The sequence below is a fragment of the Narcine bancroftii genome, chromosome 4 (genome assembly GCF_036971445.1).
Source record: "Narcine bancroftii isolate sNarBan1 chromosome 4, sNarBan1.hap1, whole genome shotgun sequence".
NCBI lineage: Eukaryota > Metazoa > Chordata > Chondrichthyes > Torpediniformes > Narcinidae > Narcine > Narcine bancroftii.
Window position 1 is genome coordinate 208,304,095 of NC_091472.1, and position 144,179 is coordinate 208,448,273.

The following is a 144,179-nucleotide window of genomic DNA, read 5'->3' on the forward strand; positions in this document are numbered from 1 at the left end:
TACAATATAGATATTATATAAACTATTAAATATAGTTTGAATACCTTTCCAAAACTGTTGCAATCGATCACAAAACCAAACTGTATGTAAAAAAGTATTAGCCGTCTGATCACAACGAAAACAACAATCTACCTTACTAAGACCAAACTTTTAAAATTTCTCTGGTGTTAAATATAATTGATGTATAAAATTATAATTAATCATCGCTAATCCAGCATTAATCAATTTCCGAATACTATTCTGACAAATTTCCATCCAAGCTTCTACAGCTATTATAGAACCTAAATCTTTTTCCCATTTCAACTTATCTTTATCCTAATCTGTCTTATTTTCATTTTCTTGTAAAATACAATACAAATCAGATATATACCCCTTTTTTGGTATAGAAAGTACATATTTCTCAAAACTAGTTTCAGGCAATAAAATCATATGTTGGCCACATACCTTTTTTACAAATGATCTTAACTGATAATATACAAATACAGAGTTTCCACTAATACCAAATTTCCTTTGTAATTCCTCAAAAGAACAAAAACATCCATCAAAAAAACAATCTGATAAATTTTTTATTCCTTTCCTTTCCCATTGTTTCAAAGTAATATTGGAGACTGTAAAAGGAACAAGTTGATTATTATATAATGGCAATCGCCCAGACCATTTATTTTTAAGCCCCAATTTATTAAGTTTACTTGTCCATAAATTCAATAAATGTTTCAATATTGGTACATCATAAGTTCGTAATAAATTTTTATTCCATCGAAACAAAAACTCATGTGGAAATTTTTCTAAAATAACTGCCATTTCTATGCCCAACTAGGTGGGTCCTCCGTATTCATTAATGCACTAAGAAATTTAAATTGAGCTACCTCATAATAATGTTGAAAATTCGGTAGTCTCAAACCTCCAAATTGAAAATCCCACATCAACTTTCTCATTGCTACCCTCGGAAATTTTCCCTACCATAAGAAGTCTCTAACTGCTTTATATAAATCCTTAAAAAAGCCTTTTTTTAAAAAATAAGGAATTGATTGAAACAAATACTGCATCCGAGGAAATATATTCATTTTTATAGTGTTAATCCTCCCCAATAAACCTAAAGATAAATCCTTCCACCTAATCAAATCTAACTTAATCTTTTTTATTAAAGAAAGATAATTAATTGAATATAAATCTTGATATTCTGTATTAACATTAATTCCTAAATATTTAATTTGTTTAGTCCATTTCAAATTTATAATAATTTTATATATTGAATAATCATCTTTACAAATTGACAAAATTTCTCTTTTAGCCCAGTTTACCTTATAACCAGATAATTGACCATAATTTTCTAAAGATTCTTGAATTGCTGGTAAAGAAATATCAGGATCCACCAAATATAATAAAACATCATCACCAAATAAATTAATCTTATATTCCTCATTCAAAACTCTCATACCCTCAACATTTTCATTTTGACGTATTAATTGTGCCAAAGGTTCAATAACTATAGCGAATAAAGCAGGTGACAATGGACATCCTTGCCTAGTAGACCTTGTTAAATCAAAAGATTCTGAAATCTGCCCATTGGTAGCAACTCTATAGCCTTCGGACTATTATATAAAGCCTTTACCAATCCAATAAACGAGGAACCAAAACAAAATTTTTCAAGTACTTTAAATAAAAACTTCCACTCCACTCTATCAAAAGCCTTTTCTGCATCCAACAAAACCACTATTGGATAATTCATTTGATTTTTAGATCAAAGTTATTAAATGCAAAATGTTATCAGACGCATATCTATTTTTTATAAATCCTGTTTGGTCTTTATGTATTATTTTAGGTAAATATTGAGCTAATCTATTAGCCATAACTTTAGCTACAATTTTATAATCCACATTTAGCAACGATATTGGTCGATAAGAAGAAACCTGTAAAGGATCTTTATCTTTTTTTGGTATAACTGTAATTATAGCATTAGAACAAGATTCAGGTAATTGAAAAGTTTTATAAATTTGCTGTATTACATCCTTATAAATAGAAGATATATCAACATAAAAAGTTTTATAAAACTCTATAGAAAACCCATCTTCACCAGGTGCCTTTCCATTTGGCATATCTCTTATTGCCATTTCAATTTCATTTTCTGTAAAAGATTTATCCAACTCATGTCTATCTTCTTGATTCAATTGTGGCAATTTAATATTTTTCAAAAAAGAATCTATTGCATCTTCAGCTACATCTTTACATTCTGAAGTATATAATTTTTTATAAAAATTACAAAATTCCTCATTAATTTCTTTTTGTCTAAAAGTAATACCTGATTTCTTTCTAATTGCTGGTATAATCCTAGATTTTTTTTTTTTTCAACTGCCATGAAAGAACTTTGAGCTTTCTCACCCCATTCATAAAACTTATGTTTAGTTCGATTCATTAAACATTCAAACCGATATGTTTGTAATTCATTATATTTAAATTTTAAATTCTTCAGCATTTCAGTAGGATTTTTTTGACATTCTTTTTTAGTAACAGTTATCTTTTTCTCTAAATCTTCAATCTCTCTAATTCTCTCTTTCTTTACTTTAGAAGCATAACTAATAATTTGACCTCGTAAAAAAGCTTTCATTGCATCCCATAAAACAAAATGACTAGAAACAGAAATAATATTATTACTAATAAAAACCTCAATTTGTTTTTTTAAATAACTAATAAATTCTGGTTTTTGTAATAGCATGGTATTAAACCTCCATCTTGGGGTTCTCTGAACATCTTGCGAACTCTGATATTCTAATAATAGTAATGAATGATCTGAAACCAACCTTGCCTTATAATCCACAGATATAACTCTATCTTGCAAGTGCATTGAAATTAAAAAATAATCAATTCTTGAAAAAGAATTATGGCGTGAAGAATAAAAAGAAAAATCTTTCTCTGTAGGATTAAATCTTCGCCAAATATCAACTAAATTCAAATCTGTCATCATATCAGTCACTTTCACTGCCATTTTAGATTTCTTAATTACTCTTGGATACTTGTCCAATAAAGGCTCCAACACCACATTTAAATCTCCCCCAATCATCACATTAGAATTTGCTTGTCCAAGTAATAAAGACATATCCACAACAAAAGCTGTATCCTCAGCATTTGGAGCATAAACATGAAGCAAAGTCCAAACCTCGTTAAAAATTGTACAATTCAATTTTAATAATCTTCCACCATTTTTCTCTTCATTCTGTAACTGAAATGGTAGATTCTTGTGCACCAAAATTGCCACTCCTTTTGCCTTTGAATTAAATGAAGAATAAAAAACTTGTCCAACCCATTCACGTTTAAGTTTCAAATGTTCCTTATCCGTTAAATGAGTTTCCTGCATAAAGGCCACATCAACTTTTAGTTTTTTTTAAATAAGCAAGTACTTTCTTATGCTTAATAGGATTATTTAAACCCTGAACATTAAGAGAAGCAAACTTTAATTTAGACATTTCTTACAACAACAGAACAAGAAACAAAAACAAGAAAAAAAGAGAAAAGAAGAAAAAAACCCCTCCCCTTATCCCTTCTTAAAACTACATCAAAAAAATTAAAAAAAGAGAAAATATTTAAAAAAAAATAATAAAAAGAAAGTTCACTCCTTAATCCAAAAATTAATAAAAAAAACAGGTAAGAGGTTTCGACTGCCTCCTCCTGTCTAAACCGCACAATGCGGTAACTCCCACAAAATATTGGGTGTGAGATAACTCACACGTAGCTGATGACTTCTGGAAAATAATGCCCACCCAGTTCCCTCTCCTAACTCCCATTTCACATAAAACTATCATCATTATCTAAATCTTCTCAAAAAAGAAAAAAAATTTAAAAAAAATTTTATTTAATCAGCTTTGTCACTTCGACTTCCATTTCTTCTTGAAATTCGATTCCCATCTTGCGTCTCCACTCTCTTCGGAGACCATGGAGGACTACGTCGTTCCTGGAATTGTGTAATTGGTAACGATTGAGCAAAGGATCTTGTAATCCTTCCCTTAGTTTAACCGCTTTTCTTGCAGTATGACTCCGTGTAGAAACCCCTGCCACAACCTCCTCAGCAATATAAGAAGACTGGTATTCAGGGTTATCCTTAACCCATATTACATCAAGAGCCTTCATTAAATCAAGATCTATTGAAGTCTTCATAACTGGTGGTGCACTTCGCAGCGCCACCGCTACATCGATCGGTGGACGTCCCTTTAAAGTCAGGTCTTCAGCTGGCGGCGTCCCAGCTGTTTCAACTGTCAAAAGTTCAGTGACAGTGCTCATAGCGGGCGTTGATTGAAATACACACGCCTGGCTAGCCCTTTGTTCCAAAGGCTGCCGGGTGCCATCTTTAAAGAGCCCTACCGGTACAGAACAGAGCTCCATTACCGAATCCTGCCCTTCTCCTCTTGGATCCATTTCACGCTGAGTCCTGGCTTCTTGTAAACAAGTAGGCTCAGATAACTTCGGGAAATGTAATTTCTTAGCGATCTGTTGCCGTTTTTTTTAACTTTTTTTCAGCAATTGTACCATTAGAAGTTAGTTTAACACCTCTAACTACTTATAAACTTTTTAGAAAGTTTCAACGGGCACTTATTGTAGAGCTCGTCGAAAGAACCAGACTTGTTGATCCAAACCAAGGCTTTTATTAGCAAAATACCGGAGCTCTTCACAGGTGGCCGACCAGTCCAGAATGATCCGACCTGGCTAGGGACACAACCCTTTAAGGCCCAGACAATAGATGTGGCTTAGCTCTCAGCCAATCGCTGTAAGCACAGTCTAGATACAGTAACTATATACACTAGGTCATTGCTGTATCTGACCCGACCTTGTTGGTTTTCGTGCAGTTGGATAATCATGTTGAGGAACTTTGGGGGACATCCGATGCGCTCTAGTATTTGCCAAAGCCCTTTCCTGCTCACGGTGTCGAAGGCTTTGGTGAGGTCAACAAAGGTGATGTAGAGTCCTTTGTTTTGTTCTCTACACTTTTCTTGGAGCTGTCTGAGGGCAAAGACCATGTCAGTGGTTCCTCTGTTAGCGCGAAAGCCGCACTGTGATTCTGGGAGAATATTCTCAGCGACACTAGGTATTATTCTATTTAGTAGAATCCTAGCGAAGATTTTGCCTGCAATGGAGAGCAACGTGATTCCCCTGTAGTTTGAGCAGTCTGATTTCTCGCCTTTGTTTTTGTACAGGGTGATGATGGTGGCATCACGAAGATCCTGAGGCAGTTTACCTTGGTCCCAACAAAGCTTGAAAAACTCATGCAGTTTGGCATGCAGAGTTTTGCCGCCAGCCTTCCAGACTTCTGGGGGGATTCCATCCATACCTGCTGCTTTGCCACTTTTCAGTTGTTCGATTGCCTTATATGTCTCATCCAGGGTGGGAACCTCATCCAGCTCTAGCCTTAGGGGCTGTTGAGGGAGCTGGAGCAGGGCGGAATCTTGGACTGAGCGGTTGGTACTGAAAAGAGATTGGAAGTGTTCTGACCATCGGTTGAGGATGGAGATCTTGTCGCTGAGGAGGACTTTGCCGTCTGAGCTGCGCAGCGGGCTTTGGACTTGGGGTGAGGGGCCGTACACAGCCTTTAGAGCCTCGTAGAAACCCCTGAAGTCGCCAATGTCCGCGCTGAGCTGTGTTCGTTTGGCGAGGCTAGTCCACCACTCATTTTGGATCTCCCGGAGTTTGCGCTGAAGATGGCTGCATGCGCGACGGAAGGCTTGTTTCTTCTCTGGACAGGACGGCTTTGTAAGGTGAGCCTGGTGGGCAGCTCGCTTCTTTGCCAGCAGCTCCTGGATTTCCTGGCTGTTTTCGTCAAACCAGTCCTTGTTTTTCCTGGAGGAGAAGCCCAGTACCTCTTCAGTGGATTGCAGTATGGTAGTCTTCAACTGATCCCAGAAGGTTTCAGGGGACGGGTCCGTGAGGCGGGTTGCAACGTCGAGCTTTGCTTTGAGGTTTGCCTGGAAGTTTCCTCTCGCTTCGTCTGACTGCAGTTTTCCAACATTGAACCTCTTTCTGGGGGCTTTATTGTTCCTGGGCTTTGGCTTGAAGTGAAGGTTGAGCTTGCAGCGAACCAGCCGGTGGTCAGTGTGGCATTCCGCGCTAGGCATGACCCTGGTGTGGAGCACATCTTGTTTGTCACTTTCTCGCACCAGGATGTAGTCCAGGAGGTGCCAGTGTTTGGATCGGGGATGCATCCAGGTGGTCTTAAGGCTGTCCCTCTGCTGAAAAAGGGTGTTTGTAATGACAAGCCGCTGTTCTGCGCAGAGCTCCAACAGGAGGCGCCCATTGTCGTTGCACTTGCCGACGCCATGCTTGCCCAGGATTCCTGGCCAGGTTTCTGAGTCTTTGCCAACACGAGCGTTGAAGTCGCCCAGGATGACAACCTTGTCGGCTGTAGGGGTACGTTGGATGAGGTTGCGCAGGTCGGTGTAGAACTTGTTCTTTTCTGCTGGTTCCGCCTGGAGGGTTGGAGCATAGACACTGATGAGGGTGATGTGACGCTTGTTTTGAAGTGGGAGTCGCATGGACATGATTCGGTCCGAGAGGCCTGTCGGAAGGTTTTCGAGTTTGGAGGCAATGAAGCTCTTGACCATGAAGCCTACACCAGATAGGCGTCGTTCATCCGAAGGCTTGCCAGACCAGTAGAGAACCCTTCTCCATTAACAATGGCGTGAAGCAAGGCTGTGTTCTCGCACCAACCCTCTTTTCAATCTTCTTCAGCATGATGCTGAACCAAGCCATGAAAGACCCCAACAATGAAGACGCTGTTTACATCCGGTACCGCACGGATGGCAGTCTCTTCAATCTGAGGCGCCTGCAAGCTCACACCAAGACACAAGAGAAACTTTTCCGTGAACTACTCTTTGCAGATGATGCCGCTTTAGTTGCCCATTCAGAGCCAGCTCTTCAGCGCTTGACGTCCTGCTTTGCGGAAACTGCCAAAATGTTTGGCCTGGAAGTCAGCCTGAAGAAAACTGAGGTCCTCCATCAGCCAGCTTCCCACCATGACTACCAGCCCCCCCACATCTCCATCGGGCACACAAAACTCAAAACGGTCAACCAGTTTACCTATCTCGGCTGCACCATTTCATCAGATGCAAGGATCGACAATGAGATAGACAACAGACTCGCCAAGGCAAATAGCGCCTTTGGAAGACTACACAAAAGAGTCTGGAAAAACAACCAACTGAAAAACCTCACAAAGATAAGCGTATACAGAGCCGTTGTCATACCCACACTCCTGTTCGGCTCCGAATCATGGGTCCTCTACCGGCACCACCTACGGCTCCTAGAACGCTTCCACCAGCGTTGTCTCCGCTCCATCCTCAACATCCATTGGAGCGCTCACACCCCTAACGTCGAGGTACTCGAGATGGCAGAGGTCGACAGCATCGAGTCCACGCTGCTGAAGATCCAGCTGCGCTGGATGGGTCACGTCTCCAGAATGGAGGACCATCGCCTTCCCAAGATCGTATTATATGGCGAGCTCTCCACTGGCCACCGTGACAGAGGTGCACCAAAGAAAAGGTACAAGGACTGCCTAAAGAAATCTCTTGGTGCCTGCCACATTGACCACCGCCAGTGGGCTGATAACGCCTCAAACCGTGCATCTTGGCGCCTCACAGTTTGGCGGGCAGCAGCCTCCTTTGAAGAAGACCGCAGAGCCCACCTCACTGACAAAAGGCAAAGGAGGAAAAACCCAACACCCAACCCCAACCAACCAATTTTCCCTTGCAACCGCTGCAATCGTGTCTGCCTGTCCCGCATCGGACTGGTCAGCCACAAACGAGCCTGCAGCTGACGTGGACTTTTTTACCCCCTCCATAAATCTTCGTCCGCGAAGCCAAGCCAAAGAAAAAGAAAATACACTAGGTACATTGGTGATAGATCTGTACTATCACATTCACCCCTTCTTGGAGAATTGACCCTGGGAAAAAAAACAAAAACAAGGGAGAGAATGAAAGGAAGGGGTAGGTCAAGGACTGTAGCGGTCAGGGGGTCTGACCATCCGGCGTGACCGCCGTGGTGTCGGGATTGGGGTCGCTGGAGTGGTGTCGCCAGCAGGCTCGTCGGGTGCGACTGCTCCGTCGCTCAATTCCCCAGTCGTGTTGTCGGCAGGGTGGCCCGGGTCATTGGGGTGCTGTTGGTCCTTCTGTTGCGGCACGGGGCCTGGAGAATAAGGAGTTGGGGGGTTTGCTGGGTCCCGCACCGAAACAGTGTCCTCCCGCCCATCTGGGAACTCAACATAGGCGTAATGTGGGTTTGCGTGGAGTAGAGTCACTCGGTCGACCAAGAGGTCGTTCTTTGAGTGCCGGACGTGGCATCGCAAAAGGACGGGGCCAGGGACGGTGAGCCATGCCGGTACAGTGGTTCCTGATTCGGATTTCCTCGGGAAAAGGAACATCCTTTTGTGGGGGGTGCCATTTGTTGCAGTACATAGGAGGGAGCGGATGGAGTGCAAGGCACTAATGAGAACCTCCTGCCAGTGAGAGGTGGGGAGACCTTTAGACCGGAGAGCCAGTGTAACCGCTCTCCATATGGTGGCATTCTCCCTCTCGACCTGGTCGTTACCGCGTGGGTTATAGCTCGTGGTCCTGCTTGAAGCAATACCACACTCCAGAAGGTACTGTTGCAGCTCTGCACTCATGAATGAGGACCCCCTATCACTGTGGATGGAATTGGGGTACCCGAAGATGGTGAAAATACTGTGAAGGGCCTGTATCACTGAGGTGGCAGTGGTGTCTGGGCAGGCCACAGCGAATGGGAAGCGGGAGTACTCGTCGATGGCCGTAAGGATGTAGGTATTACGGTTGGTCGACGGTAGGGGCCCCTTAAAGTCTACGCTAAGACGCTCGAAGGGGCGGGTGGCTTTGATAACGTGGGAGTTATCCGGACGGAAGAAGTGGGGCTTGCATTCAGCACACACCGAACAGGCTCGGGTCATGGAGCAGATCTCCTCGACTGTGTAGGGTAAGTTGCGCGCCTTGACAAAGTGAGCAAACCTAGTGACCCCTGGATGACAGAGCGCCTCATGGAGTTTCCGTAGTCTGTCCATCTGTATGCTGGCGCACGTCCCCCTGGAGAGCGCGTCAGGCGGGTCGTTGAGCTTACCAGGCCGGTACAGGATGTCATAGTTAAAGGTGGAGAGTTCGATTCGCCATCTGGCGATTTTGTCGTTTTTAATCTTACCACGCTGGGTGTTGCTGAACATGAAGGAGACCGCGCGTTGATCAGTCAACAGTGTAAAGCGCCTCCCAGCGAGGTAATGTCTCCAATGACGCACCGCTTCAACTATGGCCTGGGCCTCCTTCTCGATCGAGGAGTGTCTACTCTCTGGACCCTGGAGGGTTCTGGAGAAGAAGGCTACAGGCCGACCGGCCTGGTTCAAGGTGGCTGCCAGGGCGAAGTCGGATGCATCGCTGGAGACATTACCTCGCTGGGAGGCGCTTTACACTGTTGACTGATCAACGCGCGGTCTCCTTCATGTTCAGCAACACCCAGCGTGGTAAGATTAAAAACGACAAAATCGCCAGATGGAGAATCGAACTCTCCACCTTTAACTATGACATCCTGTACCGGCCTGGTAAGCTCAACGACCCGCCTGATGCGCTCTCCAGGGGGACGTGCGCCAGCATACAGATGGACAGACTACGGAAACTCCATGAGGCACTCTGTCATCCAGGGGTCACTAGGTTTGCTCACTTTGTCAAGGCGCGCAACTTACCCTACACAGTCGAGGAGATCCGCTCCATGACCCGAGCCTGTTCGGTGTGCGCTGAATGCAAGCCCCACTTCTTCTGTCCGGATAACTCCCACGTTATCAAAGCTACCCGCCCCTTCGAGCGTCTTAGCGTAGACTTTAAGGGGCCCCTACCGTCTGAAGAGCTCCGGTCTTTTGCTAATAAAATTGTAGAGCTCGTCGAAAGAACCAAAGACTTGTTGATCCAAACCAAGGCTTTTATTAGCAAAAGACCGGAGCTCTTCACAGGTGGCCGACCAGTCCGGAATGATCCGACCTGGCTAGGGACACAACCCTTTAAGGCCCAGACAGTAGGCGTGGCTAAGCTCTCAGCCAATCGCTGTAAGCACAGTCGAAATACAGTAACTATATACACTATGTACATTGGTGATAGATCTGTACTATCACACTTAAAACAATAACAAAGAGTCAGGAGAGGACTGAAAGGCATGTCTGTTCCTTACGACATCTTGCCACACCCCCCATGCACTCTTTCCCTGATCCCCCATACCTACCATTTACCTGATCACCCAGTCCTTTCCGGATTCCCCACTCCTTCCCTTATCCCCCCACTCTTTCCGTGATCCCCCACTCCTTCCATGATCCCCACACTCCTTCCCTGATCACCTACTCCATCTGCAACCCCGCACCTTCCCTGAACCCCTGACACGGCGCTTCCCTCCCTGATCCCACCACTCCTTCCCTGGTCCCCCCAGTTCTTCCGATCTCTCACTCCTTCCCTGATGAGCCCCCACTCCTTCCCTGATCCCCCACTCCTTCCCTGATCCAGACGGTCCTTCCCTGTTCCCCCGTCTCCTTCCCTGATCCCCTCATTCCTTCCCTGATCTCCCACACCATCCCTGATAACCCCCAGTCCTTTGTGTATACCCCAACTCCTTCCCTTATCCACACACTCTTTCCCTGATCACCCCACTCCTCTTATCCACGCACTCCTTCCCTTATCACCCTTCCTTGATCCCCCGCTCCATCCCTGACCACCCGCTCATTCACTGATACCCCCACTCTTCCTTTATCCATGCACTCCTTCCTGATCACCCCACTCCTTCCTTGATGATACCCACTCATTTGCAGAGTCCCCCACTCCTTCCATGATGCTGTGCTTCCTTCCCCGATCCCACCATTCCTTGCCTGATCCACCCACTCCTTTCCTGATTCCCCACTCCTTCCCTTACTGACACCATTCCTTTTCTGATTGCCAACCACTCCTTTTCTGATTCCCCCTCTCCTTCCTTGATCCACCCCACTCCTTCCCTGATTACCCTTACTCCTTCCCTGATCCCCCCCCACTCATTCCCGGATCCCGCACTCCTTCACTGATCCCCCCACTCCTTCACTGATCCCCGCTTCCTTCCCTGATTCCCCCCGCACTTTCCCTGATCCCCTCACACTTTCCCTGATTACACCACAGTCCTTCCCAGATTCCCACCCACTCATTCCGTGATCTCCCCACTCCTTCCATGATCCCCCCACTCCATCCAAAACCCCGCACCTTCCCTCAATCCCAACTCCTTCCCTGATACGGCGCTTCCTTCTCTGATCCCACCCCTCCTTACCCGATCCCACCCCTCCTTACCCGATCCCCCAACTCCATCCAATCCCTCACTCCTTCCCTGATGATCCCCCACTCCTACCCAATGATCCCCCACTTATTCTCTGAATTCCTCCACTCCTTCCCTGATCGCCCTGCTCATTCCCTGATTCCCCGGCTCATGCCCTGATTTCCCCCGTTCTTTCCCTAATCCCCCACTCCTTCTCTGAATCCCCTTAACTCCCACTCTTTCCCTGATTCCCCCACTCCTTCCCTGATCGTCCCATACCTTCCCTTAACCACTCGCTCTATCCCTGATCACCCAATCTTTCCCTGAAACCCCCACTCCTTCCCTGATTACCCCACTCCTTCAGTAATCCCCTAATCCTTATTTTACCCACCCCAATCCTTCCCTGATCACCCCATCCCTTCCTTGATTACCCCCAGTCCTTCCCTGTCACCCCTTTCTTCCCTGAGCAAACCACTCCATCCCTGTTTCCCCCACTCCTTCCCAATCCCCCCAATCCTTCTCTGAATCCCCCACTCCTTCCCTGATTACCCCACTCCTTCAGTAATCCCCTACTCCTTACTTAAACACCCCAATCCGTCCCTGATCACTCCACCCATTCCTTGATGACCCCATACTTTCCCTGAGTCACCCCTTCCATCCCTGTGCAACCTACACCCTCCCTGCTCCCCCACTCCTTCCCTGATAATCCCCCACTCATACTCTGAATCCGTCCACTCCTTCCCTGTTACCCCCGCTCATATTCAGATTCCCCCATTCATTCCCTGATTCTCCCATTCCTTCCCTGATCCCCCACTCCTATCCTGATCCCCCACTCCTTCCGTGATCCCCCACTCCTTCCTGATCCACTCTTTCCCTAATCCCCCACTCATTCCCTTTGCCACCCCAATCCTTCCCAGAACCCCCACTCCTTCCTAGATCCCCCCACTCCTTCCCAGATCCCCCACTCCTTCCCGGATCGCCCACTCCTTCTATGAATCCCCTGACCTTCGCAGATCCCCCACTCCTTCCTTGATCCACTACTCCTTCCCTGAACCTCCTACTCTTTCCCTGATCCCCCACACCTTAACTTTGCCACCCCATTCCTTCCCAGATCCCCCCAGTCCTTTGCTGATCCCCCTAATCCTTCCCTGAACCCCCACTCCTTCCTGGATCCCCCCACTCCTTCCCAGATCCCCCACTCCTTCCCAGATCCCTCCAGTCCTTTGCTGATCCCCCCAATCCTTCCCTGAACCCCCACTCCTTCCTGGATCCCCCCACTCCTTCCCAGATCCCCCACTCCTTCCCGGATCGCCCACTCCTTCTATGAATCCCCTGACCTTCGCAGATCCCCCACTCCTTCCTTGATCCACTACTTCCCCGATCCCCTCACTCCTTCCCTGATCCCCCCGCACCTTCCCTGATAACCCCCAGTCCTTTCCTTATACACCCCACTCATTCCCTTATCCATGCATTCCCTTATCCACGCACTCCTTCCTTGATCACACCACTCCTTCCTTGATCCACCCACTCGTTTCCTGACCCCCCCGCTCATTTGCTGATACCCCCACTCTTCCCTTATCCACTTAATCCTTCCTGATCACCCCACTTCTTCCTTGATGACCCCCACTCATTTGCTGATTCCCCACTCCTTCCCTGATCAAGACCGTCCTTCCCTGTTCCTCCCACTCCTTCCCTGATCCCCTCATTCCTTCCCTGATCCCCCACACCATCCCTGATAACCCCCAGTCCTTTGCATATACCCCCCACTCCTTCCCTTATCCACACACTCCTTCCTTGATCCCCCCGCACCTTCCCTGACCCCCCGCTCATTTGCTGATACCCCCACTCTTCCCTTATCCATCCACTCCTTCCTGATCACCCCACTCCTTCCTTGATGACCCCCATTCATTCGCAGAGTCCCCCACTCCTTCCATGATGCTGTGCTTCCTTCCCCGATCCCACCACTCCTTTCCTGATCCCCCACTCCTTCCCTTACCGACACCATTCTTTTTCTGATTGCCAACCACTCCTTTTCTGATTCCCCCCTCCTTCATTGATGCACCCCACTCCTTCCCTGATTACCCCTACTCCTTCCCTGATCCCCCCACTCATTCCCAGACCCCCCACTCCTTCACTGATCCCCGCTTCCTTCCCTGATTTCCCCCACACTTTCCCTGATCCCCTCACACTTTCCCTGATTACACCGCACTCCTTTCCAGATTCCACCCCACTCATTCCGTGATCTCCCCACTCCTTCCATGATCCCCACACACCTTCCCTGATCCCCCCACTCCATCCAAAACCCCGCACCTTCCCTCAATCCCGACTCCTTTCCTGATACGGCGCTTCCTTCCCTGATCCCACCTCTCCTTACCCGATCCCTCACTCCTTCCCTGATGTTCCCCCACTCCTTCCCTAATGATCCCCCACTCATTCTCTGAATTCCTCCACTCCTTCCTTGATTGCCCTGCTCATTCCGATTCCCCCGCTCAAGCCCTGATTTCCCCCGTTCTTTCCCTGATCCCCCACTCCTTCTCTGAATCCGCCTGTCTTCCCCTTAACTCCCACTCCTTCCCTGATCTCCCCCTCCTTCCCTGATCGCCCCATACCTTCTCTTAAATACTCGCTCTATCCCTGATCACCCCACCCCTTCCCTGATCCCCCAATCTTTCTCTGAATCCCCCACTCCTTCCATGATCCTCCGCTCATTCTCGGATTCCCCCGTTCCTTCCCTGATCCCCCACACCTTTCATGATTCCCCATCTCCTTCCCTGAACCCCCACCCCACCTATCCACCTCTTCCTTCCCTGATCCCCCTGCACCTTCCCTTATCCACCCCACTCCTTCCCAGATCCCCCGACTCCTTCCCTGATCCCCCACCTCTTCCTTGTTCCCCCACTCCTTCCCTTATCCACCCTTTTCTTTCCTGAGCCCCGCACTCCTTCCCTTAACCACTCCATTCCTTCCCTGATTCCCCCACTCCCTCACTCCCCACTACTTCCCTTATCCACCCCACTCCATCCCTGATCCTCTACACCTTCCCTGATCCCACCACTCCTTCCCTGATCCCCCACTCATTCTCTGATTCCCTCCATTCCTTCCCCGATCCCCCCACTCATTCCCTGATTCCCCCGCTAATTCCCTGATACCCCAGTTCTTTCGCTGATCCCCCACTCCTTCCCTGATGATTCCCCACTCCTTCTCTTAATCCCCCCGTCCTTCCCTTAAACCCCACACCTTCCCTGATCCCCCACTCATTCCCTGATCCCCCATTCCTTCCCTTAACCACTCGCTCCATCCCTGATCACCCCATTCCTTCCCTTAGCCATCCCTTTCTTCCCTGAGCAACCCATTCCTTCCCTGTTCCCCTCACTCCTTCCCTGATCCCCCCACTCCTTCTCTGAATCCCCCACTCCTTCCCTGATTACCCCACTCTTCATAAATCCCCTACTTACTTTATCCACCCCAATTCTTCCCCATCACCCCACACCTTCCTTGCTGACCCCCACTCCTTCCCTGAGCCACCCTTCCCTTCCCTGTCCATCCTACTCCCTCCCTGATCCCCCTCTCCTTCCCTGATACCCCACTCCTTCCCTGTTCCCCCGCTCCTTCCCTGATCCACCACTCCTTCCCTGATACTCCTATGCTTTCCCTGACCCCCACAGCTTTCCTTTGCCACCCACTCCTTCCCTGTTCCCCCCAGTCCTTTCCTGATCCCCAAATCCCTTCCCTGATCCCCAACTCCTTCCCTGATCGCCCCTGGTCCTTCCCTAATCCCATGCTCGTTCCCTGATCCACCACTCCTTCCCTGATCCCCCCGCACCTTTCCTTTGCCACCCACTCCTTCCCTGATCTCGCACTCGTTCCCTGATCTACCACCTCTTCCCTGACACCCCCCCCCACACCTTTCCTTTGCCACCCCAAACATTATCTGATCGCCCAGTCCTTTCTTGATCACCCAACTCCTTACCTGATCCCCCCACTCCTTCCCTGATGATCACCCACTCCTTCTCTGGATCCCCTGACCTTCGCAGATACTCCACTCCTTCCTTGATCCACCACTCCTTCCCTGATCGTCCTACCCTTTCGCTGATCCCCCACACATTTCCTGATCCCCCCACTCCTTCCCTGATCCCCCACTCCTTCCCTGATCCAGACCGTCCTTCCCTGTTCCCCCCACTCCTTCCCCGATCCCCTCATTACTTCCCTGATCCCCCCGCTCCTTCCCTGATAACCCCCAGTGCTTTGCTTATACCCCCACTCCTTCCCTTATGCACGCACTCTTTCCCTGATCCCCCACACCTTCCAAATCCACCACTCCTTCCCTGATCACCCTGCTCCTTCCTTGATCCCCCCGCTCCTTCGCTGATCCTGCACTTCCTTCCCTAATCCTGCACTTCCTTCCCTGACCCCACCACTCCTTGCCTGATCCCCCACACCTTCCAAATCCACCACTCCTTCCCTGATCCCCCCACTCCTTCCCTTATTCACCTTTTCCTTCCCTGATCCCCCATTCCATCCCAAACACCCCCGCTCCTTCCCTGAACCCCGACACCTTCCCTGATCCTGCCCTTCCTTCCCTGATCCCACCACTCCTTCCCTGATCCCCCCACTCCTTCCGATCCCTCAGTCCTTCCCTGATGATCTCCCACTCCTTCCCTGATGATCTCCCACTCATTCTCTGAATCCCTCCTTCCCTGATCTCCCTGCTCATTCCCTGATTCCCCCGCTCATTCCCTGATTCCCCCATTCCTTCCCTGACCCCCCACTCCTTCCCTGATGATTCTCCACTCATTCTCTGAATCCCCCAGTCCTTTCCTTCACCCCAACTCCTTCCCTGATCCCCCAATCCTTCCCTGATCCCCCATTCCTTCCCTTAACCACTCGCTCCATCCCTAATCGCCCCACTCCTTCCCTTAGCCACCCTTTCTTCCCTAAGCAACCCACTCCTTCCCTGTTCTCCTCACTCCTTCCCTGATCACCCCCGTCTCCTTCTCTGAATCCCCCATTCCTTCCCTGATACCCACTCCTTTCCTGATGATCCCCCACTCCTTGATGACCCCCCTCTCCTTCTCTGAATCCCTCTAGTCCTTCACTGATCTCCCACTCCTTCCCTGATCCCCCACTCCTTCCTGATCCACCTCTCCTTCCCTGATCCCCCAGTCTTTCCCTGATCTCCCACCGCTCTTTGCCTGATCCCCCACTCCATCCGTTTGCCACCCCACTCCTTCCCTGAAACCCCACTCCATCCCTGATTCCCCACTCCTTACCTGATCCAACCCGTACTTCCCTGATCACCTCAATCCTTCCCTGATCCCCCCCATTCCTTCCCTTAACCATTCGCCCCATCCCTAATCACCCCACTCCTTCCCTTTGCCACCCTTTCTTCCCTGAGAAACCCACTCCTTCCCTGTTCTCCTCACTCCTTCCCTGATCACCCCCTCTCCTTCTGAATCCCCCCACACCTTCCCTGATACCCCACTCCTTTCCTGATGATCCCCACTCCTTCCTTGATGATCCCCCACTCCTTCTCTGAATCCCTCTAGTCCTTCACTGATCCCCCACTCCTTCCCTGATCCCCCACTCATTCCTGATCCACCTCTCCTTCCCTGATCCCCCACTCTTTCCCTGATCCCCCACTCTTTCCCTGATCCCCCACCGCTCTTTGCCTGATCCCCCAGTCCATCCGTTTGCCACCCCACTCCTTCCCTGAACCTCCATTCCTTCCCTGATTTCCCACTCCTTCCCTGATTCCCCACTCCTTACCTGATCCAGCCCGTACTTCCCTGATCACCTCAATCGTTCCCTGATCCCCACACTCCTTCCATGATCCCCCGCTCATTCTCTGATTCCCCCGTTCCTTCCCTGATCCCCTACCACTCTTTCCCTGATCCCCCACACCTTTCCTGATTCCTCATCTCCTTCCCTGAACCCCCACCCCACCTATCCACCTCTTCCTTCCCTGATCCCCCTGCTCCTTCCCTTATCCACCTCACTCCTTCCCAGATCCCCCGACTCCTTCCCTGATCCCCCTACCTCTTCCCTGTTCCCCCACTCCTTCCCTTATCCACCCTTTTCTTCCCTGAGCCCCGCACTCCTTCCCTTAACCACCCAATTCGTTCCCTGATTCCCCCACTCCCTCACTCCCCACTACTTCCCTTATCCACTCCACTCCATCCCTGATCCTCTACACCTTCTCTGATCCCCTACTCCTTGTTATCCACCCCATACCTTCCCTGATCCCCACACACCTTCCCTTATCCACCCCACTCCTTCCCTGATACCCCCACTCCTTCCAATCCATGCTACTCCTTCCCTGATCCCCCCATTCTGTCCCTGATCCCCCCATTCCATCCCTGATCCCCTACTCCTTACCTTAATCACCCCATTCCTTCCCTGATCCCTGCACTCCTTTCCTGATCCGCCCACTCCTTCCCTGATTTCCTTCCACTCCTTTCCTGATTCCCCCACTCCTTCCCTGAGCCCCCACTCCTTCACCTATCCACCTCTTCCTTCTCTGATCCCCCTACTCCTTCCCTTATCCACCCCACTCCTTTCCTGATGCCCCTACCTCTTTCCTGTTCCCCCACTCCTTCTCTTATCCACCTTTCTTCCCTGATCCCCCACTCCTTCCTTTAAACACCCCATTCCTTCCCTGATTCCCCCACTCCCTTGCTGATACCCCCACTCCTTCCCTTATCCACCCCACTCCTTCCCTGATCCACTTTCTTCTCTGACCCTCTACTCCTTATTATCCACCCCATATTCCCTGATCCCCACATACCTTCCCTTCTCCAGCCCACTACTTTCCTGATACCCCACTCCTTCCCTGATCCCTTGCTCATTCCCTGATCCCCATCCTTTTCCGATCCCTCACTACTTCCCTGATTCTCCCCGCTCATTACCTGATCTCCCCGCGCTCATTACCTGATATCCCCATTCCTTCCCTGATCCTGCCATCCCTTATCCACTCCACTCATTCCCTGATCCCCCCACTCCTTCCCTGATCCCCCACTCCTTCCCTTAGCTACCCCACTCCTTCCCTAATCCCCTACTCCTTACCTTAATCACCCCTGATTTCCCTCCACTCCTTCCCTGATCCCCCACTCCTTCCCTTAGCTACCCCACTCCTTCCCTAATCCCCTACACCTTACCTTAATCACCCCTGATTTCCCTCCACTCCTTCCCTGATCCCCACTCTCCTTCTGATCCACGCTACTCCTTCCCTGATCCACTCCTTCCCTAATCCACTCCACTCCTTCGCTGATCCTCCCCCCACTGCTTCCCTGATCCCCCCACTCCTTCCCTGATCCACTCATTCCCTGGGATGCTCCTCACTGGCCGCTCCTTTACCCTTCCCTCCTTTATTGGCCCTCTACCAATTACCCCAATTCGTCTCCCACTAATCAACTCTGTGAGAGATAATAGATTATAGGAAGTAAAGTTAGTATGAATAAAATAAAGAATAATAGACTAGACTAGAGGAAGTTAAGTAAGTGCTGAATAGGGATGAATTCCGATAAGAGTGTGAGGAAGGGTTATGTAACTACAATAGAAGAAAGGTCTTATAATAGAAAGAATTAGCAAGTTCTGCATATAGAATTCCTGGGGGTTAAGATATGTGAATAAGGACAAAGGCAGATTCATGAATAAGGACAATGACATGATGGCACCCAGACAGGATACCCCATGGTCTTTCAAGTTTACAGACTGCACGTAGGCAGACAGAATTACCAAATGCCAAACCAATCGGGAGGCAGAAGAATGTTAAGGTGGGGGGGGGGGTATCTCTACACTGAAATGAATTGTATAAAAGTTGGGTGAGCCCCAGTATGTGTGTGTATTCCCATGGTAAGGGGAAGCACCCAACTTTCCACTGTTGTACAATAAAGGTTCTTTGTTCTCAATTTTTGTCTCGAGCGAATTCTGTGAAGGTACTTCTGTTTCTCACAAATGGGGGGTCGTCCGGGTTCACACTCCCTCCACTGACAGAGTGCCCGACGACGGGGATAGGTGCACCCCGGCTGATTCATCTGGACTCCCGGACGAAGGGTGACTGGTCAGGGGACGAAGCGAGTGATATCCAAGAGGAGGCATTGAGAACAAAAGATGGGAGGACGTTAAGCAAGCGCGCTAGGAATAGCTACTGGATCCCGGTAAGAGGAATTTATTTATCTGCTAGTATGGGAGGAGTAAGTAGCAAGGGAAACAGTCTTGGAGAAGGACGGGAAGATCAGATACCTAAACATAGACCGCTAGGATTAATGTTATCTGATTGGAGTGCAGGGAGAACCTGTGGGAAAGATAAACAGACCATGGTCAGGTATTGCTATCAGGAATGGGTTAAGAATCCGATAAGAGGGAGTTCGGTATATTGGCCAAAGTTTGGATCCGACAAGGACTGGACGTGTCAGGCATTGAACATCTGGCTCTACCAAAATCAAGGAGGTAATACTGAGAGCAGAGAATATGCAGCCTGTTGGCTCAGTGGATCATTTGATCAAATGATTTTGAGCGAAAAGAATTGTAAGAACAAGAAGGATGAGGAACCTTCTGCCTCTGAAATACAAGGATGGGATGTGTTACATTCCCTTCCTCCACCTTATGTTCCCCCTGTGCCGGCTCCTATCTTCCCCCTCTCACCTACACTTTACCCTTTTTCACCTTCCCCTCCTCCTCCACAGTTAGAGAAAGAAAAAGAAAGTAGGGGTGGTATGATGACCCGCTCACAGAGTACAAGATTACCGCCTCAATTGACACGAGAGCATTCAGAGCATCATAGAGGAGGGGATAAGCCAGAAATTAACTGGATGGGACCTTTACGAGAGGTTCCCTTGGGAGGGGATGTGGGGGGTCTCGGGTCTGTAAATGTGCCTCTGACCAGTACGGAGGTGCGCAATTTTAAGAAGGAAATTACCTCTCTGATAGAAGACCCTCAGGAATGTACTGAACAATTAGATCAATTTTTGGGACCTAATATATATACCTGGGATGAATTAATGTCTATCTTTAAGACTCTGTTTACTTTGGATGAGCCTGCAATGATTCGCCAGGCAGGCATTAGAGTCTGGGATAGGGAACACCAAGGGGGACCAGAGGCGATACCTGGAGAAGCTAAATTTCACCTAGCAAACCCAAATTGGGATAAGACTACTAATGATGGTCGCACACGACTGGATGAGTACAGGGTTAATCTAATAAAAGGGATGAAGGAGTCTGTTCCAAAAGGACAGAACTTTAAGAAGGCATTTGAGGTTCCCCAAGGTCCCGAGGAGACCCCCTCTGCATTTCTGAATAGATTGCGTGTGGCCATACAGCAATATGGGGGGTTGGATATAGGATCCCCAGCAGGTGAACAGTTGGTATTGATGTGCTTTGTTATTAATTCAGCCCCAGATATCAGGAAGAAATTACAAAAGACAGAGAATTGGTATGAACAGGGAATAACACAGCTTTTACAGATCGCAGAAAGGACATACGTCCAGAGGTCTGAAGATAAACAGAAAGGAAAGGCTAAGATTTGGATGCAGGCAGTCAAGGAAGTTGTGGAGGGACAGTAGGGAAATGTTAGGAGCTGTGTGCCAGCTCCTGGACGTTGGGAGGAGCGCCAGGGGTGGGGAAGTAGAGACCAGAGCAGAGGCAGGGGTAGAGGAGAATTCCGGGGACGACGACCATCCCCGGGACCCCGTGGAGACCCTGGTAGAAATTGGGAAACAGGAGCATTAGTTTGCTATTATTGTAAAAAGGAGGGACACTTTAAGAGGGATTGTCCAATGCGAGCCAGGGAGACGCGATCTTATGCATTGATGGAGGCAGATTATGAATAGGGGGGTCACAGTTCTCAGTCAATACACACTGTGGGGCTGCACGGAGAACCATTGGTAAATTTAAGCATAGGACCCACAGTGACAAGATGACTTTTCTAGTAGATTCTGGGGCAGCCCGGTCTAATATTTTACAACGGCCTGAGGGTGTTAAAACAGAAAGGACATTGCTGGTTTCAGGAGTGGGAGGAAGAGATTTTACGGTCCCTATACTAAAGAATGTAAGGATACAAATGGGAGAAAAGATAATAACAGAGGATATTTTACTAGTTCCCCAAGCTGGAGTTTGCCTGTTGGGACGAGATTTACAAGACCAATTGGCTATACAATATGTTGATGACTTATTAATCACGGGAAAAACGTATGATGTGGTTAAACAATACACTGTTGAATTTCTGAATTTCCCAGGGAAATTAGAGTGAGTGAGTGAGTCAAAGTTACAATTTGTTCAACCTGAAGTTAAATACTTAGGTCATCTGATTAGTCAAGGGATTAGGAAGATAAGTCCAGAGAGAACACGCAGTATTCTGCAGATCCTGCCTTCAAAGAGTGCTCGAGAACTTAGAAAATTCCTTGGTTTAGTGGGATACTGTAGAATTTGGATTAAGAACTATTCTAGCCTGGTCAAATTTCTTTATGATAAACTTGCGACTCTAGGGGGTGAAACTGTTGCCTGGACGGAGGAGGAGATTAAAGATATTACCTTGGTGAAACAGCGTCTTATTAGTGTCCCAGTTTTGGCTTTACCCGACCTAAATAAGCCATTTGATCTATATACCAATGCAAAAGATGGTGTGGCCATGGGAGTATTAACGCAAGAGAGGGTAGGTTTTAGACAACCAGTTGCCTTTCTGTCAAAAATTTTAGATCCTGTTTGTCGTGGTTGGCCAGAATGTGTGCAAACAATTGCAGCCACTGCTATTTTAGTCGAAGAAGGACGAAAGATTATGTTTGGTGCCCCGATGTTAGTTCATACCCCTCACACAGTCCGCACCATTCTCTTACAACGTGCTGGAAGGTGGCTTACTGATTCTAGAATTTTAAAGTATGAAGTGATTCTCATGGATAGGGATGATTTGACACTGATTATGAACAAAGAACAGAATCCAGCCGCCTGCTTGGTTTCTCCAGATTCTGATACTGTCCCCAATGATTTAGAGCATGTATGTTTAGAAGTGATAGATTTACAGACAAAAATTAGAGATGATTTAAATGATGAACCTTTACGGGAGGGTGAAAGATGGTTTATTGATGGATCTTCCCACTGCATTGACGGCATTCGTTATAGCGGGTATAGTATAGTGGATGTGATTGAAGCCGGTCGTCTTCCCGGTCATTGGTTGGCACCATCCTGTGAATTATATGCCCTCTGCAGAGTTCTCCAGGGTTTAGAGGGAAAGGTGGGCACAATCTATACCGACTCAAAGTATGCTTTTGGTGTAGTGCACACCTTTGGAAAGATTTGGAAAGAGCGGGGAATGATAACTGGGAAGGGACAAAAGTTGATCCATGAAAACTTAATTGTTCAATCCTCTTATTCATTTGTGAATAAGGACAAAGGCAGATTCATGAATAAGGACAATGACATGATGGCACCCAGACAGGATACCCCATGGTCTTTCAAGTTTACAGACTGCACGTAGGCAGACAGAATTACCAAATGCCAAACCAATCCAGGAGGCAGAAGAATGTTAAGGGGGGGTGGGGGATCTCTACACTGAAATGAACTGTATAAAAGTTGGGTGAGGCCCAGTATGTGTGTGTATTCCCATGGTAAGGGGAAGCACCCAACTTTCCACTGTTGTACAATAAATGTTCTTTGTTCTCAATTTTTGTCTCGAGCGAAATCTGTGAAGGTACTTCTGTTTCTCACAACTCCCAGCGGTTTATCTTTTTATAAGTACTCACGAAGTACTTGCTCCTCCCTCAGTCCCTCTCCACGTCTTAGTAAATAATTAGAAGTTTAAATAGTAAACAATTGCAGCACACTGCCGCGTTGAAGGGCAGTATTAGCGCAATTGCTGGTGCATGAATCACAAAAGGTTGGTTTGCAGGTGCAGCAGGATATCAAGTAGGCAAATGGTCCTGGTGAGGCCACATCTAGAGTATTGTGTACAATTCTGGTCTCCTTACTTGAAGAAGGATGTACTAGCTTTGGAGGCAGTGCAGCGGAGGTTCACAGGGTGATTCCAGAGACAAGGAGGTTGGCCTGTGAGGAGAAATTGAATCATCTGGGACTGTACTTGCTGGAATTCAGAAGGGTGAGACATAAAATCATGAAAGGGAAGGAATGGGGTGGATAAGGTAAGGAGTAGGGGATCATGGAAGGAGTCGGGGGATCAGGGAAGGTGTGGGGTGGCTAAGGGAAGTAGTGGGGATCAGCGAAAGAGCGGGGGGGAATCAGAGAAGGAGTGGGGGAATTAGGGAAGGAGTGGGGATCAGGGAAAGAGTGGGGGATCAGGGAAAGAGTGGTGGATCAAAGAATGAGTGGTGTGGATAAGGGGAGTGGGGGATCAGGGAAGTAGTGGGGGGATCAGGAATTAAGATGGAGGTAGTTCATTTGTTTCCACCGGTGGGGAAGACTAAAACTATGGGTCATAGCCTCAGGGTAGTAGGTTAGAGGACAGAGATGAGGAGGAACTGATTTTCCCAGATGGTGGTGAATCTGGAATTCGCTGCCCATTGAAGGCGACCTCAGTAAATATATTTATCACAAGGCTGGATGGATTTTTACATAGTTGGGAAATTAAGGGATATGGGGAAAAAGCAGGTTGATGGACATGAGCCCATCATCAGATCATCCATGATCTCTTTGAATGGTGGAGCAGGCACGACTGGCTGGATGGTCTACTCCTGCTTCTATTTCTTATGTAGTTCAGAGAGATATGGGCCAAACACAGGCAGGTGGACAAATGTGAGTGGGCCTGAATGGCCTGTTTCCACACTGTATTACTCTGTAAAGGATCGCCCAATGACCTCATTGGGCGATCTTCTACATTAGCACCACTTTCCTGCACTAATCCTATGTCTTGTGATTCCTCACAAATGCCCCAAAAATAATCAGAAGTAAATCACAGAATTCTGTAGACACCGCGGGTGAAGTAAAAACACACAAAGCTGGAGAGACTCAGCAGATCAAACTGTGTCCTTCATGTAGCAAACGCAGAGAAACAGAACTGACATTTTTGCCTGGAGCCCCTCATCAATGTGCTAGGAGAATGCTGGCAGGTGTCCAAACAAGAGTGGGTGGGGTGGGGGGAAAGGGGTGGAAAACGCAGGAGATGATAGGTGGAGAGAGGGAGGGGACAGCAGCAGTGAGGGGGAGGGGCGTGGTGGGGCTGTGTGGGTTGGAAGGACGAGAAATGGGGGAGGGGAAGAAAAGGCAAGCAGGTTTAATGGACAGCAGTGAAGTAGCTGGAGGGGGCCCAGAGGGAAAATAAGGTGTTGTTCCTCCAATATGCAGGTGGTCAGGGTGGGTCAGTACATAAGGCCATGGACATTCATGTGAGTGTGGGAGTGTGACCCAGAATTGAAATGGTTGTCCATTCGGAGGTCGCTGTAGTTGCAAACGGAGCGGAGGTGCTGAGCAAAGAGATCTCCCAGTCTGTGACTGATCTGTCCGACATAGAAAATGTCACAAAGGTAACACTGGATGCAGTAAATAAGTCCTCTAAATGTACAAGCTTCACATGAAGGGACTGTTTGGGAGGAGATGTAGGCGCAAGTGTGGCCCTTCCTGTGGGCATAGGAGAAGGTTCTGGGGGTGCAGCGGGTGGGGAGGGATGAGTGCACAAGAGAATCACGGAGGGAGTGATGCTTGTGGAAGGTTGAGAGGGGAAAATATGTCTGGTGGTGGGATCTTGTAGTAAATGTTGGAAATTCCAGCAGATGTGTTGGATGCAGACAAGGGTGGGGTGGTAGGTGAGGACGAGGGGGATTCAATGTTTGTGTCTGGGGGAAGAGGGGGCCAGGGCAGATGAGTGGGAAATGGAGGAGATGCAGGATGGACTGGGTTGATGGTGGTGGAGGGGAAGCCACGTTTGTGGAAGAAGGAAGATATTTCAGAAATTCTGGACAGCATCCCTTCAAAGGATGGTTCTTCAAATGCTTGGGAACAGATGCAGCGTAGACAGAGAAATTGAGAGAAGGGGATGGAATCCTTGCGGAGTGCAGGGTGTGAGGAAGTATAGGCCTGGGAGTTGGAGGGTTTGTAGTATATGGAGATATAGAGATCCAGGAAGGGGAGAGTGTAGTCGCAGGTGATTTTGAGATCAGAGTGGAATTTGGCCGCAAAGTGGATGAAGTTGACGAGGTCATCATGGGCGCATGAGGCAGCCCCGATGTAGTTGTCAATATACAGAGGAAGAGTTGGGGGACCTTGCCTGTGTAGGCTTGCAGCATAGATTGCTTCACAAAACCCACAAACAGACAGGTATGAGGGTACCCATGGCTACACCTTTAATTTGGAGGAAGTGAGACGAGTTGAAGGAGAAGTATGTAGATTGAGGACAAGTTCTGCCAGGCAGGGGAAGGTGGTGGTCGGGTGTTTGGTCCAGGAAGAAACGAAGTGAATTCAGACCTTCTGTGTGGGGGGGATAGAGGTATAAAGGAATTGGACATCCAACATGAAGATGAGGTGGTTTGGTTCGGGGAATCTGAAGTCATTGAGGAGATGGAGGGTGTGTGAGGTGTTGTGGATGTAGGTGGAGAGGGATTGGACTAGGGGAGAAAGGATAGAGTCAAGGCAAAATGAAAGTAGATTGGTGGGGCAGGAACAGGCAGAAACAATGGGTCTGCCCGAATGGTTTGGATTTGTGTATCTGGGTAGAAGGTAGAATTGGGGAGTGCAGGGGTGGGAGAGAATGAGGTTGGTAGCTGTGGGTGGGGGGGGAGGTGACCAGAGGTGATGATGCTAGAGATAGTGTTGGAGATGGTGGCTTGATGTGTAGTGGTGAGGTCCTGTGGGAGGGGTTGATAGGAAGAGGTGTCTGAGAGCTGTCGCTGACCTTGGCAAGGTAGAGGCCAGTGCGCCAGACCACAATTTCACCACCCTTGTCTGCGGGTTTAATGGTGAGGTTGGGATGGTTGTGGAGAGTGGAGGGAGGAGTGTTCTATGGAGGTGAGGTTGAGATGGTTGATGTTCAGTGGCAGTTGGAAATGAAAAGGTCCGTAGCGGGCAGCTGGCCAGGAAGTTTAGACCTGCTGTCTGCTCTGGACCTTTCAAATTTCAGCACCCATGCAGCACTCCTGAGACCCAAGTGAGATTGTGAGGGGAGGATGCGTCTTTCAAATAGCAGCCGAACCTACCTGTTAAATCGCACCGCCAACCTCGTGATGTAAGGGGGATCCCGCCCCTGTCTTGACGTGGTGAGCGATGCATCACACAGTCACAGGCAGCCCCATGGGAATCCCTCTCTGTTTAAAGTACCATTCCCCTAAATTCCCCCACCGCACACTCCCGGCAATATTTCTTCCTCTTACAAACCCTTTCGTGGGTTGGCCATTCAAAGTGACTTTCCTTTTTGGTCATGGAGCAGTCTACTCATTCCCCTATTACATGGAGAAATCAGGCAAATTGTCTATTACCACATGAGGCCGTTCAGCACAGCATCCCTTCAAAGGATGGTTCTTCAAATGCTGTTGCATGTCTCTGCACCTGTGGCTCCAGGCTCTTCCTCCCTCTTCACAAGGATCCAATCCTAGTCTGTCAGCTCACAACCAGCCTCCCAGATTTGCAGCTTGATTGGTTCTTTCCGTTTAAAATATTTTATTGAATTTAACATAATAATCCTATATACAGGCTCTACTAATATGACAAAGGAATTTCATCACATATATAATTAATATAAATGCCCTTTACAACAAATTTCACCTATAATTGTTAATTTGACATTATTTGTTAAAATAATTATGAATATAAGTCACGAGTGACATTATACCAACACTCATTGTTTCTTTTAAGTAATTGTTATGATCTAGGGCAGTGATTCCCAAAGTGGCGGTGCCCTACGCCCCTCCCCCCCCGCCATCGTGAGTGGTGGAAAGATCTAAGGGGGTGGTGAGGGAAAAGGTGGGGGGGGGTTCAGAACCTTCAGTCTTGTTATTATTCACTCTGCTGCAGAGTTTAATGAAGAATCCAGTGCAGTAGTTTTCTGCCATCGTGGTCAGTTGCTGTGGCCAACTCGGGTTGGGCGTAGTGAGCAAAATGAACAAACAAGGTGCTCTTGTGAGAGCTGGTCTCGGTGGCTCACTATGTTATACTGACATCACTAACCCCACCCCACCCCCCACCCCCACCGGCTCAGCGCCATTATATGGGGGGAGGGGCGCTCGGGATGTGGCTGGGAGTCAAGGCTGCCCAAAAATGTTTGGGAACCAATGATCTAGGACAATCATAATTAAACCATATATGATCAAATAAAAGCAGAGAACCTAAAAGTAATGTAACCCCTCCCTTACTTATAAATACAAAAATAGATCAAGTTGTGACCCCCGCAGAGGACAGAGCATCCAAATTACCTAAAACTGTCAATTGTGATAATATTCTGTGAACGGGCCCCATACTTTTCCAAACTGAAACTTTCTATCTTTAATATTGCATCTACTTTTCTCTAAACTTAGATATGACATGACATCCTGTCGCCACTGTGCATGAGTTGGTGGGAGTTGATCTTTCCATTTCATTAAAACTGCTCGTCTGGCTATCAAGGTGCTCAAAGCAAAAACTTTCTCAGGAGGTGCCAATAAAAGTTTATATGGTTCATGCAAAAAACCAAACAGGGCAGTTAAAGGGCACGGGTCTAATTTAATCTTAAAAATCGCTGATAAAGATTGAAAGATATTCTCCCAAAATCTTCCTAATTTGGGATACTCCCAAATTTTCACATTACACATAGTGGGTCAACATCTACATAGAAATGGGTGTACCACCTTAATTGTAATAAGCAGTGCTGAGTACAAAATGAAGACACATTGATCAAACTAAGATGGAATACCATTCCTCATCTGAAAAGTTGTATTAAGATCACACTTCCAATAATTTTCAATCCTAGCCATTGAGGCTGATCTTAAATCCAATAAATCAATACAGATACACAATCCTTTCTCCGGAACCCTTGGGGGACAGTGTGTTCCGAATTTTGGTATTTTCTGGATTTCGGAAAGCCAGATTTAAGCCCACCCTAATTGTGCTGCCATATCCACCCCCACCCCCACCCCCTTCCAGTCATGTTACCATCTCCCGCCCTCCCCTTGCCCGCCTGACTTGCGCTGGCAGTCTCTCTCCCCCCCCCCTCGCCCTGCCAACTCATGCTGCCGGTCTCCCGCCTGCCCGACTTGCGCTACTGGTCTCTCCCCCTTGCCCGCCCAACTCACATTGTTATCTCTCTCCCCACTTGTCGGTTTTTGAAGCTTTCCAGATTTTAGATGTCCGGATAAAGGATTGCGTACCTGTATAAATATGCGATATCAATCCACTGGAAGTCAAAAGGTTTAATGTTTGAATCTGCAGTTTGTGGAAATTCATGTAGCTTGGACTGAACAAAATGCTTAACTTGCAAATATCTAAAAAATGTCTATTAGATTAAATTGTTCAAAAGAGACAAAATGATCTCGAATAAATAAATCTAGGGCAGTGATTCCCAAACTAGGCGGTGCCACCCCCCAATCCACCCCCCCCCCCAACCGTGGGAAGTGGAAAGATCCAAGTGGGTGGTGAGGGAACCTTCAGTCTTGTTATTATTCACTCTGCTGCAGAGTTTTAATTCCCATTCTGTACCATTCCCCCAAATCCTTCTTCAACTCATTCCATTTGGTTATTTCTTCTTGTATGTGGCAGGGAAAACAACCATGTTTAAATAAAACTATAAGGAATGGGGGACTATCACTCCAAATTTTCAATTCTATTATTGGGTGATTCATGTGCACCGTTTACTTTTAATACTTAACTTTGATAAATTAGGAAGTTGCCCTTCTTGGATAGCAATGGAACTGAAGTTTCCTAGAAAATCATCTATGTTGGCAATTCTAGGTTTCATTTTACCTTTTCATTTTCTGAATTGACACATAATCTGATAATGAGAATTAGATTGAGAAGATGGGCTCAATTTAAGAAATGTTTTAGTTATAACAGTTTTTCTCTGGCTAGTCCCACCCTCTGTTTTAGATGCAGGCTTTAAGATTAGGATTTGTTTTCTTAAAGTGACAGTCCCACTCACATGAAAATGAACTAAAAATGGGAGCACATAATATAGGGCAATGAAGGAGCATGAGATGTAACCTGATAAAGGTGTACAAATGATGAGATGTGTGCATGGCTGCAGGCTTTTTCCCCAGACCTGAATGGATACACGAGAGGGCATAGTTTTAAGGTACAGGACTGGAGAACGTAAGAGGCATGTTTTTCACAGAGTGGTGGGTGGTGGCATGTGGAATGTGGTGCTGAAACAGGTACAGTCTTCTGACTATCCATCCCTTAGGATGATAATGGTTCCTTTCAGTCACTCTGTGGGTTTGAATAAGAGGATAGCACACTCCTCAGAAAGGAGCAGCGTTTATGTGAGTGGATTTAGGTGAGAAGGGGGTTGTATTGGTCCAGAACCAGCTCTCAACATCCCCTCACAGATCCACTGGCATGGTGAGGTCCAAGACTGATGAGAGATGAGGCTTCCACCAGTCGATGATCTCAGCCAGGAGATGGTGCATGGATGAGGCTTCCACCCGCTGATTATCTCAGCTGGGTGACAATGTAGGGATGAGGCTTTCACCAGCCAATGATCTCAGCCTAGTGACGGTCTTCTTTGGCTTGGCTTCGCGGACAAAGATTTATGGAGGGGGTAAAATGTCCACGTCAGCTGCAGGCTCGTTTGTGGCTGACAAGTCCGATGTGGGACAGGCAGACACGGTTGCAGTGGTTGCAGGGGAAAATTGGTTGGTTGGGGTTGGGTGTTGGGTTTTTCCTCCTTTGCCTTTTGTCAGTGAGGTGGGCTCTGCGGTCTTCTTCAAAGGAGGTTGCTGCCCACCGAACTGTGAGGCGCCAAGATGCACGGTTTGAGGCGATACCAGCCCACTGGCGGTGGTCAATGTGGCAGGCACCAAGAGATTTCTTTAGGCAGTCCTTATATCTTTTCTTTGGTGCACCTCTGTCACGGTGGCCAGTGGAGAGCTTGCCATATAACACGATCTTGGGAAGGCGATGGTCCTCCATTCTGGAGACGTGACCCACCCAGCGCAGCTGGATCTTCAGCAGATGGACTCGATGCTGTCGACCTCTGCCATCTCGAGTACTTCGACGTTAGGGATGAAAGCGCTCCAGTGAATGTTGAGGATGGAGCGGAGACAATGCTGGTGGAAGCGTTCTAGGAGCCATAGGTGATTCTGGTAGAGGACCCATGATTCGGAGCCGAACAGGAGTGTGGGTATGAAAACGGCTCTGTATACGCTAATCTTTGTGAGGTTTTTCAGTTGGTTGTTTTTCCAGACTCTTTTGTGTAGTCTTCCAAAGGCGCTATTTGCCTTGGCGAGTCTGTTGTCTATCTCATTGTCGATCCTTGCATCTGATGAAATGGTGCAGCCGAGATAGGTGAGCTGGTTGACCGTTTTGAGTTTTGTGTGCCCGATGGAGATGTGGGGGGGCTGGTAGTCATGATGGGGAGCTGGCTGATGGAGGACCTCAGTTTTCTTCAGGCTGACTTCCCGGCCAAACATTTTGGCAGTTTCCACAAAACAGGACGGTCTAGAGATGAGGCATCCACCAGCGGATGACAGATGAGGCTTCAACCAGCCGATGATCTCAGCTGGGTGACGGTTAAGAGATGAGGCTTCCAACATTCGATGAGAGATGAGGCTTCCACCAGTCGATGATCTTAATTGCGAGACGGTGCAGGGATGAGGCTTCCAGCAGCTGATGATCTCAGCCGGGTAATGGCGCAGGGATGAGGCTCCCACCAGCCGATGATATCAGCTGGCTGACGGTCCAGGGATGAGGCTTCCACCAGCCGATAATCTCAACAGGGGGATGGTGCAGGGATGAGGCTTCCACCAGCCGAAGATCTCAGCCGGGTGACGGTCTTGAGATGAGGCTTCAACCAGCCGATGAGAGATGAGGCTTCCACCAGTCGATGATCTCAGCTGGGAGATGGGGCATGAATGAGGCTTCCACCAGCCGATTATCTCAGCTGGGTGATGGTGCAGGGATGAGACTTCCAACAGCCGATTAGAGGTGAGGCTTCCACCAGTCGATGATCTCAGCCTGGAGACGGTGCAGGGATGAGGGTTCTAGCAGCTGATAATCTCAGCTAGGTGATGGTCCAGAGATGAGGCTTCCACAAACCGAAGAGAGATGAGGCTAGCACCTGTCGATTAACTCAGCCGGGAGACGGTGCAGATATGAGACTTACAGCACCCGATGATCTCAGCCGGGAGACGGTGCAGGGACTAAGCTTCCACCAGCCGATTATCTCAGCTGGGTGATGGTGCAGGGATGAGGCTTCCACCAGCCGAAGATCTCAGCCAGGTGACGGTCTTGAGATGAGACTTCAACCAGCCGATGAGAGATGAGGCTTCCACCAGTCGATGATCTCAGCCAGGAGATGGTGCATGGATGAGGCTTCCACCAGCCGATTATCTCAGCTGGGTGACGGTGCAGGGATGAGGCTTTCACCGACCAATTATCTCAGCTGGATGACGGTCGAGAGATGAGGATTCAACCAGCCGATGAGAGATGAGGCTTCCACCAGTCGATGATCTCAGCCGGGAGACGGTGCAGGGATGAGGGTTCAACCACCCGATGATATCAGCAGGGTGACGGTGCAGGTATGAGGCTTCCACCTTGCCGACGATGTCAGCCGGGTGCCGGTCAAGAGATGAGGCTTCCAACAGCCGATGAGAGATGAGGCTTCCACCAGTCGATGATCTCAGCTGGGTGACGGTGCAGGGATTAGGCTTCTACCAGCTGATTAGCGATGAGGCTTCCACCAGTCAATGATTTCAGCCGGGAGACGGTTCAGAGATGAGGCTTCCAGCAGCCGATAATCTCAGCCGGGTGTTGCTGCAGGGATGAGGCTACCACCAGCCGAAGATCTCAGCCGGGTGACGGTCTTGAGATGAGGCTTCAACCAGCCGATGAGAGATGAGGCTTCCACCAGTCGATGATCTCAGCTGGGTGACGGTGCAGGGATTAGGCTTCTACCAGCTGATTAGCGATGAGGCTTCCACCAGTCAATGATTTCAGCCGGGAGACGGTTCAGAGATGAGGCTTCCAGCAGCCGATAATCTCAGCCGGGTGTTGCTGCAGGGATGAGGCTACCACCAGCCGAAGATCTCAGCCGGGTGACGGTCTTGAGATGAGGCTTCAACCAACCGATGAGAGATGAGGCTTCCACCAGTCGATGATCTCAGCTGGGAGACGGGGCATGAATGAGGCTTCCACCAGCCGATTATCTCAGCTGGGTGATGGTGCAGGGATGAGGCTTCCACCAGTCGATGATCTCAGCCGGGAGACGGTGCAGATATGAGACTTACAGCACCCGATGATCTCAGCCGGGAGACGGTGCAGGGATTAAGCTTCCACCAGCTGATGATCTCAGCTGGGTGATGGTGGAAGAATGAGGCTTCCACCAGCCAATGATCTGGGCAGGGTGACGGGGCAGGGATGAGGCCTCCCCAGCCGATGGGTTATGAGGCTAACACCAGCCGATGAACTCAACTGGGTGACGGCGCAGGGATGAGGCTTCCACTAGCTGATGAAAGATGAGGATTACACCAGTCAATGATCTCAGCCGGGAGATGGTGCAGGGATGAGGCTTCCAGCAGACGATAATCTCAGCCGGGTGATGGTACAGGGATGAGGCTTTCACCAGCCAATGTTCTCATCTGGGTGACGGTGCAGGTATGAGGCTATCACCAACCGATGATCTTAGCTGGGTGACGGTCGAGAGATGAAGCTTCCACCAACCGATGAGAGATGAGGCTTCCACCAGTTCATTATCTCAGCCAGGAGATGGTGCAAGTATGAGGTTTCCAGCACGCGATGGTCTCAGCCGGGAGACGGTGCAGGGATGAGGCTTCCAGCAGCTGATGATCTCAGCCGGGAGACGGTGCAGAGATGAGGCTTCCAGCAGCCGATAATCTCAGCCGGGTGATGCTACAGGGATGAGGCTACCACCAGCCAATGATCTAAGCTGGGTAAAGGTGTAGGGATGAGACTTCCTCCAGCTTGATAAAAGATGAGGCTAACACAAGCCGAAGAAGTCAACTGGGTGACGGTGCAGGGATTAGGCATCTACCAGCTGATTAGCGATGAGGCTTCCACCAGTCAATGATCTCAGCCGGGAGATGGTGCAGAGATGAGGCTTCCAGCAGCCGATGATCTCAGCCGGGTGATGGTCTAGAGATGAGGCTTCCACCAGCCGATGAGAGATGAGGCTTCAACTAGTCGATGATCTCAGACAGGAGATGTTGCAGGGATTAGGCTTCTACCAGCCAATGATCTCAGCAGGGTGATGGTGGATGGACGAGACTTCCACCAGCCGATGATATCAGCTGGGTGACGATGCAGGGATGAGGCTTCCAAAAGACGGTGATCTCAACTGGGGTATGGTGCAGTAATGAAGCTTCCTCCAGCTTGATGAGAGATGAGGCCAACACCAGTCGATGAACTCAACTGGGTGACGGAGCAGGGATGAGGCTTCCATCAGCTGATGAGAGATGAGGCTTCCACCCGTCAATGATCTCAGCCGGGTGATGCTGCAGGAATGAGGCTTCCACCAGCTCATGATCTCAGCCGGGTGATGGCGCAGGGATGAGGGTACCACCAGCCAAAGATCTCAGCCGGGTGACAGTCTTGAGATGAGGTTTCAACCAGCCGATGAGAGATGAGGCTTCGACCAGTCGATGATCTCAGCTGGGTGATGGTGCAGGGATGATGCTTCCTCCAGCCGATGATATCAGCTGGGTGACTGTGCAGGGATGAAGCTTCCACCTAGCCAACAATGTCAGCCGAGTGACAGTCCAGAGATGAGGCTTCCACCAGCCGATGAGAGATGAGGCTTCCAATAGTCGATGATCTCAGCCAGGAGATGGTGCATGGATGAGGCTTCCACCAGCCGATTATCTCAACTGGGTGACGGTGCAGGGATGAGGCTTTCACCGACCGATGATCTCAGCCGGATGACGGTCGAGAGATGAGGATTCAACCAGCCGATGAGAGATGAGGCTTCCACCAGTCGATGATCTCAGCCGGGAGACGGTGCAGGGATGAGGGTTCAACCACCCGATGATATCAGCAGGGTGACGGTGCAGGTATGAGGCTTCCGCCTTGCCGACGATGTCAGCCGGGTGCCGGTCAAGAGATGAGGCTTCCAACAGCCGATGAGAGATGAGGCTTCCACCGGTCGATGATCTCAGCCGGGTGACGGTGCAGGGATGAGACTTCCTCCAGCTTGATAAAAGATGAGGCTAACACAAGCTGAAGAAGTCAACTGGGTGACGGTGCAGGGATGAGGCTTCCAGCAGCTGATGATCTCAGCCGGGAGATGGTGCAGAGATGAGGCTTCCACCAGTCAATGATCTCACCCGGGAGATGGTGCAGAGATGAGGCTTCCAGCAGCCGATGATCTCAGCCGGGTGACGGTCGAGAGATGAGGATTCAACCAGCCGATGAGAGATGAGGCTTCCACCAGTCGATGATCTCAGCCGGGAGACGGTGCAGAGATGAGGCTTCCAGCAGCTCATGATCTCAGCCGGGTGATGGCGCAGGGATGAGGCTTCGACCAGCCGTTGATATCAGCTGGATGACGGTCCAGGGATGAGGCTTCCACCAGCCAATGATCTCAACAGGGGGATGGTGCAGGGATGAGGCTTCCACCAGCCAATGATCTCAGACTGGTGACGGTCTTGAGATGAGGCTTCGACCAGTCGATGATCTCAGCTGGGAGATGGTGCATGGATGAGGCTTCCACCAGCCGATTATCTCAGCTGGGTGACTGTGCAGGGATGAGGCTTTCACCGGCCGATGATCTCAGCCGGGTGACGGTCGAGAGATGAGGATTCAACCAGCCGATGAGAGATGAGGCTTCCACCAGTCGATGATCTCAGCCGGGAGACAGTGCAGAGATGAGGCTTCCAGCAGCCGATAATCTCAGCTGGGTGATGCTGCAGGGATGAAGCTACCACCAGCCGAAGATCTCAGCCGGGTGACGGTCTTGAGATGAGGCTTCAACCAGCCGATGAGAGATGAGGCTTCGACCAGTCAATGATCTCAGCCGGGAGACGGTGCAGGGGTTAGGCTTCTAGCAGCCGATGATCTCAGCAGGGTGATGGTGGATGGACGAGACTTCCACCAGTCGATGATATCAGCTGGGGTATGGTGCAGGAATGAGGCTTCCTCCAGCTTGATGAGACATGAGGCCAACACCAGTCGATGAACTCAACTGGGTGACGGAGCAGGGATGAGGCTTCCACCAGCTGATGAGAGATGAGGCTTCCACCAGCTGATGAGAGATGAGGCTTCCACCAGTCAATGATCTCAGCCGGGTGATGATGCAGGAATGAGGCTTGCACCAGCTAATGATCTCAGCTGGGTGACGGTGCAGGGATGAGGCTTTCAAAAGCGGATGATCTCAGCTGGGTGACGGTCCAGTGATGAGGTTTCCACCAGTGGATGATCTCAGCCAGGAGACGGTGCAGGGATGAGGCTTCCAGCAGCCGATGATCTCAGCCAGGTGATGGTGCATGGATGAGGCTTCCAGCACCAGATGATCTCATCCGGGAGACGGTGCAGGGATGAAGCTTCCACCTGCTGATGATCTCAGCTGGGTGTCGGTGGAGGGATGAGGCTTCCACCAGCCGATGAGAGATGAGGCTTCCACCAGTCGATTATCTCAGTCGGGAGATGGTGCAGGTATGAGGTTTCCAGCACCCGATGATCTCAGCCAGGAGACGGTGCAAGGATGAGGCGTCCACCAGCCGATGATCTCAGCTGCCTGATGGTTCAGGGATGAGGCTTCCACCAGCCGATGATCTCAACTGGGGGATGGTGCAGGGATGAGACTTTCACCAGCAGAGTATGTCAGCTGGGTGACGGTGCATGGATGAGACTTCCTCCAACTTGATAAAAGATGAGGCTAACACAAGCTGAAGAAGTGAACTGGGTGACGGTGCAGGGAGTAGGCTTGTACCAGCTGATTAGCAATGAGGCTTCCACCAGTCAATAATCTCAGCCGGGAGACGGTGCAGAGATGAGGGTTGCAGCAGCCGATAATCTCAGCCGGGTGATGCTGCAGGGATGAGGCTACCACCAGCCGATGATCTCAGCCGGGTGATGGTCTAGAGATGAGGCTTCCACCAACCGAAGAGAGATGAGGCTTCCAACAGTCGATTATCTCAGCCGGGAGACAGTCCAGATATGAGGCTACAAGCACCCGATGATCTCAGCCGGGAGATGGTGCAGGGATGAAGCTTCCACCCGCTGATGATCTCAGCTGGGTGTTGGTGGAGGAATGAGGCTTCCACCAGCCGATGATCTCAGTTGCGTGACAGTGCAGGGATGTGGCTTCCACCAGCTGATGAGAGACAAAGATTCCAACAGTCAATGATCTCAGATGGGAGACGGTGCAGGGATGAGGCTTTCACCGACCGATGATCTCAGCCAGATGACAGTCGAGAGATGAGGATTCAACCAGCCGATGAGAGATGAGGCTTCCACCAGTCGATAATCTCACCTGGGAGACGGTGCAGGTATGAGGCTTCCACCTGCTGATGATCTCAACTGGGTGACAATGTAGATGAGGCTTTCACCAGCCAATGATTTCAGCCTGGTGACGGTCTAGAGATGAGGCATCGACCAGCGGATGATTGGAGTTTAACAGGAATGTCTGCAAATGCTGGGGTCGAGCACAATACTCAAATGTGCTGGAAGAGCTCATGTTCCTGCCTTTTTAAAAACCTGACCAAGGGCTCAAGCCCGGAACTTTGGTTACTCTTTAGTTCATATGGATGCTGCGTTTAAACCTGACCAAGGGCCCAGGCCCGGAACGTTCATTACCCTTTAGTTCATACGGATGGTGCGTTTAAACCTGACCAAGGGCCCAGGCCCAGAACGTTCATTACCCTTTAGTTTGTATGGACGCTACGTTTAAATCTCACCAAGGGCCCAGGTCCAGAACGTTGTTTACCTTTATTCCATATGGATGCTTTGTTTGTTTTTTCCCCCAAAGCTAAGAAATCCTATATATCAAAATCAATACTTTTTAAAATTATTTCCCCCCCCCCCCCCCCCCACCACCCTTACCACACCTAGAAAAACCCCTAGGAAAAAACAGAGACATGAGAAAATAAGCAAAGAAAAAAAAGAGACCAGTTTTATCACAAAACTGGATATTATTTAATTAATAAATTATAGATTATGTTTGTCTAATAACTACGAGTTATTTTTAAAAAATATATCTTCTTCTTCTTCTTTGGCTTGGCTTCGCGGACGAAGATTTATGGAGGGGGTAAAAAGTCCACGTCAGCTGCAGGCTCGTTTGTGGCTGACAAGTCCGATGCGGGACAGGCAGACACGATTGCAGCGGTTGCAAGGGAAAATTGGTTGGTTGGGGTTGGGTGTTGGTTTTTTCCTCCTTTGTCTTTTGTCAGTGAGGTGGGCTCTGCGGTTTTCTTCAAAGGAGGTTGCTGCCCGCCAAACTGTGAGGCGCCAAGATGCACGGTTTGAGGCGTTATCAGCCCACTGGCGGTGGTCAATGTGGCAGGCACCAAGAGATTTCTTTAGGCAGTCCTTGTACCTTTTCTTTGGTGCACCTCTGTCACGGTGGCCAGTGGAGAGCTCGCCATATAACAGGATCTTGGGAAGGCGATGGTCCTCCATTCTGGAGCCGTGACCCATCCAGCGCAGCTGGATCTTCAGCAGCGTGGACTCGATGCTGTCGACCTCTGCCATCTCGAGTACTTCGACGTTAGGGGTGTAAGCGCTCCAATGGATGTTGAGGATGGAGCGGAGACAACGCTGGTGGAAGCGTTCTAGGAGCCGTAGGTGGTGCCGGTAGATGACCCATGATTCGGAGCCGAACAGGAGTGTGGGTATGACAACGGCTCTGTATACGCTTATCTTTGTGAGGTTTTTCAGTTGGTTGTTTTTCCAGACTCTTTTGTGTAGTCTTCCAAAGGCGCTATTTGCCTTGGCGAGTCTGTTGTCTATCTCATTGATATATAATGAATATATATAATACAAGTCATCACTATGTATATTTTTCAAAATGTAAGAGTTATGTGTGTATATTGTGGTGGCGCACATTCTCATGGCGAACCGGCCTCACATGGGAACTCCAGCCTCCCTTCCAGCATGTGCCCTGGGCAGCGATTATGACATCATCGTGCACGTGGCGAACTGGCCCCACGTGGCGGGGCAGCCATGGGAACTCCAGCCTCCCTTCCAGCGCGGCCCTGGGCCCGCGCTGCCCTTAAAGTGACATGCACTGAATTCGAATAAACAGTAGTTAACGACCTTTGGTGTGGTGACTGTGCTTTTTCCAGCTGCACAGAGTGCCACAGTGGTGACCCCGACGGGCCCAGATATCTTTCTGGACCCAAGTAACGATGGACACAGCTGAGGTAAACACCATAGCCCTAAGCTTCCCCCTTTCTGGTCTCATTTCCCACGAACATGGTTCAGGCAGGCGGAGGCACAATTCCACCTGCACAACATCTCAGCCAGTGACACAAAGTTCTACCACATCGTGGGCGCGCTGGATTAGGAGACAGCAGCGAGGGTGGATGACCTCATACATCGACCACCAGCAGAGGGCAAATATACCGCCCTCAAAAACCTGCTCCTGGGGAAGTTTGGGGTTACCGCCCCCCGCAGCAGCGTGCTTCTAGGCTCTTACACCTGCATGGGTTAGGTGACTGCAGCCCTTCAGCCCTGATGGACGAGATACTGGCTCTGGTAAAGGAGGTGTTACATTTTGGAAAGGCAAATCTAAATAGGTCATATGCATTAAATGGTCGGCTACTGAGATGTGCAGAGCAACAAAGGGATTTAGGAGTTGTGGTAAATAGTACCCTCAAGGCTGATACTCAGGTAGATGGTGTGGTGAAGAAGGCATTTGGAATGTTGGCCTTCATAAATCGGAGTATTGAATTCAAGAGTAGGGAGGTTATGATGAAATTGTACAAGGCATTGGTGAGGCCAAATTTGGAGTACTGTGTACAGTTTTGGTCACCAAATTATAGGAAAGATATAAACAAAATAGAGAGAGTACAGAGAAGGTTCACGAGAATGTTGACAGGATTTCAAGGTTTGAGTTACAGGAAAAGGTTGTGCAGACTAGGGCTTTTTTCTCTGGAGCGTAGAAGATTGAGGGGGGACTTGATAGAGGTGTTTAAGATTTTAAAAGGGACAGACAGAGTAAATGTGGATAGGCTTTTTCAATTAAGAGTGGGGGAGATTGAAACTAGAGGGCATGGTTTAAGATTGAAGGGGGAAAATTATAAGGGGAACATGAGGGGAAATTTCTTTACGCAAAGGGTGGTAGGGATGTGGAATGAACTTCCAGCAGATGTAGTTGAGGTGGCATCATTGGTTACATTTAAGGATAGATTGGATAGTTACATGGAGAGGAGAGGACTGGAGGGGTATGGACCAGGTGCTGGTCAGTGGGACTAGGAGGGTGGGAATTTGTTACAGAATGGACTAGTAGGGCCGAACTGGCCTGTTCTGTGCTGTCAGTGGAGTCACATTTGTGGCCCGAAATGTGAAGTTAATAAAACATCAAACACAAGTTTTATCAGGTAAATTTCTCAGAGTCTTTATTTTCCAGTTTCCTTTGTTCTCCTGCTTGTGCTCTTATCTCTCTCTCATACCACGTGACTTCCGGTACATCTCCTACATATTCATTATCATGACATCCCTCCTTTAATCAGAAATAAACTTTACCTTCACTTACCAATATCCCTCGGAAACATACAAACATCGTAACTAATGGTAATACTATAACTCAACTACATAAAATTTACTTCCTACAGCACTCATACATGCACTTCATGATATAAGATTAAAATACTGTCCCAAAGTTCTTATTAAAACTATGGCACAAAGTCTTCGTATCGTTTGGGCACTTTCCGGTTTCGTTTCGGCCTGCCTGCGATATTGTCGTTGCTTCTCGGTTGTTCACTCTCAGCGTCGAAACTACTGCTCGCCACAGCTTCAGGTGTTTCTGGCGCTCTAGTCACTTCATCAGGAGTGCTGGTAACTGCCTCTGGAACATCATCAGGTCTCTCAATTTCAGCATCTCGTATTGGCCTTTCAACCTCTTCACTCGATGTATCTCTGGACTGGTACCTTTTTACACCTGATACATTTCTCTTATACAGGACTCCAGTCGGAGACTTGACTGTCACCATACTGCCACTTCTGGATACGACAGTAGTGTTGATGATAATAAGATGTGTCTAGCTTACCACCAGTTTCATGCCTCACTAGAACATTATCTCCTAGTACGATGTCTGAGTACTTGGCTCCACGTTTCGAATCTGTGTACAGCTTTGCTGCACCTTTCTTTTCAGCATCGTGGTCCCTCATCTCCTGGTCGTCTCGGATTTCCTTTATTTCTGGCATTTTTGTGCGGATTTTTCTCCCAAAAAATGCTTCTGCAGGACTTTTTCCAGTGGTTGCATGAGGCGTTACTCGATAGACAGCCACATAAGATAGTAATGCTTCTCACCAATTTTGTCCTTCTGCATGTGCAATCCTCAATCGTTTTTCAATGGATTGATTTTGTCTCTCTACTTCTCCGTTGGCTTGCGGCCATTTCGGAGTTACTTTATGATGGTGGATACCTGTGGTCCTCATGTATTCTGCAAATGTCTCTGAAATGAATTGTGGACCATTGTCAAAGTATAATGTAACAGGTAATCCATATCTTGCGAATATCTCTGCTAACGCTTGTATTGTTTTTTCAGTGGTTGTGGACTTCAACACCACGTACTCATAGTATCCACTGTAGTAATCTATCACTACCATAATTGATTCACCCGTCGGTAAAGGTCCAAGAAAATCAACAGCTACGTCGATCCATGGTCCTGTCGGGAGTTGCGTACTCCGGATCGGTTCTGGAGGATTACTCCTACTTGTGATTTGACATCCGTGCCAAGTTTTAACAAATTTCTCTGCGTCTTTATCACAACCTGGCCACCATACCTTGGTCCTGAGGTTTTGCTTCAGCGCTGTGAACGCTTTCTTCTGCTCAGATCCAAAATGAAATGGTACACCTTTCCTGGTTAGTTTCCTTCGTGGTTCTGCCACTGTAGCGAAATTAGGAATGAACTTTGCACAAAAATTGACCAATCCCAGGAAACTCCTCACCTCTGTTGCGTTCTGAGTTGCACGTGCCTCTGCAATAGCTTTCACCTTGGCCTCTGCAGGGTTTAGTTCTTCCCGTGTAAGTCTGTGTCCCATGAAGTCCATTTCTGACACACCGAACTGGCACTTGTTTCCATTCACGGTAAGGCCTGCCTCCTGTAGTCTAGATAGTACACGCCTCAACCATTTGTCATGCTCTTCCTTCGTTGGTGCATGGACTATGATGTCATCAGAAATGTTGGCAACTCCAGGAATGCCTTGAATCACTCGATGGATTTCATACTGGTAGATCTCCGAAGCTGCATTAATTCCAAATGATAGTCTCTTGTAACGATACAATCCACAGTGAGTCACAAATGTTGTTACATCTCGGGAACCTGGATCCAGCTCTAATTGATGATAGCCCCATTTCAGATCAATTTTTGAGAATACCTTGCTGGTAGTTAGTTCTTGAAGTATTTCCTCCACTGTTGGTATAGTGTGTCGTTCTCTAATTATAGCTTCATTGGCCATTCTCATGTTAACACATAGTCTTATGTCACCCTTTGGTTTGGGCACAATCACTACGGGACTGACCGATTGTGTCGAATGTTCCACCGGTTCAATAATGTCTTGTTCGATCAATTCTTTAATTTTGGCTTCGACTTTCCCACAAAGTCCAAACGGAGTTCGGCACATTGGTTGTGCCTTGGGTTTGACCGTTTCATCTACCGCTAGCTTCAATTGTCGACCTTTCAGCTTTCCTACTCCTTGGAAGACTGCGGGGAATTCTTGCTTCGTATCCTCGTATGACTGAGTATGACTCCAATATGAAGTATTGCCAGGTCTTGCGCTGTGCTTCTACTCAGCAATGGTTCTCCCCTCTTTTCTATGACCATAAACTCTGCTTCGGTGTACTTATCTCCAGCTTCAACAGTTGCAGTAAAACATCCAATGGTCTGCAATGGCTTGGTTGCTGTGTATGGATAGTTTCTTGGAACACTTCTTTGAGGTACAGATGATCTTTTTCCTTTTCAACTTCTCCCATAAATGTCGATCAATCACATTACTGTCACTGCCTGAGTCTACAATAACCTGCACTGTCACTCTACCAATGATCACTGGGACCTTCTCATGATGTACTTCATTCAACGTAAATTGGTAACAACTCTGTTCCTCCTGGGTATCATCATCATCACCGTCTATCTGGCGAATGGTATCTTTCAGGCTTTGCCTTTGGAAGTTGTACTCTTCCTCTTCTGGTCTGCATTGGACTTGCTTTTGCACTTCTTTGCAAAGTGGTCCTTACCTCCACACTTTCTGCAAACTTTGCTTTTGGCCGGGCAATATGGGTCTTTTCCAAAGTGACCTCGGTTTCCACATCGATAACACTCCACGTCCTGTGTCGACGTATATCTTGGTTGGTTATGGCGATGTGAGAGCCTCTTAATTTGCTGGCTTGAGTTGTCTTTCAGGGTCATGGTATGAAATTGCCCTTCAACAGCCTCTAATGCAGCAGCAATGGTTAAAGCATCGGTGAGTTCCAACTCACTCCCTCTTTCCAGTAGACGTCTTCTGAGTTTATCTGATCTGCAGTGCTGTACGACTTGAACCAATAATTGGTTGTCCAAATCAGCTGGCATGTAATTGCATCCAACAGCTAGCTGGCGTAGTCTCGTCACGTACTGAGCAATTGTCTGGCCATCTTGTCTCGTTCTCCGAAACAAATTGCGTTGAAATGTAGCATTCGGTGTCACCACATAGTGTGCATTTAATGCATCTACCGCTTTCCGGTACTCATCCTTTCTTCCAGTATTCAAAAGTGTCTTAAATGTTTCCCGAACTGCGGATCCCGCAGTGAAAAGAAGTAACGCCCTTCTCTGCGCTTTTTGTTCGACTGTACCGGTATCTAGAAATAGGCCACGACTGTCGGCGTAGGATTCAAATTCTTCCAGCCATGCCTTCCACTTCACACTTACAGTGCTTGCATCACCCGTTGGGTCAAAATGAGCAATTCCACTATGTGTTAGAAAGTCACCGTCTGTCCCAGCCATGAAGAAATATTCCAGCCCCAAAAGTACTGAGTCAAAGAGAAAATTCTTATCACCTTGAAGTTGTCTGTAAACCTCTGTAATCTTGTTTAGTCTTTAATTTTCTTCAAGCTTCTTTCATCCTCGTCGCCAATGTCACATTTGTGGCCCGAAATGTGAAGTTAATAAAACATCAAACACAAGTTTTATCAGGTAAACTTCTCAGAGTCTTTATTTTCCAGTTTTCTTTGTTCTCCTGCTTGTGCTCTTATCTCTCTCTCATACCACATGACTTCCGGTACATCTCCTACATATTCATTATCATGACAAGTGGTTATATGGTTATATCACAAGTTGTATTTCCTCTTCTGCCAGATTTTCCTGGATCAGATGCCAGACAATATCCAGCTACATTTGTCTGAAGAGGACTTCACTAACCCCTGTAAGACCGCAGCCCAGGCAGAAAGCGGGAAAGCCAGGTTTCCAAACTGGGATCCCCTATCGACCACAGGCTGCCCCCAAGCACAAGCCAGAGGAAACCCAGTCAACCTGATGCTTTTACCACTAGCGCTGGGGAGCGCAAGCCCATAAATGCCACCAACTCTGCAATTTTCAGGGAAACGACCAGGCCAGCTGCCATTGTTGGTCACGTGAACAGCCTTCATGTCACAGACAGATCCACAGGCCGCTGGTTCCTGGTGGACATAGGGGCCTAGCTGAGCGCCCTGTCCCCTACAGTGCTGGAGACTCATACCCAATCTCCCGGTCCAACCCTGCAGATGGCCAAAGGCTCCGCAATCAAGACCTATGGCACCTGTAGAGCGCAGATACAGATCGGGGAAGAAAAATTCACCTGGAGGTTCGTGCTGGCCTCAGAGAGCACTGCACTGTTGGGGGCCGACTTCCTGAAGGCTCATAGCCTGCTGGTGGACGTGAGGGGCAGGAGGCTGCTCAATGCCCGCACTTTTCATTCAGTGCGGCTGGGCATGGCGGACGACGACAGGCCCAGAATTGCCACAGCAGCCACCGCTAGGGAGGAGTACGCTGAGATTTTCAGCAAGTTTCCCACCATCCTGGAGCCACGCTTCGACATTGCTTTCCCCAGACACTGAGTGCTCCACCACATTGCTACACAAGGCCCCTCATTGCACAGCAGAGCTAGATGGCTGCCATCAGAAAAATTGAATCAGGCAAAGAAGGACTTCTTCAGGCTCCAGGAGTTGGGCATCGTCCTGCGGTCGGACGGTGCCTAGGCGGCGCCTCTACACATGGTCCTGAAATCATCTGGTGGATGGAGGCCCTGCGGAGACTACAGATGGTTAAACGACACCACGATTCCAGGTATCCGTTCCCCCATATCCAGGACTTTGCGGCCAACATGCACGGCCGCGCAGTTCTTTTCTAAGGTCGACCTAGTGCGGGGGATACCACCAGGTCACAGTTCACCCTGATGATGTTGGAAAGACTACCATTATCACCCCTTTTGGCCTATTCAAGTTCCTCCGGATGCTGTTTGGGTTAAAGAACGCGGTCCAGATGTTCCAGTGCCTCGTAGTCGCAGTGGGTAGGGATTTGGACTTTGTCTTTATCTACCTGGATGACATTCTGGTCGCCAACCGCAGCCGTGAAGATCACAAGGCCCATCTCCGCACCCTGTTTGCCCGGCTGGCAGAGTTTGACCTCACGGTCAACAAAGCCAAATGTCAGTTCAGGAAACAAAACATTGCAGTTCCTGGGGCACACTATCTCAGCATCTGGGGCAGCTCCTCACCGGAGGACGGGGAAGCCGTCCAGCATTTCCCCAAACCCTCCAGCCTTAAAGGCCTACAAGAATTTGTGGGGATTGTAAATTTCTACCATAGATTCATCCCCAGCGCCACCCGCACCATGCACCCTCTGTTCGCAGCAAAGGAGAAGACACTTGCCTGTTTGGAGGAGGTGGACGAGGCCTTCACAACTACAAAATAGGCCCTCGCCATGGCGACATTATTGGTACACCCATGACCGGAAGCACACACGGCGCTTTCGATCGACGCTTCGGCTACAGCAGTCAGGAGTATTGGAACAGCGGGAAATGGCGCCCGCTGGCCTTTTTCAGTAAGCAGTTGCAGTAGCCGGAGCTTAAATACAGCCCATTCAACCGGGAGCTCCTAGCACTGTGCCTGGCCATCCTCCACTTTCATTATTTGTTGGAGGGCAGAACTTTCACAGTCTTCACTGATCATAAACCCCTCACCCAAGCACTGGCTATGGCCAAGGACACATGGTCCACCAGGCAGCAGCAGCACCTTTCCTATGCATCCGAATATACCACGGACATCCGCCACAGGGCGGGAAAAGACAACGTGGTCGCGGATGCGCTCTCCTTCCTGGCCTTACCCCCCCATCAGCATGCTTCTAGGCTGGATTAGTTAGCTTCTAGCCTCGACTACGCGCAACTGCCGCTGGCCCAACAGCACAATGCCAAAACAAAAGCCCTCCACACCGCCATCTCTGGTCTGCACCTCGAGGATATCTAGCTACCTGACTCCCCTCAGGTACTGCTCTGCGACAAATCCACTGGCCCACCATGCCCGGTAATTCCGCAGGAGTGGAGGACGGAGTTGGCCCGGAACTGCACCAGGTGCCTGGCTTCTAAAATTCACAGCCACACGCAGGCTCCTATCCAACATTTCAACTCAGCAACACGGAGGCTCCAGCACATCCATGTGGATGTCGTGGGCCCCTTGCGGGTGTCCAAGGAATCACGCTACATTTTTACAATAATGGACAGAGCAACGATATGGTCAGAAGCCATCCCGGTCCATGAGGCATCGACAGAGATGTGTGCCAGAGCCCTGGTCAGCCAGTGGATCACTTGTTTCGGCGTGCCAGCGCACATCACGAGCGACAGAGGTGCCCAGTTTACCTCCGCGCTATGGAATCAGCTGGCGAAGCTTTTGGGGTTAACACTCCACCACACCACGGCCTATCACCCAGTATAACGGGTTGGAGGAGAGGTTCCACCGACACTTAAATTCTGCTCTGATGGCACATCTTTACGGCCTGGACTGGGCAGATGACTGATCAGAAAAACGCCCAAGGAAGACCTGCAAGCCTCGTCGGCAGAGATGGTATATGGTGCGCCATTCTCCCTACCAGGCAAATTTTTCAGTCCAGAGGCCCACAGAAGGTGAGCAGCTAGCGGACCTCTGCAAAAGACTGGCCAACCTAACCCTGCCACTCCCATCACACCACCCGATCATCCCAAAGAACAAAGGAACTGGATGCGGCACGGTTTGTATTTGTCCGGAGAGGACCACAGAGGGCTCCGTTGTAGCACCCATACGAAGGGCTGAATAAGGTGCTCTGGCGGTCAGGTGGGACTTTCACCCTGGATGTGGTGGTGGGGGGGGGGGGGGGGGGGGTGGAAATTTTTACTGTGGACTGCTTAAAAGCCGCTCATTTGGACTGATCCCAGCCAGTGCAGATGACCGTGTCCAAGCACTGGGGCCGGCCGCCAAGGTGACAGGATGCGTAGCTGGTTCGGGGCGGGGGGGGGGGGGGGGAAGGTTGTGTGGCAGTCCACATTCCACATTCTCATGGTGAACTGGCCCCTCGTGTATCACCATATGGCGGGACAGCAATGGGAAGATGGCGTAGTCAGGGGTTCTCCCTGACTCCAGCCTCCCTTCCAGCGCGTGCCCTGGACAGCGATTATGTCACCACGCACGTGGTGGCTGAGCCCGCGCTACCCTTAAAGGGGTGCGTGCTGAATTAGAATTGTCACAGCCTTCCAACCTGACAGTCAGTTGTCCATTATGACTCTCTGCTGTCTATCTTCCAGCCACCTCTGAACCCATCTCACTCTATTAATCCCTAGTGACTGAACCTTCCTTACTAACCTTACATGCGGAATCTTATAAAAAACTTACTAAAATCCAAATAGATCACATGAACCACCCTATCTTCATCCATTTTTCTTGTCATCTCTTCAAAAAACTCAACAAGATTCGTCAAACACGACTTTCCCTTCACAAACCCATACTGGGTGCCCCTGATCAATCCCTGCCTATCCAGATATTTGCACATACTATCTCTAAGAACACCCTCCATAACTTTCCCCACCACCCAAGTCAAACTTACTGGCCGATAATTACCTGGCCTGCACCTTGTACCTTTTTTTAAACAATGGAACTACATTTGCAACCCTCCAATCCCATGGCACCACACTCTCCTCCAGTGATCATTGACCTCCCTTAATGTGCTGGGAAAAATCCCATCAGGTCCTGGAGACTTATCCACCTTTATTGACCCTATAAGCGCCAAAACCCTCTCTTTACTAATCCCTATCCTTTCTATAATGAAGCCATTCTCCTCACTTATCTCACATAGTCCCTTTCCCTTGTGAATACAGACGAGAAAAAAAATCATTCAATATCTCTCCCATCTCGTACGGTTTCTAACATAGTCCACCGGTCCCATCATCCAGTGGACCTACTCTATCCTTAACCCTCCTTTTACTCTTCGCGTATCTGTAAAAACCCTTAGGATTCACTTTCACCTTATTAGCTATGGACACCTCATACCTTCTTTTTGCCTTTCTAATTTCCCTCTTAAGGTTCTTTTTGCTATCTAAGTAACGATCATACATCTCATTAATCTTTTGTTTCTTATATTTAGCATAGGCCTCCCTCTTATCCCGAACCAACTTCCTAATTTTTCTAGAAAACCACGGTTCCCTTCAACTTTTAGTCTTGCCTTTCGTCTGGACTGGAAAATAAAGATCCTGTACTCTCAAAATCTCACCTTTTAAATACCCTCCAATTTTCCTCTAAATGCTTTCCAGCAAAAAGATCAGCCCACACAACTCTCTGCAAATCCTTCTAATTTCTTCAAATCTAGCCTTCCCCCACTCGAATACCTTTGACATTTCTCTATACCATATGTCTAATACCTGTTGGAAAAAAAATCTTATTAATTGGTACAAAAGGAATTTGATTTCGAACATTGTTCATGTAAAGTATACAAACATATCTATATCCTGTTTACAGCAAAAAGCATTTTTCTGAACTGTCCAATTTCAATCTATTACGTTTGTGCAGTATTATAACTAGTGACTGAATTTATAATGTATCCTTCTGTAACTTATCTTTGAATCTACATTGAGTGTATTACAGAGATACAAGGGGATGAGACCGTTTTCAAACACAGCTGCTTTATTTGGTATAGATCCAGGCGATGAAATTCAATTCCTGTACTTGATGGCATGGTAATGAAACATTATTACAGGATCAAGGACCTAGGTTCGAATCCAGAGTCTGCACGATCCCCCCTTTAACTGTGCTGTATTGTTAATTTTTTTTTTACTTCCCACTGCCTTAGAAAAGCTACCAACATATTAAAAGACTCCCCCCTCCCCAGACACACTCCCTTTACCTTCCTCCGCATGGAGAAGATTCATCAGATTCAAGAAGTTTCTTTCCCGTGTTCTCAGACTCTTGAATGAACCTCACAGTTGTAAAATAATGCTGCTTTTGCCTTAACTGACTGATCTGTCTCTGTAACTGCACTCCTGCATTGTGACCTATTTGCTGAACTATGTACGGGATGTCTGGCTAGAGTGCTCCAAAACAAACTTTCTAAATGTAGTTTTGTACCTATGACAATAAATTTTAACCTGAAAACAAATTGGAAATTCTTTTTAGATATTTTTATTAATTTCAAATATAATCATGCATATACCAAACATTTAAGGAATACATATTAATAGCAAATGACAAATTTGTTAATTCAACAAGCTAAAAACCACATACAACCATAATTCAAAATTATAAAAGATATTTATTTTACGTGTAGCATGATTCTAAACCCTGTTCCCAAAGTTTATGACTAAAGAAGATATGTACTTTGTTCTGTGACGAATGTGCTATGATTTAACATCTTTAATGTTAACCTGTATTTTATATTTATATGACTTAGTAAGGTTATTTTGTGGGAATAGTCTCAGGGGCACAAAGACAACATTTGTTGCATTTTAAAAACAGAGAGAGGGATTCTTTCAAGATGTCAGCTGACATCATCTCAGAGACAGAAGTTTACTGGGACTACATTGAAGCAGAGTGATGAAAGATTTTATGATGGTTCTTGAGATACTGAGAACAATGGACTATTTACTTAAGAAGCATTTCCCTGGTCAATCCTAGACAACTCGGAAGCAGGAAAGAAACATCAAAGACAATTACTTTGATTTTAAATTTGGGAAGACAAAGGTTAAATTATGCTTTTTTTTAGCATGAAGATGTTAAAAGGTTCAGAAAGACTTCAAAGGCTGTTTTGACATCATACCATGTGACACGAGAGATTTGCAAGAAATGTATTATCAAAATCAGACAATTGGGTCAGTTGAAGAGAAAGCCATCCTGTATTAACAGGATTGAAAAAGCAGCCACCAATTCCTTTAAAAGAAGGAAGGCTGCTGTGTTCTCCTAATAAAAAAGGAGGAACACCAAAAGTGGTATTTTAAAAGAGCCACACCAACTGCCTCTAAGAGGGTGGCCTCATGTCCAGGAAAAAGGTCACTCTTTGATTAAGAAAGAAATTGTCATGGAAATCAGACTTCTTAACTCCAAGGCAAGAGGGAGTTTGTGAAATCATTCATATAAAGCAACAAGAGAAAGTTGAGTTTTAAAGAGGTCTGAAGACATGTTTCAAACTGCTTCATAATATTTATGAATTGCAATTTAATAATCTTCAAGTTCAGCTTAAGACGGTTGATGCTGAAATTTAAAATGGACTTTTCAGTATTATACCTAAACTGTAATAGTTTGGGATTTAATTACACACACATAAACATTTGTGCATAGTGGAGTTTAAGATAGAGATAAGTAAGAATTGTTGTAATTAAGTTTAATAAATTCTATTATTTTGAATTTTCCATTGGTGTTTCTTTGTTAGTAGTAATCAGATTTTAATAGTTCATTCCAGTTCATAGAATAAAACAGGAAATATTAAAAAAAATAAAAATAATTATATCTAGAGATTACAAAAGTAATTCAAGAATGATCCCCACAACATTTGAAACTTTATATTTGAATTATTAATTGAATAAGGTATCTTTTCTAAATTTAAACAGGACAAGATGTCCCTGAGCCATTGAGCATGAGTGGGTGGGGCAGCACCCTTCCATCTAAACAGTATCACATATCTACCCAGGAGAGATGCAAAGGAGAGAATATGACATTTAATTGGAGTTAGGAGCATGTCATCTTCTTCAGTTGTGCCAAAAAAAGCAATCTGAGGATTTGGATTGAAACTTATATTTAAATTAAGGATAGAGTTTGAAATACCTCCCTCCAGTATTTTTCAAGACTAGGACATGTCCAAAACATATGAATTAAAGAAGCCTCTTCTCTCTTACATTTATCACAGTAAGATTTACATCTGAATAGATATAATAAAATTTAACTTTAGACAAAATGAGCCCTATGTACAACTTTAAATTATAATTAGCAATGATGGGCACATAAAACCAGCTTAAAAATTAGATCCCAGACTTCATCTGATAATGCATGTTCAAATCCTGTTCCCAGGCATTTTTAATTTTAACTAGAGGGGCATGTCTCAAACCCACAAGCTTATCATAAAGAATGGAGATTAAATCTGTGCAGAAATATCACATCAACAATATTCGCTTCAGGTGCCTGGTATTGGAGATTTAAGAAAATGTCTATTTTGCAAGTATTTTTTAAAAAAATTAGTATTTGGTAAGTTGAATATTTTAGAAAGTTGTTCAAATGACACAAAACTATTATCAATGAAAAGACTAAGTATGAGATGTCTAGCTGGACTGCTCCAAAACAAACTTCCTCCCTGCACCTTTGTACATCTGACAATAAACTTGAACCAGAAAACAAATTGTTTTGTTTTGCTGCCCCAATAACCACAAAACTCCAGTCCCTCCTGGTGTTTGAGTGAGTGATGTTCAAATATTCCACATTCTGCAAATTTTATGTGTGAACTCGTTGGTGTCTCAGCAGGTGGGAGGTCTGCGTGAAACCCTTCCCACACTTGGAGCAGGTGAACGGCCTCTCCCCAGTGTGGGCCCGCTGGTGGATTAGCAAGTTGGAGGACTGGGCGAAGCCCTTACCGCACTCAGGGCAAACAAACGGTCTCTCCCCAGAGTGTACCCGCTGGTGGGTCAGTACCTGGGAGGAATGGGTGAAGCCCTTCCCACAGTCAGAACAAGTGAATGGCCTCTCACTGGTATGGACCCGCTGATGGGCGAGCAGGTAGGAGGACTGAGCGAATCCCTTTCCGCACTCGGGGCAAATGAATGGCCTCTCCTCGGTGTGGACATGCTGGTGGTTCAGCAGGTGGGAGGACTGGATGAAGCCCTTCCCACACTTGCGGCAGATGAACGGCCTCTCCCCGGAGTGGATTCGCTGGTGGGCTAACAGCTCGTATGACTGGATGAAGCCCTTGCCGCACTCGGGGCAGACGAATGGCCTCTCCCCAGTGTGGACCCGCTGGTGGGTCAGCAGCTGAGAGGACTGAGTGAAGTCCTTCCCGCATTCGAGGCAGACGAATGGCCTGTCTCTGCTGTGAATCTTCTGGTGGGTCAGCAAGTTTGTTCGTTCACTGAAGCCCTTGCCACACTTGGGGCAGGTGAAGGGCCTCTCACCAGTGTGGACCTGTTGATGTCTCTTTAACTTGCGAGACTCACTGAACCTCTCTCCACATTCAAAGCAGGTGAAGGGCATCTCCCCCTTGTGCATCCTCCGGTGTATCTCAAGGGTAGACAACCTGGTGAAGGCCTTCGCACACTCAGGGCAGGTGAACGGTTTTTCCCCAGTATGGCCCCGTTGGTGCCTCCGCAGATTGGAGATCTGGGTAAAGCCCTTCCCACATTCGGGGCAGATGAATGGCCTATCCCCAGTGTGGAGCAGCTGGTGGGTCTGCAAGTGGGAAGAATGGGTGAAGTCCTTCCCGCACTCAGAGCAGGTAAATGGCCTCTCCCTGGTATGGACCCGCTGGTGGGTCAGCAGGTTGGAGGACTGGGTGAATTCCTTTCCACATTCAGAGCAGACGAATGGCCTCTCCCCAGAGTGGACCCGCTGGTGGGCCAGCAGGTGGGAGGAGCGGGCGAACCCCTTTCCGCACTCGGGGCAGACAAATGGCCTCTCCCTGGTGTGGACATGCTGGTGGGTCAGCAGGTGGGAGGACTGGGTGAAGCCCTTCCCACACTCGGGGCAGATGAACGGTCTATCATTGTTGTGAATCTTCTGATGGCTCAGCAGGTTGGAGATCTGGGTAAAGCCCTTGCAGCACTCTGAGCAGGTGAATGGCCTCTCCCCAGTGTGGACACGCCGATGTTTTGTTAACTCGCATGACCTTTTAAAATTCTTCGTGCAGACAGAGCACTGAAATGGGTTCATCACTGTGGGACAAGAGGGTGTGACCAAGGGATAAATCAAAGCAGACCTGCCACGGGGCACAGAGCCAAAGTTCTGGGCAGTGGGTTAAATGACCACCAAGGCTGGGACCCGGGGAGAAGCATCCTCTAACTGGGTGTTGCAAGTCCCGAAACCGCAGGTGCCCTCTTCCGGGTAATGGAGGTCAGGACCGGATTAAGCAAGTGCAGGACCTATAACCTATGTTATAAAGGTGCCCCAAATTTAAAAGATATACATGAATATTAAAACACAAATCTTTTACTTGCATAGCATTGCCAGCGTCAGAATTAGGCTAACCGCTGGGGGGGTGGGAGAGAATTAAAAAACCCTCCCATTCCTGTCCCTTACCTCCCCTCACCCCCGCCTAACTTCATCCCCTTCCCCGGGCCCTAAATCTCCTCCTTCCGCTCAGCCCCCGTCCCGCCCCCACTATGCCTTCACCACCCTGACCCTACCCTTAACCCTTCCTCCCCACAACTCCTACCCCTTCTCTACCCATCCATTCCCTCCCCCACCCTTCTCCCCTTCCCTCCACTCACCCAGTACCCTTCGCTGCCCTCACCCCCACTCCCTCGTGCCCCTCACACCCCTTCCCCTCACCCTGTCCCTTCCCCTCGCTCCCCTCACCCCGGTTCCCTATCTACCATCCCGCCCCTCACCCCTGCGCTCGACCCTCCCTCCCCCCTCACCACCTTCCACCCGCTCTTCTCCCCTCCCACCCCCAAATCCCCCTTTCCCTCCTCTGTCCCCTCCCATCCCCAAATCCCCCTTTGTCCCCTCCCATCCCCAAATCCCCCTTTCCCTCCCCTCATCCCCCCAAAACCCCCTTTCCCTCCCCTCATCCCCTCCCACCCCCAAATCCCCCTTTCCCTCCCCTCATCCCCTCCCACCCACAAATCCCCCTTTCCCTCCCCTCATCCCCTCCCACCCCCAAATCCCCCTTTCCCTCCCCTCATCCCCTCCCACCCCCAAATCCCCCTTTCCCTCCCCTCATCCCATCCCCTCCCTCCCTCCACTTACCCACTGACACCCCCTCATCCCCTGGCCATTCCTCTACCCCTGCCCCTCAGCACAGCTACTTCTCGCCCCCTCTCCTCTCCACCCTCCCACCAGCCCACCTACTCCCTCCCCTCCATTCCCCTACTCTACTTTGGGGGGGACGAAGACCAGGCCGGCCACTGGTGACGTTCACCATCTCCACCTAGGCCGCACTCGCCCTCCGGCAACACTGGCTCCAACAAGGTCGGGCCCCGAACACAAGACGCGAGGACTCGGGACCGTCCCCTCGCCCTGCCCCGCCCCTCCTAACCGTGTAAACCCTTCTCACCCACACGGGGCAAGTCTCACCTGCACGCCGGGCCCAGGCCGTCCCCTTCGCTGCCCTCACCCCCCGCTCCTCCTCCTCCACCGTGGGACAAAGCCGTTGCTGAGGGAACGACGCTGGCGGGTCCTGTGACGTCAACCGACCAACCCGACGTCATGTGACGAGTGGGGCCATAGCCCGGGAGGTGGAGCGGTAGCGGAGCGCGCGGCGTTCCCACGCATGCGCACAGGGAAAAACCAAGGCCCTTTCCAGGTGCATCTGCACGGGGGGGGGTCGTGCGGGAGAGAAATAAAGGAGCGATGGGGAGGGGGAAAAGACATAAATGGGGGAGTGGAGGGGCAAGGGGGAAAAAGGATAAATGGGGAAGGAGGATAAAAGGGCTGGGGGAGTGGTGGAAGGAGTGATGGGGAGAGGCAAAGGAATAAATGGGAGGGGGCAAGGGGATAAAGGGGCGATGGGGAGGGGGAAAGAGGGGGTTGGGGTGATGGGGAGCAGGGCAAAGGGATAAAGGAGAATGGGGAGGGGGAATGGGGATAAAGGGGTGTTGTGGGAGCAAGGCAAGGGGATAAATTGGGGGAGGGGCAAGGAGTTAAAGGGGCTTTGGGGGAGCGTGGCAAAGGGGAGGGGGTAGGAGGATAAAGGGGTGTGGCGGGAGTGGGGTAAGGGGATAAATGGGAGAGGGGCAAGGGGAATAAATAGGTGATGGGGAGGGGCAAAGGGGAATAAATAGGTGATGGGGAGGGCAAAATGAGGATAAAAGGGTGATGGGGAGGTGGCAAAGGGGAATAAAGGGGCGAAGGGGAGGAGCAAGGAGGATAAAGGTGTGATGGGTAGGGAACAAAGGGATAAATGGGGAAGGGGCAAGGGGATAAATGGGGAGAAGGGCAAGGGGATAAAAGGGTGATGGGGAGGGATAGTGATGAGAGAGTGGGCAGAGGGGGCAAGGGGGGATAAAGGGGTCATGGGGGAGGCAGCAAGAGGGGATGAAGGGGTGATGGGGAGTGGGGCAAAGGGGTAAATGGGGAGGGGGCAAGGGGATAAAGGAGAATTGGGGAGGGGGCAAGGAAGATAAATGGGGAGAGGGCCAAGGGGGATAAAGGGGCATTGGGGGGGGAAAGGATAAAGGGGCAATGGGGAGGGGGATAAAGGAGAATTGAGGAGGGGCAAGGGGATAAATGGGGAAAGGAATAAGGGGAATAAAGGGGCATTGGGCAAGGGGGATGAATGGAGTGGGGCAAGGGGATAAATGGGGAGTGGGGCAAGGGGGCGATAAAGGAGTGATGCGGAGGGGGAAAAGGGGATAAAGGGGTGATGAGGGAGGGGGCAAGGGGGGATAAAGGGGCAATGGGGAGGAGGCAAAGGGATAAATGTGAGAGGGGCAAGGGGATAAATGGGGAGGGGGCAAAGGGGTAAAAGGGGTGATGGGGAGCGGGGCAAGGGGTGATGGGGAGTGTCACATTTGTGGCCCGAAATGTGAAGTTAATAAAACATTAAACACAAGTTTATCAGGTAAACTTCTTAGTGTCTTTTTATTCTCCGGTTTCCCTTTGTTCTCCTGCTTGTGTTCTTACCTCTCTCTCCTACCACGTGACTTCCGGTACATCTCATACATATTCATTATCATGACATCCCTCCTTTAATCAGAAATAAACTTTACCTTCACTTACCAATATCCCTCGGAAACATACAAACATCGTAACTAATGGTAATACTATAACTCAACTACATAAAATTTACTTCCTACAGCACTTTATGATATAAGATTAAATACTGTCCCAAAGTTCTTATTAAAACTACGGCACAAAGTCTTCGTATCGTTTGGGTGCTTTCCGGTTTCGTTTCGGCCTGCCTGCGATATTGTCGTCGCTTCTCGGTTGTTCACTCTCGGCGTCGGAAATACTGCTCACCACGGCTTCGGGTGTTTCTGGCGCTCTAGTCACTTCATCAGGAATGCTGGTAACTGCCTCTGGAACATCATCAGGTCTCTCAGTTTCAGCATCTCGTATTGGCCTTTCAACCTCTTCGCTCGATGTATCTCTGGACTGGTACCTTTTTACACCTGAGACATTTCTCTTATACAGGACTCCAGTCGGAGACTTGACTGTCACCATACTTTGGTTCTGAGGTTTTGCTTGGTACCAACAATGCCTAGGTGTCTTTCATGCGCTAAGGATACGATCTTCGGTCTCAATCTTTGTGGTATCACCAATCTGCAACCTCTCAATACACACTTCCGATGCAACAAAGTTCGTCTCTAATGGGAATGTAAGCCTTGTGAGTACACTTGTCCCATTGTCCACTCTGTATGCATTCTCTTACTTCCATGAGTTCTGGATCACGTTCGGATTCTCTCTCGACTTCCTTCGTAGTCACAGCTTTCGGTGTCGACTGAATAGGTACGAAGCGTACAAAGCTCTCTGTTTCTGTTCCCAATTCTGACTTGGATTGTGGACCTCCATCCTTCACCAATCTGGACAGCGGATCTGCAATGTTTGCTTTCCCTGCAATGTGGATTACTTTATATTTGTAGGGTTGTAGTCTGAGTACCCATCTCCATATTCTGGCACATGGTTTGGATCTAGGTGCATAGATCACCTCTAATGGCTTATGATCTGTGATGTTCAAATTCAATGCCGTATAAATATGCATGGAACCTCTCACAGGCCCATACAAGTCCGAGTGCTTCTTTCTCTGTCTGAGAGTATCTTCTTTCCACATCTGATAACGATCTGCTGGCATAGGCAATGATTCTTGGTCCTCCATCATGCATCTGGACCAACACGGCTCCTAAACCAACTGGGCTGGCATCCGCTATGACTTTGGTTGATGCCGCCGGATCGTAATATCCAAGAGTTTTTGCATCTGTCAGGCTTTGCTTCAGCGCTGTGAACGCTTTCTTCTGCTCAGATCCAAAATGAAATGGTACACCTTTCCTGGTTCGTTTCCTTAGTGGTTCTGCCACTGTAGTGAAATTAGGAATGAACTTTGCACAAAAATTGACCAATCCCAGGAAACTCCTCACCTCTGTTGCGTTCTGAGGTGCACGTGCCTCTGCAATAGCTTTCACCTTGGCCTCTGCAGGGTTTAGTCCTTCCCGTGTAAGTCTGTGTCCCATGATCCATTTCTGACACACCGAACTGGCACTTGTTTCCATTCACGGTAAGGCCTGCCTCCTGTAGTCTAGATAGTACACGCCTCAACCGTTTGTCATGCTCTTCCTTCGTTGGTGCATGAACTATGATGTCCTCAGAAATGTTGGCAACTCCAGGAATGCCTAAAATCACTCGATGGATTTCATACTGGTAGATCTCCGAAGCTGCATTAATTCCAAATGATAGTCTCTTGTAACGATACAATCCACAGTGAGTCACAAATGTTGTTACATCTCGGGAACCTGGATCCAGCTCTAATTGATAATAGCCCCATTTCAGATCAATTTTTGAGAATACCTTGCTGGTAGTTAGTTCTTGAAGTATTTCCTCCACTGTTGGTATAGGGTATCGTTCTCTAATTATAGCTTCATTGGCCATTCTCATGTCAACACATAGTCTTATGTCACCCTTTGGTTTGGGCACAATCACTACTGGGCTGACCCATTGTGTCAAATGTTCCACCGGTTCAATAATGTCTTGTTCGATCAATTCTTTAATTTTGCCTTCAACTTTCCCACGAAGTCCAAACGGAGTTCGGCGCATTGGTTGTGCCTTGGGTTTGACCGTTTCATCTACCGCTAGCTTCAATTGTCGACCTTTCAGCTTTCCTACTCCTTGGAAGACTGCGGGGAATTCTTGCTTCATATCCTCGTATGACTGAGTATGACTCCAATATGAAGTATTGCCAGGTCTTGCGCTGTGCTTCTACTCAGCAATGGTTCTCCCCTCTTTTCTATGACCATAAACTCTGCTTCGGTGTACTTATCTCCAGCTTCAACAGTTGCAGTAAAACATCCAATGGTCTGCAATGGCTTGGTTGCTGTGTATGGATAGTTTCTTGGAACTCTTCTTTGAAGTACAGATGATCTTTTTCCTTTTCAACTTCTCCCATAAATGTCGATCAATCACATTACTGTCACTGCCTGAGTCTACAATGATCTGCACTGTCACTCCACCAATGATCACTGGGACCTTCTCATGATGTACTTCATTCAACGTAAATTGGTAACAACTCTGTTCCTCCTGGGTATCATCATCGTTACCGTCTATCTGGCGAATGGTATCTTTCTTCCCAGGATACTTTCCTTTCCCCCAGGCTTTGCCTTTGGAAGTTGTACTCTTCCTCTTCTGGTCTGCATTGGACTTGCTTTTGCACTTCTTTGCAAAGTGGTCCTTACCTCCACACTTTCTGCAAACTTTGCTTTTGGCCGGGCAATATGGGTCTTTTCCAAAGTGACCTCGGTTTCCACATCGATAACACTCCACGTCCTGTGTCGACGTATATCTTGGTTGGTTATGGCGATGTGAGAGCCTCTTAATTTGCTGGCTTGAGTTGTCTTTCAGGGTCATGGTATGAAATTGCCCTTCAACAGCCTCTAATGCAGCAGCAATGGTTAAAGCATCGGTGAGTTCCAACTCACTCCCTCTTTCCAGTAGACGTCTTCTGAGTTTATCTGATCTGCAGTGCTGTACGACTTGATCCAATAATTGGTTGTCCAAATCAGCTGGCATGTAATTGCATCCAACAGCTAGCTGGCGTAGTCTTGTCACGTACTGAGCAATTGTCTGGCCATCTTCTTGCCTCGTTCTCCGAAACAAATGGCATTGAAATGTAGCATTCGGTGTCACTACAGTGTGCATTTAATGCATCTACCGCTTTCTGGTACTCATCCTTTCTTCCAGTATTCAAAAGTGTCTTAAATGTTTCCCGAACTGCGGATCCCGCAGTGAAAAGAAGTAACGCCCTTCTCTGTGCTTTTTGTTCGACTGTACCGGTATCTAGAAATAGGCCACGACTGTCGGCGTAGGATTCAAATTCTTGCATCGGCGTAGGATTCAAATGCTTGCATCACCCGTTGGGTCAAAATGAGCAATTCCACTATGTGTTTGAAAGTCACCGTCTGTCCCAGCCATGAAGAAATATTCCAGCCCCAAAAGTACTGAGTCAAAGAGAAAATTCTTATCACCTTGAAGTGTCTGTAAACCTCTGTAATCTTGTTTAGTCTTTAATTTTCTTCAAGCTTCTTTCATCCTCGTCGCCAATGTCACATTTGTGGTCCGAAATGTGAAGTTAATAAAACATTAAACACAAGTTTATCAGGTAAACTTCTTAGTGTCTTTTTATTCTCCGGTTTCCCTTTGTTCTCCTGCTTGTGTTCTTATCTCTCTCTCCTACCACATGACTTCCGGTACATCTCATACATATTCATTATCATGACAGAGGGGTGGATGAAGGGGCAAAGGGTGAGTGGGACAAATGGATGAATGGGGAGAGGAGCAAGCAGAAAATGGGGAGGTGGCAAGGGGTTAAATGGGGGAGATGGCTGGGGATAAAGGGGCATTGGGGAGGGGACAAGGGGATAAAGGGGCATTGGGGGAGGGGCAATGGGGGAATAAAGGGGTGTTGGGGAGGGGGCAAGGGGGATAAAGGTGATGAGGAGGGGGCAAGGGGGATAAAGGGGTGATGAGGAGGGGGAAAGGGGGATAAAGGGGTGATGAGGGAGAGGGCAGGGGGATAAGGGGGCAAGGGGGATAAAGGAGTGATGAAGGAGAGGGCAGGGGGATAAAGGGGCAATGGAGAGGGAGCAAAGGGATAAATGGGGAGGGGGCAAGGGGATAAATGGGGAAAGGGGATAAATGTGTAGGGGAAAGAGGGATAAATGGGGAGGGGAAAGAGGGATAAATGGGGGAGCGGCAAGAGGGATAAAAGGGCAATGGGAAGGAGAAGGGGTGATGGGGAGGGGGCAAGGGGAGGAGTAGGGAGCAAATGGATAAATGGGGAAGGGACAAGAGGGATAAAAGGGCGATGGGTGAGCTGGGTAAGGGGTGATGGCGGAGGGGTCAAGGGGAATAAAGGGGTGATGGGGAGGGGGCAAGGGGATAAAGGGGCGATGGGGAGGAGGAAAGGTGGATAATAGCGCAATGAGGAGGGTAAGAGGGATAAAGAGGCAATGGGGGAATGCTGCAAGGGCGATAAAGGGGTGAAGGGGAGGGAATGGGGTGATGGGTAGGGGGCAAGGGGGATAAAGGCATAGGGGAGGGGGCAAGGAGGATAAAGGCATAGGGGAGGGGGGAAAGGCGATAAATGGGTGATGGGTGGGCAATTGTTAATTTTTTAAAAATATATAATTGTAGTCACTAACATTGACGGAGAGCATCCATTCCACCTCCACTTCCTGCTGGCTTGGAAAAGCAACCAACAAATTAAAACTCCCCCCTCCCCAGACACACACCCTTTACCCTCCTCCCCATGGAGTAGACGATTCATCAGTGCGAGATCACATCCCATCAAACTCAAGGACAGTTTCTTTCCCGTGTTCTCAGACTCTTGAATGATCCTCACAGTTGTAAAATAATGCTGCTTTTGCCTTTACCGACTGATCTCTCTGTAACTGCACTCCTGCACTGTGACCTTTTTGCTGAACTATGTACGGAATGTCTGGCTAGAGTGCTCCAAAACAAACTTTCTCAGTGCTTGTGATAATAAACTTGAACCCAAAAACAAATTGCAGATTGACAACAATACCAAGACCTGTTTTGATTTGTTGTCCCAATAACTACAAGACTCCAGTCCCTCCTGGTGTTTGAGTGAGTGATGTTTAAATATTCCATGCACTGCAAACTTTATGTGTGAACTTGCTGGTGTTTCACCAGGCTGTTCAACTGGGTGAACTCCTTCCCACACTCGAAGCAGATGAATGGCCTCACCCCAGTGTGGACCCACTGATGGGTCAGCATGTTGGAGCACTGGGTGAACCCTTTCCTCAATTCAGGGCAGACAGCCTCTGGTGTCACAGCAGGTGGGAGGACTGGTGTCACAGCAGGTGGGAGGACTGGTGTAGCTCTTCCCCCTCCTACCCCTGTGGGTAGTCAAGATTGAAGCCCTTGTTGCACTTAAGGTAGGTTAAGTGTAAAATCTTTTCCGCACTCGAAGCAGGTGAACAGCCTCTCCCCAGTTTGATGGGTCAGCAGGTGGGAGAACTGGGTAAAGCTCTTGCCGCACTCAGGTCAGGTGATGGGGCTCTTCCCGGTGTGGACCTCCCGATGTTTCATTAACTCTCTTGACCTTTTAAATTTTAAAAAAGCAGGTTCATCATTGTGGGGACAAGAGGGTTGCAACCGGGGATAAATCAATGAAGTCCTGCCCTGGGGCGCAGAGCACGTGCTCAGCCTGATGGTGGCTACCACAGAGCTGGGCAGTGGGTTAAATCGACACCGAGACTGGGACTACGGCTGGGACCCGGGGAGAAGCATCCTCTAGCTGGGGGTTGTAAGCCCCTGAACCACGGGACTCCTCCGTTCCGGGACCTGGTGCTGTGCTCTGCACCCAGAACCTGGTGCTGAATCACCTTCAGTTTCCGACAAATGCCTTACCCGGGATGCATTGTCAAATCCCCCAGTGCTCAGAATGGCAACTTTGGAATCCTTTGCCAAATGCAGGCCATTGTAGTCAGGAATCCCCCATTGAGCAGGCAACGTGGGTGTAATGCGCGTCGAAAGAACCAAAGACTTGTTGATCCAAACCAAGGCTTTTATTAACTAAAAGACTGGAGCATATTGCAAGTACGTCGAGCAGTCCAGAATGACCTGGTCTGGCTAGGAGCAATCCTTTAAGGCCTGCCAGTAGGTGTGACTACACTCTTAGCCAATCACAGTCATCCTACACTATCATCTGTACATATGTACATATACACATTGGTGATAGAATCTGTACTATCACAACGGGCAATGAGCAAAACCCCATCTCGGAAATGCAGGAGGGGAAAATTATGGTCTGGCTCTAGGAGCTGGGATTGCCTCTGACACACGGGCCAATTTAAATTCCAGATGAGGAAACTTCTCCCTATGCTGTGAAGTTCACAGATGCAATATCTGTTGCTGACTGTAATGACTGTAAGATCATGAGCGGATTAATCCATTTGGCCCATTGAAATTGCCCTGTTTTTCCATCATGGCTGATTTTACTATCTTCTTCAACCCCATTCTCCCCAAACCTTGATTCCCTTCCTACTGCCGCCTTAATTATCCCCAAAGAATCAGCCTCCACAGCCGCTCACAGCAACGAATTCCACAAATTCACATCCGTCTGGATAAAGAAACTCCTCTCTATTCAAAAGGGATATTTTGTATTCCAAGGCTGTGTTCTCTGGTTGTAGACTCCGCCACCCGAGGAAACTCTCTCCACGTCCACTATATACAGGCCTTCCAGTATTCCTTTTTTAATAATTTTATACAAAAATGTCATATATTCATATTTGTCACAATATTCCATACACATACACTTATAGAGAGGAAGAAAAACAGAACAAGTAGGGGGTGACCTTTTTTTTACAACATTATCATTGATTTGTAAGAATAAGGTCAGACCTATGAAGTATTATGTAGTTAAACCATTTTCCCTGTATGACTGAAATTGTTCCAAGTTATGATTTCCTCCCATGGGCTCTCCTGTGATAACCATTTCCTGGTAAGAATTTTTTTACCAGCCATCAGCAGTAGAGTTATTAAATATCTATCTCTTTCAACCCTTCCTGAGGGTTCATATACCCAAAATATATGGTCTTACTTTCTAGGGGTATTTCACATTTAAAAATGTCTTTTGGAGCATCTAGTATCCAATTTATTTGGTGTGAACTCAAAAGTCATACACACACCATATAACAATTTACAGTACAGAAACAGGCCATATCGACCCTTCTAGTCCACACTGATTTACGTGAAGCTCCACTAGTTCCACCTACTCACTCCCTTGCCCATAACCCTCCAACCCCCTCACATCCCATGTACTCATCTTTTCTTTGGCTTGGCTTCGCGGACGAAGATTTATGGAGGGAGTAAATGTCCACGTCAGCTGCAGGCTCGTTTGTGGCTGACAAGTCCGATGCGGGACAGGCAGACACGGTTGCAGCGGAAAATTGGTTGGTTGGGGTTGGGTGTTGGGTTTTTCCTCCTTTGCCTTTTGTCAGTGAGGTGGGCTCTGCGGTCTTCTTCAAAGGAGGTTGCTGCCCGCCAAACTGTGAGGCGCCAAGATGCACGGTTTGAGGCGATATCAGCCCACTGGTGGTGGTCAATGTGGCAGGCACCAAGAGATTTCTTTAGGCAGTCCTTGTACCTTTTCTTTGGTGCACCTCTGTCACAGTGGCCAGTGGAGAGCTCGCCATATAACACGATCTTGGGAAGGCGATGGTCCTCCATTCTGGCTTCCTCTTAAATGACAGAATTGACACTGCTGCAACTTCTTCCAGTAGTTCATTCCACTCAGCCACCAATCTCTGAATGAAGAAACATCCTCTTATATTACTCCTAACGTTTTGCCCCCTAACCCTTGTTCCAATCTCCCCTACCCTCAGGGGAAAGAGTCTATTCACATCTACTCTATCTATTCCCTTCATAATTTTAAATACCTTTATCAAATCCCCTCTCAACCTTCTACGCTCCAATGAATAAAATTCTAGTTTACTCAATCTTTCTCCATATTCAAGATACTGCAATCCAGGCAACATTTTTGTAAACCTTCTCTGCACCCACTCTACCTTATTTATTATCCTTTCTATAATTTGGAGACCAGAACTGCACACAATATTCCAATCTTGGCCTCACCAAAGCCTTAAACAGTCTAAACATCACCTCCCAGCTCCTATATTCTATGCTAAGATTTATAAAGGCCAGCATATCAAATGCCTCTTCATTACATGGGAATCCACCTTTAAGGAATCTGTTATTCCAAGATCCCTCTGTTCCTCAGCATTCCTTAATGCCCTCCCCTTCACTGCATACATCCTATTTTGGTTATTCTTCCCAAAATGAAGCACCTCATATTTATCTACATTAAACTCCATCTGCTGCCTTTCAGCCCACCTTTCCAAACAGTCCAAATTCTTCTGTAGTCCTCTTCACTCCACAACTCCCCCTATTTTTGTATTTTTTGTATATTTACTCACCCAATTTATAACCCTGTATTCCAAATCATTAATATAAATGACAAACAGCAAAGGACCCAACATTGGTCCCTGAGGCACACTGCTCGTCACCAGCCTCCATCAGGACCGACAGTTGTCCACCATGACTCTCAGGTGCCTATCTTCCAGCCACCACTGAAGCCATCTGATTATTTCTATATTAATCCCTAGAGATTGAACCTTCTTCACTAACCTTCCACGTGGAATCTTATCAAAGGCCTTACTAAAATCCAAATAGACTACATCAACTACTCTACCTTCATCAACCTTTCTGGTCATCTCTTCAAAAAATTCAACAAGATTCATCAAACATGACTTTCCCCTCACAGACCCATGTAGGGTGTCCCTGATCAATCCCTGCCTCTCCAGATATTTACACATATTATCCCTAAGAATTCCTTTCATGAGTTTCCCCACCACTGATGTCAAACTTACTGGCCTATAGTTGCTTGGCTTACACCTTGTGCCCTTTTTAAACAGTGGAACCACATTTGCAACCCACCAATCCCATGGCACCACACCCTCCTCCAGTGACCGTTGAAAAATCACTGTCAGAGCTTCCGCTATTTCCTCCCTGACCTCGCTTCATGTCCTGGGAAAAATCCCATCAGGACGAGGAGACTTATCTACCTTTATACACCCCAGAAGTTCTAAAATCATCTCTTTTCTAATCCCTATCTTTTCCATTACTAACCCTTTTGCCTCACTTATCCTACACAATTCAATATCTCTTTCCCTCATGAATACCAATGAGAAGAATTCACTCAATATCTCCCCCCATCTCATATGGTTCATCACACATTCCTCATTTCAATTTTCCAGTGGACCTATCCTTAACTTTCCTTTTACTATTCACATATTTGTAAATACCCTTCGGATTTGCTTTCACCCCATTTGCTCTAGCTCCTTTGTACCTTCTTTTTGCTTTTCTAATTTCCCTCTAAGGTTCTTTCGACAATCTATGTATTGTCCATACATCTAATCAATCCTTTGCTTCTTGTATTTAACGTTGGCCTCCCTCTTATCCCAAACCAACTTCCTAATCTCTCCAGAAAACCCTTGAACATTTGGCTTTGCTTTTTGTTTTGACAGGAACATAAAGATTCTGCACTCTCAAAATCTCACCTTTAAATGCTCTCCAATTCTTCTCAACGTCCTTTCCAGAAAAAAATTATCCCAAATTACTCCCTGCTCATCTCTTCAAATTTGGCTTTCCCCCACTCAAAGACCTTCATCTGTGGACCAGACCTATCCCTTTCCATAATTAAGCTGAAACTATTGGTATCACGGTCACTGGATTCGAACTGCTCCCCAACACCCCCCCCCCCCCCCGTCACCTGCCTTATTTCATTCCCTAACAGTAGATCTAACACTGCCCCCTCTCTTAGTGGGCACCTCAGCATATTGATGCGAAAAGCTATCCTGCACACATTCAACAAACTCTAAGCCATCCAGTCCTCTCACTGACTGCATCTCCCAATCTATGTCAGGAAAATTAAAATCCCCAACTAGCACAACCCTGTGTTTATTGCACATCTCAGCTATTTCCCTACACATTTGCTCTTATATTTCCCTCTCCCCATTTGGTGGTCTATTATACATCCCTATAATAGTAACCTCCCTCTTTTATTTTTTTACTTCCACCCATCTGCCTCCCTTGATGAACCCTCCAATCTATCATGCCTCAATACCACTGTAATATCTTCCTTCACAAGTAATGCCACACACCCTCCCCTTACCCCTCCAATTCAATCACATCTAAAGCAGTGAAATCCTGGAATATTTAACTGCCAGTCACAACCCTCCTGCAACCACATTTCACTAATCGCCACATCATACTGCCAAGTGTCTATCCACACCTTCAGCTCATCCACCTTCCTTACAACCCTCCTTGCATTGAAGTAAATGCATCTCCGAGATTTCCCGCATCTTACCTTCTGCCTAACCCCCTCTCTGCCATCCACACTATTTGTTACCATCCTCCCTTCCCCATCATAGCATCTATCCCTTTCCTCCTCGATCAACTGCTTTTCCACCCTCAAATTTTGTGAATAAGCCTTTTCCCTTCACCTACAATACCTCTCTCTGCTGTCCTCTCTTACATGGACCTCTTCCCATAACCATACTAGTTTAAAGCCCCCCTCGTAGCCCTAGAAAATGCCCATGCCAGGAAACTGGTTCCTCTGTGATTCAGATGTAACCCGTCCTTACGGTACAAGTCCCACCTCCCCCCAAAAAGGACCCAGTGATCCAAGAACTTGAATATTCAGACTCCACCTGATACTATTTCTGCCCTCACTATCACATGGTACAGGAAATAATCCAGGGTTTACTCCCTTTATGGTCCTTCTTCTCAGCTCCCTACCTAACTCCCTATATTTATCCTATAGGAACCCTTCCTTCTTCCTCCCTATGTCGTTGGTACCAACATGTACCACGACCTCTGGTTCCTTAACCTCCCCTTTCTGAATGTCTTGGACACACATAGTTATATCCTAGACCCTGGCACCAGAGAAGCAAACCACCATCTAATTTTCTTTATCATATCTGCAAAAACCTCTATCAGTCCAACTGACCATCAAATATAACTATTGCCCTCCTCTTCCGTTCCCTACCCTTTTGGACTACAGAGACTGACCCTGGACCAGAGAATTTGAGAATTGCAACATCTCTCTCTAGTAGGAGTTTTCTATAGTTTAAGAGTCCATTCCACCCATGGGATATCAATACTATTTATTTATCTTTGCAGGTTGTTATCAGCCAAGAGCGCCTATTTGGGGATGGAAAGTATCTTCTCCACAATATTTTTCCATTCAGCATCATATCTTGGGTTACCCTAGCATATCACAGCTCTCAACTGGGCTGCCAAGAAAAGTTAGGCCCCATCCTCTCTTTTCCTTGGCTAACTGCAAAGTTTTGAGAGAAACTCTAGGCTTTTTACCTTGCCATTTGGGCAATATAGTCATTTTAATGGATTCAATCCTTAAACTGAGATTTAAAAAAAGGAATTAAGGTCCATCTTATAATATCTTCCTTATTTTTTTATATATAGGCAAATCATTAAATTCTAATAATTTTGCGGACTTTTGGCATAATGATACCCAAATACTTAATGGACTCTGTTTGCCATGCCAAGATATCTACTTTCAATTTCTCTTGGTGGGCTATAGTTATATGAGAGTAATTGGGTTTTACCTTTGTTAAACTTGTATCTTGATAACTGACCATATTGGTCAAAGGATTGCATCAGTTTAGGTAAACAGTATGTTGGTTGCCCTAAATATATCAAAATGACATCTGCATAACAGGCCAACTTATGCTCTGACCCTTTAATAGTAATTCCCCTGTGCCTTCTGATCGGAGATTCCCCTACCAGAGGAAACATCCTCTCCATGTCCACTCTATCCATGGGTTCAGTATTCCATAGGTTTCAATGACACCACTGCACTCATTCTTCTAAACCCCAGTGAGTACAATCCCAGAGCCTTCAAATATGAAAATCCATCATTCCAGAGATCCTTGTAAACCTCCTCTGCACCCCTCCTTTTCCTTCCTTTGATAAGGAGCCCAAATCTGTGCTCTCACCAATGCTTCATTAAGCCTCATTACATCTCTGCTTTTATATAGACAATGCACGGTGACAGGCTCTTTCGCCCCACGAGTCCGAGCCACCCAATTACACCAAATGAACCTACAACACCTGGTACGTTTCAAACAGTGGGAGAAAACCAGAGCACCCGGAGGAAAGCCACACAGACCCGGGGAGAATGTACAAACTCCTTACAGACAGCGCTGGATCTGGGATTGAGAAATGAACCTGGGCAGATGTCATCCCTCCGTGGAAGAGCATTTTGGAGACAATGATCATAATTCTATCTCCTTTTCAATAGCATTGGAGAGAGAGAGAGGAACAGACAAGTTAGACAAAATATTTAATTGGAGCAAGGTGAATTTTGAGGCTATCAGGCAGGAAATTGGAAGCTTAAATTTGGAACAGATGTTCTCAGGGAAACGCATGGAAGAAATATGGTGAATGTTTAGGGGATATTTGTGTGAACTTTTGCATAGGTACATTCCAATGAGACAGGGAAGTTATGGTAAAGGAACTGTGGTGAACAAAGGCCGTAATAAATCTAATCAAGAAGAAAAGCTTGCAAAAGGTTCTGAGAGCAAGGTAATGATAGTGATCTAGAAGATTATAAGGCTAACAAGAAGGAGCTTAAAAAAAGGAAATTAGGAGAGCCAGAAGGGGCCATGAGAAGGCCTTGCCGAGCAGGATTAAGGAAAACCCCAAGACATTCTACAAGTATGTGGAGCAAGAGGATAAGACGTGAAATAGGACCTATCAAGTGTGACAGTGGAAGCGTGTGTATGGAACTGGAGGAAATGGCAGAGGTACTTAATGAGTACATCACTATGGAAAAGGATCTTGGTGATTGTAGTGATGACTTGCAGCAGACTTGAGCATGTAGATATTAAGAGAGGGGATGTGCTGGAGCTTCTGGAAAGTGACGTTGCCAGGACCAGATGGAATGTACCCCAGGCTATTGTGGGAGGTGAGGAAGGAGATTGCAGAGCCTCTGCCGATGATCGTTGAATCATCAATGGGGACAGGAGAGGTACCAGAGGATTGGAGGGTTGTGGATGTTGATCTTTTATTCAAGAAAGGGAGTAGAGATCACCCAGGAAATTATAGACCAGTGAGTCTTACTCCAGTGGTTGGTAAGTAGATGGAGAAGATTGTGAGAGGCAGGATTTATGAACATTTGGAGAAGTATAATATGATTAGGAATAGTCAGCATGGCTTTGTCAAGGGCAGGTTGTGCCTTAGGAACCTGATCGAATTTTTTGAGGATGTGACTAAACACATTGATGAGGAAGAGCAGTAGATGTAGTGTAGATGGATTTCAGCAAGGCTTATTGAGAAAGTATGGAGGCATGGGATCAAAGGGGACATTGCTTTGTGGATCCAGAACTGGCTTGCCCACAGATAGCAAAGAATGGTTGTAGATGGGTCATATTCCGTGAGGAGGTCGGTGACCAGTGATGTTCCTCAGGGATCTGTTCTGTGACCTTTACTCTGTGATTTTTGTAAATGACCTTAATGAGGAAGTGGAGGGACAGGTGAGTAAGTTTGCTGATGACACAATGGTTGGAGGTATTGTGGATAGTGTGGAGGGCTGTTAGAGCAGGACATTGATAGGATGCAAAACTGGGCTGAGAAATGACAGATGGAGTTCAACTCAAGTAAATTTTACATTATTTAAAAAAAAATTAGACATATAGCACTGTATCAGACAAATTCGGCCCTACGAGTCCATGCTATCAAAGTTACACCCCATTAACCTACAACCAATACGTTTTTGAAAGACTGTGAACTGGTTCATTTTGGAAGATCAAATATGATGGCAGAATATAGTATTAATGATCTTGGGGTCCAAGTCCATAGGACGCTCAAAACAGCCACGCAGGTTTTCTGTGGTTCAGAAGGGATACAGTGTGTTGGCCTTCATTCATCTGGAATTTAATTTAGGAGCCAAGAAGTAATGTTGCATCTATGTAGGACCCTGGTCAGACCCCACTTGGATTACTGTGCTCAGTTCTGGTCACCTCACTACCAGAAGGATGTGTAAGCCATAGAATGGGTGCAGAGGAGATGTCAGGGTAAGTTTTAATTTTTTCTATAAATGCAGAGAGTGGTGGGTGCATGGAATGGGCTGCTGGCAATGGTAGTGGAGGTGGATACGTTAGGGTCCTTTAAGAGACTTTTGGATAGGTTCATGGAGGTTAATAAAATAGAGGGCTATGGGTCAGCCTAGTAGTTATTAAGGTAAGGACATGTTCAGCATATCTTTGTGGGTTGAAGGGCCTGAATGGTGCTGCAGGATTTCCATGATCTATGTTCAGAACTGGGGTCAGATACACGGGAGTAGATTTTAGATATAAATAATGAGGACATTGCATAGAAGTGCTGGAGGGACTCAGCAGGTCATGTAGCACCCATGGAAAGTGATCGGCAGTTTACGTTCCAGGCCTGAGTGCTTCTTAATTTTGCCAAAAATCAGGCAAACATGCAATAAGGTGGGGGGAGCAGCACAGATCAGCAAATGGATACAAGAACTGAGAGGCGATGAGGAGGGGTCAGAGGCTGAAAATGATGCTCTCTGATAGGGGAAAGGAATGGGGGGGGGAAGCTGGAGGAAGAAAGTCAGACGGGTGGGGGAGAGAGATGGCGCAAGGGGTTGTACCTGAGAATTGAAGGTCGATATTGACACCATCTGTTTGGAGTTAAATAGATGCCGGGGTTGAGTGTAACACACAAACTTCCTGGAGAAACTCACACAGCATTCACAGGAAGTAAAGGACCATCTGAGGCTCAAAACGTTGGTTCCCCATACTTCCTATAATGCTTGATGACCTGCTGAGTTTCTCCAGCACGTTTGTGTCTCACCATCTGGTGGAACCAGAAATTGGCTTCTCACAGAGTGGTGTATCTGTGGAATTGTCTGCCCAATTAAGTAGAAACAGAATCAGATTTCATTGCCATGAACAAGTCTTGAAATTCATTGTTTTGTGGCAGCATCACAGTGGAAACATGTAGATAAACCATCTTACAATAAAAATAGTGCATGAAAAGTAATGCAGTGTCTTTGGTTCATTGATTATTCAGGAATCTGATGGCTGCGGGAAGAAGCTGTCCTTAAAAACCAAGGAGCAGGCCATTCAGCCCTTCTAGTCTATGCCAAAAACATCATAGTCCCACTGACCTGCACCCATTCCATATCCTTCCAGACCTCTCCCATGTATCTATCCAGCTTATTTTTAAAACTTAAGAGTGACCCCGCATTTACATCAGATAGGAACTTGTTCCACACCCCCACCACTCTCTGAGTGAAGAAGTTCCCCCTAATGTTTTCCACTTTCACCCTAAAGCCATGTCCTCTCATATGTATCTATCCTAATCTATGTGGAAAAAGCCTGCTCACATTTACTCTTGTCTATACCTCTCATAATTTTGTAAACCTCTATCAAATCTCCCCTCATTTTTCTACACTCCAAGGAATAAAGTTCTAACCAGTTTAATCTTTTCCTGTAACTCTATTCCTGAAGACCCAGAAACATCGTAGCAAATCTTCTCTGAACTCTTTCAATCTTACTGATATCCTTCCTGTAGTTTGGCGACCAGAACTCCAAATTTGACCTCACCAATGTTCTATACAACCTCACCATAACATCCTCAACTCCTGTGCTCAATACTTGCCAAAAGCCTTTTTCACAACCCTGTCCACCTGTGACACCACTTTCAGGGAATTGTGTCTAAATTCCCAGATCGTTTTTCTCCTCCGCATTCCTCAGTGCCCTACCATTTACTATCTATGTCCTACTTTGTTTCGTCCTTCCAACTGCAGCACCTCACATTTTTCTGCATTAAATTTCATCTGCCACTTTCTGGCCCATTTTTCCAGTTGTTCCAGATCCCTCTGGAACCTTTCAAAACCTTCCTTGCTGTCCACAATTCCTCCAATATTCATTCAATCAGCAAACTGGCTGATAAAATTTACATTATCATCCAGATCAGTGATATAGACAACAAACAACAATGGTCTCAGCACTGAACCTTGAGGCACATCACTAGTCACAGGTCTCCAGCTGAAAAGCAATCATCCAGCACTACTCTGTCTTCTCCCATTCAGCCAACTTTGAATCCAGTTTACAATCTCTCCAAGGATACCTTCTGAACTTGCCTTCTGTGTGGGACCTTGTCAAAGGCCTTACTAAAGTCCATGTGGACAACATCCACAGCCTTTCCTTGTGCCACTAAGTGTTCGTCTTTAGGCTCCTATATCTTTTTCATGATGGTAGAGCAGAGTGAAGAGGACATGGCCTAGATGGTGGGGGTCCTCAAAGATCTTCTCAATGGAGTAAAGTCTGGTGCCCGTGATATTGTAGGCCGAGTTAACAACACTTTGGAGCTCTTTTGTGTCCTGAGTATTGGCATCTCTACACCAGACAGTGATGCAACCAGCCAGAATGCCTTCCTCAGTGGACCTGTAGAGGTTTTTGAGTCTTCGTTGACATACCAAATTTCCTCAAACATTTCACAAAGTATGGCCTCTGCCGCACATTCATGATTGCATCCATATGGAAGCTCCAGGACAGATCCTCAGAGATGTTGACAACCAGGAATTTGAAGTTCTTGACCTTTCCACGAATGAGGTGTTGATGAGGACTGGATTGTGTTCTCCTGACTTCCTTCTGAAGTGGAGGTTGGCTTGTTGAAAGTATTTAAGATATGTATGGTACGGGCAGATTTTTTAACAGATTGGGGAATTAAGGGTTGTGGGGAATGGACAGGTAAATGGAGCCGAGTCCACTGCCAGATCAGCCATTGACTGGCAGAGCAGGCTCGATGAGCCGGATGGCCAACTCCTGCTCCTGTTTCTTAACTTGAGGTGAACAGCACCGCTGTCTAGAAGTGGAAGCTCAGTGAACACAGAGAGGAGAAAGAAACTGAAGAATATTCCAGCAGGGTGAGGTGGGTGTGGAATGGTATGCAGCAGAAACACTGACAGGAGGAGAGATACCAGGATGCTCCCAGTACGACCCCAGATGGACTGAATGGCCTTGTCTTTGTATCTACATTGAGTGTATTACAGAGATACAAGGGGATGAGACACAGTTTTCAAACACAGCTGTTTTATTTGTATAGATCCAGGAGATGAAATTCAATTTCTGTAATTGGGTGGCATGGTAATGAAACATTATTACAGCACCAAGGACCCAGGTTCGAATCCAGACCTGCCATAGGGAGTCTGTACAATCCCCCTGTGATTGGTAGGTTAATTGGACAGCACGGGTTTCATGGGCTGGAGAACCTTCAACCATGCTGTATTCTCAATGTTTAAAAATATATAATTGGAGTCACTAACATTGAAGGAGAGAATCCATTCCACCTCCACTTCCCCCTGGCTTGGAAAAGCAACCAACATATTAAAAATCCATCCCTCCCCAAACTCATCGACCTTTGCCCTACTCCCCATGGAGAAGAAGATTCCTCAGAGAGAGCTCACACACCACCATATTCAAGGACAGTTTCTTTCCTGTGTTGTCAGATTCTTGAATGATCCTCACACATGTAAAATAATGCTGCTTTCACCTTGTACTGACTGATCTGTCCCTGTAACTCTGCACTCCTGTACTGGGATTTATTTACTGGACTATGTGCTGGATGTCTAGCTAGACTGCTCCAAAACAAACTTCGATGTGACAATAAATTTGAACCTGAAAACAAATTGCAAATTGACAACAATACTAAGATCTGTTCTGATTTGTTGCCCCAATAACCACAGACTTCAGTCCCTCCTGGTGTTTGAGTGAATAATGTTTAAATATTCCACACTCTACAAACTTTACATGTGAACTCGCTGGTGTCTCACCAGGCTGTTTGACTGGGTGAACTCCTTCCCACATTCAGAGCAGGTGAATGGCCTCTCTCCGGAGTGGACCCGCTGGTGGATCAGAAGGTGGGAGGACTGGGTGAAGCCCTTCCCACACTCAGAGCAGGTGAATAGTCCCTCCCCAGTGTGATGTTGCCGGTGGGTCCTCAAGATGGACAACTGGGTGAAGCCCTTCCCACACTCAGGGCAGACGAATGGCCTCTCTCCAGTGTGGATCCGCTGGTGGGTCAAAAGGTTAGACGAACGGGCGAACCCCTTACCACACTCAGGGCAGACAAACGGCCTCTCCCCGGAGTGTACCCGCTGGTGGGTCAGCAGGTGGGAGGCCTGGGTGAAGCCCTTCCCACACTCAGTGCATGTGAACGGCCTCTCCCCAGTGTGGACCCGCTGGTGGGAGAGCAGGTTGGAAGACTGGGCAAACCCCTTTCCACATTCAAGGCAGATGAATGGCTTCTCCCCGGTGTGGAGCCGCTGGTGGGTCAGTAGGTTGGAGGAACGGGCGAACCCCTTTCCGCACTCAGGGCAGATGAACAGCCACTCCCTGGTGTGGACCTGCTGATGGCTCAGCAGGTGGGAAGGCTGGGTGAAGCCCTTCCCACACTCGGTACAGGTGAATGGCCTCTCCCCGGTGTGACACTGTCGGTGGGCCCTCAGGCTGGACAACTGGGCAAAACCCTTTCGACACTCGGGGCAGGAGAATGGTCTTTCCCTGGTGTGGAACCGCTGGTGTCTCAGCAGGTCGGAGGACTGGGTGAAGCCCTTTCTGCACTCGGGGCAGGTGAATGGTCTCTCCCCGGAGTGGACCTGCTGGTGTCTCAGCAGGTGGGAGGTCTGGGTGAAGCCCTTCCCACATTCAGGGCAGGTGTATGGCCTCTCCCCAGTGTAGACCTGCTGGTGCTTCCTCAAGTTGCGAGACTCACTGAACATCTCATCACATTCAAAGCAGGAGAAGGGCATCTCCCCCTTGTGCATCTGCCAGTGTATCTCAAGGCTGGACCTGTTGATAAAGCCTTCTCGTACTTGGGGCAGGCCAACGGCATTGCCAACTCCCCTGGAAGATGCACGCGTGGTGCTCAGAATGGTGGATGCCCAGCCCTTTGCTGAGCGCAGTCCATTGTGGTCAGAGAAACTTCCATTGATCAGCACTTCATGGCCTTGGAAATGCAGGTGGGGAGAGTGATGGCTGGGCACTAGGAGCTGAGGTTACCTCTGACACCCAGGGACCAATTTAAGATCCAGGTGATGAAACCTCTCCCAATGCTGCAAAGTTCACAGATGTGATGTCTGTTGCTGCCTGTAATACAAAAAGATTATAAGCAGGTTAGGCCATTTGACGCATCGAACTCACTCCACTATCTTTTTCAACCCCACTCTCCTGCCTTCTCTCCCCAATCCTTGATTCCCTTCCTACTGCCACCTTAAATATTCCCAATGATCGCTCTCCACACCCGCTCATGGCAACGAATTCCACAAATTCATCACCGTCTGCGTAAAGAAATTCCTCCTCTGTTCTAAAGGGACATTTTGCATTCCGAGATTGTGTCCTCTGGTTACAGACTCCCCCACCACAGGAAACGTCCTCTCCACGTCCACTATATCCAGGCCTTTCAGTATTCAATGGGTTTCAATGAGACCACTACCCTCAATCATCCAAACCCCGATGAGTACAATCCCAGAGCCTTCAAATTCTCCTTATATGAAAATCCGTCACTCCAGAGATCCTTGTAAACCTCCTCTGCGCCCCTCTCCAATGCAACACACCCTTCCTTTGATAAGGAGCCCAAATCTGTGCTCTCACCAATGCTTCATAAACCCTCATTACATCCCTGCTTTTATTTAGACGTAATGCACGGTCTGAGCCCAAATACACCCAATTAACCAACAACCCACAGTACGTTTTGAATGGTGGGAGGAAACTGGAGCACCCGGGCAAAACCCACGCAGACATGGGGAGAAAGTACAAACTCCTTACAGACAGTGCGGGATTCGAACCCCATTCCCGATTGCTAGCGCTGTAATAGCTGTAACCACAATGTTAACCACGTTGCCTCATATATAGATATTATACAGAATATTAGGGCAGGATTATATTCTATTGAGGGATAATATTCCATCCCTCTCGAAATAAATGCTAGCATTTCATTGTCTTCATTGGAGGAAGAAGCTGATTGGAGGGAGGTCTGGTGACCTAAGGAACGGCAGCAGTTAGAATTTAAAAAGGGGCAAAGCAGCAATAAGAAGTTGATGGAGGAAGAAGTTGAGTATCCCTATAAAAGTGAGGGACTGTGTAGTGGAGCGGTCATCGTTGGAGTGGCCTGAATCAGAGTGGTAAGGCTTTGGTTCAACAGGCTTCGGTGAGAGGCAAGGGATAATAGGAGTTGAAGTAAGAAAGGCCATGCTATTCAAGGAACAAAACTGATTCAGCAGGTAGGCACAGGTAAGGGCAGGTTTTAGATATCAAATATTTTCTTCCTCAAGATATAAACATTGGAAAATGGCAATCCAGGCAAGGGAATGCTCCTCTTGCAGAATGTGGATTGCCAGGGAAGCCAGCAGTATCCTTGACAACTTCATCTGCGAAAGGTGCATCCAGCTGCAGCTCCTGTCAAACTGAGTTAGAGAATTGGAGCTGGAGGTGGATGAATCCAGATCATTGGAGAGGCAGGGGGTATAATAGACAGGAATTATAGGGAGACTATTACACCTAGGAGGCAGGAGGAAGGTACATAGGTGACAGTCAGGATAGGGAAAAGGACCAGGCAGGCAGTGCAGGGCACCCCTGTGGCCGTTCTACTCAATAATAAAAAGACCATTTTGGATACTTTGGAAGGGACCTACTGGTACAAGCCACGGCGATCAGGTCTCTGGCACGGAGTCTGGTCCTGTGGCTAAGAAGGGGAGGGAGAAGAAGAGGTGAGCTTGGGGGCATGGCAAGATAGCGTAGGAAGAAAACGTGAGAAAACACCTCTCCCCAATTTATGTGTTTGACAAAATTTTTTAAAGTGATAAGAAGTTGATTAAACACTGACTACAGCAGCAATGAAGAAAATAAAAGGACAATTAGTGAAGAAAACAACATTTAAATGAGCTGAAAGTGCTGAAGAACTTCGGCCTAACTTCCAGAAGGACCTTCAGGAGTAGAGTGAAGTGATGTCCAAGCCTCAGAGGATTTTTATCGGCAGGTTAAACATAACACTGGTGCTTAACTTGGGTCCCAATCCGCAAGATGGCACCGATGTTCCTAGCATTCCCGGTTTACCAGTTGACCAGGCGGAACTGCGTGTGCGTGGAGATCAACGTGTGGTTGGCATGCCAGAGGGGTGCAGCGATGTGCGCTGTAGCGGGTGCACATATGCGGCCAGGCCTCTGGTGATGCTTGCATGTGCACTGCGGAGGGGCTGAGTATGCGCGGGGACTCGTGCATGTGTGCATTGCTGGATTGGGCCCGGGGCTGCGGGGGGACTCAGCCTCTGCCGCGCTGACAAGGTCAGCCTGGCAGGGGAGGGGGGTGGTCCAGATCCGCAGTCAAGTGGCCCAGACTCAAGTAATGGCAAGTGAAGAGGAGGAAGAAATTCCTGCCTACTAGAAGAGGAGGAAGAATTACATATGGTGGCAGCTAGACTTAATGGAAGGTAGGCCTCAAGGTTTACAATCTGTAGCTGTTGGAGCTGAAGTTACAAATCCAATTTTAATGGACATTGCTAAACAGATGGGAAATTTGGCTGTGCAAGTAAATCAAGATTTTGCTGCTGTTGATGAGAAATTTACCAAAATGAAAGGGATAATGAATGATATATGTGGTGAAATTTCAATGGTGAAAACGGATGTTTCAACAGTAAATATTGATGTTAATAAATGTTTGAAGGTTGTTGATAATGTGCAAGATAAATTTAAGAAGATTGAAGAAGCTTTTTTTGACTGTAAAGATCAGGTGGAACAGTATAAAGAAAGAGTGGATTACATTCAGGATTCTTTTACTGGTTGGGAAATTCAAAAGAGGGAGTTGTTGAAGGAGATAAATTCATTGGAGAATCAGAGTCGAGGTAACAATATCAAGATCATGGGGCTTCTAGAAGATATGGAAGGATTAGAACCAGTAACATTTTTTCGGAGGTGGATCCCTGAGGTGTTCGGGATTGAGGCTTTCTCAGATGGGTTTGGAATTAGATAGAGAACTTAGAGCAATAAGGAGAAAACCTTTTCTAGGTCAACCTCCATGGTCAGTTCTTATCTGATGTTCGCGCTATCGGGACCGTGAGATGATTTTGTGTCTTGCTGTACAAAATGCCCGAAAAAATCAGGGCCCTTTAATGGTTAAGGGTAGTAGGGTGTTTTTTTTAAATGCTGATTTGTCAAGATATAATCAAATGACGTAAAGAATTTAATCCACCTAAAGTGATATTGTGGAAAAAGGGATATAAATTTGCTTTTCAGTATCCAGCAGTATTGAAGGTGTTTAATGGGAATTTCCAAGCTCAGTTTGTTGAAAATGATTATGATGCTTTAACTTTTGCTAATTCCCTGCCAAACAACAGGTCAAATCAGGATTTGATGAACCAGCTGCTTGTGAAGCTTTCGGAGGCGAAGAATGGGAAGAAAGAATTGGAGACTTTGCAGTTGATTGATATCGATGATGATGATGATCAAGTCAATTGTTTATCAGAAGCAGCAGGTCAAACATGAAAAATATGTTCTTTTTAGTAGTGTTTGGTCTGTGGGGGGGGTAGGTGGACAACTCTGCCACTTCCGGAGTAATCTGCCACTGGTGACATTGGTCACACCCGTATAACTGAGGGGGGGTACTACACTATCTGTTGTATTTTTTTTTATTTTGAGGGGGGTATTTCTTTTTGGGTTTTTTCCTTGTATCGTGTGTGCTTTTTCTTCTTTTTTTAAATCTTTTTTGGGGGGTAATTCTTCTTTAATTTTTTAAGGAGCTTTTTTTATTGTAAAGCCATGTGAGGTGCCCTTCCAGGGGAGATTTAGAGATATGGCTAATTTAAATTTTTTAACTTTTAATGTTAATGGACTAAATAATCCGATTAAAAGGAAAAGAGTACTAGCTTACATTAAGAAGATGAAGACTGATATTGCTTTTTTTACAAGAAACATCAGAAATTGAAAAGAGACTGGATAGGGCACGTAATAGCATCTTCTTTTAAGAAGTGTGGCTATTCTAATACATAAAGTTACCTTTGACATTGGATTCAGTTTTTGCAACAGCAGGTAAAGTACTGGTTGTAAATTGCACACTTTTTGCTGAAGTGTGGACATTGATGAATCCAATGTGGATGATGAAGGGTTTGTAATGGATATGTTTCTAAATCTGAATCAAGGAAATGAGAATGTTTTGGTGGGTGGTTTGGATTGTTGTTTGGATCCGTTATTGGATAAATCTCCAAAAACTTTGAAGAGAACAAAGATGGCAAAGCAATTATCAACAATTATGAAGGACTTGAATTTGGTTGAGATCTGGAGGAGATTAAATCCGACAGAGAAGGATTTCTCTTTTCATCCAGACATGAATCTTTTTCTAAAATAGATTTATTTTTAGTATCAGCACAATTACAAGGTAGAATTACACAAGCTGAATATAAGAGTAGGATTTTGTCTGATCATTCTTTATTATTAATTTCTTGTAAAAGTTCTGAAAATGTAGAAACTACGTATCGGTGGAGATTTAATATGGTTATTAAAGCCATTTGAATTTATTGAATATAATAGACCATATTAAACTTTTTATTACAGATAAAAAAAGATTCACTACAAAGTAAATTTATTTTATGGGATGCTTTAAAAGTGTATTTGAGAGGCCAGATTATTAGTTATTGAACTAAACTAAAATTAAACAATATTTGGCAGAAAGCCAAAATTTGGAGAAGGAAATTGATGTTTTAGAAAAGGATTTACAATGAAATTCGACGGAAGATAGAAAAGACTATTTGACTAAATTAAAGTCACGTTACAATACTTTACAAACATATAAATTTGAAAAGTTATTACAAAGGTCTAATCAACATTACAAGTGGAACATGCCCATGAAGTTTTAGCATGGCAGTTGAAGACGGAACAAGTTTCCAGGACAATAAATGAAGTTAGAAAATGTTTGGTTTATTACCTAAAAACCCCAGGAGATTAAAGAAGAATTTTGTTTGTTTTATGAGGATTTGTATACTTCTGGGGTAGTGCAGGATAATGACCGAATTGAGTCATTTTTGTCAGATTTGGATTTACTGTCATTGGAAGTTGGATAATTTTTTTACTCATTTGGAAATTAAAGAAGCTTTACAGGCTATATCAAGTGGGAAATCACCAGGTGAAGATGGATTTACTTCAGAATTTTATAAAGAATTTTACTATTTATTGCTACCTGTATTTATGGATGTTTTGAAACAAGCTATTGATACTGGTTTTTTCCCGGAATTTTTTTCTAAGGCATTAATTACTGTCATTCTGAAAAAAGATAGAATATTTTAAAATTGATTTCTTTGATTAATGTTTCTAGAAAGCAACTCAATCAACCTATGATAGTAGCTTTAGATGCTGAAAAAGCCTTCGATAAGAGTGGAATGGAGTTTTTAATTTAAAGTTTTAAAGAAATTTTAAGCTGGGACCACTCTTTATTGATTGGGTTAAGGCTTTATATAAGAATTAATCAGCCAAGGTGGTGACAAATGGACAAATATCATCTTCATTTATGTTAGCTAGATCGACTAGCCAAGGATGCCCTTTATCACCAGCCTTATTTGCATTGGTAATAGAACCATTGGCTCAATCAATTAGACAAAATGTTAATATTAAAGCAGGTATTAAAGCAGGTTCAGATGAATATAAAATTAATTTATTTGCGGATAATGTTTTAATATATTTAACACATCTGAAGGATTTGTTGGGTTATTTACAAAAGCAATTGCAGCAGTATGGAGAAATTTCAGGTTATAAAGTTAATTAGGAAAAGAGTGAAATATTGCCGGTAGCAGATGAGGAATACTTAGACTGTAAGCAGATGACACAATTTCGATGGTCAAATAAGATTAAATATTTGGGGGGGGGTTGTGGCAAGATAGCTAGAAAGAAGACATGCAATGACACCTCTCCCCAACTGAACTAATTAATGCCCAAATTACCAAGCTTGAAAAAAGTTTTTTTTTAAGTTTTTAGAAGTTGTTTAAAAAGTGGAAATAAATAAAAAAGGTAAACCAGCGAGGAAGCTATTTAAATAATGAGCAGAAAGTGCAGAAGAACTTTGGCCTACCTTCCAGAAGGAGCCTCTGAAATCAACTGGTGCTGTACCCAAACCTCAGAGGATTTTGTTAGGCAAGGTGAATGTGACAATGGTGCCCTCCTTGCGTTCTCCCGTTTTGGACCCGGATGAAGGGGTGCGCGGGCAGCGTTCAGAAGTAAACATGAACAGCTTTGCGTGACCGGCGGTTCAACTACGCGCAGTGACACATTGGAGGACGCTCGCTCGTGCGCAACAGACATGTGCAAAAATCCACGCATGCAGAGACTACTTGACTGGCTCTGGGCACTGGGCTCAGCCCACGTCGCACTTACGAAGTTGGCTTGACCTGGACAGGAGTCCAGACCCATAGCCAGATGGCCCGTTGCAGGTGAAGAGGAAGAAGAAGAAAGTTCTGCATTTTTAGAAGATGAAGAACAAGCAATTCTAATGGCTGCAGCCAGTATTATGGAAGGTAGGCCCCAAGCAACTCAAGTTTCTCTGAAACATATTTTTTTTTCAATTTTTTTTATTTTTCACACCATAAATCCCATTAAACGTGATACATACTTTTTCCTTTTCAAATATATACAGTGCCATTTTCTTCCGCCCCCTCCCTCCTCCCATCCCACCTGCCCTACCTCCCCCCTCCCGTCCATTTAAAGTACAAAATCTAGGATACATTAAACCAGTCAAACAATGTTGTCATTCAATAAAAATAAACAAGAAATTCCACTGAGTCAATTCTTTTCATTTCCTTCTCCTTTCGTTAATTTAGGTAGTGAATGTCCCCGGTAGGTTTTCGCTATTGTGTTTCATGTAAGGCTCCCATATTTGTTCAAATATTTCAATATTATTTCTTAAACTATATGTTATTTTTTCTAATGGAATACATTTATTCACTTCTATATACCATTGTTGTATTTTCAAATTATCTTCCGATTTCCAGGTTGACATAATACATTTTTTTGCTACGGCTAGAGCTATCTTAACAAATCTTTTTTGTGCATCATCCAAATCAATTCCAAATTCTTTGTTTTTTATGTTACTTAGGAGGAAGATCTCTGGATTCTTTGGTATATTGTTTTCTGTAATTTTATTTAATATTTGGTTTAGATCTTCTCAAAATTTTTCTACTTTCTCACATGTCCAGATTGCATGAATTGTTGTTCCCATTTCTTTTTTACATCGAAAACATCTATCAGATACTGTTGGGTCCCATTTATTTAACTTTTGAGGTGTAATGTATAGCCTGTGTATCCAGTTATATAGTATCATACGTAACCTCGTATTTATTGTATTTCTCGTTGTTCCAGAACATAACTTCTCCCATGTTTCCTTTTTTATCTTTATATTTAAATCTTGTTCCCATTTTTGTTTAGTTTTACCATTTGTTTCCTCATTCTCCTTCTCTTGCAGTTTAATATACATATTTGTTATAAATCTTTTGATTATCATTGTATCTGTAATCACATATTCAAAGTTACTTCCCTCTGGTAAACTCAGACTGCTTCCTAATTTGTCCTTCAAGTAGGATCTCAATTGGTAATATGCCAGCACTGTATCTTGAGTTAAATTGTATTTATCTTTCATTTGTACAAAGGATAATAATCTATTTCCTGAAAAACAATTTTCTATTCTTTTGATCCCTTTTTTCTCCCATTCTCTAAAGGAAAGGTTATCTATTATAAAAGGGAGTAACTTATTTTGCGTCAATATTAGTTTTGGTAATTGATAATTTGTTTTATTTCTTTCTACATGAACCTTCTTCCAAATATTGAGTAGATGATGTAATACTGGAGAACTTCTATGTTGTACCAATTTTTCATCCCATTTATATAATATGTGTTCAGGTATATTTTCCCCTATTTTATCTAATTCTAATCTAGTCCAATCTGGCTTTTCCCTTGTTTGATAAAAATCTGATAGGTATCTTAATTGTGCGGCTCTATAATAATTTTTAAAGTTTGGCAGTTGTAAGCCTCCTTGTTTATACCATTCTGTTAATTTATCTAGTGCTATCCTCGGTTTCCCCCCTTTCCATAAAAATGTCCTTATTATTTTCTTGAACTCCTTGAAGAATTTCTCTGTCAAGTGTATTGGCAATGCCTGAAATAGGTATAATATCCTTGGGAAAATGTTCATTTTAATACACTATCCTTCCTATTAGAGGTAAATCTTTCCAATGCTCTAAATCGTCCTGTAATTTTTTTCATTAGTGGATAATAATTGAGTTTATATAGTTGGCCGAGATTTTTATTTATTTGTATACCTAGGTATCTTATTGCTTGCATTTGCCATCTGAATGGTGATTCCTTCTTAAATTTTGAGAAATCCGCATTATTCATAGGCATTGCTTCACTTTTATTTACGTTAATCTTGTAACCTGACACTTCTCCATATTCCTTCAATTTCTTATATAATTCTTTTATTGATAGTTCTGGTTCTGTTAAGTATACTATAACATCATCTGCAAATAAACTGATTTTATATTCCTTGTCTTTTATTTTTATCCCTTTTATATTATTTCCTGTTCTTATCAATTCTGCTAGTGGTTCTATAGCTAACGCGAACAATAAAGGTGATAGTGGGCATCCCTGCCGTGTTGACCTGCTTAAGTTAAATTGCTTTGATATATATCCATTTACTGTCACTTTCGCCAATGGTCCCTTATATAATGCTTTAATACAATTAATATACTTCTCTGGTAAACTGAATTTTTGCAATACTTTGAATAAATAATTCCATTCTACTCTGTCAAAGGCCTTCTCTGCGTCTAAAGCAACTGCTACTGTTGGCGCTTTACTCCCTTCTACTGTATGAATTAAGTTAATAAATTTACAAATATTGTCTGTTGTGCGTCTTTTTTTAATAAATCCAGTTTGGTCTAGATTTACCATTTTCAGTACATACTCTGCTAATCTGTTTGCTAATAGTTTAGCTATTATCTTATAATCTGTGTTAAGTATAGATATTGGTCTATATGACGCTGGCGCGAGTGGATCTTGCCCTTGCTTTAGTATTACTGTAATTATTGCTGTTTTACATGAATCTGGTAAGCTTTGTGTTTTATCAATCTAGTTGATTACTTCCAGGAGGGGAGGAATTAATAAATCTTTAAATGTTTTATAGAATTCTATTGGGAATCCATCCTCTCCTGGTGTTTTATTATTTGGTAATTTTTTTATTATCTCTTGTATTTCTACTATTCCAAATGGTTCTGTTAATTTATTTTGTTCCTCTATTTGTAGTTTTGGTAGTTCAATTTTAGTTAGAAATTCATCTATTTTCCCTTCTTTCCCTTCGTTTTCAGTTTGGTATAATTGTTCATAGAATTCTCTAAAGTTTTCCTTGATCTCCTTTGGATTATATGTGATATGTTTGTCTTTTTTCCTTGATGCCAATACCATTTTCTTAGCTTGTTCTGTCTTAAGCTGCCATGCTAGAATTTTGTGCGTTTTTTCCCCTAGTTCATAATATTTCTGTTTTGTCTTCATTATATTCTTCTCCACTTTATATGTTTGTAGTGTTTCATATTTTATTTTTTTATCTGCCAATTCTCTTCTTTTAGTTGTATCTTCCTTCATTGCTAATTCTTTTTCTATATTTACTATTTCCCTTTCCAACTGCTCTGTTTCCTGATTATAGTCCTTCTTCATCTTGGTTAAATAACTTATTATTTGCCCTCTAATGAATGCTTTCATTGCATCCCATAGTATAAACTTATCTTTCACTGACTCCGTGTTTATTTCAAAATACATTTTAATTTGTCTTTCAATGAATTCTCTAAAATCTTGCCTTTTGAGTAACATGGAGTTTAATCTCCATCTATACATTGTTGGAGGGATGTCCTCTAACTTTATTGTCAATATTAAGGGTGAATGGTCCGATAATATTCTAGCTTTATATTCTGTTTTTCTTACTCTATCTTGCATACGAGCTGATAACAAAAATAGGTCTATTCTTGAGTATGTTTTATGTCTAGCCGAGTAATATGAATATTCCTTTTCCTTTGGGTGTTGTTTCCTCCATATATCCAAAAGTTGCATTTCTTCCATCGATTTAATTATAAATTTGGTTACTTTGTTCTTTCTGTTAATTTTTTTCCCAGTTTTGTCCATATTTGAATCCAAATTCAGGTTGAAATCCCCTCCTATTAATATGTTCCCTTGCATATCTGCTATCTTCAAAAAAAAATCTTGCATAAACGTTTGATCTTCTTCGTTAAGTGAATATACATTGAGTAGATTCCAAAACTCCGAATATATCTGACATTTTATCATTACATATCTCCCTGCTGGATCTATTATTTCCTCTTCTATTTTAATTGGCACATTTTTACTAATTAATATAGCTACTCCTCTTGCTTTTGAATTATATGACGCTGCTGTTACGTGTCCTACCCAATCTCTCTTTAATTTCTTGTGCTCCAATTCAGTTAAATGTGTTTCTTGCACAAATGCTATATCAATGTTTTCTTTTTTCAGTAAATTTAGCAGTTTCTTCCTTTTAATTTGGCTATGTATTCCGTTAATATTTAAAGTCATATAGTTCAGCGTAGCCATTTTATACTTTGTTTATCTTCCCTTTCCGTTTCTCCATCATTACCTTTCCTTCTTATCCATTTCTGCTTTCTTGTTTTGAACACTTTATAAGACAACATTTCTAAAACATCAAACATTTTCCCTATTCTCCTATTTAAAACTTCTTTAACCCCATTCTCCCCTCCCCCTCCTGAGTTGTCCTTTATCCCTTGTCGGACAACCACATCTCCCCTCTCCATTTGGATTTGTGAATTCACTCGCAAACGTCAGCTGATTTTGCAGTGACCGTAACTCCTCCCCACCCAGCACCCTCCAGAAAAGATTTCAATTTTCATATGTAACAAAGGTCACTCTTTTAATTCCCTCCTTATTCCCTCTATTCCATTTCCCTCCCTTATTAATTCTTGTCTATATTCTAAATATTTTCCTCTAAATATGGATACATTCATGTATGCATACTATATATACACACACCTTACACATACATATAGATCGTGGTCATTTTTACTCTTATTACATGTCTTCATCTCTCTGCTTGTTTTGTAGTCGTTCTGCAAATTTCCTTGCTTCCTCTGGATCCGAGAATAGTCTTTGTTGCCCTGGAATAATTATTTTAAGTACCGCTGGGTACCTTAACATACATTTATATCCTTTTTACCATAAGATCATTTTCGCTGTATTGAACTCCTTCCTCTTCTTCAGGAGTTCAAAACTTATGTCTGGATAGAAAAAAATTTTTTTACCTTTATATTCCAGTGGCTTTTTGTCCTCTCTTACTTTCTTCATTGCTTGCTCCAATATATTTTCTCGTTGTATATCTTAAGAATTTTACTAAAATAGATCTTGGTTTTTGCTGCGGTTGTGGTTTCGGGGCTAAAGTTCTATGTGCCCTCTCTATTTCCATTTCTTCCTGTAATTCTGGTCTTCCCAGGACCCTGGGGATCCAATCTTTTATAAATTCGCTCATATTCTTGTCTTCTTCATCTTCCTTAAGGCCCACTATCTTTATATTATTTCTTCTATTGTAGTTTTCTATTATATCTTTCTGAGCTAACAGCTCCTGTGCCTCTTTAGCTTTTTTATTAGATTCTTCTAATTTCTCTTTTAAGTCTTTTACTTCCATATCTACAAATGTTTCTCGTTTTTCCATATTTTCCACTCTTTTTGCCAATTCTAATATGGCCACTTCGATTTTATTCATTCTTTCTTCTGCATTCTTAATTCTTCTTTTTATCTCATCAAATTCTTGTAATTGCCATTCTTTCACTGATTCCATATATTCTTTAAAAAAAGATACATCCATTGTCTTGCTTTTCTCTTCTTCTTCCACTTCTTTCTGTTCTTCTTCTTCTTCTTCCTCTGGGTTGACCATCTGCTGTTTCCTTGTTTTCTTTTTACCCTCTTCTTTCTTGTTGTCGTTATTGTCTGTGTTCTGCACCTGCTGCTGTGCTGCAGGTGTCTCTCTCATCTGTGGAGATCGACTCCGCAGCTGTTCCCCCCTCCCGTCAGTGTGTTTTTTTTTATGCGCGGTTGCGCACTTTTACTCGGCTCTGTGAGCCATTTTTGTAGTCCCGAGCCCGGGACCTCCACTGACCTGTGGGAGCGGGCCTCTCTCTCCGCGGCGGGCCTCTTGGGACAGGTAAGGCCTTCACCTTCTTCTTCCGACGTCTTTTCTTCCCGTTGTTTTTGGCTTTTCTTTCTTCACTGCCATTTTCTTCACACTTTTACTTTCACTTTGTTTTGGTTTTTAAGTTTGTGCCTTTGCTTTTTCTCTATCTTTTTAAAATTTTTCTGGAGAGGGCTGGAGTTCCCCTACCGGCCACTACTAGGATGGATCATATTGAAGTTTCGTTTACGGGTTGGGATAGTCAGAAGAGAAATCTGATGAAGAAGATTGACTCGCTGGAAAATCAGGGTCGACGTAATAATATTAAGATAATGGGTCTTCCTGATGATGTGGAAGAGATGGAGACCGTGAAATCTTTCAGCAATGGATTCCAGAGACATTGGGGGTAGAAGTTTTTCCAGATGGATTAGAATTAGATAGAGTGGACCGAGCGTTAAGGAAAAAGCCTTTTCCAGGTCAGCCTCCGAGGGCGATTCTTATCCGATGTCTGCGATACCAAGACACAGTTAGCAGTTGAAAAAGCAAGACAAAATCGGGGCCCTTTGATGGTTCAGGGAAATAAGGTTTTTTTTTAAATGCTGATTTGAGTCGACATAATTAGAAGGCGGAAAGAATTTAATTCAGCTAAGTCTGTATTATGGAGAAAGGGATATGTTTGTTTTTCGGTATCCCACGATACTGAGAGTCTTTTATGGTAATCAGACTTATTTTTTTTAAGTGATTTTGAGGCATTACCTTTGCTAATTCTTTGTCAGATAATAAAGTAAGTCAAGAGTTGTTGAAACCACCGGTGAAACTGTCTGGAAAGAAGAATAGGAATAAAGTGCTGGAAATAGAAGATGATGATCACAGACTGGAAGCTATGGGTTAAATGTGAAGATTTTATTTGTAATTGATTAGAAAGGTTTGGTTGGGTGGATGGTTTGGTTTGGTTTGGTGGATGACTATGCTGCTTGTCAAGTCATCTGCCACATGCGGTAAGCTGCACCCAGTTATTTGAGGGGAATTACCTGGTGTACTTTTTTTTTGGGGGGGAGGGTTTTAGTTAATACTTGTTTTTTTGTGTTATATTTTTATAGTTAGGTTAGTTGGGGGGGGCGGTTATATATATATTAAAGGTTTAAAAAATTTTTTTGAGGGGGTTTTCTTTTATAAAAAAGGAGACCTTTTTTGACTCTGACTGCTGTGCGAGGAGTTATTTTTCAAGATATACAATATGACTTGTTTAAATTTTGCTACTTTTAATGTTAAAGGGCCTAATAACCCAGTTAAACAGAAAAGGGTTTTAGCGTATATTAAGAAGATGAAAGTCGATATTGCTTTTTTACAGGAAACTCATTTGATGGAGAAATAACATTTGAAATTGAAAAGTGAGTGGGTTGGTCATTTCATGGTTATCCAACTGCACGAAAACCAACAAAGTCAGGTCAGATACAGCAATGAGCTCTCTGAACCCTTCTCCATTAACAATGGCGCGAAGCAAGGCTGCGTTCTCGCACCAACCCTCTTTCCAATCTTCTTCAGCATGATGCTGAAACAAGCCATGAAAGACCTCAACAATGAAGACGCTGTTTATATCCGGTACCGCACGGATGGCAGTCTCTTCAATCTGAGGCACCTGCAAGCTCACACCAAGACACAAGAGCAACTTGTCCGTGAACTACTCTTTGCAGACGATGCCGCTTTAGTTGCCCATTCAGAGCCAGCTCTTCAGCGCTTGACGTCCTGTTTTTCGGAAACTGCCAAAATGTTTGGCCTGGAAGTCAGCCTGAAGAAAACTGAGGTCCTCCACCAGCCAGCTCCCCACCATGACTACCAGCACCCCCCCACATCTCCATCGGGCACACAAAACTCAAAACGGTCAACCAGTTCACCTATCTCGGCTGCACCATTTCATCGGATGCAAGTATCGACGATGAGATAGACAACAGACTCGCCAAGGCAAATAGCGCCTTTGGAAGACTACACAAAAGAGTCTGGAAAAACAACCAACTGAAAAACCTCACAAAGATTAGCGTATACAGAGCCGTTGTCATACCCACACTGCTGTTTGGCTCCGAATCATGGGTCCTCTACCGGCATCACCTACGGGTCCTAGAACGCTTCCACCAGCGTTGTCTCCACTCCATCCTCAACATTCATTGGATCGACTTCATCCCTAACATCGAAGTACTCGAGATGGCAGAGGCCAACAGCATCGAATCCACGCTGCTGAAGATCCAACTGCGCTGGGTAGGTCACGTATCCAGAATGGAGGACCATCGCCTTCCCAAGATCGTGTTATATGGCGAGCTCTCCACTGGCCACCGTGACAGAGGTGCACCAAAGAAGAGGTACAAGGACTGTCTAAAGAAATTTCTTGGTGCCTGCCACATTGACCACCGCCAGTGGGCTGATATCACCTCAAACCATGCATCTTGGCGCCTCACAGTTCGGCGTGCAGCAACCTCCTTTGAAGAAGACCGCAGAGCCCACCTCACTGACAAAAGACAAAGGAGGAAAAACCCAATACCCAACCGCTGCAACCGTGTCTGCCTGTCCCGCATCGGACTTGTCAGCCACAAACGAGCCTGCAGCTGACGTGGACATTACCCCTCCGTAAATCTTCGTCCGCGAAGCCAAGCCAAAGAAAGAAGAATCGTAAGGTGAGAGGTGTGGCTATTTTAGTGCACAAAAAATTGCCTTTCACTTCAGAATCATTTTCCAATAATGCTGGAAGAGTATTGGTTGTTAATTGTGAATTTTTTTCTGAATTTTGGACTTTGATGAATGCTGAGGCTCCTAATGTGGACGATAAAGAATTTGTAGCTCAAACATTTTTGGGACTGAATCAAGCACATGAAAATATTTTAAGTAGGGGGAGATTTTAATTGTTGTTTAGATCCTTTGTTGGATAAATCTCCAAAAAGTCTGAAAAAAACTAAAATGGCAAAACGTTTGTCAGAAACGATGAAGGACAAATTTAGTTGAGATTTGGAGAAGATTAAATCTGACTGAAAAAGATTTTTCGTTTTTCTCAGCAAGACATGATTCTTATTCTAGAATTGATTTATTTTTAATATTGGCACAATTACAGGGTAGGATTACTCAGGCTGATTTTGTCCAACCATTCTTTATTATTAATTTCTTGTCTTAATCCTGAAATGGTTCAGACAGCTTATCATTGGAGATTTAACACAACTGGAGTTTAATGAATATATTAGGGATATTTTTACAAATAAATGAAAAATCAGTACAAAGTAAATTTACTTTGTGGGATGCTTTAAACATAGGAAGCAGGAACAGGAGTAGGCCAAAAATGGCCCATCGAGCCTGCTCCGCCATTCAATACGATCATGGCTGATCTAATTTATGACCTAACTCCACCTACCTGCCTTCTCCCCATATCCCCTAATTCCTCTATCATGTAAAAATTTATCTAACCGAATTTTAAATAAGTTTAATGAGGCAGCCTCAACCACTTCCCTGGTTAGAGAATTCCAAACATTCATTACTCTCTGGGAAAAACTATTTTTCCTCATCCTAAATCTACTCCCCCGAATCTTGAGACTGTGTCCTCTCCTTTTAGTTTCCACAGCCAGCTCAAAAAACCTTCCTACATCTATCCTATTCATTCCCTTCATAATCCTATATGTTTCTATAAGATCTCTCATTCTTCTGAACTCGAGCGAATACAATCCGAGATGATTTAATCTTTCATCATGTCAACCCCTTCATCCCAGGGATCAACCTAGTAAACCTCCTCTGGAGCGTCTCCAAAGCCAGTATATCCTTCCTCAAATACGGAGACCAGAACTGGACACAGTACTCCAGGTGCGGTCTCACCAGTACCTTTTATACAGTTGCAACCTTACCTCCCTACTCCTGAATTCAATTCCTCTAGCGATGAAGGTCAACATTCCATTTGCCTTTCTTAATAACCTGCTGCACCTGCAACCTAATTTTTTGCGATTCATGCACAAGTACTCCCAAGTCCCTCTGCACAACAGCATGCTGTAGTTTTTCACCCTTTAAATAATATTCAGCTCTTTTATTTTTCTTGCCAAAGTGGATAACCTCACACTTACTAACATTGTACTCCATCTGCCAGACCTTTGCCCACTCATCCAGCTTAACTATATCCCTCTGCAGACTCTCCACATCCTCATTACAATTTGCTCTTCCACTCAATTTGGTGTCATCCGCAAACTTGGCTACACCACATTTTGTCCCCTCCTCCAAGTCATCAATGTAAACGATGAACAGTTGTGGGTCTAACACTGACCCCTGCGCCACCCCACTTATCACTCTCTGCCAACCTGAAAAACTCCCATTTATCCCGACTCTCTGCCTCCTGTCAGACAACCAATTTTCAATCCAGGCCAATATACTTCCCTGGACTACACTTTCCTGTAACTTATTGATACGTCTCTTGTGCGGCACTTTATCAAACGCTTTCTGGAAATCCAAATATACAACATCAACCTGTTCCCCTCTATCCACCGCACCCATTATATCCTCAAAGAATCCTAACAAGTTTGTCAAACAAGATCTTCCCTTTCTAAAACCATGCTGCATCTGCCTGATTGAAACCTTAAGTTTCACTATTTCATCTTTAATGATGGCTTCAAGCATTTTTCCAACTACAGACATCAAGCTAATTGGCCGATAATTTCCAGTCTTCTGCCTACATCCCTTCTTAAAAAGTGGCATGACATTTGCTGACTTCCAGTCTGCCGGGACCTGTCCAGAATCCAAGGAATTTTGGTATATGACCACCAATGCATCAACTATAACTTCTGCCATTTCCTTCAGAACCCTTGGATGCATATCATCAGGACCAGGTGATTTGTCTGGCTTATTCCCATTAGTTTCTCCATCACTACTCTCTTTGTAACAACTATTTTATCAAGGCCCTCCCCAACATTCGCATCCTTAACTCTGCACTTGGGCATGCTGGACGTGTCTTCCACTGTGAAGACTGACGCAAAATATTTGTTTAATGCCTCGGCCATTTCCTCATTTTTTGCTACCAGTTTTCCTTTCTCATCCTCCAAGGGTCCTATGTTAACTCTGGCCACCCTCTTCCATTTTATATATTTATAAAATTTTTTGCTTTCTGTTTTTATATTTTGTGCCAATTTACTTTCATAATCCTTTTTCCCATTTCTTATTACCCGCTTTGTAACCCCTTGTTGTCTCTTAAAGTTTTCCCAATCTTCCAGTTTCCCACTGCTCTTTGCAGCTTTGTACACCTGCGCCTTCAATTTTATACTCTCCTTTATTTCCTTTGTTCACCACGGTTGATTTTTCCCTCCCTTGCTGCCCTTTTTCCTGTCTGGAATATATTTTTGTTGAGCATTACAAAATATTTCTTTGAAAATCTTCCACTGTTCCTCAACTGTTTCATCAATTAGCCTGTGCTCCCAGTCCACTCTGCCCAATTCCTCCCTCATCCGATGGTAGTCACCCCTGTTTAAGCATAATATATTAGTTTTAGATCTAACTATTTCCTCTTCCATCTGAATGAGAAATTCAATCATACTATGATCGCTATTTCCCAGATAGTCCCTGACTATTACATCATTTACTCTACCTATCTCATTGCCCAACACTAGATTTAGGAGAGCATTTTCTCTTGTGGGTTCCTTAATATGCTGCTCAAGAAAGTTATCGCGAATGCATTCTATGAAGTCCTCTTCCAGACTCCCACGACCAACTTGATTTTCCCAATCTATGTGGAAGTTAAAGTTCCCCATGACTACTGCTGTATCATTATTACATGCCTCACTTATCTCTCTATTTCTTGTGCCACTAAACTATTGTTATTTGGTGGGCGATAGATAACACCCACCAATAATTTTTTCCCTTTGTTATTCTTTATCTCTACCCAAATGGACTCAACATTATGCTCTTTAGATCTTATATCATTCCTCACTACTGCCTGGAGGTCATCTTTGATTAAGAGTGCAACTCTACCTCCCTTACCATCCTGTCTATCTCTTTGCACCACCTGATACCCTTGAAAGTTTAATTCCCATTTCGGGTCACCTTGTAGCCATGTTTCCGTGATGGCTACCAAATCATCGGCATAGGTACCGATTTGCGCCTCAAGTTCACTAACCTTATTTCTAATACTGCGGGCATTCAGATAAAGTGCCTTTATGCTCTTTGTCCTTTTAATATCTAGTGACTTCTGTAACCTTTTCTTTTGATTTTTCTACCCACTATTTTTCTTTGTAATTTTCTTAACACTATAATTGACCCGAAAACTCACTGCACCATCTGATTTTTTACTTTCTCCTCCCAACATTACTTTTCCTATTTTACTAGGGTTACTTAAGAGGGCAGATTATTAGTTATTCTACTAAAATTAAGACAATATACTACAGAAACTATTAATTTGGAAAAGAAAATTGACACTTTAGAAAAGAAGTTACAACGAAACTCGACTGAAGATAAAAAAAGAGCTCAATTAGTGAAATTGCAATATAATACCTTATAAGTATGAGAAGTTAATATAGAGGACAAAACAACATTATTATTAATTGGGGAATGGTTCACATAAGGTATTAGCTTGACAATTGAAGACACAGCAGGCATCTAGGACAATGGTTCCCAACCTTTTACTTTCCACTCACAAACCACTTTAAGTATTCCCTATGCCATAAGTGTTCTGTGATTAGTAAGTGATTGCTTCAGGTGGTATGTGAGTAGGAAGGGAAGGTTGAGAATCACTGTTCTAGACCCAATTATTCCTGAAATATTTTGCTTGAGGAAAATTGTCATTGGCCCATTTCCTTTGGAGTTATGAAACTGTGCACATAACAAATCAATTTGGAATGATTAAAACAGTGGTTTTCAAACTTTTTCTTTCCACCCACATACCACCTTAAGCAATCCTTTATTAATCACAGAACACTTATGGCATAGGGAATACTTAAAGTGGTATGTAAGTGGAAAGTAAAAGGTTGAGAAGCACTGATATAGGACAATAAATGCGATAAGGAAAAAAATCAGTAGTTACATATAAACCTCAAGAAATCAATGAAGAGTTTTGTCTAAATTATCAAGAATTATATACTTCTGGAGGGGTTCAAGATGATAATCAGACTGAGTCATTTTTGACCAATTTAGATTTAATATCTTTAAAGGAAAAAGAAATACAAGAGTTAGATGGTTTTTTCACTGATTTGGAGGTTAAGGGAGGCTTACAAACTATGCCGGGTGGGAAATCTCCAGGAGAGGATAGGTTTACTTTAGAGTTTTATAAAGACTTTTATGATTTATTACTGCCAGTATTTATGGAAATATTAAAGCAAGCTACAGAAATGGGTGAATTCCTGGAGTCTTTTTCAAGAACGTTGATTACTGTCATACCTAAGAAGGATAGAGATCCTTTGAAAGTGCCTTCAATATCGACCAATTTCCTTACTGAATGTTGATTATAAAATTGTAGCTAAGATGTTATCTAATAGACTTGAGAAGTTTTTACCAGAGTTAATTCATGTTGATCAAACAGCGTTTATTAAAAATTGTTATTCAGCAGATAACATTGTTAAATTAATTACATTAATTAATGGATCAAAGAAACAGCCCAACCAACCAATGAGAGTAGCACTAGACTGTGAAAAAGCTTTTGATCGGGTAGAGTGGAATTTTTTACTTAAAGTGTTGGAAAGATTTATATAAAAATCCATCAGCTAGGGTGATGACAAATGGACAAATTTCGTCTTCATTTAACTCTACTAGGTCAATGAGGCAAGGTTGTCCGTTGTCGCCGGCTTTATTTGCTTTGGTCATTGAGCCACTGGCTCAAGCTATTCGACAGGATAATATTATTCAGGAAATTAAAATTGGTAATGAGGAATATAAAATTAATTTGTTTGCCGATGATGTGTTAATTTATTTAACGCATCCTAAAGAATCTTTGGAAAGGCTCCAATTTTGTTTGGAACAGTATGGAGAAATGTCAGGATATAAGGTAAATTGGGATAAAAGTTAAATATTACCGATTTCAAATGAGGATTATTTAGAGTGTAAACAGATTACATGGTTTCAATGGACTAATAAAATTAAATATTTTGGAGTAATAGTTGATGTAGAATATCAAAATTTTATAAATTGAATTGTGTACCTTTATTAAATAAAATTAAATCTGATTTGAAAAAATGGAAAGACTTACCATGAACTTTGATAGGACGAGTAAATTGTATTCAAATGAGTATTTTTCCACGTATTCAATATCTTTTTCAGTCTATTCATTGTGTACTTCCAAAAGTTTTCTTTAAAGATTTAAATGCGGCAGTGCGATTACTTTTATGGAAAGTAAATTAGCTAGAGTGTCTTTATAAAAATTGACATGGAAGTATGCATTAGGTGGACTTCAATTACCGCATTTTCAGAATTATTATGAAGCTGCCCAATTAAAGTTCATTAATAGAATGTTTGACATAGATCAACCTCCGACTTGGGCTAAAGTTGAGTTTGCACAAATTGCTGAATTTTCTATTAATCAATTTATTTATAAATGGAACCCTTCTCTTTTACAAAACTATAATTGAGGCATTTGATGAAGATCTGGTATAACAGAAATCAGATTATAGGTACTGAAGGCAAAAATGCTAAGATGCCTTTGTTTCAAAATAAAGTAATTCCTTTTTCAGTAAATAATTATTATTTGAAAAATTCAACTTGAAGGGTATTAAATTAATAAGTAGGCCAGTTCCTTTCTTTTGCTTGACTTCAGGAAAAATTTGGAATATTATCTAATTCTTTGTTTGCATATTATCAAGTGTGAGCTATGTTGTTGGATAATTTTGGTCATGAATTGAGTTTACCTAAAAAAATTAATTTTGTAAGTTTAATTGAGGGTGGATTGAGAAAGGGTTTTATTTTGGAAAAGTATGCTTTATTACAAGAAAAAATGATTTAATCAGATTTATATAAAATTAAAAATGGGAAAATTATTTCTCTATATCACTATCTTCAGAAGAATGGATGACTATGTGTGAAGATAGTGTAGAGACATAGTTTAGTAAATTACAATATTTTATACCAGTTATATTTGACTCCTGAGAAATTAAAAATATATGGATTTAGTTTATCAGATTTGTGTTTTTCTTGTGGAAAGCAAGTTGGTACTTTTTTACATTCAATTTGGTCATGTAAAAAAGTTAAACCTTTTTGGCAGAGAATTATGGAGTGTTTGCAAGATTTATTTAAGCTTAGATTGACTTTGGATCCATTACATTTTTTTATTGGGGTATTTTACGACCTTAACAACTGGTTTAAGACTTGAGAAATCTCAATTGGCATTTATTCAGTTAGCTTTAGCAGTAGCCTGGAAATGTATTGCAGTTACTTGGAAGAATGATGTGGAATTGAATATTCAAAGATGGCATTCTGAATTAAGATTTTGTATTAATTTAGAAAAAATAACATATAATTTACATAATAATTATTCTTTTTTTTAACTAAAATGTGGACTCCTTATCTGAAATATAGACATGGTTTAAAAGTAGTTTTTGTTTTTAATTTTAAATCGCTGTTAAGGATGCAATACACTCCACAGCAGTACTTATAACCTTTGTATATTTTTTCTGGCTCCTTAGGTATATAAAGATCTATATATGGGGATTATGGGAGGGAATTGGGGGTGGGTGGGAGGGTTAGAATATATCAGTAGCATTTTAGTGTATTTTTTGTAAAAAAAACATTTTTTGTATGTATTATTAAAAAATAAAGTTTAAAAAAATATTTAGGAATAGATATTGATGCTAATTATCAACATTTATAGAAGTTAAATTATATACCTTTATTAAATAAAATAAAATTTGATTTAAACAGGTGGAAAGATTTACCGATAATCTATTGGGGCAAGTGAATTGTATCAAAATGAATATTTTTCCTCGTATACAGTATCTTTTCCAATCTATTTCCTGTAAGCTTCCAAAGGAATTTTTAAAAGAATTAAATGCATCAGTACGAGTATTTTTATGGAAAAGTAAATTATCAAGAATATCGTTACAAAAGTTAACATGTTTTAGGGGGAACCAACTACCGCATTTTCAGAATTATTATGAGGCGGCTCAGTTAAAACTTATTAACAGGATGTTTGATATGGATCAAACCCCTAGTTGGGCTAAGGTTGAATTAGTTCAGATTTCAGAACAAAATGTTGATCAATTTATTTATAAATGGAATCCTTATCTTTTACAAAAATATAAAAATATAATTTACCTGTATTGAAACATTTGAAGGAGATATGGTATAGTAGGGATTAAATTATTGGAATTAAAGATAAAATTTTGGTTAAAACCCTAATATGTCAGAATAAATTATTTCCTTTTTCGGTGAATAATTATTGAGACTGTAGGAACAGAATTACACTGGTGGGATACTGTTATGAAGAAGGATCATTTTTGTCATTTAATAGATTAAAGGAAAAGTTTGGGATTACAACAAATACATTTTTGCATATTATCAAGTACGTACTTGGTTATTAGAAAATTTAGGGCTTGAGCTGAAATTACCTAAAAGATCTAAGTTTGAACGTTTATTAACTGATGGAATTAAAAAAGCTTTTATTTCAGAAATGTATGGTTTATTGCAAAAGAAGATGACTAAATCTGATTTGTATAAAATGAAAAATAAATGGGAGAATGATTTATCTAATCCAATATCTTAGGAAGAGTGGAAGACTATGTGTGAGGATAGTATGACGAGATTAATTAATGTGAGATATAGTTTGGTTCATTATATAATTTTTTACACCAATTGTCTTCTTCTTTGGCTTGGCTTCGCGGACGAAGATTTATGGAGGGGGTAAATGTCCACATGTTACTTCTGCCATTAATTATAAAGGACCAGACCTAAAATGATGGCGACATTAGGGTTCAATAGACAGCAAATTCTAGAATCTGAAAAGAAACCCAATCTGCTGGAGGAAGTCAGCGGCTCGAGGGAGGAAAAGAATTGTCAACATATGGAATCTGAGCCCTTAGACCATCCCTTACGAAGCACTAAGTACCTATAGCATCCTATGTAAGGGATTAGTAAGGTATGACTTCAGGTGGTGTATGAGTGGGAAGAAAAAGGTTGAGAATCTCAGCCTTACACACTGCCTGAATGTCCCAGTGTTTTCTGCTTTTATTATGTAGTTCTTATTTGTTATTTGTGTCAGTTCCATCTGTAGCTGTTACTTACCAGGGTTTGGATCCTGGCTTGGTCTGCAGAACTGAATGGCCACAATTCGTCTATCTGTCTGTTGAGCAACAGGAAAAGAAAGCGATGGTCACAGCGGGATCAATGGCCATAAAAACACTGAAATCTTCTAATTCCATGACCAGAACTGCACACAGTATTCTAAATTTGTTGTCACCAATGCCTTGAACAGTCTCAACATCATTTCCCAACAAGATAGACAACAGACTAGAGCCAAGGCAAATAGCGCCTTTGGAAGACTACACAAAAGAGTCTGGAAAAACAACCAACTGAAAAACCTCACAAAGATTAGCGTATACAGAGCCGTTGTCATATCCACACTCCTGTTCGGCTCCGAATCATGGGTCCTCTACCTGCATCACCTACGGCTCCTAGAACGATTCCACCAGCGTTGTCTCCGCTCCATCCTCAACATTCATTGGAGCGACTTCATCCCTAACATCGAAGTACTCGAGATGGCAGAGGCCGACAGCATCGAATCCACGCTGCTGAAGTTCCAACTGCGCTGGGTAGGTCACGTCTCCAGAATGGAGGACCATCGCCTTCCCAAGATCGTGTTATATGGCGAGCTCTCCACTGGCCACCGTGACAGAGGTGCACCAAAGAAGAGGTACAAGGACTGCCTAAAGAAATCTCTTGGTGCCTGCCACATTGACCACCGCTAGTGGGCTGATATCGCCTCAAACCATGCATCTTGGCGCCTCACAGTTCAGCGGGCAGCAACCTCCTTTGAAGAAAACCGCAGAGCCCACCTCACTGACAAAAGACAAAGGAGGAAAAAACCAACACCCAACCCCAACCAACCAATTTTCCCTTGCAACTGCTGCAACCATGTCTGCCTGTCCCGCATCGGACTTGTCAGCCACAAACGAGCCTGCAGCTGACGAAGCCAAGCCAAAGAAGATATTCTATGCTTTGATTTATAAAGGCCAGCATACTAAAACCCTTCTTCACCACCCTATCCACATGAGATTCTACCATATGGGAATGATGCACCATTATTCCTAGATCTTTCTGCTCCACTGCATTCCTCAATGTCCTCCCATTTACTACGTATGTCCTGTTTTGATTATTCCTTTCAAAATGAAGCACTTCACACTTCTCAGCATTAAACTCCATCTGCCATCTTTCAGCCCACTCTTCTAAGCCTTCTGAAATAGAAACATAGAAGATAGGAGCAGGAGTAGGTCATTCGGCCCTTCGAGCCTGCTCCACCATTCAATGAGATCATGGCTGATCTTAAAGTTCAGTAACCCATCCCCGCCTTCTCTCCATAACCCCCTAATTCCCTTATACTGAAGAAATATATCTAATTCCCTCTTAAATACATTCAATGAACCTGCCTCTACTGCTCTCTGTGGCAATGAATTCCACAGATTCACCACCCTCTGAGTAAAGAAATTCCTCCTCATCTCGATCCTAAATGGTTTGCCTATTATCCTCAAACCATGGCCCCGGGTCTGGACTCCCCCACCATTGGAAACATCCCTTCTGCATCCATTCTGTCCAGTCCTACCAGAATTTTATATGTCTCTATGAGATCCTCTCTCAATCTTCTAAACTCCCAGCGAGTACAATCCCAAATTGCGCAATCTTTCCTCATAAGTTATTCCTGCCATTCCAGGTATCAGCCTGGTGAATCGCCTTTGCACTCCCTCCTTTGCAAGAACATCCTTCCTCAGATAAGGCGACCAAAACTGCACACAATACTCCAGGTGTATTTGCCTTTTTAACCGCCTACCATTTGCCTTTTTAGCCGCCTACCATTTGCCTTTTTAACCGCCTGCTGTACCTACATGCTTGCCTTCAGTGACTGGTGCACAAGAACCCCTAGGTCTCTTTGCACTTCCTTATCTCCAAATCTATTGCCATTCAAATAGTAATTTGCCCTCCGGTTTGTATTACCAAAGTGGATAACTTCACATTTATCCACATTGCAGTGCATTTGCCATGTATCTGCCCAGTCCCCCAATTTATCCAAATCACACTGGAGCTTCCTGACCCCCTCTTCAGTGCACACAACCCCTCCTAGCTTAGTGTCATCTGCAAATTTGGAGATATTACATCCAATCCCCTCATCTAGATCATTAATGTAAATTGTGAACAGCTGGGGTCCCAGTAAAGATCCCTGTGGCACCCCACTGGTCACCGCCTGTCACTCAGAAAACGAGCCGTTTATCTCAACTCTCTGTCTTCTATCTGCCAGCCAGTTCTCAATCCACATCAATACCTTGGCCCCAATCCCATGAGCCTTGATTTTGCATGCCAGTCGTTTATGTGGGTCTTTATCGAAGACCTTTTGGAAATCCAGGTACACCATATCCACTGCCTCTCCCCCATCTATTTTACCTGTCACCATCTCAAAGAATTCCAATAGATTTGTCAAGCACGATTTACCTTTTGTAAATCCATGTTGACTCTGTCCGATCCCTTCTCTGCTAGTCATATGTTCTGCTATTATATCCTTAATAATGGATTCCATCATTTTGCCCACTACTGATGTAAGGCTCACCGGCTTATAATTTCCCCTTTTTAAATAGTGGGGTAACATTAGCTACACTCCAGTACTGATCCTGAGTCTATCGAGTTCTGGAAAATAATTCTTAAAGCATCTGCTATCTGAATGTCCACTTCTTTAAGTGCCCTAGGATGTAGATTATCAGGCCCTTGGGATTTATCGGCCTTCAATCCTTTCAATTTCCTTAGAGATACTGATTTCTTTCAGCTCCTCCCTTGCATTAGTCTCTATGTTTCCCAACATCCTTGGGAGGTTATTTGTATCCTCTCTTGTGAAAACAGAACTAAAGTAAGAATTTAATTGGTCTGCCATTTCCTTATTCCCCATTATATATTCCCCTGATTCTGACTGCAAGGGACCTACTCTGGATTTCACCAATCTTTTCCTCTTGACATATCTATAAAAGCTTTTGCAGTTGGTTTTTATGTTTGCCGCAAGCTTACTTTCGTAATTTATTTTTGCCCTCTTGATTAATCCCTTTGTCCTCCTTTGCTGCATCTTGAACTGTTCCCAGTCTTCGGATTTGGTACTTTTTTTGACCAATTGATATGCTCTCTCTTTGGACCTTATGCTGTCTCTAATTTCCCTTGTTATCCATGGTTGAGTCACCTTTTTTGGTTTATTTTTATGCCAAACCAGTATAAACGATTTCTGCAATTCTTCCATTAGATCTTTGAATGCTTTCCATTGTCTATCCACCGTCAACCCCCCCCCCCCCCCACCCCACCATAAACACCACCCAATCAATCTTACTCAACTCCCGTCTCATATCATCATAATTCCCTTTATTTAAATTCAGGACCTTAGTCTCGTTTTTAATTTCTTCACTCTCCATGTTGAGTGAGAATTCGATCATATTGTGATCGCTCCTACCTAAATCTTCATTATCCACAATTCCACCTATTTTAGTATCATCTACATATTTACTTTGGCGAGGCTAGTCCACCACTCATTTTGGATCTCCCGGAGTTTGCGCTGAAGATGGCTGCATGTGAGACGGAAGGCTCATTTTTTTTCTCTGGCCAGGAAGGCTTTGCAAGGTGAGCCTGGTGGGCAGATCGCTTCTTTGCCAGCAGCTCCTGGATTTCCTGGTTGTTTTCGTCAAACCCGTCCTTGTTTTTCCTGGAGGAGAAGCCCAGTACCTTTTCAGTGGATTGCAGTATGGCCGTTTTCAGCTGATCCCAGAGGGTTTCAGGAGACGTGTCCGTGAGGCAGTTTGCATCCTCGAGCTTTGCTTGGAGGTTTGCCTGGAAGTTTCCTCTCACTACGTCTGACTGCAAGTTTCCAACATTGAACCTCTTTATGGAGGCTCCAATGTTCTTGAACTTTGGCTTGAAGTGAAGGTTGAGCTTGCAGCGAATAAGCCGGTGGTCAGTGTTGCATTCCGCGTTGGGCATGACCCTGGTTTGGAGCACATCTCATTTGTCTCTTCCTCACACCAGAACGTAGTCCAGGAGGTGCCAGTGTTTGGATCAGGGATGCATCCAGGTAGTCTTCAGGCTGTCTCTCTGCTGGAAAAGGGTGTTAGTAATGACAAGCCGCTGTTCTGCGCAGAGTTCCAACAGGAGGCGCCCATTGTCACTGCACTTGCCGACACCATGCTTGTCAAGGATTCCTGGCCAGGTTTCTGAGTCTTTGCCGGCACGAGCGTTGAAGTCGCCAAGGATGACAACCTTGTCGGCTGTAGGGGTGCATTGGATGTGGTTGCGCAGATCAGTGTAGAACTTGTCCTTTTCTGCTGGTTCTGCCTGAAGGGTTGGAGCATAGACACTGATGAGAGTGATGCGTCACTTGTTTTGAAGGGGGAGTCGCATGGACATGATCCGGTCAGAGTGGCCTGTCAGGAGGTTTTCGAGTTTGGAGGCAATGGAGTTCTTGACCATGAAGCCAATACCAGATAGGCGTCGCCTGAGGCTTGCCAGACCAGTAGAGTGTGTAGCCCGTGCCATGTTCTTGGAGGCTGCCTACATCTGCAAGGCGGACTTCACTGAGAGCGGTTATGTCGATGTCGAGTCTGAGGAGTTCTTGTGCGATGAGGGCAGACCGACATTCAGGTCAGTGGCTGTCAGCCTTGTCTAGCATGGTTCTGATGTTCCAGCATGCTAGCTTGAGTTTGTGTGCATCTTTTGAGGGGGAAGACGTGGACCTGTCCTAATCCAATTTACATGTGGAAATAAGTTGGGAAAACAGAGTTGAACACCCATTATATTCTCCCTTGGCCTTGAGTCTTGAGGACAGGAAAGATCAGAGTTCAACAGCATTAGTTTGCATGAAGCCCCACATGGAATTCAGGGGAAACTCTTCATGCAGGGAGAGAGGAACAATGAGGAACCTGTAATTTCAGGGAGGGTCTGAGGTGAACAGCAGGGCTGAATTTAGTGGGAATCTTAAGAAAAAACACAAGAATACTCCTGCAGGATGAAATGAGAGGAGGCTGGTGTAGAGCAAAAACTCTGGCTGAATAGCTTCACATTGAGATGCAGAGACAGTAAGAACACAAGGCACAGAGTTTGAAAACAGAACTCCCATTATTTGTCACAGATACGGAATTAAATTCCTGCCCCATTGTTGGAGTTTCCAATATCAGCACAAAAACAAAACCATCTAGGCCCAATGACCAGGATTCAGTCCTGGGCCCAATGAGTAAATACAAAATCCAACACAGATGATCCCTTGTGAGTTTGCAACTGGATGTAACAGCTGTTATAGTTTAAATATTCAAAATACAGTTTATTTCACTTTCTCCCTGCTATAAGTCTGTTGGGGGTTCCAGCAGGTAGGATGACTGAGTGAATCCTTTCCCACAATTGGGACAAATAAACGGATGAACCCCTTCCCACAGCTTGGGCAGATGAACGGCTTCTATGTAGTGTGAACCTGCTGGTGGGTCACCAGGTTGGAAGACTGAGTGAACCTCTTTCTGCACTCAGACCAGGTGAAGGGTTCCTCTCCAGTATGATGGGTCAGCAGGTGGGATGATTGCATGAATCCCTTCCTGCATTCCGAGCAGGAAAGTAATTTCTCCATGCTACGACTGATCTGGTGTCTCATCAGGCAGGCCAAAGGAGGAAGTGAATGCCCTTTGTGAATACTGGTGTGTTTTCCGAGCTCTGGGTCAATGGTTTGTTGCAACAGGTTTCCATGAGAAGTTAAAACAAAGGGTTTCATTTTAGATATAAAGCAGGTCCACAAGTTTCCAATGGTTTTTTTCTCAAAATGAATAATTGATATATTGACAGCAAAGAACAGGTTTGTCTCCAGGGTGGTTGATCCTGATCTCATCTACACACAGAAGTCTCGTTGGGGCTCTCCTGGCTGTGATGAGTGTGCTCTGGGCAAAGGGCCTCGGCTTCTACCACAGCTAATGCTCTTCAACACTCTTACTCAGGATTGGGAATCTCACTGCCCGGTTGGTCAATCACATTTTTAGTGGCCAGAAATTACACACATTCACAGATTCACATCATTTAGGTGCAGATGAACTGATGCAATGTCACGTTTCAGATTCCCATACACAACCCTCTTTTCTTCGCCTGTAAAATGAGTTTACAAGGATATCAATAGGTATGGCTACCAGTTCAAATGAGATCACGTTATTCTCATGGAATCCTGGTAAATACATGCAGTAGGAGGCCATGCAGCCCCTCAAGCCTGTATCATTCAATATAATCATGGCTTCAGTCCCCTAGTTCTGCTTTATCTCTATACCTCTCATCCCTTCAGTCAATAGAGCTAAATTCAACCCCCTCCCCCCCCAATATATTTAATTTCTTTTCCGTGGCAGGGAGTTCCACAACTTTAAGATTCTCATCTCAGTCCTAAATGGCTTCCCCCTTCTCCTTGGACTGTATCCAACCCTCAATCCACACACCAGTTCTGGACTTCCCCAGCATCAGAAACATGGTGCCAATAAATTGAAAAAAATTCCGCAGATGCTTGAAATCTTTAACATAAACAGAGAAAATACCGGAAATGTTCAATGCATCAGGCAGTGTCTGTGGAAAGAGGTTGAAGATCCCTCAAAAGAACTCTCATTCTAACATGCTCTGTGGTTTGGGATTGTTCCAATAAAGGAAATATTCTCCAACCAGACTACATCAAAATCACCTTCTCCAGTTTTAATGAGGGCACTTCTCTGTCTCTCTTTTTCCTAATCTGTTTAATTTCCTCCAGCTCCCCACCCCATTCTATTTCCATCCAGAGAATCCCTCCCCCATCATTTCTCAGCTTTTTTTCTCTTTGCCCTCCCAATCTACACCCACCTATGACCTCTTGCCTTTTGGCCTGAATGTCCCATGTCTCTTCCTCCTTCCACTCCTCTCCTCCCTCCACTTTTTGAGTCAAGGACCTATCTACATTTTGCTTATACCTTGGGACAGGTATTTTTTAATTCTTAGTTAATTTTGTGCTTGTCTCAATAGAGAACTATTGTTTGTAGTGTGGGTGGTTCATTATTCTACAAGATGTGAAGGAAGCGTGAGCACGAGAAATTTTCCTCCTGTAAACACTGCAGGATATCTGATTCCACCTGCATTGAATTCGCCCATCGTTATTGAATGAAGAAGATTTGGCCCGCGATATAATTATATTTGGCCCGCAAGATAATTTCAAAAATGTATTAGAGGTGGCCCACCCTGCAGCAAGAGCCGATGCTGTTTTTTGGTGATGTCACCCCCACCATCCTCCCCGTTCATTGCACATCCTTCCCCATTGTAACACGAGAAATTGTAACACGAGAAGTCTGTCGATGTCATCAGCTGGCACGCCAGTTGGAAGGCTCCCGCACAACCAGTCACTTCTCACACCTGTCGAGCGGTGCGGCGGATGGGCGAGCGCCTGTGATTTCCTGTCAGCGCGACGGGCATGGCAGGCTGCGCACGGCCCCTGGGCAGCGCGAGCCCCGCGCGACTGGCACCGGACGGCCCTTCCACAGCGCGAGCGCACTTCTCCCGGTCGCCACGGCCTTCAGCGGTTGCACCCGCGCGGACCCCAGGGACGGCTGGTTCGGCCCTGCTCGTGAAGATAGAGATGGTGGCTGTCCGCAAAGGCTGATCGTCAGCGCGCTGGGCCTGAGTGGGTGGGTAAGCAGGGGTGGGCAGAGGGTGTAGGTGAGGAGTAATGGGCAGGGGAAGTTATGGTGGTGCGAGGGGCAGTTAGAGGGATGGATGAGTAGAAGGAGGGGTGGATAGGGAAGAGGTAAAAGGGGAGGGGCAGGGCGAGTAGGGGAGGGGGGATTAGAGGGTGAGAGACGGGTAGAGGGAGGAACAGGTTGAGGGGAGAGGCAGTAGAGGGGCGTGTATAGGATGGGGTGGGTAGAGGCAGAGCGAGTGGAGTGAGGGGTGAGTAGAGGTTGGGTAAAGGACTAGTCAGGTAGACGGATGGTGGGTCGAGGGTGAAAAGAGGCCTAGCGCCTGAGGAGTGAGCAGGAAATGCTGAGTCCTGATGCAGGCCAAAATGGACACAGCCTGTGAATGCTGACCAAATATGTTTCCCTCAGGTCAAGCAAAGGGTGAACTTGAGCTACCTACTCTTGACCTGTAACATTATCCTCCTAAAGTTATATCCTAAAGTTTAACATTACATATGTTGAAAGAAGAGAAAACATGCAGATGTTGTTGAAAATTTTCAATAAATATTTAGTTCGGCCCTCGACTTAGTCCAAGTTTTTAATTTTGGCCCTCCGTGAATTTGAGTTTGACACCCCTGATCTACCGGGACCAATGCCTGAAGAGGACGCACAAAATCAGTGAACCGGTGCGGACTCGAAAGGTCAACATGGCCTGTTTCCGCTCCGTAAATGGTTATATGGTTAGATGGTATAGGACCTGCTCAGTTTCTCCAGCATGAGTGTATTTTGCATTCTTTCAGCAACAACCCTAAGAATCTCATCATCATCAGTGAGATTAACTCAGATGGTTCCCAATTACTCTGCCTATGTGCCCAGACACGCTCTGCAGTCAGGTGGCAGGGCACTGCCTCTGTTCGCCATGGTTGCTACTTTACCCACAATCCCTTCGAACCAGAAACCTATCTATCCCGCTCGGTGCCCGACAACAGCATTGCCTGTTCCCCAGTGTCCCCCACCCCCAACAACGCGCCTGAACACCCCCAACCCACCACAAAGTGTTTGTGCTCGTATCCGCCTACAGCACGCCTGCGCCTGTGTTGCCCCCCCCCCCACCCCCCACAAGGCGCCTGTGCCCCAGTGTCCCCCCAACCCGGAGCGGGCGGGAAGTGCAGAATCATTCTCGGCCCCTGGAGCTGGGACTGACCCGAAACGGTAGCTTCCAGCGTAGCCGAGAATCGCAGCGACTCTTCCGAGCCAGTCACCCCTCAGCGCCGATGCACCCGCCTATCCTCCCCACTCGCGCATGCGCCCCGTCCACGCGCAGCCACCTCCTTTTGCGCCTGCGTATTTCGTTCTCCTGGCGAGTGCTCGGGCCCGGCTCTTGATCAAGGTAGGGAAGGAGATGGGGGGAGAGGGAGAAGGAGGGAGTGGGGAGGGAGGGATGAGGGAGGAAAGGGGAGGGAGTGGGGTGGGGTGGGGAATGAGAGGGAGGGAGTGGGGTGGGGAGGGGAATGAGAGGGAGGGAGTGGGGTGGGGAGGGGAATGAGAGGGAGGGAGTGGGGTGGGGAGGGGAATGAGAGGGAGGGAGTGGGGTGGGGAGGGAATGAGAGGGAGGGAGTGGGGTGGGAGGGAATGAGAGGGAGGGAGTGGGGTGGGAGGGAATGAGAGGGAGGGAAGGAGGGAGTGGGATGAAAGGGAGGGAAAGGGGGCTGAGGGAAGGGAGGGAGGGAAAGGGAGCTGAGGGGGTGAGGGGAGGGAGGGGGGTGAAAGGGAGGGAGGGGGTGAAAGGGAGGGAGGGGGTGAAAGGGAGGGAGGGGGTGAAAGGGAGGGAGGGGGTGAAAGGGAGGGAGGGGGTGAAAGGGAGGGAGGGGGTGAAAGGGAGGGAGGGGGTGAAAGGGAGGGAGGGGGTGAAAGGGAGGGAGGGGGTGAAAGGGAGGGAGGGGGTGAAAGGGAGGGAGGGGGTGAAAGGGAGGGAGGGGGTGAAAGGGAGGGAGGGGGTGAAAGGGAGGAGGGGGTGAAAGGGAGGGAGGGGGTGAAAGGGAGGGAGGGGGTGAAAGGGAGGGAGGGGGTGAAAGGGAGGGAGGGGGTGAAAGGGAGGGAGGGGGTGAAAGGAGGGAGGGGGTGAAAGGGAGGGAGGGGGTGAAAGGGAGGGGGGTGAAGGGGGGGGAAAGGGGGAGGGGGTGAAAGGGAGGGAGGGAAAGGGGGAGGGGGTGAAAGGGAGGGAGGAAAGGGGGAGGGGGTGAAAGGGAGGGAGGGAAAGGGGGAGGGGGGTGAAAGGGGGGAGGGAAAGGGGGAGGGGGGTGAAAGGGAGGGAGGGAAGGGGGAGGGGGGTGAAAGGGAGTGGGTGTGCATGAGGGAAGGAAGGAGAAGGGGAAATGGAGGTGATGGGAGGGAGGGAGGGGATGTGGGTAAGGGAACGAAGGGAAGGGTATGAGTGAGTGTCCCCTTGTATCTGTAATACACTCATTGAGGAGAACAAAGACAAGGCCATTCAGTCCAGCTGGGGTCACATAGGGAGCATCCTGGTATCTCCCCTCCTTTCATTGTTTCTGCTCATACCAGCCCCCAACCATCTCACCCTGCTGGGATTCTCTTCAGTTTCTTTCTCCTCTCTGTGTTCACTTCAAGACAGCTGTGCTGTTCAATTCAAGGTGAGAAACAGGAACAGGAGTTGGCCATCCGGCTCATCAAGCATGCTCTGCCAGTCATGGCTGATCTTCCTGTGGACTCAGCTTCATTCTCTATAACCCTTAATTCCCCATTCCATTATCCATACTGTTTGTGTCTAGATACTTTCCACAAGGCAACCTCCACTGTTTAATTGAGCAGAGAATTCCACAGATCAACCACTGCGAGAATCCAATTTCCGGTTCCACCATGATAGCGAAGCCCAAATGTGGAGAGAAACTCACCAGGTCATCAATCATCAGGGGTTGTAGGTCCATTGGGTGTAATTGGATGGCATGGGCTTGTGTGTCAAAATGATCTGTTAACGTGCTGTATGTCTTAAAAAAAAAACAAGGATGGTTTGGGAGCAGCTCAGCAACTTGACCAAAAGTTCCATTTCAAGTTGAAATGAAATAAAATCGGCAGGGTTTCAAGAATTCAGATCAGTGAGGGAGAAAGAACACTTCCAGGGTGCAAAAATGTAATAAAGTGCAGAAAGTAACATGAAAGATCAACAAAACAAAATGCCCTCCTCATCATGGACTCTGGTTTGGGATGGTGGCTTGGAGAGTCTCAGAGGAACTAGCACCAATTGTGATTCTGGTGTGAAAAGCTGAAAGAACTGCTCACTACTCACATTTATATAATTAGAGTCTGTGGTTCTTTCCTAATCTACACCTTCTAGTTGGCCAGAACTCTCTAAACCAACAGTGAAAGATAGGCCTAACATTGTTCACCAAATTTATCTTCTCACATTTATATAATTAGAGTCTGTGGTTCTTTCCTAATCTACACCTTCTAGTTGGCCAGAACTCTCTAAACCAACAGTGAAAGATAGGCCTAACATTGTTCACCAAATTTATCTTCTCACATTTATATAATTAGAGTCTGTGGTTCTTTCCTAATCTGCACCTTCTAGTTGGCCAGAACTCTCTAAACCAACAGTGAAAGATAGGCCTAACATTGTTCACCAAATTTATCTTCTCACATTTATATAATTAGAGTCTGTGGTTCTTTCCTAATCTACACCTTCTAGTTGGCCAGAACTCTCTAAACCAACAGTGAAAGATAGGCCTAACATTGTTCACCAAATTTATCTTCTCACAATGCTTTATGTCCCATGTGCAGGGTTCAAAGCCTAATGGACCCCATATCAGGACCTTGCCTAGCTGATTTGCCAGTTAACATGAGCGGACAACACAATTTTAAACAAAAAGATGTGTCATTAACCCTCTCATTACACTGGTTCGGGTTTCTTATCATCTGACTGATACAACCAAAACAAACTGCATTTCTCCAGACCAAATTATTTACTTAAATTTAAATGTAGACATACAGCATGGTAACAGGCTCTTTCAGCCCAGCAGCCCATTTACACCTAATTGACAAACAACCCCCCCCCCCCCCCCCCCCCCCCCCCGTACATTTTGGAGGGTGGGAGGAAACTGGAGCCCATGGGGAAAAGCCACACAGACACGGGGAGAATGCAAACTCCTTACAAATAGTGTGGGATTAGAACCCCAGTCCTGATGGCTGACGCTGTAACAGCATTGCCCTAACCGCAACGCTAACTGCTGCCCATGTATGAATATTTATGTAGAAATATTTTTGTATGATTTACTCAGCAACAGGGCACTGCTCATTAATCTCAGACCCTGGAGGAAGAAACTATTTCCCAGCCTGCCAGCCCTGATTTTGATGCTCTGATATCTTCTACCTGATGGAAGTGGGTCAAACGTGCCGGCAGCTGGAGAAGCTCAATGATTCAGGAATCATCAGTGAGAGAAAAATAACTGAGCGTTTCAAGCCCGAACTCCTCTTGGAGACTCGATAAAGTGGTTTGACTCAAAACATTGACCATTCAGCAGATGGTGTTTAGCTCCAGACCCCAGCAGTCTCTTGTGTCCCAGGTTTTTTGTCATTTATTGTCATCTGATTGTACAAGGACAACCCGAGAAGAGAGTGTTCTCTGCTCCTCAGTGCAAAACATGCAGACACATGACTAGACATTAGACACACACACACAAGATTTGGACAAGAATTTCATCTGTACAAATAAATAACTATTGTACAAATGAGAGTCTAGATGGTTAGTGTGGGCAGTTCCTTTGGTCGTTCATATCACTGCCCATGGGAAGAAGCTGTTCCTCAGCCTGGTGGTGCTGGCTCTGATACTGCTGTATCTCTTCCCTGACATGAACAAGTAAAAGATGCTGTGTGCAGGGTGGAAGGGGTCCTCAATGATTTTGTGCATTCTCTTCAGACAGCGATCCGGTGGATCATGCCAATGGGGGTAGGGGAGACTCTGTCACTCTTGTGGTCCTGTGGATTGACCACGGATCCATTTCTCTGCAGCAACTGTATCCCACTGTGATGCAGCTGGCCAGGACACTCTTGACATAGCTCCTGTAGAAGGTTGACATAATGGTGGCCAGTAGCCATGCCTGCTTCACTCTTCTAAGGAAGTGCTGTTGCGCCTTCCTGGTAAGTGAAGAAATGTTGAGTGACCGTGATAGGTCACTAAAGCCAACTACAAGGAACCTGGTGCTCAGCCTGCTGCTAAGCACCTTCTTCACCACCCTGTCCACCTGAGTCACTACTTTTCAGGGTACCCGATGTAGAGCCCATCGAAAGCACCAAAGACTTGTTGATCCAAACCAAGGCTTTTATTAACTAAAAGACTGGAGCATATCACATGACCTGGTCTGGCTAGGAGCAATCCTTTAAGACCTGCCAGAAGGTGTGGCTACGTGATGTAACTGGGGTACCTGAAAATGGCAAAGTTGCTGTGCAGGGCCTCTATGACTGAGGAGGCAGTCATGTCCGATCAGGGCATAGTGAACGGGAAGTGGGAGTACTCATCGATGGCCATAAGGATGTAGGTGTAACTGTTAGTCAATGGTAGGGGCCCCTTGAAGTCCATGCTGAGACGCTCAAAGGGGCGGATGATTTTGATGACGTGAGTGTTCTCCAGATGGAAGAAGTGGGGCTTGCACTCAGCGCACACCAGGCAGGCTTGGGTCATGGAGTGAATCTCCTCGACCGTGTAGGGCAGGTTGCGAGCTTTGACAAAGTGCGTGAACCTAGTGACCCCTGGATGACAGAGCTCCTCGTGGAGTCTGCAGCCTGTCCAGTTGTATGTTGGCGCAAGTCCCCCTGGAAAGCGCATCTAGCAGGTCATTGAGTTTACCAGACCGATACAGTATGTCATAATTAAAGGTGGAGAGTTCGATTCTCCACCTGGTGATTTTGTCATTCTTGATCTTACCTCGCTGGGTATTGCTAAACATGAAGGAGACCGCGCGTTGGTCGGTCAGCAGGGTAAAGTGCCTGCCAGTGAGGTAGTGTCTCCAATGACGTATTGCTTCGACTATGGCCTGGGCCTCCTCGACAGGGGAGTGTCGGCTCTCAGGACCCTGGAGGGTTCTGGAGAAGAAGGCTACCTGCCGGTCAGCCTGGTTCAAAGTGGCTGCCAGTAGAAAGTCGGACACATCACTCTCGACTTGGAATGGGATGGCATTCAGCATTGCAGGACCGATGTCTGATTTGATGCAGTTGAAGGCTGCTCTGGCTTTGGTTGACAGGGAGAAGGAGGTAGTCTTGATGAGTGGCTGTGCCATGTCGGCATAGTGTGGAACCCATTGGACATAGTAGGAGAAAAAGCCCAGGCAGCGTCTGAGTGCCTTCTGGGTGTGGTGGGGTGAGCGTCCATGAGGGGATGCCTGCAGTCAGGGTCCAGCATGACCACCCTGTTCTCCACCACACAACCTAGAATTGCAAGCCGAGTGGTCCGGAAGACACACTTGTCAAAATTGTAGGTCAAGTTCAGCCAAATTGCAGTCTGAAAAAATTTCTCAAGGTTGGCATCTTGATACTTCGTGTCATGGCCGCAGATGGTGACATTGTCCAGATATGAGAAAGTAGCAGTCAGCCCGTTCTGGTCCACCATCCGGTCCATTTCCCGCTGGAAGACCGCAACCCAAAGGGTCCCCTGAGGAATTGATACAGCCTCCCATTCGCTTCGAAGGCCGTGAAAGGTTGGTCTTCTAGGCGGAGCTGGAGCTGATGATAGGCCGAACATAAGTCAGTGGTGGAAAATATATGGTATTGGGCGATCTGATTCACCACATCCATGATCCATGGAAGGGGGTATGCATCCAGAAGCGTGAAGTGGTTGATTGTCTGGCTGAGGTCAACCACCATCCGCTGCTTCTCCCCATTTTTAACAACCACCACCTGGGCCCTCCAGGGACTTGAGCTAGGTTCGATAATGCCCTCGTCCAGCAGTCTGTGCACTTCGCTTATGATAAATTTCCTGTGTTCATAATTATACTGCCGGCTTTTAGTGGCCACAGGCTTCCAGCCAGGCGTGAGGTTTGTGAAAAGCGCTGGTGGAGCAACTCGGAGGGTGGAGAGGCTACAGGTGAGGCCCTGGGGGACAGGGGCAGGTGGCTCAGGCTGCCGCTAGCAGGAGGATTCTAGGGTGGAGTGGTAACAGACAGAGAGTGGAGCATGAGGCCCCCCAAAGTGCAGGGAAATGGTTTGAAACTGGCACTGAAACTCCAGTCCCAGCAGTGCAGGGGCGCACAATTGGGGAAGGACTAATAATTTGAAGTCTATGAACGTGATGCCCTGGACTTTCAGGGTCGCCATGCAATACCCCTTTACCCCAGTCAAATGCGATCTGGTCGCCAATGAAAGTGCAGTGGGGAGAATAGCCAGTCCGGAATGGTGGGCCAGGTCTGGGTGGATTAAACTGTCAGTTGACCCCAAGTCAAATAAGCAATTGGTATAGTGTCCATGCACTTTAATCAGTTCCATTGCTTTTGTGAGGGGATGGGGGATGTCCTGGTCGAGGGTTACTGATGCAGAGACTTGTAATGGGGACAGTGGAGTCCTGCGTGATGATGTCATGCAACGTGTGCATGATGATGTCACGCAAACAGTTGGGCCTGAAGATACAGTGTCGAGGAGTTGGTGTTGCTGCCTGCACCCTGCTGAGGGTGTCGGCCAGCCAACGGTAAGTGCTGGGGGTTGCTGCTTGATGTCGGTAGTGGGGTGGTCAGTCAGGCGGTCGTCGGGGCCGGGTCCCTGGTCGGCAACATCAGGTCCCCAGTCAGCAGCGTTGGTGGGTACCGGGTCAGTAGCTTTAGTTGCGGCGGCATGTCCCCAGTCAGCAGTGTCGGTGGGTACCGGGTCGGTAGCATCGGTCACAGCTGTGGGTACCTGGTCAGCTGCCTCGGTGGCAGCAGGTCCTCAGTCGGTAACGGCGGCGGGTCCCTGGTCGGCAGCGATGGAAGGTCCCTGGTTGGCATCAGCGGCGGTGATGGCAGCGGCGGCCTCAGTGGTGATGGCAGTGGCGGGTCCCTGGTCAGCAGCAGCAGTGGCCGTTGAGGTCAGGGCTGGGGCCTGGTTGGACGTTCCTTCGTGAGGGAGGGTGAACATCATTGCAACGAGGGTGGGTTGTACCTTCCACGCTCGGTGTCTGCCCCCGTGCCGTCAGGTGCTGCCGCGCGGTGGAGCCCTCGCTCTCATTGGACGAGAGCTCTGAGGAAGAAGTGTTTGAATGGGAGGGTGGTAATTGAGCTTCACACAAGGCACTGTGTTTGATGGTGGCCATTTTGGAGTGACAGTCTACAGCAAAGTGGCCGTTTTGAAGGCACTTCTGGTACCTGGCTTTTCTCACTGGGCACTGGGACCTGCTGTGCTTGTTCCTCCCGCAGAAATAACACTTTGGGGTTGCATTGGGCAGTGTAGCGGCAGCTGACAGGCCGTCGGTGTGCTGGGGGTTAGTAGGGTAGAAGGAGGGCACCCTACTCACATCAGAGTGTGAGGTCCAGCCCCGAGAGTACACGTCCATACTTAAGACTGCAGCCTCCATTGTCTCTGTGATCTGGATCACGTCCTCTAGGTTTTCTCCCCCATGCTCTAGCAGGCGCTGCCTCACCTCATTCAATCAAACCCTGGCCACATAGACATCCTGAATAAGATCGTCTGTGGTCTCCGCAGCAGTTCTGTCTGTGCAGGCACAGTCCCTGCCCATTGCCCTTAGTGCCTGAATATAAGCTCTACAGGAGGCTGTTGCCTCCTTGTTGCAAGTTTGTACCGAGCATAGACCCTGTTCACCGGTTGCTTGTAGAGCCCTTTCAGCACCTTCATGGCTGCTGCGTAAGTGGTCACATCCTGGATACCTTGGTAGACTCTCGGGGACACCATAGTCATCAATATTAGTAATCGATGGCTGTCCTCTATCACGGCAGGGTCAGAGAGCTGTAAGTATGTTTTGAAGCATCTCACCCAGTGCTTAAAGTCATTCAAGGCTGTAGCTGACTGTGTGTGGGTCGAAGTTGAGGCGTTCCAGCCGTAGCATACACTCCATCCTTTCAAAATTCGAAAGAACCAAAGACTTGTTGATCCAAACCAAACCAATTAACTAAAAGACTGGAGCATATCACCTGACCTGGTCTGGCTAGGAGCAATCCTTTAAGACCTGCCAGTAGGTGTGGCTATGCTCTCAGCCAATCACAGTCATCCTACACTACAATCTGTACATATACACATTGGTGATAGAATCTGTACTATCACACCCTTTACCACCCCTAGGTCTCTGTTATATGAATCTATCCAGGGCACGACCATTTTTACAGGAGGTACAGGAGCATCAACACTTATAGACACTGAAAAGATCGCCTGAGATCCTCCAGCATATGAGTGTGTTTTTACTTTGATCAAAATCAGAATGCCCAGACTGGGAAATAGCTTCATCCCACACGCTGTCACATTGGTGAATGGTGTCCTGAAACCTTGAGTGCCTCGTTAATAAAAGGTGTGAATTCGATTTCAGATTAATTATGAGACAACATACATGATATCCTTTTTCATGCTGGGCAGGGAGAATTTTTACTTATCTGTAGTGCAAAAAAAACTACACAGCATGCCATTATTGCAAAATATTTCTGTATTTTTATGTTGAGAGTGTGTGTGAGAGAAAGTATGTGTATGGTGTGTGAGTGTCTGAGTATGAATTTTATGTGCGTGAGAGAGTGTGTGTGGGTGCGTGTGTGTGTGCATGCATTCACCGTGGTCTGGAGAAACACTGTTTCATCTGGTTGTAAATGTAAAGGCAGATGATAATGAACTGAACTAGAATATCAGTGTGGAGAAAGATGAAAGTCTTGCTTCTGGGACTGCTTATCATAGAAGCCCCCATGAAACGTACACCTCGGACAGCGCTGGGACCCTGTGGATGCCCAAGGGAGCTCATAGGCAGGTGCAGTGTACACCTCCCCAACAGGTGGCAGGTAGGAAGGCAGCTCAGGGGAATGGCTTCCATCAGCGCAGAGACCAAGGCCAGTTCAATAGGATTGATGCGATCCAGCAGGCTGCTGCACAGACACTACCTGTCCCATGCACCTCACCCTCAACCCCTCGGGATTTCTCTGCTTTATATTGTCAACCTTGCTGTCATGCATTGAGGGTGACAGGCATGTGTGTTTCCTTGGAACTGGCAAAGTGGTTCTAGCTGTGTGAGGGATTATGGGTTATGAAAATGGCCATCGCTTTCTTTTCCTGTTGGTCAACAGACGGAGAAGCGGACAGGTGAATTGTGGCCATTTGGTTCTGTACACCGAGCCGGGATCCAAACCCTGCTAAGTAATGGCTACAGATGGAATTGACACAAAGCACAAATAAGAACTACATAATAAAAGCAGAAAACACTGGGACATTCATGCAGTGTGTAAGGCAGTGGTTCTCAACCTTTTCCTTCCCACTCACACACCCCCTGAAGTCATCCCTTACATACAATGCTTTAGGTGCTCTGTGCTTAGTAAGGGATGACTTCAAGTGGTGTGTGAGTGGGGGGAAAAGTAATGGTCTAAAGGCTCGTATTGCCATATGTTTTCCTCCCAGCAAAGCCCCTCTAGTCGTTGATTTCCCCTAGATCAGGGGTGTCAAACTCAAATTCACGGAGGACCAAAATTAAAAACTTGGACTAAGTCGAGGGCCGAACTAAATATTTATTGAAAATTTTCAACAACATCTGCATGATTTCTCTTCTTTCAACATATGTAATGTTAAACTTTAGGATATAACTTTAGGAGGATAATGTTACAGGTCAAGAGTAGGTAGCTCAAGTTCACCCTTTGCTTGACCTGATGGAAACATATTTGGTCAGCATTCACAGGCTGTGTCCATTTTGGCCTGCATCAGGACTCAGCATTTCCTGCTCACTCCTCAGGCGCTAGGCCTCTATTCACCCTCGACCCACAATCCGTCTACCTGACCAGTCCTTTACCCAACCTCTACTCACCCCTCACTCCACTCGCTCTGCCTCTACCCACCCCATCCTATACACGCCCCTCTACTGCCTCTCCCCTCAACCTGTTCCTCCCTCTACCCGTCTCTCACCCTCTAATCACCCCTCCCCTACTCACCCTGCCCCTCCCCTTTTACCTCTTCCCTATCCACCCCTCCTTCTACTCATCCCTCCCTCTAACTGCCCCTGGCACAACCATAACTTCCCCTGCCCATTACTCTTGCTCCCTCCGCGTCCCGTGGATCTGATGCCCGGGTGTTGTTAGGATTCCCAGCAGAAGGTTTGTGGAACTTTACCATTTTGGATTCCTTTTTGAGAATATTCTGGCCATCTTTTAAGGGGGGTGGTTTTAGGCGGGAGGGGATAGTTAGGGGGTGGGGAAGGATGTGCAATGAAGGGGGAGGATGGTGGGGGTGACATTACCAAAAAACAGCATCGGCTCTCGCTGCAGGGCGGGCCACCTCTAATACATTTTTGAAATGATCTTGCGGGCCAAATATAATTATATCGCGGGCCAAATTTGGCCCGCGGGCCAGAGTTTGACATGTGTGCCCTAGATGATTGGATTTCATTTCAGTTTCTAGAATTTGCAGTCTACTGAACCTGGACCCTAATGTCACCAGCATTTCAGGTCTGGTCCTTTATGATTAATGGCAGAAGTAACATGTAAACTCTTTCCTGCTTTTGTTCTGATTTGATTATCAGCATCTGCAATATTTTACTTTCGAAAAATAAGAAGTTGAATTCAGGACTGGTGCTAGGAATTGCGAGGCCCAATTAGAAAAATGATAGCGGGGCCTCTACTCTACAAAAGTCGAAATTGATGTTTTATATTTCATGTAGTATGCCAGTCTTAGCCAAAAAGCATTAAATGCTTGATATACTAAATTGTGACAGATCTATCACCAATGTATATAGTGTATATAGTTACAGTATCTAGACTGTGCTTACAGCGATTGGCTGAGAGCTTAGCCACGCCTACTGTCTGGGCCTTAAAGGGTTGTGTCCCTAGCCAGGTCGGATCATTCCGGACTGGTCGGCCGCCTGTGAAGAGCTCCTGTCTTTTGCTAATAAAAGCCTTGGTTTGGATCAACAAGTCTTTGATTCTTTCGACGAGCTCTACGAAAAGACAATATGAAAGTTTAAATTTTTTAATACATTAAGACAATTACAGACAAACTGTTTATGCACAGGTCTTTTAGAAACAGACTTTTCTGGCTTTTTTATTTGCAAAATCTTACAAAATAATTTCAAAGTCAATGGTTTTAGTAATGTCATTTTCTATATATCGCATGGCCAAATTGTTTAGTCTCTCTTGTGAAATTGTTGATCGTAAGTACGTTTTAATCAGTTTTAGTTTTGAAAAACTTCTTTCGCCCAATGTGACTGTTACAGGCATTGTTAAGTAAATCCTCAAAGCAATAAAAACATTAGGAAATGCTGTGAATCAATTGTTTACTACCAGGTATTCAAACAGAGCTTGTGGCTTAATGACACTGAAGGGAAGAAAAGTTTTCAGAGCTTCAAGTTCTTCGGCCAACTAATTCTCCATCAGTGCTCTGTTTTAGTATGCTGTCAGTTAAAGCTGCTTCAAAGTCTGCTGTGTGTTTCCTTATTTCCGCCCTTTTTTAAGCTCTGAAAGTTATTTAAAAATCCAAATAATTTTACATGGCTTTTAAGCTGCTTAAATCTAGACTCTAAAGATTGAATAGCTTTGTCTAGCACTAAACTGAAGCACTGAACTCTGTATGCTTCTTTTGGATCATCTAAAGCTTGATCTTTTACCTCATATGAAGACATTTTCTTCCTTTTACATAGTTTTTTTTCTTGAAATTGTCTAAACTCCAATGGTAATTCAACAGCTTCAGCCAATTCATTTGCGCCTATTAGGACATCATTAAAACTGCCCTCTCTATAAATTCTTGGCCATGATAATAGTTTTTCAAATGACTCCATGCCTTCATCAATGTCCTTTGTTTCACCTTGCTTGTTCCTTGCTTACATAGTTAACTTTAAAAAGTACTTCATGCCAAAATATCAAAGAAATTAAAAATTTGTAGTCTTTTAGCTGGTTTGCTAAAGATTCAGCTTCTGCTTTTACCTTGGGCTCATTTGTTATCTCTGATATTTCCACAAGTGCATCATATACTTCTCCAACCTGATAACGAATAGCTTTAACACTGTCAATCGGACACTCCCACCTTGTGTTGCTCAAGGGTTTCACTGATAACCCAGGTACATGTTTGTTAAAAACTGCCCACCTCTTAGTTGAACAATATGTACATCCTTTGCAAAATCCCAAAAAATGTTATAGCATCTGGACAATACTTGGCTACATCTCTGAGTAAAAGGTTATAATTGTAACATGCACAGAGTACAAAGAAAGGTCTTGAATTATCCTTCAACAATTGTGCTTGTACTCCAGATGTGTGAATATTTCAGCCAGCCCCCTTCTCCCCCGCCAGCCGTCCAGACCCCGTTCTCTCGCGCCGGCTGCTCCAGTCCCCTGTTCCCCCACCAGCCGCTCCAGCCCCCTGCTCCCCCACCGGCCGCTCCAGCCCCCTGCTCCCCCGCCAGCCGCTCCAGCCCCCTGCTCCCCCGCCGGCCGCTCCAGCCCCCTGCTCCCCCGCCGGCCGCTTCAGTCCCCTGCTCCCCTGCCGGCCACTTCAGCCCCCTGCTCCCCCGCCAGCTGCTCCAACCCCCTTCTCCCCTGCCGGCCGCCCCAGTCCCTTTCTCCCCCACCAGCCACTCTAGGCCTAGCTTTTAGGTGGCTGCATTCCGATGGCTGGGGAGGCAACTGTGATGTGGTAATTATCCCTCTAGGAGGAGGGTTACAAAGTTTGCCTTGCAGGTGCCTCCTGGACATTCAAATGGCCTCCCAACAGCCGCATATTGCCAAAATATGCGGTTTTACAAGTGGGGCAATTGGCCACCGGAAAGTGCCTATAATGTTGCTTCACCTGTGATCTCCATATTCATGATTTTGAACAGGGTTAATTGAATTCCAGACACTGAAGCAAAGCCATCAGTGCCCTTGCTCGGTCTGCAGGCTTTTGATGTTTCCACATTCTGTTTGACAAGCTTGTTGTGCCGTCAGCTGTTTTTGTGCGGGAAGCCGTTTATGAATGGGCTGCGTCTGACAGCTGGTTATGTGTAACAGCAGGTAATAACGTTATTGTGTAGAGGACCAGGAGCTGGCTTTATGGAAGAGGTGATAATCATTTGAAAGTCTGCTCTATCTTTCAGAATACGGTTATAATAACATCTTAACTCTTTTAAACACCACGTGTTCTTCATTACATTGTCAACCAATACCACAGATCGGGTGGACAGTCAGAACCTTTGTCCTCACGATAAAGATGTTGCATTCTAGAGGGCATGGAATGAAGATGAGAGAGGGAGAGAGGATGGAAAGTTTAAAGGAGATGTGGGGGAACAGTTTTGATTTTACAGAGAAGAGTGGTAAGTGGCTGGAATGAACTGCCAGACGTAGAGGTAAAAGCAAATATGACACTTGCACTCGGTTTTTTAAAAGTCAACATTCCATATTTTATTATAGGTTAAAATAGACATTTTAGACATATTATACACTTTCTATGCAGAGATGCCCCATGATAGGACACCATAATGTTGATGTTCTCAGTCAGACAATGGAGATGCCCCATGATAGGGCACCATAATGTTCTAAGTCAGGAAGCACATTCTCCAGGCCACTGCCACCCATTTCTAAGGAGGATCCACCATGGTCTTCGAGGCAGATCCTCTTCCCATGCGATCCTAAATCGACGTTCTCTGGGGTGACAGTGACCTGAACTTCCTTCGTCTTCCAGGAGGATGGTGAAATCTTCGTCCTCTTCTTCTGGGATGGTAGTCATTTTTTGAATGGATGCATAAGGGATGGGAAATGGAGGTGGATGAGGCGGGTAGGATTCTGGGCAAATTTTATTTCTTTGATGCATCATCAGACGTGTTGAAATCATTTCACAGAGTCAGTAGGTGAAGTAATATAACCTTTTATTCAACGTTCTTGCAAGAGCAGGTGTCCTTCAACCACCTTTTTTATACATATCTTTGTGTTCATAACCACTCCTTTGTTAATTTAATTGGTCAATTAACTGAGTAACTGTTCCTTTAACCTATCAAAAGCTGTTCCGCTCCTCGTCTTAAAGCCCGCCCTTGTTTACTTCTCCAATTCCCCTGATTTGTGCGACCCCAACTCTTTATTTATTTTTTTTGAAATCTTTTTAAAAAAGATTTTAAACAACTTACAATTAATCATAACGGTAAAAAACAATTTTTATACATAGAAAAAAAAAACCAAAAACCCCAATATAACGATAAAAAATAAATATAAAATATATAAAAATAAAGCGTAGAATATAGACAGTATTTCAAAGTATTTCTAAATTCATATTCTTGAAATAGGAAGACCACATTTTAACAAAAAATGAATAATTATCATGCAAGTTACATGTAATTTTTTTTCCATAATAATACAAGCTCTCAATTCATTATGCTAGCGTGCTACATTAATCTCCACATTATCTTTCCAAGCTACACATTTTCGTGCTACAGACAGCACTTAGTTTACAAATGTAATTTGAAATTTATCCATCCACAATCCCTTCAAAGAAACCATATAGCCCAATTAAAAAAATTGATGGGTCTAATGGTAATTTGATTTTAAATAATTTTTCCAAAACCAGCCTAATTCCTTTCCAAAATGGTTGTACTTTAACACAAGACCAAATGGCCTGTAAAAAAGCTTCAGTACATAATCCACATCTAAAATAAGAGTCCGAATTACTAAACTTACATTTTTTCAGTTTCTCTGGAGTCAAATATAACTGATGTAAAAAATTATAATTAACCATTCCATATCGTGTATTCATCACATTAGTTACACTATCATGACACATAACCTTCTAATTACCTTCAGGAAAAATATGTTAAATCACTTTCCCATTTAGTCCTAGATTTCTCCCATTCAGATTTAAACATACTTGGTTGTAGCAATTGATACATATCTAAACTATAATCTTTCTTTGGTATAGAGGAAATCAAAGATTCAAATTTCATCAACACAGGAAAATTCAGTTCTTTACCATAATTATCTTTTTATCAAAGCTCTAAGCCAATAATACACAAATAAAGAATTTACAGATACATCAAATTTCACCCTCTATTGATTAAAAGGAAGAAACTGACCTTCTTCTAAACAGCCCTGAACTATCTTTATACCCTTAGAATTCCATCTCTTTAAGTGATTATTGAACATTGAAAATAGAATAAGCTGATTATGATACAACGGGGTTTGAATTGATAGTTTACCCTTTGATCCTAAAACCATATTTATTTTAACCTATATCCTTAACAAATGTTTTAATACCGGCTGTAATGGAGGATTAAAACCATGTACCCAGATGCTTTTTGCTTATGTGGAACTGACGACACTGGGTCCACACGCAGGTCACCTTACTTTCAGAACTAGCAGATGTAATTAAACTCAGCCATGGGGACTTATCTGAAGATACACTTTGAAATGGAATTCCACTGTGAGGCTCAGGGAAAGCAGTTGTCAAATGCAACACTCTGAAATTGACAAATTGGTCACAACCTGTCTTGCTCGAGAAGTTTTAATAAGTCTTTGTATCTACGAGATAAACCAGGAAATTATAACATCCTGGTTCCATAATAATTAATCTTCTAAATTGTAGAATGTAATGTTCAGTTTTGATTTTGACTGACAAATATTAGAAGGAGTAGGCGCATGATTAATTGTTTTTGGGGTATATAAGCCTGTGGTCCTGCTGCTGAAGTTTAGACTCTCCGAGGGGTGGGAACACCCCTTGTCAAGAAGGAAGAACAGCCAGAGTCCGAGCAACGTCCCGGTCGGGGGAGGTGGAGAAGCTGCTACCAGCGCCCTGACAACCTACTACAAGTGTGCAGTCGTTGCCTCGCTTCGGCAGTTGGGACCAGTCCAAGCGTTGATAAGTATAGTTGGGAAGGGCTTGCATATTGTAGTGTGAAATCAGCTTTTGAATTAGTAATAAACATTTGTATAAACTGAACTGCTCTCGGTGTGTGTGTCTATTTTCTTTCGGTAGCTCAAACACTGTGACCAATCTAAAATGAACAAAATGAGAGGTATAAGTTTACCCAAGACAATTGGCGCTGCGAGCAGGGTTGGTCTCAAGATGTTTCGCCGAAAGAAAGGGGTGAGCCCTGAGCAGTTCTTGATTCCTGGATGGACTTCCAAAGACGATGGGTTTGGCATGTTGGCCAATACCCTGTCTTTGTTGGGACCACCCATTAGTTGGGATGAGAAGTTAGACTCATCAAGTGCACCTCTGGGAGAGCGGGCTGCCACTCTCCTTCGAGAAAGTAAATTTCCTGATAAAAAGGGAACGCTGACGAATGGTTTTTGGTTGCTGGCCACAGCATTACGCCACTCCGTTCAGCGTGAAGCAGAATTAATTCAAAGAGAAGTAGAATCTCAGTGCAAAAGAAAGCAATTAGAGGAGGAGCTAGAAGTCCTGCGACAATGCTGTTCCATGATGAGCGAGATTGTTCGCACCAGTCAGGACAGAGCCAAAGAATGGGAAGATAAGCATGTCCAAATGATTTGCCGTAATATTAAACTCCGGCAGCAGCTCTGTGCAGATAAGGAAAGGCATGGAGTAGAACCCGATCCATATCGTATTCATGCCATGATAAGGAATGGTGACGATCCTGATGTAATTGAGGATTGGGATGGGAATATCTGGAATGACAATGGTAATAATGCAGATACTCCTCAGCATGTGTCTAACATACTACCCTCTCCATCTGCTGTTCACGCCCGCCCTATAAGGCAGCAGATTTCCCAAACAGACAGAAGGGGGGATGATGTAAGGGTAGAGATGGAAGGGATAGATACCCCGGTTTCCCATGTGGACCCAGGGGAAAATACCCAAACCCCTGCTTATGATCTATGGCCTACTCCCTCTGTTGGATGGCCTCCACCTCCTCCCCTAGACCCTGTGAGCCAAAGTGGGAACAGGGGTCGGAAGGAGTCAATGATCCGTGATTTCTCTGTAAAAGAGCTGGCTGCCATTGGAGATCGATTTAGGCAAAAAGCAGGAGAACATCATCCCCAGCTGCTGAGTCCCCCTGGCCCAGCTGTGCTTTCTGCTCCCACTGCTGCTTCTATCGAGCTGGCTTCTCCTGCTCCAGTTACTCATGATGAGGTAAAACAATGGGTTAAACAGGCTCTTAAAGATAACAATAGCATGTGGTCCTGGAAGCCCCCGAACCCTTCTGAAGCCTGAAGGTGTGGGCAGGATTCCCGTGTCTACTCCATCGAGACACGGCGCACACACGGGGATCCGCGGCCCTACATACCGTTAACAATCCACTGGGGTGGGGGTAATGATCACCAATACTTGGCTTTGGTCGACACTGGTGCAGAGCACTCGGTGATTCCTGGTAATCCCGACCTCTGGACTGGACCGGCCTTTCGAATAGATGGGTTGGGAGGAGCGGTCACCCTGGCAAAGGAAATAAAAGTCTGTGCCATGGTGGGTGATAGCCCTTCCCCTGTCTGGTTACATGCCCTGGTGGCTGCTACTGACGAGTGTATCCTGGGTAATAATATGTTGGCCGGTATGGCCCTTAATACTAGCCAAGGGGGATTTGAATTTGGAATTCGAACTATTACAAAAAAACTAGTAGTGGGTCAGGTTAAGTGGGATCCTGTGATGGTGCCAGCCCCCATGAAACCAGTGTGCATTCCACAATATCGTCTCCCTGGGGGGCAGGAAGAGATTACTGCCACCATCGATGCTCTGCAAGAAGAAGGGGTAGCGAGGCCCGCAACGTCACCCTTTAATAGCCCTGTTTGGCCGGTCCAGAAGCCGGACGGCTCTTGGAGAATGACAGTTGATTATCGTTTTTTGAACAAACATGCCCCACCACTTGCTTCAGCAGTTCCGGACATTGTCACCCTTATTGAAAACATTGCTATTGGGAACTCAGGAACATGGTATGCTGTCATTGATCTTGCTAACGCCTTCTTCAGTATTCTTATAGCTGAGGACTCACAGGATCAGTTCGCCTTTACCTGGAAGGGGCGCCAGTATACCTTCACCCACCTTCCAGTATCGCCTTCCCTCTCAATTCACCATTATATTGATGATGTGGCCTCCTGGAGCCTCTGGCAGAAACAAGAGGGTCGCCGAGTCCCGCTGGGATTCTGGTCACGTACCATGCCTGAGGCTGCCACTCGTTATTCTGTTTTTGAACAACAGTTACTGGCCTGTTACTGGGCCCTGCTAGAGACTGAAAGAATGACAGGTGATGCAGATGTTCAATTGCGACCTGCACTTCCTATAATGAATTGGGTCCTGGCTAATAATGCTAATCTAAAGATCGGGCGGGCTCAGCAGTCTTCTATTGTTAAATGGAAGTGGTATATTCAGAGTCGTGCGACCAGAGGACCTGAAGGGGTGGGCCGCGTACACGAACAGGTGGCTTACCATCCCAGGTCAGGAACTCACTTATCGGAGGAGGGGGATGGTGGCTCCAGTCAGTATGCTGAGTTGAAGGTATTCACTGTACCACTAGATCCCCATGATCACCCTCTTCGCCTGTTTACTGATTCCTGGGCTGTGGCTAATGGACTTGTGGTATGGATGCCTGATTTGCAAAAGAACAACTGGATGATACATGACCGCCTAGTATGGGGCAAAGAGTTGTGGCAGCTGTTGTGGGATGCTTCCCACCATCGTGAGATAACCGTTTATCACGTTGATGCCCATACCAATATGGCGACTAACATGGCTCAACATAATGCAGTAGCAGATCAGCTTGCCACTATCAGCTGTACTGATACCGTCCCCCTGGCTCGATGGGCACATGAACAGAGTGGTCATTTGGGGGAGAAGGGATCAGCTATGTGGTCCCGTACACATGCTTTATCCGTCCATCATGGTCGTACGTACATGCCCAGAATGTCAGCTTGTGAAGTTCCATACCGTTCCACCTGGTCCGCATGGCCGAATAAAACAGGGTGCTCACTCAGCTGCGGTCTGGCAAATTGATTACATAGGCCCCATGCTAGACTGTATGGGTAAACATTGCATCCTAGTAATGGTTGACACCTTTTCGGGCCTGGTTTTTACTTTTCCCACCAAGACGGCTGACCAAGCTAGCACTATCCAAGGACTAAACCATTTGATTTATCGTTATGATGTTCCAGAGGAGATTCACTCTGATAATGGCTCGCACTTCTCTGGGAAAGCAATCTGTGATTGGGCAAATTACAACGGTATTTTATGGGTTCACCATATTCCTTATTACCCACAGGCTGCCGGGTTAGTTGAACAAATGAACGGCTTACTGAAGGAACAAATTCGTTTGTTAACATCACTGGGGACCCAGAAGGGATGGTGCCATGTGCTGCAGCAGGCAGTCGACAATTTGAATCATCGCCCTTTAAAAGGAGGTACACCTTTCCACCGACTTCTTCACGCTCCTGAATTACAGCCTATTCCAGAGGAATAACAGTCATTGCCCCCCATCCCCGAACTAGAGAATGTTGGACAAAAGGTATGGGTGGCACCACCAGGTAGTGCCCTCCTGTAAAAGGGGAAATAGTGACACCTGCCCAGGGTAACACTCGGTGGGTAGCTATTGAGGGACAGGATGATTTAGTCTGTTTAAACACTGAACGCTTACGGTATCGTGAGTGACATGTGTCAGGCTTCTTTGTTCCAGGTTCTCCATTTTACACTCCTGGTGATCTGGCTTAACAGCTGCTTTGATGCCAGCAATTGGATTTGTAATGTCGAGGACGTTCCAAGGGAGTTCCCCGTAGGAAACACGGTCCGATGCATTACACCAAGGAAGTCCTTGGTCACCAGCCTCAAGTGCAGCTTATATAAATATGTTATTGTTCAGCATGTTTCAAAATCTGTTCGTGAGCTCCAGTATCTGGGTATTGTGGCCAACAAGGATAATTTGAGCCTTGGTTGGAATCCTTTCTCATGGCTAACTGCTACATTTGGGGGAGTGGGCCACACTATCCTCCGTTAGTTGCTCGCGTCATTGCTTATCTTTGTAATTGTTGTTTTGATTTCTCTTTTTTCGCTCCCTCTGTACTCAAATACTGGTTAGGCCTCGCAAATGACAGATTGTGACCAAGGGGTGGAATGTAATGGAGGATTAAAACCATGTACCCAGATGCTTTTTGCTTATGTGGAACTGACGACACTGGGTCCACACGCAGGTCACCTTACTTTCAGAACTAGCAGATGTAATTAAACTCAGCCATGGGGACTTATCTGAAGATACACTTTGAAATGGAATTCCACTGTGAGGCCCAGGGAAAGCAGTTGTCAAATGCAACACTCTGAAATTGACGAATTGGTCACAACCTGTCTTGCTCGAGAAGTTTTAATAAGTCTTTGTATCTACGAGATAAACCAGGAAATTATAACATCCTGGTTCCATAATAATTAATCTTCTAAATTGTAGAATGTAATGTTCAGTTTTGATTTTGACTGACAAATATTAGAAGGAGTAGGCGCATGATTAATTGTTTTTGGGGTATATAAGCCTGTGGTCCTGCTGCTGAAGTTTAGACTCTCCGAGGGGTGGGAACACCCCTTGTCAAGAAGGAAGAACAGCCAGAGTCCGAGCAACGTCCCGGTCGGGGGAGGTGGAGAAGCTGCTACCAGTGCCCTGACAACCTACTACAAGTGTGCAGTCGTTGCCTCGCTTCGGCAGTTGGGACCAGTCCAAGCGTTGATAAGTATAGTTGGGAAGGGCTTGCATATTGTAGTGTGAAATCAGCTTTTGAATTAGTAATAAACATTTGTATAAACTGAACTGCTCTCGGTGTGTGTGTCTATTTTCTTTCGGTAGCTCAAACACTGTGACCAATCTAACATGAACAAAATGAGAGGTATAAGTTTACCCAAGACAATATTACATTCCCGTAATAAGTTCACATTCCACTTAAATATAAACTGGTGTACCTCAACATCAGAAACACAAGCCATTTCCACCTTCGCCCAACTCCGAGGCTGGTCCATATCCATCAATCTACTAACAAATTTCAACTGAGCTGCTTCATAATAATTTTGAAAATGGGGTAACTGCAATTCACCTAATGCGTATTTCCATGCAAGTTTGTGGAAAGCTACTCGTGCTCATTTTCCCTTCCATAAAACTCCCACACTGCTCTATTCAAATCCTGGAAAAAACCATTTGGAAGTAATTATGGTATCAACTGAAACAAATATTGGATTTGAGGAAAAATGTTCATTTTAATGCAATTTACTTGACCAATTAATGTTAAAGGTAGATCTTTCCATTTAATCAAATTCATTTTAATCCTTTTAATAAAGGAACATAGTTTAATTTATATAAAGGTTGATAATCTGCATTTACTATTAATCCATCTGCATTTACTATTAATCCTAAATATTTAATTCTATCTGACCATCTTAATTTTATAATATTTTTATATTCTGAATAATCTCCTTCCCCAACTGGCAATATTTCACTCTTATCCCAATTTATTTTATATCCAGATAGCTCTCCAAATTTCAACAAACAATCTTGTAAACATTTCAAAGACTGCTCCAGTTCTGTCAAATACACCAACAGATCATCTGCAAATAAATTAATCTTATATTCATCATCTGCAATTTTCATCCCTTTAATCTTATCATTCTGTCATATTGTCTGAGCTAACGGTTCGATAGCCAATGCAAACAAGGCTGGTGATAATGGACAACTTTGCTGAGTCGGTCGCGTCAATTTAAATGGTAAAGAAATTTGACCATTTGTCACCACCAGAGCAATTGGATTTGTATATAGAGCCTTAACCCAACCAATAAAATAAGGGCTCACGTTAAACTTCTCTAACACATTAAATAGAAAATTCCACTTAACCCTATCAAAAGCTTTTTTCCGCAATCAGGGTGGTTGGGTTGCTATCTAGATGCATTGACCGAATGTTATCAATCTAAGGATATTATCTGCGGCATTTCTATTTTTAATAAAGCCTGTTTGATCTATATGTATCAACTGAGGTAAGTATTTAGCATGGCTATTCGCTAATTTGTTATAATTTTATAATCTACATTTAATAAAGAAATAGGTTTATATGAAGATACTTTCTTTTTTTTTAATTTTTTATTTTTCACACCATAAATCACATTAGCCATGATACACACTTTTTCCTTTTCACACATATACAGTGAAATTTTCTCCCCCCCCTCCCTCCTCCCAACCCACCCAACCCCCCCTCCCATCCATTTAAGGTATACAATCTAGGTTACATTAAACCAGTCAGACAATGTTGTCATTCAACAAAAATCTACTGAGTCCATTCTTTTCTTTCCTTCTCCTTCCATCAACTTAGGTAATGATTGTCCCCGGTAGGTTTTCGCTATTGTATTTAATGTAAGGCTCCCATATTTGTTTGAATATTTCAATATTATTTCTTAAACTATATGTAATTTTTTCTAATGGAATACATTTATTCATTTCTATATACCATTGTTGTATTTTCAGATTATCTTCCAATTTCCAGGTTGACATAATACATTTTTTTGCTACGGCTAGAGCTATCTTAACAAATCTTTTTTGTGCATCCTCCAAATCAATTCCAAATTCTTTGTTTTTTATGCTACTTAGGAGAAAGATCTCTGGATTCTTTGGTATATTGTTTTCTGTTATTTTATTTAATATCTGATTGAGACCTTCCCAAAATTTTTCTACTTTCTCACATGTCCAGATTGCATGAATTGTTGTTCCCATTTCTTTTTTACATCAGAAACATCTATCAGATACTGTTGGGTCCCATTTATTTAACTTTTGAGGTGTAATGTATAGTCTGTGTAACCAGTTATATTGTATCATACGTAGCCTCGTATTTATTGTATTTCTCATCGTTCCAGAACATAACTTCTCCCATGTTTCCTTTTTTATCTTTATATTTAAATCTTGTTCCCATTTTTGTTTAGTTATACCATTTGTTTCCTCATTTTCCTTTTCTTGCAGTTTAATATACATATTTGTTATAAATCTTTTGATTAACATTGTATCTGTAATCACATATTCAAGGTTACTTCCCTCTGGCAAACTCAAACTGCTTCCTAATTTATCCTTCAAGTAGGATCTCAATTGGTAATATGCCAGCGCTGTATCTCCAGTTATATTGTACTTATCTCTCATTTGTTCAAAGGATAAGAATCTACTTCCTGAAAAACAATTTTCTATTCTTTTAATCCCTTTTTTTTCCCATTCTCGAAAGGAAAGGTTATCTATTGTAAAAGGGAGTAACTTATTTTGCATCAATATTAGTTTTGGTAATTGATAATTTGTTTTAGTTCTTTCTACATGAATCTTCTTCCAAATATTGAGGAGATGATGTAATACTGGAGAAGTTCTATGTTGTACCAATTTTTCATCCCATTTATATAATATGTGTTCAGGTATCTTTTCCCCTATTTTATCTAATTCTAATCTCGTCCAGTCTGGTTTTTCCCTTGTTTGATAAAAATCTGATAGGTATCTTAATTGTGCGGCTCTATAATAATTTTTAAAGTTTGGCAATTGTAAGCCTCCTTGTTTATACCATTCTGTTAATTTATCTAGTGCTATCCTCGGTTTCCCCCCTCTCCATAAAAATTTCCTTATTATTTTCTTTAACTCTTTGAAGAATTTTTCTGTCAGTTGTATTGGCAATGCCTGAAATAAGTATAATATCCTTGGAAAAATGTTCATTTTAATACAGTTTATCCTTCCTATTAGTGTTAGTGATAATTCTTTCCAATGCTCTAAATCGTCCTGTAATTTTTTCATTAGTGGATAATAATTGAGTTTATATAATTGGCCGAGATTTTTGTTTATTTGTACACCTAGGTATCTTATTGCCTGCATTTGCCATCTAAATGGAGATTCCTTCTTAAATTTTGAGAAATCCGCATTATTCATAGGCATTGCTTCACTTTTATTTACGTTTATCTTGTAACCCGACACTTCTCCATATTCCTTCAATTTCTTATATAATTCTTTTATTGATAGTTCTGGTTCTGTTAAGTACACTATAACATCATCTGCAAATAGACTGATTTTATATTCCTTGTCTTGTATTTTTATTCCTTTTATATTATTATCTATTCTTATCAATTCTGCTAGTGGTTCTATAGCTAACGCAAACAATAAAGGTGATAGTGGGCATCCCTGCCGCGTTGACCTGCTTAAGTTAAATTGCTTTGATACATGTCCATTTACTGTCACTTTCGCTAACGGTCCCTTATATAATGCTTTAATCCAATTAATATACTTCTCCGGTAAACTGAATTTTTGCAATACTTTGAACAAATAATTCCATTCTACTCTGTCAAAGGCCCTCTCTGCGTCTAAAGCAACTGCTACTGCAGGTGCTTTATTTCCTTCTACTGCATGAATTAAGTTAATAAGTTTACAAATATTGTCTGTTGTGCGTCTTTTTTTGATAAATCCAGTTTGGTCTAAATTTACCATTTTCGGTACATGCTCTGCTAATCTGTTTGCTAATAGTTTAGCTATTATCTTATAATCTGTGTTTAGTAAAGATATTGGTCTATATGACGCTGGTGAGAGTGGATCTTTCCCTTGTTTTAGTATTACTGTAATTATTGCTGTTTTACATGAATCTGGTAAGCTTTGTGTTTCATCAATCTGGTTGATTACATCCAGGAGGGGCGGAATTAATAAATCTTTAAATGTTTTGTAGAATTCTATTGGGAATCCATCCTCTCCTGGTGTCTTATTATTTGGTAATTTTTTTATTATCTCTTGTATTTCTTCTATTCCAAATGGTTCTGCTAATTTATTTTGTTCTCTATTTGTAGTTTTGGTAGTTCAATTTTAGTCAGAAATTCATCTATTTTCCCTTCTTTCCCTTCGTTTTCAGTTCGGTATAATTGTTCATAGAATTCTCTATATTATATGCAATTTGTTTGTCTTTTTTACTTGATGCCAATACCATTTTCTTAGCTTGTTCTGTCTTAAGCTGCCATGCTAGGATTTTGTGCGTTTTTTCACCCAGTTCATAATATTTCTGTTTTGTCTTCATTATATTCTTCTCTACCTTATATGTTTGTAGTGTTTCATATTTTATTTTTTTATCCGCCAATTCTCTTCTTTTAGTTGTATCTTCCTTCATTGCTAATTCTTTTTCTATATTTACTATTTCCCTTTCCAACTGCTCTGTTTCCTGATTATAGTCCTTCTTCATCTTGGTTACATAACTTATTATTTGCCCTTTAATGAATGCTTTCATTGCATCCCATAGTATAAACTTATCTTCCACTGATTCCGTATTTATTTTAAAATACATTTTTATTTGTTTTTCAATAAATTCTCTAAAATCCTGCCTTTTAAGTAACATGGGGTTTAATCTCCATCTATGCATTCTTGGAGGGATGTCCTCTAGCTTTACTGTCAATATTAAGGGTGAATGGTCCGATAGTATTCTAGCTTTATATTCTGTTTTTCTTACTCTATCTTGCATACTAGCTGATAACAAAAATGGGTCTATTCTTGAGTATGTTTTATGTCTAGCCGAGTAATATGAATATTCCTTTTCTTTTGGGTGTTGTTTCCTCCATATATCCAAAAGTTGCATTTATTCCATTGATTTAATTATAAATTTGGTTACTTTGTTCTTTCTGTTAATTTTTTTCCCAGTTTTGTCCATATTTAAATCCAAATTCAGGTTGAAATCCCCTCCTATTAATATGTTCCCTTGTATATTTGCTACCTTCAAAAAGATATCTTGCATAAACTTTTGATCTTCTTCGTTAGGTGAATATACATTGAGTAGATTCCAAAACTCCGAATATATCTGACATTTTATCATTACATATCTCCCTGCTGGATCTATTATTTCCTCTTCTATTTTAAATGGCACATTTTTACTAATTAATATAGCCACTCCTCTTGCTTTTGAATTATACGATGCTGCTGTTACATGTCCTACCCAATTCTCTTTAATTTCTTGTGCTCCAATTCAGTTAAGTGTGTTTCTTGCACAAATGCTATATCAATGTTTTCTTTTTTCAGTAAATTTAGCAGTTTCTTCCTTTTAATTTGGTTATGTATTCCATTAATATTTAAAGTCATATAGTTCAACGTAGCCATTTTATACTTTGTTTATCTTCCCTTTCCGTTTTTCCATCATTACCTTTCCTCCTTTTCCATTTCTGTTTTCTTATTTTAAACCCTTTATAAGACAACATTCCTAAAACATCAAACATTTTCCTTATCCTCCTATTTAAAACTTCTTTAGCCCCAATCTCCCCTTCCCCTCCTGTGTTGTCCTTTATCCCTTGTCAGACAACAACATCTCCCCTCTCCATTTGGGTTTGCGAATTCACTCGCAAGCGTCAGCTGATTTTGCAGTGACCGCAACTCCCCCCCACCCAGACCCCCCCACTAAAGATTTCACTTTTCATATGTAACAAAGGTCACTCTTTTAGTTCCCTCCTTATTCCCTCTATTCCATTTCCTTCCCTTATTAATTCTTGTCTATACTATCTATATTTTCCTCTAAATACGGATACATTCACGTATGCACATTATACATATACACACTTATACTTCTTTACCCACATACATATAAATCGTGGTCATTTTTACTCTTATTACACGTCTTCATCCCTCAGTCTATTTTGTAATTGTTCTGCAAATTTTCGTGCTTCTTCTGGATCTGAGAATAGTCTGTTTTGTTGTCCTGGAATAAATATTTTCAATACAGCTGGATGCTTTAGTATAAATTTATACCCTTTCTTCCATAAAAACGCCTTTGCTGTATTGAACTCCTTTATCTTCTTTAGGAGTTCAAATCTGGATAAATGAAGATTTTTTGTCCTTTGTACTCCAGTGGCTTGTTGCACTCTCTTACTTTTTCCATTGTCTTCTCCAGTACCTTTTCTCTTGTAGTATTTCTTAGGAATTTTACTAAAATAGATCTTGGTTTTTGTTGTGGTTGTGGTTTAAAGGTCAATGCTCTATGTGCCCTTTCTATTTCCATTTCTTGCTGTAGTTCTGGACATCCTAGGATCCTAGGGATCCAGTCTTTTATAAACTCTCTCATATTCTTGCCTTCTTCATCTTCCTTAAGGCCCACTATCTTTATGTTATTTCTTCTGTTATAATTTTCCATTATATCTATTTTCTGAGCTAACAGTTCTTGTGTGTCTTTATCTTTTTTATTAGATTCCTCTAATTTCTTTTTTTAAGTCCTCCACCTCCATTTCTACTGCTGCTTCTCGTTCCTGTACCTTGTCCATTCTTTTTCCCATTTCTGATAAGGTCATATCTATTTTATTCATTTTCTCTTCTGTATTGTTTATTCTTCTTCTTAAATCATCAAATTCCTGCGCTTGCCATTCTTTAAATGACTCCATGTATTCTTTAATAAGAGAAAGTATATCCTTTATCTTGCCTTTCCCTTCTTCTTCTATCTCACTGTACTCTTCCTCTTCCTCTTCTTCTTCCTCTGGGTTGGCCACCTGCTGCTTCTTTGTTGCCCTTCTCTTCTCTTCTTTCTTGTTTCCATTGTCTTCTGTGTTCTCCTCTGCTGCAGGTGTTCTGCAGCTGTCGTTGCCGGCTGTGGAGATCGACTCCCCAGCTGGTCACCCCTCCCGTCGGTGTGTTTTTTTTCATGCGCGGTTGCACACTTTTACTCGGCTCAGCGAGCCATTTTTGTAGTCCGGTTTCTACCGACCTGAGGGAGTGGGTTTCTCTCTCCACCGCGGGCCTCTTCGAGCAGGTAAGGCCTTTTCCTTCATCTTCCGTTGTCTTCTCTTCCTCTCTTCTTATCATTGGTTTCGACTTTTCTTTTTTCGTCGCCATCTTCTTTGCACATTTATACTCACTTTTCTTTAACTTTTATTTCTGTGCCTTTGTGTTTTCCTTTGTTTTTTCCGACTTTTCTGGAGAGGGCTGGAGTTCACCGTCCGGCCACTACTCCATCACGTGACTCCCCCTGAAGATACTTTCAATGAATCCATATCTTTCTTTGGAATTATCGTAATTATAGCACTCGAACAAGATTCCGGTAATAACTGATCCTCAGTTATTTGCTGCAATACGTCTCCAAATACAGAGGATAAATCTTCATAAAATACCTTATAAAATTCAGCTGAAAATCCATCATCCCCTGGTGACTTCCAATTCGGCATCTCCTGTATAGCTTCTTTAATCTCAAAATCCATAAATGGAGCTTCCAATTCCTTAACTTCCTCCTCCCCCAAAACAGGTAATTTCAATTTAGATAAATAAGATTCAATAGAACCAATGTCCTGCTTTCCATCAGAAGTATATAATATCTGATAAAATGAATAAAACTGATCATTAATTTCCTGAGGCTTATAGGTAACTGTTGAATTCTTTTTAACAGCATTAATAGTTTGTGATGTCTGTTCCATTTTTAGTTGCCATGCTAGTACCTTATGAGCTCTCTCACCCAATTCATAATAACGTTGCTTAGATCGGTAAATTAAACGCTCATACTGATAAGTTTGTAAAGTATTATAATGTAATTTTAACTTCTTTAAAGCAGCTTTTTTAAAATCTTCTGTAACATCTTTCTAAAATTCCTTTTCCAATTCAGTAATTTGTTTCTTCAATGTTGCCACATTTTGCTTTTTAACATTCGTAGTATAACTAATAATTTGCCCTTGCAAATATGCTTTCAAAGCATCCCACAGTACAAAATTACTATCCACTGAATTAACAATCTCAGCCTAAAACAAAGTAATCTGCTCCGGTTTCTGTACTAGCATTGTGTACCATCTATAAGACAATTGCACCACTTCTGAACATACACAGGGGAAAAACAATATGGAATGATCCGATATAACCCAACTTTTATATTCAGCCTGTCGTACTTTACCTTGCAAGTGTGCCAAAACCAAAAACAAAATCTATTCTAGAAAATGAATCATGTCTAGTTGAATGAAAAGAAAAGTCTTTTCCTGTAGGATTTACTCTCCTTTATTTACATCAACCAAATTCAAATCTTTCATCAAAGCTCCTATTTGTGTTGTCACCTTTGATTTCCTTATACTTTTCAGAGATATATCCAATAAAGGGTCCAAAACACAGTTAAAATCTCCCCCAACCAGAATATTATTATTGGCCTGATTTAACAATAAGAAATCCTCTGACATGAACCATTCATCATCTACATTAGGTGCATAAATATTTAACAAAGTCCATGATTCAGCAAAGATTTTACAAATCATCATCAGAGCCATCCCAGCATTTCCCTCAAATGATTCCTATTCAAACGGTAATTTTTTATGAATTAAAATCGCTACACCCCTCGTCTTAGAATTAAAGGAATTCAATTTCAAATGCTCTTTTTCGGTCAAGTGTGTTTCTTGCAAAAAAGCAATGTCAATTTTCATTCTTTTTATATAAGCCAAAACTCATTTGCGCTTAATTGGATTATTCATATCCTGAACATTAAAAGTTGCAAATTTCAAATTAGACATTTCTTCAATCTAATAATATATCACACTACTGTAAAATATTGCTCCCCTTTCTAATTCCCTTAATATTCTAAACCCTCCCTCCTTGATAAAAATTCCAAAAGTCAAAGAAATAGAAAAAAATTACAACTCCCAACAAACTACTAAGAAGTAGTAACTCCCTAAAAATCTAGGTGTGGTGAAACCCACTAGTGGCAGATGACTAAAGTCTCAGTGTCAGCCACCCACCTCCCCCCCCCCCCCCAGACAGACTTTCACAAAGTACTTAATCAAATATATTCAACCCATTGATTTCAGTCCCAATGATTGTTCCGGGTCTTCAATATCAAGAAAACTTTGTGTCAGTTCAACTTTCTTTCCATTCTTTCCGTGTTTCCCATTCTTCCCATTCCCATTTCCATTTACCCTCCTTTTAGGTGACAATGATGACAGCCATCCACTTCCTCACAAATCTGGCAATGAATTAGCAAAACTTAATGCATTGTGATGGGATTGAAAATTCCCATTAAAAACATTCAATACAGCTGGGTATCGAAAAGCGAATTTATAACCCTTTCACCACAATACTTCTTTAGCTGAATTAAATTCTCTCCACCTTCTAATAATTTCTTGACTCAGATCAGCATAAAAAACACTCTTGTTATTTTGAACCATCACAATTCGCAATATAATTTCTCTTTCCTGATATTTCAAACAATGAATCAAAACTGCTCGTGGTGATTGACCTGGAAATGATTTTTTCCTCATTGCTCTATGTGCCCGGTCTAGCTTCAAACTATCCGGAAAAAATTGATTGCCCAGTAGCCCAGGAATCCATTTCTTAAAAAACTTTACCTGATCAGAACCTTCCATATCTTCTGGAAGACCTACTATTTTTACATTATTTCTTCTACCTTGATTCTCTAATGAATCAATCTTCTTCAATAATTCCTTCTTCTGAATCTCCCAATCCATGAAAGAATCCTCCACTATTTCCATTTTTTCTCTATTATGATCCACTTGGTTCTTACATTCAAAAGAGGTATCTTCCATCTTTTTAAAATTATCCTGTACAATGTCCACTGTTTTTATACATCTACTAACATCACTTTTAACTACAGTCATATTCATGACTTCATAGAAGTCATCTCTACACATACACTGTTTATTTTAGTTTTCACTTCCATAAATCCTTGGTTTATCTGAGTAGACATCTGCATTAACATATTTTCCATTTGATGAGCAATCCCTTCCAATATTGTAAACACAGAATCCAGTCCAGGTTCCATCACTTCTCCTTGAGGCCTACTTTCTCTGGATCCAGCCCCCATATATTCTTCCTGTGTTAGTTCCAATAGTGCTGGGCTCTCTTCCTCTTCTGACACGATAATTCATCTTCCAGTGCGGCTGCGGGTCTGGATACCAATCGACAGCATGCCAACCTCGCCAGTCCGCATCTTTCGGGTTCCATCACAGCCCACACCTTCTCTAACAATTCCCAAACTCGCAACACACCATGCATCCCCAGAAGAGTCATTGACCATGCAGGTGCGTCCTCTGACGCTACACTGCACATCCCTAGACCACCAGGCACTAATGCGGGCTCGTGCATCTGCCCCTGCTCTGCTGATCCGCCCACATGCCTGGATTCACAGGGGCATGAGTCAGAGCCGGCCGAGCTCATCACAGAACCGGTGTCATCTTGCAGATGGGCGACCAGCGCCAGTGTTATACTCAGCTGAGCAGGGATCCTTTGAGGCTTGGGAGCTCCAGTCAGCGACTCCGTGACTTCAACTTGGTAAGTAGGCATCAATTCTTCAACACTTTTACAAGGTAGTTTCTTTGGTAACTGAGTTTTTGATTTCTTCATGCTTGTAGCCATTGTTCCAAAGTCTGTAAATACTATTTTTAACCACTTTTAAAATCAGGTATTTATGTCTAACTGGGGAAAGATGGAGCTGCACATCTTCCCTCTTCACCATCTTGCCACGCCCCCTTTTTCAAAACAATCCTGAATCACTTTTACACCCTGAAAATACCATATCTTTAAATACCTATTAAACATTGAAAAGGGAATAAGCTGATTTTGATGTAACAGAGTTTCAATTGATAATTTATCCTTTGTTCCTATAACCTCATTTCTTTTAACACATATCTTTAACAAATGTTTTAATACTGACATATCATTCCCCGACAATAAATTCAAATTCCACTTATGGATAAAGTGGTGAACAAATTCAGAAATACAGGCTAACTCCACCTTGGCCCAACAAGGGGGCTGATTAATATCCATCATTCTACTAATAAACTTCAACTGCACAGCTTTATAGTATTTTGAAAATGAGGTAACTGAAGTCCACCAAATGCATATTTCCATGTCAATTTCTGTAAAGCAACTCGAGCTAATTTTCCCCTCCATAAAAAAATTCCTCACCGCCTTATTCAAATCCTGAAAAAAGCCCTTTGAAAGTGAACACGGTATTGACTGAAATAAATATTGAATACAAGGAAAAAATATTCATATAGGCATGATTAATTTTCTCGAATAGATCTGTTTTTGATTTCAGCACATTTGCAAGGTAGAGTACTACGGGTTGAATATAAAAGTCGGGTTATATGTTTTTCTCCTGTGAAAGTCCAGAAGTGGTACAATTGTCTTATAGATGGAGGTTTAACACAATGTTACTGAGGAAACCAGAGTTTATTACTTTTGTTAAGGAGCAGATTACTTTGTTCTAATATTTGAGAATATTAATTGTAAGTAGTAATTTTGTACTGTGGGATGCTTTTAAAGCATATTTGCATGGGCAAATTATTAGTTATATCACGAAAGTGAAAAAGCAATATGTGGCAGAAAGTTTAACATTGGAGAAACAAATTACTGAGTTGGAAAAGGAATTTCAGAAAGATGTTACAGAAGATAAAAAAAGCTGCTTTAACAAAGTTGAAATAACGTTATAATACTTTACAAACTTATCAGTACGAGCGTTTACTTTACCGATCTAAGCAACGTTATTATGATCTGGATGAGAGAGCTCACAAGGTATTAGCATGGCAATTAAAAACAGAACAGGCATCACGAACTATTAATACTGTCTATATTCTATGCTTTTTAAAAATATTTGGCTCCCCTTAAGGGGGCTGGCTGAAGGGGTGGGAGGGTGGGTGAGTTTTTTAAATTATATATATAAAAATTGTTTTTTTTGGTTATGTTTGATTGTAAGTTGTTGAAAAATCTTTTAAATAAAGTTTATAAAAGAACAAGAGCTGCAGTCCACACAACAGTGTTTATTCAATACATCAATGAAAAATGTGACAAGAAATCCACTCCCAAAATGGAATTTGCCACATTTACAACTGAAAACCCACCAAAAAAGATTGTGAGACTGAAATGAAACGCGAGTGACTTCTGGCCATGTTTGAATAAGAGAATCATTTGTAGCTGAAAGAACACATGACATATTAGAATGTCTATGTTCCTCAGGCATTGGAGGAACCAGCACAGCTCCCAAAGTGACAGATGGTTTTGGAGTTTTACATTGAGATGCCAAACTAATAACCTTCTCTAACAACTGCCTAGAATTTTTCTATTTTACCTCCATTTTTCTCAGTTGCCTTCAATAGTCCATCTCAAATGAGAACAAGATCACAAGACAAAGGAACAGAACCAGGCCACCATTCCCATCGAGTCTGCTCTGTAAACTTACACTAAGCTACTCTACACTAGTTCCATTTTCCAGCCTTTTCCCCATATCCCTTCATGCCTTCACTAATGAGATACTTGTCTATTTCTTGTTTAAATACTCCCAGTGATCTGGCTTCCACTGCTGATTGTGGCAGCGAGTTCTACAGATCCACGACCCTCTAGCTAAAAAAGCTCTTCCTAATCTCTGTTTTATATGGATAACCTCTAATTTTCTTGTCCTCGATTCATCCACCAAGGGAAACATTTTAACCGCATCCACCCTATCTAAACCTTTCAAAATACAAAATTGCTCCATGAGATCTCCTCTCATTCTCCTATACTCCAAAGAATACAACCCAAGAGCTGTCAAACATTCCTCGTACATTATCCTTTGCACCCTCTCCAACAACATCTCATCCTTTCTAAGATAGTGGGCCCAAAACTGCACATAGTACTCTAAATCAGGTCTCACCAGTGCCCCATAGAGCCTCATCAACACCTCTTCACTCTTGTACACTATTCCTCTTGAAATGAATGCCAACATAGCATTTGCTTTGTGAGAGATAATAGAATATAGGAAGTAAAGCTAGTATGAATGAAATAAGGAATGCTAGACTAGAGGAAGTTAAGTGCTGAGTAGGGATGAATTCCGATAAGAGTGTGAGGAAGGGTTACGCAAGTATAATAGAATAAGGGTCTTATAGTGATAGACGCAATTAGCAAGTTCTGCAGAATTAGTAAGTCCTCGGGGTTGAGATGTGTGAATAAGGACAAAGGCAGATTCATGAATAAGGACAATGACATGATGGGACCCAGACAGGATACCCCATGGTCTTTCAAGTTTACAGAAACTGCACGTTGGCAGACAGAATTACCAAATGCCAAACTAATCCAGGAGGCAGAAGAATGTTAGGGGCGGAGGGTACCTCTACACTGGTACCAGACCACAGGGATCAGGTATCAGGGTTCAATTTTATGTACTAACAGAGGAGGATCGGGAACTAATAAATCCTAGAGTATGGGCAAAAAGAGGCAATAGAGGAGGGTTAGATGTTCCTCCCCTGCAAGTTACTTTAAAAAACCCTGACCAAGTAATTAGACGAAAACAGTATCCAATTCCTATGGCTGGCCGAAAGGGGCTGCAGCCAATAATTGACCAATTGGTGAAAGATGGTATACTCGAACCTTGTATGTCACCTTTTAATACCCCAATTTTACCTGTCCAAAAACCAGACGGTACCTATCGATTAGTGCAGGATTTGAGGGAGTTAAACAAAATTATTCTTACCCGTTATCCAGTTGTACCTAGCCCCTATACGTTAATGGGTAAAATTAATCCCCATAGTAAGTGGTTTAGTGTAATTGACCTCAAAGATGCCTTCTGGACCTGTCCGTTGGCAATAGACAGTAGGGACATGTTTGCATTTGAGTGGGAGAATCCTTTTACAGGACGGAAAAATCAATACCGGTGGACGGTCCTTCCCCTAGGTTTTATGGAATAACCAAATTTGTTTGGCCAAGTTTTAGAATAGGTACTAGATGAGGCCCCTTGGAGAGAGGATTGTCAATTAATACAATATGTTGATGATTTATTAATCACGGGAAAAACGTATGATGTGGTTAAACAATACACTGTTGAATTTTTGAATTTTCTAGGGAATAAGGGTCTTAGAGTGAGCGAATCAAAGTTACAGTTTGTTAAATCTGAAGTTAAATACTTAGGTCATCTGGTTAGTCAAGGAATTAGGAAGATAAGTCCAGAGAGAACACGTGGTATTCTGCAGATCCCGCCTCCAAAGAGTGCTCAAGAACTTAGGAAATTCCTTGGTTTAGTGGGATACTGTAGAATTTGGATTGAGAATTATTCTAGCCTGGTCAAATTTCTTTATGATAAATTTGCAACTCTAGGGGGAGAAACTGTTGTCTGGTCAGAGGAGGAGATTAAAGATTTTACCTTGGTGAAACAGCATCTTATTAGTGCCCCAGTTTTGGCTTTACCCGACCCTAAATAAACCATTTGACCTATATACCAATGCAAAAGACGGTGTGGCCATGGGAGTATTAACGCAAGAGAGGGCAGGCTTTAAACAACCAGTTGACTTTCTGTCAAAAATTTTAGATCCTGTTTGTCGTGGTTGGCCAGAATGTGTGCAAGCAATTGCAGCCACTGCTATTTTAGTCGAGGAAGGATGAAAGATTACGTTTGGTGCCCCGATGATAGTTCACACCCCTCACACAGTCCGCACCATTCTCTTACAACGTGCTGGAAGGTACTGATTCTAGAATTTTAAAGTATGAAGTGATTCTCATGGATAGGGATGATTTGACACTGATTATCAACAAAGAACAGAATCCAGCCGCCTTCTTGGTTTCTCCAGATTCTGATACTGTCCCCAATGATTTAGAGCATGTATGTTTAGAAGTGATAGATTTACAGACAAAAATTAGAGATGATTTAAGTGATGAACCTTTACGGGAGGGTGAAAGATGGTTTATTGATGGATCTTCCCGCTGCATTGACGGCATTCGGTATAGCGGGTATAGTGTAGTGGATGGGAATGAAGGAGTTGTGATTGAAGCTGGTCGTCTTCCCGGTCATTGGTCGGCACAATCCTGTGAATTATATGCCCTCTCCAGGGTTTAGAGGGAAAGGTGGACATAATCTATACCGACTCAAAGTATGCTTTTGGTGTAGTGCACACCTTTGGAAAGATTTGGAAAGAGCGGGGAATGATAACTGGAAAACGACAAAAGTTGATCCATGAAAACTTAATTGTTCAATCCTTAAGTGCTCTTATGTTACCTGAGAAGATAGCTGTAGTTCATGTATGGGGCCATCAACTTATTGACAGTCCTGAAGCACAGGGGAACAGACGGGCAGATGAAACTGCCAAACAGGCTGCACTCACAGAAAAAATAGACATGCAGCTGTTACTCCCCACACCACATGAGGTTCAAAAGACTCCTATCTTTTCACGGGAAGAGGAGGTTTATATGAAAGACCAGGGAATGTGTCAAACTGCCTGCCGATAGGTTGTGGTGGATGGCAGAGGGATGCCAAGTACTGAACAAAGCCTTGGCTCATCAGATTATTGATCAGCTCCACCAGCAGACACATTGGGGAACACAGGCACTTGTTGATGCTTTTGTACGGTCCTTTAATTGCTCGGGAATATACACCATAGCCAAGCAAAGTACTCGGGGGTGCCCAATCTGTCAGCGAGTGAATAAGAAAGTCATGCGCCAGGTAATGCCTGGCGGTTGCAATATAGCCGTACGCCCATTTCAATGAATACAGATTGACTTCACGGAATTACCTAAGATAGGGGTTTATAAATACCTCCTGGTGATGGTGGATCATTTTACTTGATGGGTTGAGGCTTTCCCGACCCCTAATGATCATACTAGCACCATTATCCGGATATTACTAGAGTCTGTTATTCCGCATTATGGCATTATTCAAACCATTGACTCAGATCGAGGTACAGATTTTATCTCTCAGGTCCTCCAGGGTGTGTGTAAAATCCTGGGAATAGATTGGCAGTTACATACACCATGGCACCCCCAGAGTTCAGGCTGTGTTGAACGGATGAATCAGACCCTGAAAAATCAACTCACTCGACTTCATGAGGAAACTGGCCTCTCCTGGATTAAATGCTTACCCTTAGCTTTAATTAGGACTTGCACAGCTCCTCGTAAGGACCTTGCTGTCTCACCATATGAAATGATGTTTAGTCTTCCTTACATGGGATTCCACACTGATACCCCTACCCCTGAGGGTAATAACCAGTACATATCTAAATATTTACAGGGACTTTCTACTTCTCTATATGACTTAAGACAGAAGGGTTTATTAGCTCAAAACCCACCCCTGGACTATCCTATTCATTCTATTAAACCTGGTGATTAGGTATATGTAAAAGCGCGGCAAGACCATAAACTAAAACCGATATGGGATGGCCCTTATTATGTACTTCTGATTACAGACACTGCAGTGCGGA

General features: G+C 44.7%; 1 protein-coding gene across 1 annotated transcript; it reads right to left on the reverse strand.

Moving 5' to 3' along the window:
* Positions 1–50,485: 50,485 nt before the first annotated feature.
* Positions 50,486–107,304, reverse strand: LOC138761556 (zinc finger protein 850-like). The gene is made up of 5 exons (XM_069933873.1): positions 107,194–107,304; positions 98,386–98,443; positions 73,770–75,099; positions 61,053–61,111; positions 50,486–52,850 (listed from the first exon to the last, which is right to left on the reverse strand). The coding sequence occupies exons 3-5, from the start codon at positions 74,775–74,777 to the stop codon at positions 51,467–51,469; spliced, it is 2,451 nt and encodes an 816-aa protein (XP_069789974.1). The 5' UTR covers positions 74,778–75,099; positions 98,386–98,443; positions 107,194–107,304; the 3' UTR covers positions 50,486–51,466.
* Positions 107,305–144,179: the final 36,875 nt, after the last annotated feature.

Excerpts from the sequence above, each read along its gene's own strand:
- LOC138761556 (XM_069933873.1), bottom strand. The coding sequence starts at position 74,777 with ATGCACAAGGGGGAGATGCCCTTCTCCTGCTTTGAATGTGATGAGATG. Across the intron at positions 61,112-73,769 it reads GCCTGGTGAGACACCAGCGA|TGGGTCCACACTGGGGTGAG; the intron begins GTTCACATGTAA and ends CTGACCCATCAG. Across the intron at positions 52,851-61,052 it reads TGTGGGAAGGAGTTCACCCA|GTCATGCGAGTTAACAAAAC; the intron begins GTTGAACAGCCT and ends GAATTTTAAAAG.